This window comes from Narcine bancroftii, chromosome 6 (genome assembly GCF_036971445.1).
Source record: "Narcine bancroftii isolate sNarBan1 chromosome 6, sNarBan1.hap1, whole genome shotgun sequence".
Classification (NCBI taxonomy): domain Eukaryota; kingdom Metazoa; phylum Chordata; class Chondrichthyes; order Torpediniformes; family Narcinidae; genus Narcine; species Narcine bancroftii.
This window is the reverse complement of record NC_091474.1, coordinates 75,570,218-75,712,247: the sequence shown is the minus strand read 5'-3', so window position 1 is coordinate 75,712,247 and position 142,030 is coordinate 75,570,218.

Below are 142,030 nucleotides of genomic sequence, written 5' to 3'. Positions count from 1 at the left end.
GTGCATAGAAACGATGATGGTCCCATCGTGGAGGGAGTGGAGAGCACAAAGTTCCTTATGGTGCATAGCAAGGATGATGTTTCAATCGTGGAGGGACTGGGGAGCACAAAGTTCTTTGAGGTGGATAGGAAGGATGATGGTCCCATCGTGGAGGGAGTGGGGAGCACAAAGTTCCTTGCGGTGCACATCAAGGATGATGGTCCCATCGTGCAGGGAGTGGGGAGCACATAGTTCCTTGCGGTGCATAGCAAGGATGATGGTCCCATCGTGGAGGGAGTGGGGAGCACAAAGTTCCTTGCGGTGCATACGAAGGATAATGGACCCATCTTGGAGGGAGTGGGGAGCACAAAGGTCCTTGTGGCGCATAGCAACGATGATTGTTCCATCGTGGAGGGAGTGGGTAGCACAAAGTTCCTTGCGGTGCTTTGAAAGGATGATGGTACCATCGTGGAGGGAATGTGGAGCATAAAGTTCCTTGCGGTGCATATAAAGAATGATGGTCCCATAGTGGAGGGAGTGGGGAGCACAAAGTTCCTTGGAGTGCATATCAAGGATGATGGTCCCATCGTGGAGGGAGTGTTGAGCACAAAGTTCCTTGCGCTGCATAGCAAGGATGATGGTCCCATCGTGGATGGAGTGGGGAGCACAAAGTTCTTGCGGTGCAGAGAAAGGATGATGGTCACATCGTGGAGGGTGTGTAAAGCACAAAGATCCTTGCTGTCCATAGCAAGGATGATGGTCCAATCGTGGAGGGAGTGGGGAGCACAAAGTTCCTTGGAGTTAATAGCAAGGATGATGGTCCCATCGTGGAGGGAGTGCGGAGCACAAAGTTCCTTGCGGTGCATAGCAAGGATGATGGTCCCATCGTGGAGGGAGTGAGGAGCACTAAGTTCTTAGAGGTGCATAGAAACGATGATGGTCCCTTCGTGGAAGGAGTGAGGAGCACAAAGTTCCTTGCGGTGCACAACAAGGATCATGGTCCCATCGTAGAGAGAGTGGGGTGCACAAAGTTCCTTGCGGTGCATAGCAAGGATCATGGTCCCATCGTGGAGGGTGTGGGGAGCAAAATGTTCCTTGCGGTGCATAGCAAGGATGATGGTCCCATCGTGGAGGGAGTGTGGAGCACAAAGTTCCTTGCTTTGCATAGCAAGGATGATGGTCCCATCGTGGAGGGAGTAGGGAGCACAAAGTTTCTGGAGGTGCATAGAAAGGATGATCGTCCCATCGTGGAGGGAGTGGGTGGACAAAGTTCTTTGAGTGCATAGAAAGGATGATGGTCCCATCGTGGAGGGAGTGAGGAGCACAAAGTTCCTTGCGTGGCATAGCAAGGATGATGGTCCCATCGTGGATGCTGTGGGGAGCACTAAGTATTTGCGGTGCAAAGAAAGGATGATGTTCCCATCGTGGATGGAGTACGGAGCACAAATTTCCTTGTGGTGCATAGAAAGGATGATGGTGCCATCGTGGAGGCAGTGGGGAGCGAAATGTTCCTTGCAGTGCAGATCAAGGATGATGGTCCCATCGTGGAGGCAGTGCAGAGCACAAAGTTCCATGAGGTTCATAGCAAGGATGATGTTCCCATCGTGGAGGGAGTGGGGAGCACAAAGTTCTTTGAGGTGCATAAAAAGGATGATGGCCCCATCGTGGAGGGAGTGGGGAGCACAAAATTCCTTGCGGTGCATAGCAAGGATGATGTTCCCATCGTGGAGGGAGTGGGGAGCACAAAGATCTTTGAGGTGCAGTGCAAGGATGATGGTCCCATCGTGGAGGGAGTGGGGAGCACAAAGTTCCTTGCGGTGCATACGAAAGATAATGGTCCCATCTTGGAGGGAGTGGGGTGCACAAAGGTCCTTGTGGTGCATAGCAACGATGATTGTTCCTTCGTGGAGGGAGTGGGTAGCACAAAGTTCCTTGCGGTGCTTTGAAAGGATGATGGTCCCATCATGGAGGGAATGTGGAGCATAAAGTTCATTGCGGTGCATATAAAGAATGATGGTCCCATAGTGGAGGGAGTGGGGAGCACAAAGTTCCTTGGAATGCATAGCAAGGATGATGGTCCCATCGTGGAGGGAGTGCGGAGCACAAAGTTCCTTGCGGTGCTTAGCAAGGATGATGGTCCCATCGTGGAGGGAGTGGGGAGCATAAAGTTCTTTGAAGTGCATAGAAAGGATGATGGTCCAATCGAGGAGGGAGTGGGGTGCACAAAGTTCATTGCGGTGCAGAGCATTGATGATGGTCCCATCGTGGAGGGAGTGGGGAGCACAATGTTCTTTGAGGTGCATAGAAAGGATGATGGTCCCAACGTGGAGGGAGTGGTGAGCACAAAGTTCCTTGCGGTGCATAGCAAGGATGATGGTCCCATCGTGGAGGGAGTGTGGAGCACAAAGTTCCTTGCTTTGCATAGCAAGGATGATGGTCCCATCGTGGAGGGAGTAGGGAGCACAAAGTTTCTGGAGGTGCATAGAAAGGATGATCGTCCCATCGTGGAGGGAGTGGGTGGACAAAGTTCTTTGAGTGCATAGAAAGGATGATGGTCCCATCGTGGAGGGAGTGAGGAGCACAAAGTTCCTTGCGTGGCATAGCAAGGATGATGGTCCCATCGTGGATGCTGTGGGGAGCACTAAGTATTTGCGGTGCAAAGAAAGGATGATGTTCCCATCGTGGATGGAGTACGGAGCACAAATTTCCTTGTGGTGCATAGAAAGGATGATGGTGCCATCGTGGAGGCAGTGGGGAGCGAAATGTTCCTTGCAGTGCAGATCAAGGATGATGGTCCCATCGTGGAGGCAGTGTGGAGCACAAAGTTCCTTGCGCTGCATAGCAAGGATGATGGTCCCATCTTGGATGGAGTGGGGAGCACAAAGTTCCTTGTGGTGCATAGCAAGGATGATGTTCCCATCGTGGAGGGAGTGTGGAATACAAAGTTCTTGCGGTGCATAGCAAGGATGATGGTCCCATCGTGGAGGGAGTGGGGAGCACAAAGATCTTTGAGGTGCAGAGCAATGATGATGGTCCCATCGTGGAGGGAGTGTGGAGCACAAAGTTCCTTGCAGTGCATAACAAGGATGATGGTCCCATCGTGGAGTGAGTGGGGAGCACAAAGTTCCTTGCGGTGCAGAGCAAGGATGTTGGTCGCATCGTGGAGGGAGTGCGGAGCACAAAGTTCCTTGCGGTGCATAGCAAAGACGATGGTCCCATTGTGGAGAGAGTGGGAGCACAAAGTTCCTTGCGATGCATAGCAAGGATGATGGTCCCATCGTGGAGGGAGTGTGGAGCATAAAGTTCTTTGAGGTGCATAGAAAGCATGATGGTCCCATCGTGGAGGGAGTGGGGAGCACAAGGTCTTAGCGGTGCATAGAAAGGATGATGGTTCCATCGTGGAGGGAGTGGGGATCACAAAGTTCCTTGCGGTGCATAGAAAGGATGATAGTGCCATCTGGGACGGAGTGTGGAGCACAAAGTTCCTTGCAGTGCATAGCAAGGATGATCGTCCCATCATGGAGAGAGTTGGGAGCACAAAGTTCCTTGCGGTGCAGAGCAAGGATGATGGTCCCATCGTGGAGGGAGTGTGGAGCACAAAGTTCCTTGCGCTGTATAGCAAGGATGATGGTCCCATCGTGGAGGGTGTGGGGAGCACAATGTTCCTTGCGGTGCATAGCAAGGATTATGGTCCCATCGTGGTGGGAGTGGGGAGCAAACAGTTCCTTGCAGTGCATAGCAAGGTTGATGGTCCCATTGTGGAGGGAGTGGGGAGCAAAAAGTTCCTTACGGTGCAGAACAAAGAAGATGGTCCCATCGTGGAGGGAGTGGGGAGCACAAAGATCTTAGAGGTGCATAGAAAGGATGATGGTCCCATCGTGGAAGGAGTGGGTAGCACAAAGTTCCTTGCGGTGCATAACAAGGACCATGGTCCCATCGTGGAGGGTGTGGGGAGCACAATGTTCCTTGCGGTGCATAGCAAGGATTATGGTCCCATCGTGGTGGTAGTGGGGAGCAAACAGTTCCTTGCAGTGAATAGCAAGGTTGATGGTCCCATTGTGGAGGGAGTGGGGAGCAAAAAGTTCCTTGCGGTGCAGAGCAAGGATGATGTTCCCATCGTGGAGGGTGTGGGGAGCACAAAGATCTTTGAGGTTCAGAGCAAGAATGATGGTCCCATCGTGGAGGTAGTGGGGAGCACAAAGTTCCTTGCGGTGCATGCAAGAATGATAGTTCCATCGTGGAGGGAGTGGGGAGCACAAAGTTCCTGGCGGTGCATAGCAAGGATGATGGTCCCATCTTGGATGGAGTGGGGAGCACAAAGTTCCTTGTGGTGCATAGCAAGGATTATGGTCCCATCGTGGAGGGGGTTGGGAACAAAAATTTCTTTGAGGTGCATATAAAGGATGATGGTCCCATCGTGGAGGGAGTGGGGAGCACAAAGTTCATTGCGGTGCAGAGCAAGGATTATGGTCCCATCGTGGAGGGTGTGGGGAGCATAATGTTCTTTGAGGTGCATAGAAAGGATGATGGTCCCAACGTGGAGGGAGTGGGGAGCACAAAGTTCCTTGCGGTGCATAGAAAGGATGATGGTCCCATCGTGGAGGGAGTGAGGAGCACAAACTTCCTTGCGTTGCATAGCAAGGATGATGGTCCCATCGTGGAGGGTGTGGGGAGCAGAAAGTTCTTTGCAGTGCATAGAAAGTATAATGGTCCCATCGTGGATGGAGTGGGGAGCACAAATTTCCATGTGGTGCATACAAAGGATGATGGTGCCATCGTGGAGGCACTGGGGAGGACAAATTCTTTGAGGTGCATAGAAAGGATGATGGTCCCATCATGGAGGGAGTGGGGAGCACAAATTTTCTTACAGGTGCATTGAAAGGATGATGGTCCCATCGTGGATGGAGTGGAGAGCACAAAGTTCCTTGGAGTGCACAGCAAGGATGATGGTCCCATCGTGGAGGGAGTGGGGAGCACAATGTTCTTTGAGGTGCATAGAAAGGATGATGGTCCCAACGTGGAGGGAGTGGGGAGCACAAAGTTCCTTGGAGTGCATAGCAAGGATGATGGTCCCATCGTGGAGGGAGTGTGGAGCACAAAGTTCCTTGCAGTGCATAGCAAGGATGATGGTCCCATCGTGGAGGGAGTGGGGAGCACAAAGTTCCTTGTGGTGCAGAAAAGGATGTTGGTCGCATCGTGGAGGGAGTGTGGAGCACAAAGTTCCTTGCGGTGCATAGCAAGGACGATGGTCCCATTGTGGAGGGAGTGGGAGAACAAAGTTCCTTGCGGTGCATACCAAGGATGATGGTCCCATCGTGGAGGGAGTGTGGAGCATAAATTTCTTTGAGGTGCATAGAAAGCATGATGGTCCCATCGTGGAGGGAGTGGGGAGCACAAGGTCTTAGCGGTGCATAGAAAGGATGATGGCCCCATCGTGGAGGGAGTGGGGAGCACAAAGTTCCTTGCGGTGCATAGGAAGGATGATAGTGCCATCTGGGACGGAGAGTGGAGCACAAAGTTCCTTGCGCTGCATAGCAAGGATGATGGTCCCATCGTGGAGGGTGCGGGGAGCACAATGTTCCTTGCGGTGCATAGCAAGGATTATGGTCCCATCGTGGTGGGAGTGGGGAGCAAACAGTTCCTTGCAGTGCATAGCAAGGTTGATGGTCCCATTGTGGAGGGAGTGGGGAGCAAAAAGTTCCTTGCGGTGCAGAGCAAGGATGATGGTCCCATCGTGGAGGGAGTCGGGAGCACAAAGATCTTTGAGGTGCAGAGCAAGAATGATGGTCCCATCGTGGAGGGAGTGGGGAGCACAAAGTTCCTTGCGGTGCATGCAAGAATGATGGTTCCATCGTGGAGGGAGTGGGGAGCACAAAGTTCCTTGCGGTGCATATAAAGGATGATGGTCCCATAGTGGATGGAGTGGGGAGCACAACGTTCCTTGGAGTGCATAGCAAGAATGATGGTCCCATCGTGGAGGGAGTGCGGAGTACAAAGTTAGTTGCGGTGCTTAGAAAGGATGATGGTCCCCTCATGGAGGGAGTGTGAGCATAAAGTTCCTTGGAGTGCATAGCAGGATGATTGTCCCATCGTGGAGGGAGTGGGGAGCACAAAGTTCATTGCGGTGCAGAGCAAGGATGATGCTCCCATCGTGGAGGGAGTGGGAAGCACAATGTTCTTTGAGGTGCATAGAAAGGATGATGGTCCCAACGTGGAGGGAGTGGGGAGCACAAAGTTCCTTGCGGTGCATAGAAAGGATGATGTTCCCATCGTGGAGGGAGTGGGGAGCACAAAGATCTTTGAGTTGCAGAGCAAGGATAATGGTCCCATCGTGGAGGGAGTGGGGAGCACAAAGTTCCTTGCGGTGCATACGAAAGATAATGGTCCCATCGTGGAGGGAGTGGGGAGCACAAAGTTCTTTGAAGTGCATAGAAAGGATGATGGTCCCATCGTGGAGGGAGTGGGGAAGACAAAGTACCTTGCGGTGAATAGCAAGGATGATGGTCCCATCGTGGAGGGAGTGGGGAGCACAATGTTCTTTGAGGTGCATAGCAAGGATGATGGTGGCATCGTGGAGGGAGTGGGGAGCGCAAAATTCATTGTTGTGCATAGAAAGGATGATGGTCCCATCATGGAGGGAGTGGGGAGCGCAAAGTTCCTAGCGGTGCATAGAAAGGATAATGGTCCCATCATGGAGGGAGTGGGAAGCATAAATTTCCTTGCGGTGCATATACAGAATGATGGTCCCATCATGGAGGGAGTGGGGAGCACAAAGTTATTTGCAGTGCAAAGCAAGGATATTGGTCCCATCGTGGAGGGAGCGGGGAGCACAAAGTTCCTTGCCGTGCATAGAAAGGATGATGGTCCGAATGTGGAGGGAGTGGGGAGCACAAAGTTCCTTGCGGTGCATAGCAAGGTTGATGGTCCCATTGTGGAGTGAGTGGGGAGCAAAAAGTTCCTTGCGGTGCAGAGCAAGGATGATGGTCCCATCGTGGAGGGAGTCGGGAGCACAAAGATCTTTGAGGTGCAGATCAAGAATGATGGTCCCATCGTGGAGGGAGTGGGGAGCACAAAGTTCCTTGCGGTGCATGCAAGAATGATGGTTCCATCGTGGAGGGAGTGGGGAGCACAAAGTTCCTTGCGGTGCATATAAAGGATGATGGTCCCATAGTGGATGGAGTGGGGAGCACAACGTTCCTTGGAGTGCATAGCAAGAATGATGGTCCCATCGTGGAGGGAGTGCGGAGCACAAAGTTAGTTGCGGTGCTTAGAAAGGATGATGGTCCCCTCATGGAGGGAGTGTGGAGCATAAAGTTCCTTGGAGTGCATAGCAGGATGATTGTCCCATCGTGGAGGGAGTGGGGAGCACAAAGTTCATTGCGGTGCAGAGCAAGGATGATGCTCCCATCGTGGAGGGAGTGGGAAGCACAATGTTCTTTGAGGTGCATAGAAAGGATGATGGTCCCAACGTGGAGGGAGTGGGGAGCACAAAGTTCCTTGCGGTGCATAGAAAGGATGATGTTCCCATCGTGGAGGGAGTGGGGAGCACAAAGATCTTTGAGTTGCAGAGCAAGGATAATGGTCCCATCGTTGAGGGAGTGGGGAGCACAAAGTTCCTTGCGGTGCATACGAAAGATAATGGTCCCATCTTGGAGGGAGTGGGGAGCACAAAGTTCCTTGTGGTGCATAGCAACGATGATTGTTCCTTCGTGGGGGGAGTGGGTAGCACAAAGTTCCTTGCGGTGCTTTGAAAGGATGATGGTCCCATCATGGAGGGAATGTGGAGCATAAAGTTCCTTGCGGGGCATATAAAGAATGATGGTCCCATAGTGGAGGGAGTGGGGAGCACAAAGTTCCTTGGAGTGCATAGCAAGGATGATGGTCCCATCGTGGAGGGAGTGCGGAGCACAAAGTTCCTGGCGGTGCATAGAAAGGATGATGTTCCCATCGTGGAGGGAGTGGGGAGGACAAATTTCTTTGAGGTGCATAGAAAGGATGATGGTCCCATCATGGAGGAAGTCGGAGCACAAATCTTCTTACAGGTGCATAGAAAGGATGATGGTCCCAACGTGGAGGGAGTGGGGAGCACAAAGTTCCTTGCTGTGTATAGCAAGGATGATGGTCCCATCGTGGAGGGAGTGTGGAGCACAAAGTTCTTTGCGGTGCATAGCAAGGATGATGGTCCCATCGTGGAGTGAGTGTGGAGCACAAAGTTCCTTGCTTTGCATAGCAAGGATGAGGGTCCCATCGTGGAGGGAGTAAGGAGCACAAAGTTCCTGGCGGTGCATAGAAAGAATGATGGTCCCATCGTGGAGGGAGTGGGGTGCACAAAGTTCTTTGAGGTGCATAGAAACGATGATGGTCCCATCGTGGAGGGAGTGGAGAGCACAAAGTTCCTTATGGTGCATAGCAAGGATGATGTTTCAATCGTGGAGGGACTGGGGAGCACAAAGTTCTTTGAGGTGGATAGGAAGGATGATGGTCCCATCGTGGAGGGAGTGGGGAGCACAAAGTTCCTTGCGGTGCACATCAAGGATGATGGTCCCATCGTGCAGGGAGTGGGGAGCACATAGTTCCTTGCGGTGCATAGCAAGGATGATGGTCCCATCGTGGAGGGAGTGGGGAGCACAAAGTTCCTTGCGGTGCATACGAAGGATAATGGACCCATCTTGGAGGGAGTGGGGAGCACAAAGGTCCTTGTGGCGCATAGCAACGATGATTGTTCCATCGTGGAGGGAGTGGGTAGCACAAAGTTCCTTGCGGTGCTTTGAAAGGATGATGGTACCATCGTGGAGGGAATGTGGAGCATAAAGTTCCTTGCGGTGCATATAAAGAATGATGGTCCCATAGTGGAGGGAGTGGGGAGCACAAAGTTCCTTGGAGTGCATATCAAGGATGATGGTCCCATCGTGGAGGGAGTGTTGAGCACAAAGTTCCTTGCGCTGCATAGCAAGGATGATGGTCCCATCGTGGATGGAGTGGGGAGCACAAAGTTCTTGCGGTGCAGAGAAAGGATGATGGTCACATCGTGGAGGGTGTGTAAAGCACAAAGATCCTTGCTGTCCATAGCAAGGATGATGGTCCAATCGTGGAGGGAGTGGGGAGCACAAAGTTCCTTGGAGTTAATAGCAAGGATGATGGTCCCATCGTGGAGGGAGTGCGGAGCACAAAGTTCCTTGCGGTGCATAGCAAGGATGATGGTCCCATCGTGGAGGGAGTGAGGAGCACTAAGTTCTTAGAGGTGCATAGAAACGATGATGGTCCCTTCGTGGAAGGAGTGAGGAGCACAAAGTTCCTTGCGGTGCACAACAAGGATCATGGTCCCATCGTAGAGAGAGTGGGGTGCACAAAGTTCCTTGCGGTGCATAGCAAGGATCATGGTCCCATCGTGGAGGGTGTGGGGAGCAAAATGTTCCTTGCGGTGCATAGCAAGGATGATGGTCCCATCGTGGTGGGAGTGGGGAGCACAATGTTCCTTGCGGTGCATACGAAGGATAATGGTCCCATCTTGGAGGGAGTGGGGAGCACAAAGGTCCTTGTGGTGCATAGCAACGATGATTGTTCCATCGTGGAGGGAGTGGGTAGCACAAAGTTCCTTGCAGTGCTTTGAAAGGATGATGGTCCCATCATGGAGGGAATGTGGAGCATAAAGTTCCTTGCGGTGCATATAAAGGATGATGGTCCCATAGTGGATGGAGTGGGGAGCACAACGTTCCTTGGAGTGCATAGCAAGAATGATGGTCCCATCGTGGAGGGAGTGCGGAGTACAAAGTTAGTTGCGGAGCTTAGAAAGGATGATGGTCCCCTCATGGAGGGAGTGTGGAGCATAAAGTTCCTTGGAGTGCATAGCAGGATGATTGTCCCATCGTGGAGGGAGTGGGGAGCACAAAGTTCATTGCGGTGCAGAGCAAGGATGATGCTCCCATCGTGGAGGGAGTGGGAAGCACAATGTTCTTTGAGGTGCATAGAAAGGATGATGGTCCCAACGTGGAGGGAGTGGGGAGCACAAATTCCTTGCGGTGCATAGAAAGGATGATGGTCCCATCGTGGAGGGACTGAGGAGCACAAACTTCCTTGCGTTGCATAGCAAGGATGATGGTCCCATCGTGGAGGGTGTGGGGAGCACAAACTTATTTGCGGTGCATAGAAAGGATGATGGTCCCATCGTGGTGGGAGCGTGGAGCACAAAGTTCCTTGCGCTGCATAGCAAGGATGATGGTCCAATCGTGGATGGAGTGGGGAGCACAAAGTTCCTTGCGGTGCAGAGAAAGGAGGATGGTCACATCATCGAGGGTGTGTGGAGCACAAAGTTCCTTGCTGTCCATAGCAAGGATGATTGTCCAATCGTGGAGGGAGTAGGGAGCACAAAGTTCCTTGAGGTGCATAGCAAGTATGATGGTTCCATCGTGGTGGGAGTGGGGAGCACAAAGTTTTTTGAGGTGCATAGAAAGGATGATCGTCACGTCATGGAGGGAGTGGGGAGCACAAAGTTCCTTGCGGTGCATAGCAAGGATGATAGTCCCATCTTGGAGTGAGTGGGGAGCACAAAGTTCCTTGCCGTGCATAGAAAGGATGATGGTCCGAATGTGGAGGGAGTGGGGAGCACAATGTTCCTTGCGGTGCATAGCAAGGATGATGTTCCCATCGTGGAGCGAGTGGGGAGCACAAAGTTCCTTGCGCTGCAGTGCAAGGATGATTGTCCCATGGAGGAGGGCGTGGGGAGCACAAAGTTCCTTGCAGTGCATAGCAAGGATGATGGTCCCAGGGTGGAGGGAGTGTGGAGCAAAAAGTTCCTTGCAGTGCATAGCAAGGATGATGGTCCCATTGTGGAGGGAGTGGGCAGCACAAAGTTCCTTGCGGTGCATAGCAAGGATGATGGTCCCATCGTGGAGGGAGTGGGGAGCACAAAGATCTTTGAGGTGCAGAGCAAGGATGATGGTCCCATCGTGGAGGGAGTGGGGAGCACAAACTTCCTTGTGGTGCATAGCAAGGATTATGGTCCCATCCTGGAGGGAATGGGGAGCTGATAGTTCCTTGCGGTGCATAGCAAGGATGATGGTGCCATCGTGGCGGGAGTGAGGTGCACAAATTTCTTTAAGGTGCATAGAAAGGATGATAGTCCCATCGTGGAGGGAGTTGGGAACACAAAGTTCCTTGCGGTGCATAGCAAGGATGATGGTCTCATCGTGGAGGGAGTGGGGAGCACAAATTTCCTTACAGATGCATAGAAAGGATTATGGTCCCATCGTGGAGGGAGTGGAGATCGCAAAGTTCCTTGTGGTGCATAGCAAGGATGATGGTCCCATCATGGAGTGAGTGGGGAGCACAATGTTTCTTGCGGTGCTTGGAAAGGATGATGGTCCCATCATGGAGGGAGTGGTGAGCGCAAAGTTACTAGCGGTGCATAGAAAGGAGAATGGTCCCATCATGGAGGGAGTGGGAAGCATAAAGTTCCTTGCAGTGCAAATCAAGGATATTGGTCCCATCGTGGAGGGAGTGGGGAGCACAAAGTTCCTTGCGGTGCATAGCAAGGATGATGGTCCCATCGTGGAGGGAGTGGGGAGCACAAAGTTCTTTGAAGTGCATAGAAAGGATGATGGTCCCATCGTGGAGGGAGTGGGGAAGACAAAGTTCCTTGCGGTGCATAGCAAGGATGATGGTCCCATCGTGGAGGGAGTGGGGAGCACAATGTTCTTTGAGGTGCATAGCAAGGATGATGGTGGCATCGTGGAGGGAGTGGGGAGCGCAAAATTCATTGTTGTGCATAGAAAGGATGATGGTCCCATCATGGAGGGAGTGGGGAGCGCAAAGTTCCTAGCGGTGCATAGAAAGGATAATGGTCCCATCATGGAGGGAGTGGGAAGCATAAAGTTCCTTGCGGTGCATATACAGAATGATGGTCCCATCATGGAGGGAGTGGGGAGCACAAAGTTATTTGCAGTGCAAAGCAAGGATATTGGTCCCATCGTGGAGGGAGCGGGGAGCACAAAGTTCCTTGCGGTGCATAGCAAGGATGATGGTCCCATCGTGTAGGGAGTGGGGAGCACAAAGTTCTTTGAAGTGCATAGAAAGGATGATGGTCCCATCGTGGAGGGAGTGGAGAGCACAAAGTTCCTTGCGGTGCATAGCAAGGATGATGTTCCCATCGTGGAGGGAGTGGGGAGCACAAAGTTCTTTGAGGTGCATAGAAATGATGATGGTCCCATCGTGGAGGGAGTGGGGAGCACAAAGTTCCTTGCGGTGCAGAGAAAGGATGATGGTCACATCGTCGATGGTGTGTGGAGCACAAAGTTCCTTGCTGTCCATAGCAAGGATGATTGTCCAATCGTGGAGGGAGTAGGGAGCACAAAGTTCCTTGAGGTGCATAGCAAGGATGATGGTTCCATCGTGGTGGGAGTGGGGAGCACAAAGATTGTTGAGGTGCATAGAAAGGATGATCGTAACGTCATGGAGGGAGTGGGGAGCACAAAGTTCCTTGCGGTGCATAGCAAGGATGATAGTCCCATATTGGAGTTAGTGGGGAGCACAAAGTTCCTTGCCGTGCATAGAAAGGATGATGGTCCGAATGTGGAGGGAGTGGGGAGCACAAAGTTCCTTGCGGTGCATAGCAAGGATGATGTTCCCATCGTGGAGCGAGTGGGGAGCACAAAGTTCCTTGCGCTGCACTGCAAGGATGATTGTCCCATGGAGGAGGGCGTGGGGAGCACAAAGTTCCTTGCAGTGCATAGCAAGGATGATGGTCCCAGGGTGGAGGGAGTGTGGAGCAAAAAGTTCCTTGCAGTGCATAGCAAGGATGATGGTCCCATTGTGGAGGGAGTGGGCAGCACAAAGTTCCTTGCGGTGCATAGCAAGGATGATGGTCCCATCGTGGAGGGAGTGGGGAGCACAAAGATCTTTGAGGAGCAGAGCAAGGATGATGGTCCCATCGTGGAGGGAGTGGGGAGCACAAAGTTCCTTGTGGTGCATAGCAAGGATTATGGTCCCATCGTGGAGGGAATGTGGAGCTGATAGTTCCTTGCGGTGCATAGCAAGGATGATGGTGCCATCGTGGCGGGAGTGAGGTGCACAAATTTCTTTAAGGTGCATAGAAAGGATGATAGTCCCATCGTGGAGGGAGTTGGGAACACAAAGTTCCTTGCGGTGCATAGCAAGGATGATGGTCGCATCGTGGAGGGAGTGGGGAGCACAAATTTCCTTACAGATGCATAGAAAGGATTATGGTCCCATCGTGGAGGGAGTGGAGATCGCAAAGTTCCTTGTGGTGCATAGCAAGGATGATGGTCCCATCATGGAGTGAGTGGGGAGCACAATGTTTCTTGCGGTGCTTGGAAAGGATGATGGTCCCATCTTGGAGGGAGTGGGGAGCGCAAAGTTACTAGCGGTGCATAGAAAGGAGAATGGTCCCATCATGGAGGGAGTGGGAAGCATAAAGTTCCTTGCAGTGCAAATCAAGGATATTGGTCCCATCGTGGAGGGAGTGGGGAGCACAAAGTTCCTTGCGGTGCATAGCAAGGATGATGTTCCCATCGTGGAGCGAGTGGGGAGCACAAAATTCCTTGCGCTGCACTGCAAGGATGATTGTCCCATGGAGGAGGGCGTGGGGAGCACAAAGTTTCTTGCAGTGCATAGCAAGGATGATGGTCCCAGGGTGGAGGGAGTGTGGAGCAAAATGTTCCTTGCAGTGCATAGCAAGGATGATGGTCCCATTGTGGAGGGAGTGGGCAGCAAAAAGTTCCTTGCGGTGCATAGCAAGGATGATGGTCCCATCGTGGAGGGAGTGGGCAGCACAAAAATCTTTGAGGTGCAGAGCAAGGATGATGGTCCCATCGTGGACGGAGTGGGGAGCACAAAGTTCCTTGTGGTGCATAGCAAGGATTATGGTCCCATCGTGGAGGGAATGGGGAGCTGATAGTTCCTTGTGGTGCATAGCAAGGATGATGGTGCCATCGTGGCGGGAGTGAGGTGCACAAATTTCTTTAAGGTGCATAGAAAGGATGATCGTCACGTCATGGAGGGAGTGGGGAGCACAAAGTTCCTTGCGGTGCATAGCAAGGATGATAGTCCCATCTTGGAGTGAGTGGGGAGCACAAAGTTCCTTGCCGTGCATAGAAAGGATGATGGTCCGAATGTGGAGGGAGTGGGGAGCACAAAGTTCCTTGCGGTGCATAGCAAGGATGATGTTCCCATCGTGGAGCGAGTGGGGAGCACAAAGTTCCTTGCGCTGCACTGCAAGGATGATTGTCCCATGGAGGAGGGCGTGGGGAGCACAAAGTTCCTTGCAGTGCATAGCAAGGATGATGGTCCCAGGGTGGAGTGAGTGTGGAGCAAAAAGTTCCTTGCAGTGCATAGCAAGGATGATGGTCCCATTGTGGAGGGAATGGGCAGCACAAAGTTCCTTGCGGTGCATAGCAAGGATGATGGTCCCATCGTGGAGGGAGTGGGGAGCACAAAGATCTTTGAGGTGCAGAGCAAGGATGATGGTCCCATCGTGGAGGGAGTGGGGAGCACAAAGTTCCTTGTGGTTCATAGCAAGGATTATGGTCCCATCGTGGAGGGAATGGGGAGCTGATAGTTCCTTGCGGTGCATAGCAAGGATTATTGTCCCATCGTGGTGGTAGTGGGGAGCAAACAGTACCTTGCAGTGAATAGCAAGGTTGATGGTCCCATTGTGGAGGGAGTGTGGAGCAAAAAGTTCCTTGCGGTGCAGAGCAAGGATGATGTTCCCATCGTGGAGGGTGTGGGGAGCACAAAGATCTTTGAGGTTCAGAGCAAGAATGATGGTCCCATCGTGGAGGTAGTGGGGAGCACAAAGTTCCTTGCGGTGCATGCAAGAATGATGGTTCCATCGTGGAGGGAGTGGGGAGCACAAAGTTCCTGGCGGTGCATAGAAAGGATTATGGTCCCATCGTGGAGGGGGTTGGGAACAAAAAGTTCTTTGAGGTGCATATAAAGGATGATGGTCCCATCGTGGAGGGAGTGGGGAGCACAAAGTTCATTGCGGTGCAGAGCACGGATTATGGTCCCATCGTGGAGGGTGTGGGGAGCATAATGTTCTTTGAGGTGCATAGAAAGGATGATGGTCCCAACGTGGAGGGAGTGGGGAGCACAAAGTTCCTTGCGGTGCATAGAAAGGATGATGGTCCCATCGTGGATGGAGTGAGGAGCACAAACTTCCTTGCGTTGCATAGCAAGGAGTATGGTCCCATCATGGAGGGAGTGGGAAGCATAAAGTTCCTTGCAGTGCAAATCAAGGATATTGGTCCCATCGTGGAGGGAGTGGGGAGCACAAAGTTCCTTGCGGTGCATAGCAAGGATGATGTTCCCATCGTGGAGCGAGTGGGGAGCACAAAATTCCTTGCGCTGCACTGCAAGGATGATTGTCCCATGGAGGAGGGCGTGGGGAGCACAAAGTTTCTTGCAGTGCATAGCAAGGATGATGGTCCCAGGGTGGAGGGAGTGTGGAGCAAAATGTTCCTTGCAGTGCATAGCAAGGATGATGGTCCCATTGTGGAGGGAGTGGGCAGCAAAAAGTTCCTTGCGGTGCATAGCAAGGATGATGGTCCCATCGTGGAGGGAGTGGGCAGCACAAAAATCTTTGAGGTGCAGAGCAAGGATGATGGTCCCATCGTGGAGGGAGTGGGGAGCACAAAGTTCCTTGTGGTGCATAGCAAGGATTATGGTCCCATCGTGGAGGGAATGGGGAGCTGATAGTTCCTTGTGGTGCATAGCAAGGATGATGGTGCCATCGTGGCGGGAGTGAGGTGCACAAATTTCTTTAAGGTGCATAGAAAGGATGATCGTCACGTCATGGAGGGAGTGGGGAGCACAAAGTTCCTTGCGGTGCATAGCAAGGATGATAGTCCCATCTTGGAGTGAGTGGGGAGCACAAAGTTCCTTGCCGTGCATAGCAAGGATGATGGTCCGAATGTGGAGGGAGTGGGGAGCACAAAGTTCCTTGCGGTGCATAGCAAGGATGATGTTCCCATCGTGGAGCGAGTGGGGAGCACAAAGTTCCTTGCGCTGCACTGCAAGGATGATTGTCCCATGGAGGAGGGCGTGGGGAGCACAAAGTTCCTTGCAGTGCATAGCAAGGATGATGGTCCCAGGGTGGAGGGAGTGTGGAGCAAAAAGTTCCTTGCAGTGCATAGCAAGGATGATGGTCCCATTGTGGAGGGAATGGGCAGCACAAAGTTCCTTGCGGTGCATAGCAAGGATGATGGTCCCATCGTGGAGGGAGTGGGGAGCACAAAGATCTTTGAGGTGCAGAGCAAGGATGATGGTCCCATCGTGGAGGGAGTGGGGAGCACAAAGTTCCTTGTGGTTCATAGCAAGGATTATGGTCCCATCGTGGAGGGAATGGGGAGCTGATAGTTCCTTGCGGTGCATAGCAAGGATTATGGTCCCATCGTGGTGGTAGTGGGGAGCAAACAGTTCCTTGCAGTGAATAGCAAGGTTGATGGTCCCATTGTGGAGGGAGTGGGGAGCAAAATGTTCCTTGCGGTGCAGAGCAAGGATGATGTTCCCATCGTGGAGGGTGTGGGGAGCACAAAGATCTTTGAGGTTCAGAGCAAGAATGATGGTCCCATCGTGGAGGTAGTGGGGAGCACAAAGTTCCTTGCGGTGCATGCAAGAATGATGGTTCCATCGTGGAGGGAATGGGGAGCACAAAGTTCCTGGCGGTGCATAGAAAGGATTATGGTCCCATCGTGGAGGGGGTTGGGAACAAAAAGTTCTTTGAGGTGCATATAAAGGATGATGGTCCCATCGTGGAGGGAGTGGGGAGCACAAAGTTCATTGCGGTGCAGAGCAAGGATCATGGTCCCATCGTGGAGGGTGTGGGGAGCATAATGTTCTTTGAGGTGCATAGAAAGGATGCTGGTCCCAACGTGGAGGGAGTGGGGAGCACAAAGTTCCTTGCGGTGCATAGAAAGGATGATGGTCCCATCGTGGAGGGAGTGAGGAGCACAAACTTCCTTGCGTTGCATAGCAAGGATGATGGTCCCATCGTGGAGGGTGTGGGGAGCAGAAAGTTCTTTGCGGTGCATAGAAAGGATGATGGTCCCATCGTGGATGGAGTGGGGAGCACAAATTTCCATGTGGTGCATACAAAGGATGATGGTGCCATCGTGGAGGCACTGGGGAGCGCAATTTTCCTTGCAGTGCAGAGCAAGGATGATGGTCCCATCGTGGAGGGAGTGTGGAGCACAAAGTTCCTTGCGCTGCATAGCAAGGATGATGGTCCCATCGTGGATGGATTGGGGAGCACAATGTTCATTGTGGTGCAGAGCAAGGATTATGCTCCCATCGTGGTGGGAGTGGGGAGCAAACAGTTCCTTGCAGTGCATAGCAAGGTTGATGGTCCCATTGTGGAGGGAGTGGGGAGCAAAAAGTTCCTTGCGGTGCAGAGCAAGGATGATGGTGCCATCGTGGAGGGAGGTGGGAGCACAAAGATCTTTGAGGTGCAGGGCAAGAATGATGGTCCCATCGTGGAGGGAGTGGGGAGCACAAAGTTCCTTGCGGTGCATGCAAGAATGATGGTTCCATCGTGGAGGGAGTGGGGAGCACAATGTTCCTGGCGGTGCATAGAAAGGATGATGGTCCCATCGTGGAGGGATTGGGGAGGACAAATTCTTTGAGGTGCATAGAAAGGATGATGGTCCCATCATGGAGGGAGTGGGGAGCACAAATTTTCTTACAGGTGCATTGAAAGGATGATGGTCCCATCGTGGAGGGAGTGGAGAGCACAAAGTTCCTTGGAGTGCATAGCAAGGATGATGGTCCCATCGTGGAGGGAGTGGGGAACACAAAGTTCATTGCGGTGCAGAGCAAGGTTGATGGTCCCATCGTGGAGGGAGTGGGGAGCACAATATTCTTTGTGGTGCATAGAAAGGATGATGGTCCCAACGTGGAGGGAGTGGGGAGCACAAAGTTCCTTGGAGTGCATAGCAAGGATGATGGTCCCATCGTGGAGGGAGTGTGGAGCACAAAGTTCCTTGCAGTGCATAGCAAGGATGATGGTCCCATCGTGGAGGGAGTGGGGAGCACAAAGTTCCTTGTGGTGCAGAAAAGGATGTTGGTCGCATCGTGGAGGGAGTGTGGAGCACAAAGTTCCTTGCGGTGCATAGCAAGGACGATGGTCCCATTATGGAGGGAGTGGAAGAACAAAGTTCCTTGCGGTGCATACAAAGGATGATGGTCCCATCGTGGAGGGAGTGTGGAGCATAAATTTCTTTGAGGTGCATAGAAAGCATGATGGTCCCATCGTGGAGGGAGTGGGGAGCACAAGGTCTTAGCGGTGCATAGAAAGGATGATGGCCCCATCGTGGAGGGAGTGGGGAGCACAAAGTTCCTTGCGGTGCATAGGAAGGATGATAGTGCCATCTGGGACGGAGAGTGGAGCACAAAGTTCCTTTCAATGCATAGCAAGGATGATGGTCCCATCATGGAGGGAGTTGGGAGCACAAAGTTCCTTGCAGTGCAGAGCAAGGATGATGGTCCCATCGTGGAGGGAGTGTGGAGCACAAAGTTCCTTCCGCTGCATAGCAAGGATGATGGTCCCATCGTGGAGGGTGCGGGGAGCACAATGTTCCTTGCGGTGCATAGCAAGGATTATGGTCCCATCTGGTGGGAGTGGGGAGCAAACAGTTCCTTGCAGTGCATAGCAAGGTTGATGGTCCCATTGTGGAGGGAGTGGGGAGCAAAAAGTTCCTTGCGGTGCAGAGCAAGGATGATGGTCCCATCGTGGAGGGAGTCGGGAGCACAAAGATCTTTGAGGTGCAGAGCAAGAATGATGGTCCCATCGTGGAGGGAGTGGGGAGCACAAAGTTCCTTGCGGTGCATGCAAGAATGATGGTTCCATCGTGGAGGGAGTGGGGAGCACAAAGTTCCTTGCGGTGCATAGAAAGGATGATGGTCCCATCGTGGAGGGAGTTGGGAACACAAAGTTCTTTGAGGTGCACAGAAAGCATGATGGTCCCATCGTGGAGGGAGTGGGGAGCACAAATTTCCTTACAGGTGCATAGAAAGGATGATGGTCCCATCGTGGTGGGAGTGGAGAGCACAAAGTTCCTTGAGGTTCATAGCAAGGATGATGTTCCCATCGTGGAGGAAGTGGGGAGAACAAAGTTCTTTGAGGTGCATAAAAAGGATGATGGTCCCATCATGGAGGGAGTGGGGAGCACAAAATTCCTTGCGCTGCATAGCAAGGATGATGTTCCCATCGTGGAGGGAGTGGGGAGCACAAAGATCTTTGAGTTGCAGAGCAAGGATGATGGTCCCATCGTGGAGGGAGTGGGGAGCACAAAGTTCCTTGCGGTGCATACGAAAGATAATGGTCCCATCTTGGAGGGAGTGGGGAGCACAAAGTTCCTTGTGGTGCATAGCAACGATGATTGTTCCTTCGTGGAGGGAGTGGGTAGCACAAAGTTCCTTGCGGTGCTTTGAAAGGATGATGGTCCCATCATGGAGGGAATGTGGAGCATAAAGTTCCTTGCGGGGCATATAAAGAATGATGGTCCCATAGTGGAGGGAGTGGGGAGCACAAAGTTCCTTGGAGTGCATAGCAAGGATGATGGTCCCATCGTGGAGGGACTGCGGAGCACAAAGTTCCTGGCGGTGCATAGAAAGGATGATGGTCCCATCGTGGAGGGAGTGGGGAGCACAAAGTTCTTTTAGGTGCATAGAAAGGATGATGGTCCCATCATGGAGGAAGTCGGAGCACAAATCTTCTTACAGGTGCATAGAAAGGATGATGGTCCCAACGTGGAGGGAGTGGGGAGCACAAAGTTCCTTGCTGTGTATAGCAAGGATGATGGTCCCATCGTGGAGGGAGTGGGGAGCACAAAGTTCTTTGCGGTGCATAGCAAGGATGATGGTCCCATCGTGGAGTGAGTGTGGAGCACAAAGTTCCTTGCTTTGCATAGCAAGGATGATGGTCCCATCGTTGAGGGAGAAAGGAGCACAAAGTTCCTGGCGGTGCATAGAAAGGATGATGGTCCCATCGTGGAGGGAGTGGGGTGCACAAAGTTCTTTGAGGTGCATAGAAACGATGATGGTCCCATCGTGGAGGGAGTGGAGAGCACAAAGTTCCTTATGGTGCATAGCAAGGATGATGTTTCAATCGTGGAGGGACTGGGGAGCACAAAGTTCTTTGAGGTGGATAGAAAGGATGATGGTCCCATCGTGGAGGGAGTGGGGAGCACAAAGTTCCTTGCGGTGCATAGCAAGGATGATGGTCCCATCGTGGAGGGAGTGGAGAGCACAAAGATCTTTGAGTTGCAGAGCAAGGATGATGGTCCCATCGTGGAGGGAGTGGGGAGCACAAAGTTCCTTGCGGTGCATACGAAAGATAATGGTCCCATCTTGGAGGGAGTGGGGAGCACAAAGTTCCTTGTGGTGCATAGCAACGATGATTGTTCCTTCGTGGAGGGAGTGGGTAGCACAAAGTTCCTTGCGGTGCTTTGAAAGGATGATGGTCCCATCATGGAGGGAATGTGGAGCATAAAGTTCCTTGCGGGGCATATAAAGAATGATGGTCCCATAGTGGAGGGAGTGGGGAGCACAAAGTTCCTTGGAGTGCATAGCAAGGATGATGGTCCCATCGTGGAGGGACTGCGGAGCACAAAGTTCCTGGCGGTGCATAGAAAGGATGATGGTCCCATCGTGGAGGGAGTGGGGAGGACAAAGTTCTTTTAGGTGCATAGAAAGGATGATGGTCCCATCATGGAGGAAGTCGGAGCACAAATCTTCTTACAGGTGCATAGAAAGGATGATGGTCCCAACGTGGAGGGAGTGGGGAGCACAAAGTTCCTTGCTGTGTATAGCAAGGATGATGGTCCCATCGTGGAGGGAGTGGGGAGCACAAAGTTCTTTGCGGTGCATAGCAAGGATGATGGTCCCATCGTGGAGTGAGTGTGGAGCACAAAGTTCCTTGCTTTGCATAGCAAGGATGATGGTCCCATCGTTGAGGGAGAAAGGAGCACAAAGTTCCTGGCGGTGCATAGAAAGGATGATGGTCCCATCGTGGAGGGAGTGGGGTGCACAAAGTTCTTTGAGGTGCATAGAAACGATGATGGTCCCATCGTGGAGGGAGTGGAGAGCACAAAGTTCCTTATGGTGCATAGCAAGGATGATGTTTCAATCGTGGAGGGACTGGGGAGCACAAAGTTCTTTGAGGTGGATAGAAAGGATGATGGTCCCATCGTGGAGGGAGTGGGGAGCACAAAGTTCCTTGCGGTGCATAGCAAGGATGATGGTCCCATCGTGGAGGGAGTGGAGAGCACAAAGTTCCTTGCGGTGCATACGAAGGATAATGGTCCCATCTTGGAGGGAGTGGGGAGCACAAAGGTCCTTGTGGCGCATAGCAACGATGATTGTTCCATCGTGGAGGGAGTGGGTAGCACAAAGTTCCTTGCGGTGCTTTGAAAGGATGATGGTACCATCATGGAGGGAATGTGGAGCATAAAGTTCCTTGCGGTGCATATAAAGAATGATGGTCCCATAGTGGAGGGAGTGGGGAGCACAAAGTTCCTTGGAGTGCATATCAAGGATGATGGTCCCATCGTGGAGGGAGTGTTGAGCACAAAGTTCCTTGCGCTGCATAGCAAGTATGATGGTCCCATCGTGGATGGAGTGGGGAGCACAAAGTTCTTGCGGTGCAGAGAAAGGATGATGGTCACATCGTGGAGGGTGTGTAAAGCACAAAGTTCCTTGCTGTCCATAGCAAGGATGATGGTCCAATCGTGGAGGGAGTGGGGAGCACAAAGTTCCTTGGAGTTAATAGCAAGGATGATGGTCCCATCGTGGAGGGAGTGCGGAGCACAAAGTTCCTTGCGGTGCATAGCAAGGATGATGGTCCCATCGTGGAGGGAGTGAGGAGCACAAAGTTCTTAGAGGTGCATACCAAGGATGATGGTCCCATCGTGGAGGGAGTGTGGAGCATAAATTTCTTTGAGGTGCATAGAAAGCATGATGGTCCCATCGTGGAGGGAGTGGGGAGCACAAGGTCTTAGCGGTGCATAGAAAGGATGATGGCCCCATCGTGGAGGGAGTGGGGAGCACAAAGTTCCTTGCGGTGCATAGGAAGGATGATAGTGCCATCTGGGACGGAGAGTGGAGCACAAAGTTCCTTTCAATGCATAGCAAGGATGATGGTCCCATCATGGAGGGAGTTGGGAGCACAAAGTTCCTTGCAGTGCAGAGCAAGGATGATGGTCCCATCGTGGAGGGAGTGTGGAGCACAAAGTTCCTTGCGCTGCATAGCAAGGATGATGGTCCCATCGTGGAGGGTGCGGGGAGCACAATGTTCCTTGCGGTGCATAGCAAGGATTATGGTCCCATCGTGGTGGGAGTGGGGAGCAAACAGTTCCTTGCAGTGCATAGCAAGGTTGATGGTCCCATTGTGGAGGGAGTGGGGAGCAAAAAGTTCCTTGCGGTGCAGAGCAAGGATGATGGTCCCATCGTGGAGGGAGTCGGGAGCACAAAGATCTTTGAGGTGCAGAGCAAGAATGATGGTCCCATCGTGGAGGGAGTGGGGAGCACAAAGTTCCTTGCGGTGCATGCAAGAATGATGGTTCCATCGTGGAGGGAGTGGGGAGCACAAAGTTCCTTGCGGTGCATAGAAAGGATGATGGTCCCATCGTGGAGGGAGTTGGGAACACAAAGTTCTTTGAGGTGCACAGAAAGCATGATGGTCCCATCGTGGAGGGAGTGGGGAGCACAAATTTCCTTACAGGTGCATAGAAAGGATGATGGTCCCATCGTGGTGGGAGTGGAGAGCACAAAGTTCCTTGAGGTTCATAGCAAGGATGATGTTCCCATCGTGGAGGAAGTGGGGAGAACAAAGTTCTTTGAGGTGCATAAAAAGGATGATGGTCCCATCATGGAGGGAGTGGGGAGCACAAAATTCCTTGCGCTGCATAGCAAGGATGATGTTCCCATCGTGGAGGGAGTGGGGAGCACAAAGATCTTTGAGTTGCAGAGCAAGGATGATGGTCCCATCGTGGAGGGAGTGGGGAGCACAAAGTTCCTTGCGGTGCATACGAAAGATAATGGTCCCATCTTGGAGGGAGTGGGGAGCACAAAGTTCCTTGTGGTGCATAGCAACGATGATTGTTCCTTCGTGGAGGGAGTGGGTTGCACAAAGTTCCTTGCGGTGCTTTGAAAGGATGATGGTCCCATCATGGAGGGAATGTGGAGCATAAAGTTCCTTGCGGGGCATATAGAGAGTGATGGTCCCATAGTGGAGGGAGTGGGGAGCACAAAGTTCCTTGGAGTGCATAGCAAGGATGATGGTCCCATCGTGGAGGGAGTGCGGAGCACAAAGTTCCTGGCGGTGCATAGAAAGGATGATGGTCCCATCGTGGAGCGAGTGGGGAGGACAAAGTTCTTTTAGGTGCATAGAAAGGATGATGGTCCCATCATGGAGGAAGTCGGAGCACAAATCTTCTTACAGGTGCATAGAAAGGATGATGGTCCCAACGTGGAGGGAGTGGGGAGCACAAAGTTCCTTGCTGTGTATAGCAAGGATGATGGTCCCATCGTGGAGGGAGTGGGGAGCACAAAGTTCTTTGCGGTGCATAGCAAGGATGATGGTCCCATCGTGGAGTGAGTGTGGAGCACAAAGTTCCTTGCTTTGCATAGCAAGGATGATGGTCCCATCGTGGAGGGAGAAAGGAGCACAAAGTTCCTGGCGGTGCATAGAAAGTATGATGGTCCCATCGTGGAGGGAGTGGGGTACACAAAGTTCTTTGAGGTGCATAGAAACGATGATGGTCCCATCGTGGAGGGAGTGGAGAGCACAAAGTTCCTTATGGTGCATAGCAAGGATGATGTTTCAATCGTGGAGGGACTGGGGAGCACAAACTTCCTTGCGGTGCATGCAAGAATGATAGTTCAATCGTGGAGGGAGTGGGGAGCACAAAGTTCCTGGCGGTGCATAGAAAGGATTATGGTCCCATCGTGGAGGGGGTTGGGAACAAAAAGTTCTTTGAGGTGCATATAAAGGATGATGGTCCCATCGTGGAGGGAGTGGGGAGCACAAAGTTCATTGCGGTGCAGAGCAAGGATTATGGTCCCATCGTGGAGGGTGTGGGGAGCATAATGTTCTTTGAGGTGCATAGAAAGGATGATGGTCCCAACGTGGAGGGAGTGGGGAGCACAAAGTTCCTTGCGGTGCATAGAAAGGATGATGGTCCCATCGTGGAGGGAGTGAGGAGCACAAACTTCCTTGCGTTGCATAGCAAGGATGATGGTCCCATCGTGGAGGGTGTGGGGAGCAGAAAGTTCTTTGCGGTGCATAGAAAGGATGATGGTCCCATCGTGGATGGAGTGGGGAGCACAAATTTCCATGTGGTGCATACAAAGGATGATGGTGCCATCGTGGAGGCACTGGGGAGCGCAATTTTCCTTGCAGTGCAGAGCAAGGATGATGGTCCCATCGTGGAGGGAGTGTGGAGCACAAAATTCCTTGCGCTGCATAGCAAGGATGATGGTCCCATCGTGGATGGATTGGGGAGCACAATGTTCCTTGTGGTGCAGAGCAAGGATTATGCTCCCATCGTGGTGGGAGTGGGGAGCAAACAGTTCCTTGCAGTGCATAGCAAGGTTGATGGTCCCATTGTGGAGGGAGTGGGGAGCAAAAAGTTCCTTGCGGTGCAGAGCAAGGATTATGGTGCCATCTTGGAGGGAGGTGGGAGCACAAAGATCTTTGAGGTGCAGGGCAAGAATGATGGTCCCATCGTGGAGGGAGTGGGGAGCACAAAGTTCCTTGCGGTGCATGCAAGAATGATGGTTCCATCGTGGAGGGAGTGGGGAGCACAATGTTCCTGGCGGTGCATAGAAAGGATGATGGTCCCATCGTGGAGGGATTGGGGAGGACAAATTCTTTGAGGTGCATAGAAAGGATGATGGTCCCATCATGGAGGGAGTGGGGAGCACAAATTTTCTTACAGGTGCATTGAAAGGATGATGGTCCCATCGTGGAGGGAGTGGAGATCACAAAGTTCCTTGGAGTGCATAGCAAGGATGATGGTCCCATCGTGGAGGGAGTGGGGAACACAAAGTTCATTGCGGTGCAGAGCAAGGTTGATGGTCCCATCGTGGAGGGAGTGGGGAGCACAATGTTCTTTGAGGTGCATAGAAAGGATGATGGTCCCAACGTGGAGGGAGTGGGGAGCACAAAGTTCCTTGGAGTGCATAGCAAGGATGATGGTCCCATCGTGGAGGGAGTGTGGAGCACAAAGTTCCTTGCAGTGCATAGCAAGGATGATGGTCCCATCGTGGAGGGAGTGGGGAGCACAAAGTTCCTTGTGGTGCAGAAAAGGATGTTGGTCGCATCGTGGAGGGAGTGTGGAGCACAAAGTTCCTTGCGGTGCATAGCAAGGACGATGGTCCCATTGTGGAGGGTGTGGGAGAACAAAGTTCCTTGCGGTGCATACCAAGGATGATGGTCCCATCGTGGAGGGAGTGTGGAGCATAAATTTCTTTGAGGTGCATAGAAAGCATGATGGTCCCATCGTGGAGGGAGTGGGGAGCACAAGGTCTTAGCGGTGCATAGAAAGGATGATGGCCCCATCGTGGAGGGAGTGGGGAGCACAAAGTTCCTTGCGGTGCATAGGAAGGATGATAGTGCCTTCTGGGACGGAGAGTGGAGCACAAAGTTCCTTGCGCTGCATAGCAAGGATGATGGTCCCATCGTGGAGGGTGCGGGGAGCACAATGTTCCTTGCGGTGCATAGCAAGGATTATGGTCCCATCGTGGTGGGAGTGGGGAGCAAACAGTTCCTTGCAGTGCATAGCAAGGTTGATGGTCCCATTGTGGAGGGAGTGGGGAGCAAAAAGTTCCTTGCGGTGCAGAACAAGGATGATGGTCCCATCGTGGTGGGAGTCGGGAGCACAAAGATCTTTGAGGTGCAGAGCAAGAATGATGGTCCCATCGTGGAGGGAGTGGGGAGCACAAAGTTCCTTGCGGTGCATGCAAGAATGATAGTTCCATCGTGGAGGGAGTGGGGAGCACAAAGTTCCTGGCGGTGCATAGAAAGGATTATGGTCCCATCGTGGAGGGGGTTGGGAACAAAAAGTTCTTTGAGGTGCATATAAAGGATGATGGTCCCATCTTGGAGGGAGTGGGGAGCACAAAGTTCATTGCGGTGCAGAGCAAGGATTATGGTCCCATCGTGGAGGGTGTGGGGAGCATAATGTTCTTTGAGGTGCATAGAAAGGATGATGGTCCCAACGTGGAGGGAGTGGGGAGCACAAAGTTCCTTGCGGTGCATAGAAAGGATGATGGTCCCATCGTGGAGGGAGTGAGGTGCACAAACTTCCTTGCGTTGCATAGCAAGGATGATGGTCCCATCGTGGAGGGTGTGGGGAGCAGAAAGTTCTTTGCGGTGCATAGCAAGGATGATGGTCCCATCGTGGAGGGAGTGTGGAATACAAAGTTCCTTGCAGTGCATAGCAAGGATGATGGGCCCATCGTGGAGTGAGTGGGGAGCACAAAGTTCCTTGCGGAGCAGAGCAAGGATGTTGGTCGCATCGTGGAGGGAGTGCGGTTCACAAAGTTCCTTGCGGTGCATAGCAAGGACGATTGTCCCATTGTGGAGAGAGTGGGTGCACAAAGTTCCTTGCGATGCATACCAAGGATGATGGTCCCATCGTGGAGGGAGTGTGGAGCATAAAGTTCTTTGAGGTGCATAGAAAGGATGATGCTCCCATCGTGGAGGGAGTGGGGAGCACAAAGTTCCTTGCGGTGCATAGAAAGGATGATAGTGCCATCTGGGACGGAGAGTGGAGCACAAAGTTCCTTGAAATGCATAGCAAGGATGATGGTCCCATCATGGAGGGAGTTGGGAGCACAAAGTTCCTTGCGGTGCAGAGCAAGGATGATGGTCCCATCGTGGAGGGAGTGGAGAGCACAAAGTTCCTTATGGTGCATAGCAAGGATGATGTTTCAATCGTGGAGGGACTGGGGAGCACATAGTTCCTTGCGGTGCATGCAAGAATGATAGTTCAATCGTGGAGGGAGTGGGGAGCACAAAGTTCCTGGCGGTGCATAGAAAGGATTATGGTCCCATCGTGGAGGGGGTTGGGAACAAAAAGTTCTTTGAGGTGCATATAAAGGATGATGGTCCCATCGTGGAGGGAGTGGGGAGCACAAAGTTCATTGCGGTGCAGAGCAAGGATTATGGTCCCATCGTGGAGGGTGTGGGGAGCATAATGTTCTTTGAGGTGCATAGAAAGGATGATGGTCCCAACGTGGAGGGAGTGGGGAGCACAAAGTTCCTTGCGGTGCATAGAAAGGATGATGGTCCCATCGTGGAGGGAGTGAGGAGCACAAACTTCCTTGCGTTGCATAGCAAGGATGATGGTCCCATCGTGGAGGGTGTGGGGAGCAGAAAGTTCTTTGCGGTGCATAGAAAGGATGATGGTCCCATCGTGGATGGAGTGGGGAGCACAAATTTCCATGTGGTGCATACAAAGGATGATGGTGCCATCGTGGAGGCACTGGGGAGCGCAATTTTCCTTGCAGTGCAGAGCAAGGATGATGGTCCCATCGTGGAGGGAGTGTGGAGCACAAAATTCCTTGCGCTGCATAGCAAGGATGATGGTCCCATCGTGGATGGATTGGGGAGCACAATGTTCCTTGTGGTGCAGAGCAAGGATTATGCTCCCATCGTGGTGGGAGTGGGGAGCAAACAGTTCCTTGCAGTGCATAGCAAGGTTGATGGTCCCATTGTGGAGGGAGTGGGGAGCAAAAAGTTCCTTGCGGTGCAGAGCAAGGATTATGGTGCCATCTTGGAGGGAGGTGGGAGCACAAAGATCTTTGAGGTGCAGGGCAAGAATGATGGTCCCATCGTGGAGGGAGTGGGGAGCACAAAGTTCCTTGCGGTGCATGCAAGAATGATGGTTCCATCGTGGAGGGAGTGGGGAGCACAATGTTCCTGGCGGTGCATAGAAAGGATGATGGTCCCATCGTGGAGGGATTGGGGAGGACAAATTCTTTGAGGTGCATAGAAAGGATGATGGTCCCATCATGGAGGGAGTGGGGAGCACAAATTTTCTTACAGGTGCATTGAAAGGATGATGGTCCCATCGTGGAGGGAGTGGAGATCACAAAGTTCCTTGGAGTGCATAGCAAGGATGATGGTCCCATCGTGGAGGGAGTGGGGAACACAAAGTTCATTGCGGTGCAGAGCAAGGTTGATGGTCCCATCGTGGAGGGAGTGGGGAGCACAATGTTCTTTGAGGTGCATAGAAAGGATGATGGTCCCAACGTGGAGGGAGTGGGGAGCACAAAGTTCCTTGGAGTGCATAGCAAGGATGATGGTCCCATCGTGGAGGGAGTGTGGAGCACAAAGTTCCTTGCAGTGCATAGCAAGGATGATGGTCCCATCGTGGAGGGAGTGGGGAGCACAAAGTTCCTTGTGGTGCAGAAAAGGATGTTGGTCGCATCGTGGAGGGAGTGTGGAGCACAAAGTTCCTTGCGGTGCATAGCAAGGACGATGGTCCCATTGTGGAGGGTGTGGGAGAACAAAGTTCCTTGCGGTGCATACCAAGGATGATGGTCCCATCGTGGAGGGAGTGTGGAGCATAGATTTCTTTGAGGTGCATAGAAAGCATGATGGTCCCATCGTGGAGGGAGTGGGGAGCACAAGGTCTTAGCGGTGCATAGAAAGGATGATGGCCCCATCGTGGAGGGAGTGGGGAGCACAAAGTTCCTTGCGGTGCATAGGAAGGATGATAGTGCCTTCTGGGACGGAGAGTGGAGCACAAAGTTCCTTGCGCTGCATAGCAAGGATGATGGTCCCATCGTGGAGGGTGCGGGGAGCACAATGTTCCTTGCGGTGCATAGCAAGGATTATGGTCCCATCGTGGTGGGAGTGGGGAGCAAACAGTTCCTTGCAGTGCATAGCAAGGTTGATGGTCCCATTGTGGAGGGAGTGGGGAGCAAAAAGTTCCTTGCGGTGCAGAACAAGGATGATGGTCCCATCGTGGTGGGAGTCGGGAGCACAAAGATCTTTGAGGTGCAGAGCAAGAATGATGGTCCCATCGTGGAGGGAGTGGGGAGCACAAAGTTCCTTGCGGTGCATGCAAGAATGATAGTTCCATCGTGGAGGGAGTGGGGAGCACAAAGTTCCTGGCGGTGCATAGAAAGGATTATGGTCCCATCGTGGAGGGGGTTGGGAACAAAAAGTTCTTTGAGGTGCATATAAAGGATGATGGTCCCATCTTGGAGGGAGTGGGGAGCACAAAGTTCATTGCGGTGCAGAGCAAGGATTATGGTCCCATCGTGGAGGGTGTGGGGAGCATAATGTTCTTTGAGGTGCATAGAAAGGATGATGGTCCCAACGTGGAGGGAGTGGGGAGCACAAAGTTCCTTGCGGTGCATAGAAAGGATGATGGTCCCATCGTGGAGGGAGTGAGGTGCACAAACTTCCTTGCGTTGCATAGCAAGGATGATGGTCCCATCGTGGAGGGTGTGGGGAGCAGAAAGTTCTTTGCGGTGCATAGCAAGGATGATGGTCCCATCGTGGAGGGAGTGTGGAATACAAAGTTCCTTGCAGTGCATAGCAAGGATGATGGGCCCATCGTGGAGTGAGTGGGGAGCACAAAGTTCCTTGCGGAGCAGAGCAAGGATGTTGGTCGCATCGTGGAGGGAGTGCGGTTCACAAAGTTCCTTGCGGTGCATAGCAAGGACGATTGTCCCATTGTGGAGAGAGTGGGAGCACAAAGTTCCTTGCGATGCATACCAAGGATGATGGTCCCATCGTGGAGGGAGTGTGGAGCATAAAGTTCTTTGAGGTGCATAGAAAGGATGATGCTCCCATCGTGGAGGGAGTGGGGAGCACAAAGTTCCTTGCGGTGCATAGAAAGGATGATAGTGCCATCTGGGACGGAGAGTGGAGCACAAAGTTCCTTGAAATGCATAGCAAGGATGATGGTCCCATCATGGAGGGAGTTGGGAGCACAAAGTTCCTTGCGGTGCAGAGCAAGGATTATGGTCCCATCGTGGAGGGAGTGTTGAGCACAAAGATCTTTGAGGAGCAGAGCAAGAATGATGGTCCCATCGTGGAGGGAGTGTGGAGCACAAAGTTCCTTGCGGTGCATGCAAGAATGATGGTTCCATCGTGGAGGGAGTGGGGAGCACAAAGTTCCTGGCGGTGCATAGAAAGGATGATGGTCCCATCGTGGAGGGAGTTGGGAACACAAAGTTCTTTGAGGTGCACAGAAAGCATGATGGTCCCATCGTGGAGGGAGTGGGGAGCACAAATTTCCTTACAGCTGCATAGAAAGGATGATGGTCCCATCGTGGTGGGAGTGCAGAGCACAAAGTTCCATGAGGTTCCTAGCAAGGATGATGTTCCCATCGTGGAGGGAGTGGGGAGCACAAAGTTCTTTGAGGTGCATAAAAAGGATGATGGCCCCATCGTGGAGGGAGTGGGGAGCACAAAATTCCTTGCGGTGCATAGCAAGGATGATGTTCCCATCGTGGAGGGAGTGGGGAGCACAAAGATCTTTGAGGTGCAGTGCAAGGATGATGGTCCCATCGTGGAGGGAGTGGGGAGCACAAAGTTCCTTGCGGTGCATACGAAAGATAATGGTCCCATCTTGGAGGGAGTGGGGTGCACAAAGGTCCTTGTGGTGCATAGCAACGATGATTGTTCCTTCGTGGAGGGAGTGGGTAGCACAAAGTTCCTTGCGGTGCTTTGAAAGGATGATGGTCCCATCATGGAGGGAATGTGGAGCATAAAGTTAATTGCGGTGCATATAAAGAATGATGGTCCCATAGTGGAGGGAGTGGGGAGCACAAAGTTCCTTGGAATGCATAGCAAGGATGATGGTCCCATCGTGGAGGGAGTGCGGAGCACAAAGTTCCTTGCGGTGCTTAGCAAGGATGATGGTCCCATCGTGGAGGGAGTGGGGAGCATAAAGTTCTTTGAAGTGCATAGAAAGGATGATGGTCCAATCGAGGAGGGAGTGGGGTGCACAAAGTTCATTGCGGTGCAGAGCATTGATGATGGTCCCATCGTGGAGGGAGTGGGGAGCACAATGTTCTTTGAGGTGCATAGAAAGGATGATGGTCCCAACGTGGAGGGAGTGGTGAGCACAAAGTTCCTTGCTTTGCATAGCAAGGATGATGGTCCCATCGTGGAGGGAGTAGGGAGCACAAAGTTTCTGGAGGTGCATAGAAAGGATGATCGTCCCATCGTGGAGGGAGTGGGTGGACAAAGTTCTTTGAGTGCATAGAAAGGATGATGGTCCCATCGTGGAGGTAGTGAGGAGCACAAAGTTCCTTGCGTGGCATAGCAAGGATGATGGTCCCATCGTGGATGCTGTGGGGAGCACTAAGTATTTGCGGTGCAAAGAAAGGATGATGTTCCCATCGTGGATGGAGTACGGAGCACAAATTTCCTTGTGGTGCATAGAAAGGATGATGGTGCCATCGTGGAGGCAGTGGGGAGCGAAATGTTCCTTGCAGTGCAGATCAAGGATGATGGTCCCATCGTGGAGGCTCTGCAGAGCACAAAGTTCCATGAGGTTCATAGCAAGGATGATGTTCCCATCGTGGAGGGAGTGGGGAGCACAAAGTTCTTTGAGGTGCATAAAAAGGATGATGGCCCCATCGTGGAGGGAGTGGGGAGCACAAAATTCCTTGCGGTGCATAGCAAGGATGATGTTCCCATCGTGGAGGGAGTGGGGAGCACAAAGATCTTTGAGGTGCAGTGCAAGGATGATGGTCCCATCGTGGAGGGAGTGGGGAGCACAAAGTTCCTTGCGGTGCATACGAAAGATAATGGTCCCATCTTGGAGGGAGTGGGGTGCACAAAGGTCCTTGTGGTGCATAGCAACGATGATTGTTCCTTCGTGGAGGGAGTGGGTAGCACAAAGTTCCTTGCGGTGCTTTGAAAGGATGATGGTCCCATCATGGAGGGAATGTGGAGCATAAAGTTCATTGCGGTGCATATAAAGAATGATGGTCCCATAGTGGAGGGAGTGGGGAGCACAAAGTTCCTTGGAATGCATAGCAAGGATGATGGTCCCATCGTGGAGGGAGTGCGGAGCAGAAAGTTCCTTGCGGTGCTTAGCAAGGATGATGGTCCCATCGTGGAGGGAGTGGGGAGCATAAAGTTCTTTGAAGTGCATAGAAAGGATGATGGTCCAATCGAGGAGGGAGTGGGGTGCACAAAGTTCATTGCGGTGCAGAGCATTGATGATGGTCCCATCGTGGAGGGAGTGGGGAGCACAATGTTCTTTGAGGTGCATAGAAAGGATGATGGTCCCAACGTGGAGGGAGTGGTGAGCACAAAGTTCCTTGCGGTGCATAGCAAGGATGATGGTCCCATCGTGGAGGGAGTGTGGAGCACAAAGTTCCTTGCTTTGCATAGCAAGGATGATGGTCCCATCGTGGAGGGAGTAGGGAGCACAAAGTTTCTGGAGGTGCATAGAAAGGATGATCGTCCCATCGTGGAGGGAGTGGGTGGACAAAGTTCTTTGAGTGCATAGAAAGGATGATGGTCCCATCGTGGAGGGAGTGAGGAGCACAAAGTTCCTTGCGTGGCATAGCAAGGATGATGGTCCCATCGTGGATGCTGTGGGGAGCACTAAGTATTTGCGGTGCAAAGAAAGGATGATGTTCCCATCGTGGATGGAGTACGGAGCACAAATTTCCTTGTGGTGCATAGAAAGGATGATGGTGCCATCGTGGAGGCAGTGGGGAGCGAAATGTTCCTTGCAGTGCAGATCAAGGATGATGGTCCCATCGTGGAGGCAGTGTGGAGCACAAAGTTCCTTGCGCTGCATAGCAAGGATGATGGTCCCATCTTGGATGGAGTGGGGAGCACAAAGTTCCTTGTGGTGCATAGCAAGGATGATGTTCCCATCGTGGAGGGAGTGTGGAATACAAAGTTCTTGCGGTGCATAGCAAGGATGATGGTCCCATCGTGGAGGGAGTGGGGAGCACAAAGATCTTTGAGGTGCAGAGCAATGATGATGGTCCCATCGTGGAGGGAGTGTGGAGCACAAAGTTCCTTGCAGTGCATAGCAAGGATGATGGTCCCATCGTGGAGTGAGTGGGGAGCACAAAGTTCCTTGCGGTGCAGAGCAAGGATGTTGGTCGCATCGTGGAGGGAGTGCGGAGCACAAAGTTCCTTGCGGTGCATAGCAAAGACGATGGTCCCATTGTGGAGAGAGTGGGAGCACAAAGTTCCTTGCGATGCATAGCAAGGATGATGGTCCCATCGTGGAGGGAGTGTGGAGCATAAAGTTCTTTGAGGTGCATAGAAAGCATGATGGTCCCATCGTGGAGGGAGTGGGGAGCACAAGGTCTTAGCGGTGAATAGAAAGGATGATGGTTCCATCGTGGAGGGAGTGGGGATCACAAAGTTCCTTGCGGTGCATAGAAAGGATGATAGTGCCATCTGGGACGGAGTGTGGAGCACAAAGTTCCTTGCAGTGCATAGCAAGGATGATCGTCCCATCATGGAGAGAGTTGGGAGCACAAAGTTCCTTGCGGTGCAGAGCAAGGATGATGGTCCCATCGTGGAGGGAGTGTGGAGCACAAAGTTCCTTGCGCTGTATAGCAAGGATGATGGTCCCATCGTGGAGGGTGTGGGGAGCACAATGTTCCTTGCGGTGCATAGCAAGGATTATGGTCCCATCGTGGTGGGAGTGGGGAGCAAACAGTTCCTTGCAGTGCATAGCAAGGTTGATGGTCCCATTGTGGAGGGAGTGGGGAGCAAAAAGTTCCTTACGGTGCAGAACAAAGAAGATGGTCCCATCGTGGAGGGAGTGGGGAGCACAAAGATCTTAGAGGTGCATAGAAAGGATGATGGTCCCATCGTGGAAGGAGTGGGTAGCACAAAGTTCCTTGCGGTGCATAACAAGGACCATGGTCCCATCGTGGAGGGTGTGGGGAGCACAATGTTCCTTGCGGTGCATAGCAAGGATTATGGTCCCATCGTGGTGGTAGTGGGGAGCAAACAGTTCCTTGCAGTGAATAGCAAGGTTGATGGTCCCATTGTGGAGGGAGTGGGGAGCAAAAAGTTCCTTGCGGTGCAGAGCAAGGATGATGTTCCCATCGTGGAGGGTGTGGGGAGCACAAAGATCTTTGAGGTTCAGAGCAAGAATGATGGTCCCATCGTGGAGGTAGTGGGGAGCACAAAGTTCCTTGCAGTGCATGCAAGAATGATAGTTCCATCGTGGAGGGAGTGGGGAGCACAAAGTTCCTGGCGGTGCATAGCAAGGATGATGGTCCCATCTTGGATGGAGTGGGGAGCACAAAGTTCCTTGTGGTGCATAGCAAGGATTATGGTCCCATCGTGGAGGGGGTTGGGAACAAAAATTTCTTTGAGGTGCATATAAAGGATGATGGTCCCATCGTGGAGGGAGTGGGGAGCACAAAGTTCATTGCGGTGCAGAGCAAGGATTATGGTCCCATCGTGGAGGGTGTGGGGAGCATAATGTTCTTTGAGGTGCATAGAAAGGATGATGGTCCCAACGTGGAGGGAGTGGGGAGCACAAAGTTCCTTGCGGTGCATAGAAAGGATGATGGTCCCATCGTGGAGGGAGTGAGGAGCACAAACTTCCTTGCGTTGCATAGCAAGGATGATGGTCCCATCGTGGAGGGTGTGGGGAGCAGAAAGTTCTTTGCAGTGCATATAAAGTATAATGGTCCCATCGTGGATGGAGTGGGGAGCACAAATTTCCATGTGGTGCATACAAAGGATGATGGTGCCATCGTGGAGGCACTGGGGAGGACAAATTCTTTGAGGTGCATAGAAAGGATGATGGTCCCATTGTGGAGGGAGTGGGGAGCAAAAAGTTCCTTGCGGTGCAGAGCAAGGATGATGGTCCCATCGTGGAGGGAGTCGGGAGCAAAAAGTTCCTTGCGGTGCAGAGCAAGGATGATGGTCCCATCGTGGAGGGAGTCGGGAGCACAAAGATCTTTGAGTTGCAGAGCAAGAATGATGGTCCCATCGTGGAGGGAGTGGGGAGCACAAAGTTTTTTGCGGTGCATGCAAGAATGATGGTTCCATCGTGGAGGGAGTGGGGAGCACAAAGTTCCTTGCGGTGCATATAAAGGATGATGGTCCCATAGTGGATGGAGTGGGGAGCACAACGTTCCTTGGAGTGCATAGCAAGAATGATGGTCCCATCGTGGAGGGAGTGCGGAGCACAAAGTTAGTTGCGGTGCTTAGAAAGGATGATGGTCCCCTCATGGAGGGAGTGTGGAGCATAAAGTTCCTTGGAGTGCATAGCAGGATGATTGTCCCATCGTGGAGGGAGTGGGGAGCACAAAGTTCATTGCGGTGCAGAGCAAGGATGATGCTCCCATCGTGGAGGGAGTGGGAAGCACAATGTTCTTTGAGGTGCATAGAAAGGATGATGGTCCCAACGTGGAGGGAGTGGGGAGCACAAAGTTCCTTGCGGTGCATAGAAAGGATGATGTTCCCATCGTGGAGGGAGTGGGGAGCACAAAGATCTTTGAGTTGCAGAGCAAGGATAATGGTCCCATCGTTGAGGGAGTGGGGAGCACAAAGTTCCTTGCGGTGCATACGAAAGATAATGGTCCCATCTTGGAGGGAGTGGGGAGCACAAAGTTCCTTGTGGTGCATAGCAACGATGATTGTTCCTTCGTGGGGGGAGTGGGTAGCACAAAGTTCCTTGCGGTGCTTTGAAAGGATGATGGTCCCATCATGGAGGGAATGTGGAGCATAAAGTTCCTTGCGGGGCATATAAAGAATGATGGTCCCATAGTGGAGGGAGTGGGGAGCACAAAGTTCCTTGGAGTGCATAGCAAGGATGATGGTCCCATCGTGGAGGGAGTGCGGAGCACAAAGTTCCTGGCGGTGCATAGAAAGGATGATGTTCCCATCGTGGAGGGAGTGGGGAGGACAAATTTCTTTGAGGTGCATAGAAAGGATGATGGTCCCATCATGGAGTAAGTCGGAGCACAAATCTTCTTACAGGTGCATAGAAAGGATGATGGTCCCAACGTGGAGGGAGTGGGGAGCACAAAGTTCCTTGCTGTGTATAGCAAGGATGATGGTCCCATCGTGGAGGGAGTGTGGAGCACAAAGTTCTTTGCGGTGCATAGCAAGGATGATGGTCCCATCGTGGAGTGAGTGTGGAGCACAAAGTTCCTTGCTTTGCATAGCAAGGATGATGGTCCCATCGTGGAGGGAGTAAGGAGCACAAAGTTCCTGGCGGTGCATAGAAAGAATGATGGTCCCATCGTGGAGGGAGTGGGGTGCACAAAGTTCTTTGAGGTGCATAGAAACGATGATGGTCCCATCGTGGAGGGAGTGGAGAGCACAAAGTTCCTTATGGTGCATAGCAAGGATGATGTTTCAATCGTGGAGGGACTGGGGAGCACAAAGTTCTTTGAGGTGGATAGGAAGGATGATGGTCCCATCGTGGAGGGAGTGGGGAGCACAAAGTTCCTTGCGGTGCACATCAAGGATGATGGTCCCATCGTGCAGGGAGTGGGGAGCACATAGTTCCTTGCGGTGCATAGCAAGGATGATGGTCCCATCGTGGAGGGAGTGGGGAGCACAAAGTTCCTTGCGGTGCATACGAAGGATAATGGACCCATCTTGGAGGGAGTGGGGAGCACAAAGGTCCTTGTGGCGCATAGCAACGATGATTGTTCCATCGTGGAGGGAGTGGGTAGCACAAAGTTCCTTGCGGTGCTTTGAAAGGATGATGGTACCATCGTGGAGGGAATGTGGAGCATAAAGTTCCTTGCGGTGCATATAAAGAATGATGGTCCCATAGTGGAGGGAGTGGGGAGCACAAAGTTCCTTGGAGTGCATATCAAGGATGATGGTCCCATCGTGGAGGGAGTGTTGAGCACAAAGTTCCTTGCGCTGCATAGCAAGGATGATGGTCCCATCGTGGATGGAGTGGGGAGCACAAAGTTCTTGCGGTGCAGAGAAAGGATGATGGTCACATCGTGGAGGGTGTGTAAAGCACAAAGATCCTTGCTGTCCATAGCAAGGATGATGGTCCAATCGTGGAGGGAGTGGGGAGCACAAAGTTCCTTGGAGTTAATAGCAAGGATGATGGTCCCATCGTGGAGGGAGTGCGGAGCACAAAGTTCCTTGCGGTGCATAGCAAGGATGATGGTCCCATCGTGGAGGGAGTGAGGAGCACTAAGTTCTTAGAGGTGCATAGAAACGATGATGGTCCCTTCGTGGAAGGAGTGAGGAGCACAAAGTTCCTTGCGGTGCACAACAAGGATCATGGTCCCATCGTAGAGAGAGTGGGGTGCACAAAGTTCCTTGCGGTGCATAGCAAGGATCATGGTCCCATCGTGGAGGGTGTGGGGAGCAAAATGTTCCTTGCGGTGCATAGCAAGGATGATGGTCCCATCGTGGTGGGAGTGGGGAGCACAATGTTCCTTGCGGTGCATACGAAGGATAATGGTCCCATCTTGGAGGGAGTGGGGAGCACAAAGGTCCTTGTGGTGCATAGCAACGATGATTGTTCCATCGTGGAGGGAGTGGGTAGCACAAAGTTCCTTGCAGTGCTTTGAAAGGATGATGGTCCCATCATGGAGGGAATGTGGAGCATAAAGTTCCTTGCGGTGCATATAAAGGATGATGGTCCCATAGTGGATGGAGTGGGGAGCACAATGTTCCTTGGAGTGCATAGCAAGAATGATGGTCCCATCGTGGAGGGAGTGCGGAGTACAAAGTTAGTTGCGGTGCTTAGAAAGGATGATGGTCCCCTCATGGAGGGAGTGTGGAGCATAAAGTTCCTTGGAGTGCATAGCAGGATGATTGTCATATCGTGGAGGGAGTGGGGAGCACAAAGTTCATTGCGGTGCAGAGCAAGGATGATGCTCCCATCGTGGAGGGAGTGGGAAGCACAATGTTCTTTGAGGTGCATAGAAAGGATGATGGTCCCAACGTGGAGGGAGTGGGGAGCACAAAGTTCCTTGCGGTGCATAGAAAGGATGATGGTCCCATCGTGGAGGGACTGAGGAGCACAAACTTCCTTGCGTTGCATAGCAAGGATGATGGTCCCATCGTGGAGGGTGTGGGGAGCACAAACTTATTTGCGGTGCATAGAAAGGATGATGGTCCTATCGTGGTGGGAGCGTGGAGCACAAAGTTCCTTGCGCTGCATAGCAAGGATGATGGTCCAATCGTGGATGGAGTGGGGAGCACAAAGTTCCTTGCGGTGCAGAGAAAGGAGGATGGTCACATCATCGAGGGTGTGTGGAGCACAAAGTTCCTTGCTCTCCATAGCAAGGATGATTGTCCAATCGTGGAGGGAGTAGGGAGCACAAAGTTCCTTGAGGTGCATAGCAAGTATGATGGTTCCATCGTGGTGGGAGTGGGGAGCACAAAGTTTTTTGAGGTGCATAGAAAGGATGATCGTCACGTCATGGAGGGAGTGGGGAGCACAAAGTTCCTTGCGGTGCATAGCAAGGATGATAGTCCCATCTTGGAGTGAGTGGGGAGCACAAAGTTCCTTGCCGTGCATAGAAAGGATGATGGTCCGAATGTGGAGGGAGTGGGGAGCACAAAGTTCCTTGCGGTGCATAGCAAGGATGATGTTCCCATCGTGGAGCGAGTGGGGAGCACAAAGTTCCTTGCGCTGCACTGCAAGGATGATTGTCCCATGGAGGAGGGCGTGGGGAGCACAAAGTTCCTTGCAGTGCATAGCAAGGATGATGGTCCCAGGGTGGAGGGAGTGTGGAGCAAAAAGTTCCTTGCAGTGCATAGCAAGGATGATGGTCCCATTGTGGAGGGAGTGGGCAGCACAAAGTTCCTTGCGGTGCATAGCAAGGATGATGGTCCCATCGTGGAGGGAGTGGGGAGCACAAAGATCTTTGAGGTGCAGAGCAAGGATGATGGTCCCATCGTGGAGGGAGTGGGGAGCACAAAGTACCTTGTGGTGCATAGCAAGGATTATGGTCCCATCCTGGAGGGAATGGGGAGCTGATAGTTCCTTGCGGTGCATAGCAAGGATGATGGTGCCATCGTGGCGGGAGTGAGGTGCACAAATTTCTTTAAGGTGCATAGAAAGGATGATAGTCCCATCGTGGAGGGAGTTGGGAACACAAAGTTCCTTGCGGTGCATAGCAAGGATGATGGTCTCATCGTGGAGGGAGTGGGGAGCACAAATTTCCTTACAGATGCATAGAAAGGATTATGGTCCCATCGTGGAGGGAGTGGAGATCGCAAAGTTCCTTGTGGTGCATAGCAAGGATGATGGTCCCATCATGGAGTGAGTGGGGAGCACAATGTTTCTTGCGGTGCTTGGAAAGGATGATGGTCCCATCATGGAGGGAGTGGTGAGCGCAAAGTTACTAGCGGTGCATAGAAAGGAGAATGGTCCCATCATGGAGGGAGTGGGAAGCATAAAGTTCCTTGCAGTGCAAATCAAGGATATTGGTCCCATCGTGGAGGGAGTGGGGAGCACAAAGTTCCTTGCGGTGCATAGCAAGGATGATGGTCCCATCGTGGAGGGAGTGGGGAGCACAAAGTTCTTTGAAGTGCATAGAAAGGATGATGGTCCCATCGTGGAGGGAGTGGGGAAGACAAAGTTCCTTACGGTGCATAGCAAGGATGATGGTCCCATCGTGGAGGGAGTGGGGAGCACAATGTTCTTTGAGGTGCATAGCAAGGATGATGGTGGCATCGTGGAGGGAGTGGGGAGCGCAAAATTCATTGTTGTGCATAGAAAGGATGATGGTCCCATCATGGAGGGAGTGGGGAGCGCAAAGTTCCTAGCGGTGCATAGAAAGGATAATGGTCCCATCATGGAGGGAGTGGGAAGCATAAAGTTCCTTGCGGTGCATATACAGAATGATGGTCCCATCATGGAGGGAGTGGGGAGCACAAAGTTATTTGCAGTGCAAAGCAAGGATATTGGTCCCATCGTGGAGGGAGCGGGGAGCACAAAGTTCCTTGCGGTGCATAGCAAGGATGATGGTCCCATCGTGTAGGGAGTGGGGAGCACAAAGTTCTTTGAAGTGCATAGAAAGGATGATGGTCCCATCGTGGAGGGAGTGGAGAGCACAAAGTTCCTTGCGGTGCATAGCAAGGATGATGTTCCCATCGTGGAGGGAGTGGGGAGCACAAAGTTCTTTGAGGTGCATAGAAATGATGATGGTCCCATCGTGGAGGGAGTGGGGAGCACAAAGTTCCTTGCGGTGCAGAGAAAGGATGATGGTCACATCGTCGATGGTGTGTGGAGCACAAAGTTCCTTGCTGTCCATAGCAAGGATGATTGTCCAATCGTGGAGGGAGTAGGGAGCACAAAGTTCCTTGAGGTGCATAGCAAGGATGATGGTTCCATCGTGGTGGGAGTGGGGAGCACAAAGATTGTTGAGGTGCATAGAAAGGATGATCGTAACGTCATGGAGGGAGTGGGGAGCACAAAGTTCCTTGCGGTGCATAGCAAGGATGATAGTCCCATATTGGAGTTAGTGGGGAGCACAAAGTTCCTTGCCGTGCATAGAAAGGATGATGGTCCGAATGTGGAGGGAGTGGGGAGCACAAAGTTCCTTGCGGTGCATAGCAAGGATGATGTTCCCATCGTGGAGCGAGTGGGGAGCACAAAGTTCCTTGCGCTGCACTGCAAGGATGATTGTCCCATGGAGGAGGGCGTGGGGAGCACAAAGTTCCTTGCAGTGCATAGCAAGGATGATGGTCCCAGGGTGGAGGGAGTGTGGAGCAAAAAGTTCCTTGCAGTGCATAGCAAGGATGATGGTCCCATTGTGGAGGGAGTGGGCAGCACAAAGTTCCTTGCGGTGCATAGCAAGGATGATGGTCCCATCGTGGAGGGAGTGGGGAGCACAAAGATCTTTGAGGAGCAGAGCAAGGATGATGGTCCCATCGTGGAGGGAGTGGGGAGCACAAAGTTCCTTGTGGTGCATAGCAAGGATTATGGTCCCATCGTGGAGGGAATGTGGAGCTGATAGTTCCTTGCGGTGCATAGCAAGGATGATGGTGCCATCGTGGCGGGAGTGAGGTGCACAAATTTCTTTAAGGTGCATAGAAAGGATGATAGTCCCATCGTGGAGGGAGTTGGGAACACAAAGTTCCTTGCGGTGCATAGCAAGGATGATGGTCGCATCGTGGAGGGAGTGGGGAGCACAAATCTCCTTACAGATGCATAGAAAGGATTATGGTCCCATCGTGGAGGGAGTGGAGATCGCAAAGTTCCTTGTGGTGCATAGCAAGGATGATGGTCCCATCATGGAGTGAGTGGGGAGCACAATGTTTCTTGCGGTGCTTGGAAAGGATGATGGTCCCATCTTGGAGGGAGTGGGGAGCGCAAAGTTACTAGCGGTGCATAGAAAGGAGAATGGTCCCATCATGGAGGGAGTGGGAAGCATAAAGTTCCTTGCAGTGCAAATCAAGGATATTGGTCCCATCGTGGAGGGAGTGGGGAGCACAAAGTTCCTTGCGGTGCATAGCAAGGATGATGTTCCCATCGTGGAGCGAGTGGGGAGCACAAAATTCCTTGCGCTGCACTGCAAGGATGATTGTCCCATGGAGGAGGGCGTGGGGAGCACAAAGTTTCTTGCAGTGCATAGCAAGGATGATGGTCCCAGGGTGGAGGGAGTGTGGAGCAAAATGTTCCTTGCAGTGCATAGCAAGGATGATGGTCCCATTGTGGAGGGAGTGGGCAGCAAAAAGTTCCTTGCGGTGCATAGCAAGGATGATGGTCCCATCGTGGAGGGAGTGGGCAGCACAAAAATCTTTGAGGTGCAGAGCAAGGATGATGGTCCCATCGTGGACGGAGTGGGGAGCACAAAGTTCCTTGTGGTGCATAGCAAGGATTATGGTCCCATCGTGGAGGGAATGGGGAGCTGATAGTTCCTTGTGGTGCATAGCAAGGATGATGGTGCCATCGTGGCGGGAGTGAGGTGCACAAATTTCTTTAAGGTGCATAGAAAGGATGATCGTCACGTCATGGAGGGAGTGGGGAGCACAAAGTTCCTTGCGGTGCATAGCAAGGATGATAGTCCCATCTTGGAGTGAGTGGGGAGCACAAAGTTCCTTGCCGTGCATAGAAAGGATGATGGTCCGAATGTGGAGGGAGTGGGGAGCACAAAGTTCCTTGCGGTGCATAGCAAGGATGATGTTCCCATCGTGGAGCGAGTGGGGAGCACAAAGTTCCTTGCGCTGCACTGCAAGGATGATTGTCCCATGGAGGAGGGCGTGGGGAGCACAAAGTTCCTTGCAGTGCATAGCAAGGATGATGGTCCCAGGGTGGAGTGAGTGTGGAGCAAAAAGTTCCTTGCAGTGCATAGCAAGGATGATGGTCCCATTGTGGAGGGAATGGGCAGCACAAAGTTCCTTGCGGTGCATAGCAAGGATGATGGTCCCATCGTGGAGGGAGTGGGGAGCACAAAGATCTTTGAGGTGCAGAGCAAGGATGATGGTCCCATCGTGGAGGGAGTGGGGAGCACAAAGTTCCTTGTGGTTCATAGCAAGGATTATGGTCCCATCGTGGAGGGAATGGGGAGCTGATAGTTTCTTGCGGTGCATAGCAAGGATTATTGTCCCATCGTGGTGGTAGTGGGGAGCAAACAGTTCCTTGCAGTGAATAGCAAGGTTGATGGTCCCATTGTGGAGGGAGTGTGGAGCAAAAAGTTCCTTGCGGTGCAGAGCAAGGATGATGTTCCCATCGTGGAGGGTGTGGGGAGCACAAAGATCTTTGAGGTTCAGAGCAAGAATGATGGTCCCATCGTGGAGGTAGTGGGGAGCACAAAGTTCCTTGCGGTGCATGCAAGAATGATGGTTCCATCGTGGAGGGAGTGGGGAGCACAAAGTTCCTGGCGGTGCATAGAAAGGATTATGGTCCCATCGTGGAGGGGGTTGGGAACAAAAAGTTCTTTGAGGTGCATATAAAGGATGATGGTCCCATCGTGGAGGGAGTGGGGAGCACAAAGTTCATTGCGGTGCAGAGCACGGATTATGGTCCCATCGTGGAGGGTGTGGGGAGCATAATGTTCTTTGAGGTGCATAGAAAGGATGATGGTCCCAACGTGGAGGGAGTGGGGAGCACAAAGTTCCTTGCGGTGCATAGAAAGGATGATGGTCCCATCGTGGATGGAGTGAGGAGCACAAACTTCCTTGCGTTGCATAGCAAGGAGTATGGTCCCATCATGGAGGGAGTGGGAAGCATAAAGTTCCTTGCAGTGCAAATCAAGGATATTGGTCCCATCGTGGAGGGAGTGGGGAGCACAAAGTTCCTTGCGGTGCATAGCAAGGATGATGTTCCCATCGTGGAGCGAGTGGGGAGCACAAAATTCCTTGCGCTGCACTGCAAGGATGATTGTCCCATGGAGGAGGGCGTGGGGAGCACAAAGTTTCTTGCAGTGCATAGCAAGGATGATGGTCCCAGGGTGGAGGGAGTGTGGAGCAAAATGTTCCTTGCAGTGCATAGCAAGGATGATGGTCCCATTGTGGAGGGAGTGGGCAGCAAAAAGTTCCTTGCGGTGCATAGCAAGGATGATGGTCCCATCGTGGAGGGAGTGGGCAGCACAAAAATCTTTGAGGTGCAGAGCAAGGATGATGGTCCCATCGTGGAGGGAGTGGGGAGCACAAAGTTCCTTGTGGTGCATAGCAAGGATTATGGTCCCATCGTGGAGGGAATGGGGAGCTGATAGTTCCTTGTGGTGCATAGCAAGGATGATGGTGCCATCGTGGCGGGAGTGAGGTGCACAAATTTCTTTAAGGTGCATAGAAAGGATGATCGTCACGTCATGGAGGGAGTGGGGAGCACAAAGTTCCTTGCGGTGCATAGCAAGGATGATAGTCCCATCTTGGAGTGAGTGGGGAGCACAAAGTTCCTTGCCGTGCATAGCAAGGATGATGGTCCGAATGTGCAGGGAGTGGGGAGCACAAAGTTCCTTGCGGTGCATAGCAAGGATGATGTTCCCATCGTGGAGCGAGTGGGGAGCACAAAGTTCCTTGCGCTGCACTGCAAGGATGATTGTCCCATGGAGGAGGGCGTGGGGAGCACAAAGTTCCTTGCAGTGCATAGCAAGGATGATGGTCCCAGGGTGGAGGGAGTGTGGAGCAAAAAGTTCCTTGCAGTGCATAGCAAGGATGATGGTCCCATTGTGGAGGGAATGGGCAGCACAAAGTTCCTTGCGGTGCATAGCAAGGATGATGGTCCCATCGTGGAGGGAGTGGGGAGCACAAAGATCTTTGAGGTGCAGAGCAAGGATGATGGTCCCATCGTGGAGGGAGTGGGGAGCACAAAGTTCCTTGTGGTTCATAGCAAGGATTATGGTCCCATCGTGGAGGGAATGGGGAGCTGATAGTTCCTTGCGGTGCATAGCAAGGATTATGGTCCCATCGTGGTGGTAGTGGGGAGCAAACAGTTCCTTGCAGTGAATAGCAAGGTTGATGGTCCCATTGTGGAGGGAGTGGGGAGCAAAAAGTTCCTTGCGGTGCAGAGCAAGGATGATGTTCCCATCGTTGAGGGTGTGGGGAGCACAAAGATCTTTGAGGTTCAGAGCAAGAATGATGGTCCCATCGTGGAGGTAGTGGGGAGCACAAAGTTCCTTGCGGTGCATGCAAGAATGATGGTTCCATCGTGGAGGGAATGGGGAGCACAAAGTTCCTGGCGGTGCATAGAAAGGATTATGGTCCCATCGTGGAGGGGGTTGGGAACAAAAAGTTCTTTGAGGTGCATATAAAGGATGATGGTCCCATCGTGGAGGGAGTGGGGAGCACAAAGTTCATTGCGGTGCAGAGCAAGGATCATGGTCCCATCGTGGAGGGTGTGGGGAGCATAATGTTCTTTGAGGTGCATAGAAAGGATGATGGTCCCAACGTGGAGGGAGTGGGGAGCACAAAGTTCCTTGCGGTGCATAGAAAGGATGATGGTCCCATCGTGGAGGGAGTGAGGAGCACAAACTTCCTTGCGTTGCATAGCAAGGATGATGGTCCCATCGTGGAGGGTGTGGGGAGCAGAAAGTTCTTTGCGGTGCATAGAAAGGATGATGGTCCCATCGTGGATGGAGTGGGGAGCACAAATTTCCATGTGGTGCATACAAAGGATGATGGTGCCATCGTGGAGGCACTGGGGAGCGCAATTTTCCTTGCAGTGCAGAGCAAGGATGATGGTCCCATCGTGGAGGGAGTGTGGAGCACAAAGTTCCTTGCGCTGCATAGCAAGGATGATGGTCCCATCGTGGATGGATTGGGGAGCACAATGTTCATTGTGGTGCAGAGCAAGGATTATGCTCCCATCGTGGTGGGAGTGGGGAGCAAACAGTTCCTTGCAGTGCATAGCAAGGTTGATGGTCCCATTGTGGAGGGAGTGGGGAGCAAAAAGTTCCTTGCGGTGCAGAGCAAGGATGATGGTGCCATCGTGGAGGGAGGTGGGAGCACAAAGATCTTTGAGGTGCAGGGCAAGAATGATGGTCCCATCGTGGAGGGAGTGGGGAGCACAAAGTTCCTTGCGGTGCATGCAAGAATGATGGTTCCATCGTGGAGGGAGTGGGGAGCACAATGTTCCTGGCGGTGCATAGAAAGGATGATGGTCCCATCGTGGAGGGATTGGGGAGGACAAATTCTTTGAGGTGCATAGAAAGGATGATGGTCCCATCATGGAGGGAGTGGGGAGCACAAATTTTCTTACAGGTGCATTGAAAGGATGATGGTCCCATCGTGGAGGGAGTGGAGAGCACAAAGTTCCTTGGAGTGCATAGCAAGGATGATGGTCCCATCGTGGAGGGAGTGGGGAACACAAAGTTCATTGCGGTGCAGAGCAAGGTTGATGGTCCCATCGTGGAGGGAGTGGGGAGCACAATATTCTTTGAGGTGCATAGAAAGGATGATGGTCCCAACGTGGAGGGAGTGGGGAGCACAAAGTTCCTTGGAGTGCATAGCAAGGATGATGGTCCCATCGTGGAGGGAGTGTGGAGCACAAAGTTCCTTGCAGTGCATAGCAAGGATGATGGTCCCATCGTGGAGGGAGTGGGGAGCACAAAGTTCCTTGTGGTGCAGAAAAGGATGTTGGTCGCATCGTGGAGGGAGTGTGGAGCACAAAGTTCCTTGCGGTGCATAGCAAGGACGATGGTCCCATTATGGAGGGAGTGGAAGAACAAAGTTCCTTGCGGTGCATACCAAGGATGATGGTCCCATCGTGGAGGGAGTGTGGAGCATAAATTTCTTTGAGGTGCATAGAAAGCATGATGGTCCCATCGTGGAGGGAGTGGGGAGCACAAGGTCTTAGCGGTGCATAGAAAGGATGATGGCCCCATCGTGGAGGGAGTGGGGAGCACAAAGTTCCTTGCGGTGCATAGGAAGGATGATAGTGCCATCTGGGACGGAGAGTGGAGCACAAAGTTCCTTTCAATGCATAGCAAGGATGATGGTCCCATCATGGAGGGAGTTGGGAGCACAAAGTTCCTTGCAGTGCAGAGCAAGGATGATGGTCCCATCGTGGAGGGAGTGTGGAGCACAAAGTTCCTTCCGCTGCATAGCAAGGATGATGTTCCCATCGTGGAGGGTGCGGGGAGCACAATGTTCCTTGCGGTGCATAGCAAGGATTATGGTCCCATCGTGGTGGGAGTGGGGAGCAAACAGTTCCTTGCAGTGCATAGCAAGGTTGATGGTCCCATTGTGGAGGGAGTGGGGAGCAAAAAGTTCCTTGCGGTGCAGAGCAAGGATGATGGTCCCATCGTGGAGGGAGTCGGGAGCACAAAGATCTTTGAGGTGCAGAGCAAGAATGATGGTCCCATCGTGGAGGGAGTGGGGAGCACAAAGTTCCTTGCGGTGCATGCAAGAATGATGGTTCCATCGTGGAGGGAGTGGGGAGCACAAAGTTCCTTGCGGTGCATAGAAAGGATGATGGTCCCATCGTGGAGGGAGTTGGGAACACAAAGTTCTTTGAGGTGCACAGAAAGCATGATGGTCCCATCGTGGAGGGAGTGGGGAGCACAAATTTCCTTACAGGTGCATAGAAAGGATGATGGTCCCATCGTGGTGGGAGTGGAGAGCACAAAGTTCCTTGAGGTTCATAGCAAGGATGATGTTCCCATCGTGGAGGAAGTGGGGAGAACAAAGTTCTTTGAGGTGCATAAAAAGGATGATGGTCCCATCATGGAGGGAGTGGGGAGCACAAAATTCCTTGCGCTGCATAGCAAGGATGATGTTCCCATCGTGGAGGGAGTGGGGAGCACAAAGATCTTTGAGTTGCAGAGCAAGGATGATGGTCCCATCGTGGAGGGAGTGGGGAGCACAAAGTTCCTTGCGGTGCATACGAAAGATAATGGTCCCATCTTGGAGGGAGTGGGGAGCACAAAGTTCCTTGTGGTGCATAGCAACGATGATTGTTCCTTCGTGGAGGGAGTGGGTAGCACAAAGTTGCTTGCGGTGCTTTGAAAGGATGATGGTCCCATCATGGAGGGAATGTGGAGCATAAAGTTCCTTGCGGGGCATATAAAGAATGATGGTCCCATAGTGGAGGGAGTGGGGAGCACAAAGTTCCTTGGAGTGCATAGCAAGGATGATGGTCCCATCGTGGAGGGACTGCGGAGCACAAAGTTCCTGGCGGTGCATAGAAAGGATGATGGTCCCATCGTGGAGGGAGTGGGGAGGACAAAGTTCTTTTAGGTGCATAGAAAGGATGATGGTCCCATCATGGAGGAAGTCGGAGCACAAATCTTCTTACAGGTGCATAGAAAGGATGATGGTCCCAACGTGGAGGGAGTGGGGAGCACAAAGTTCCTTGCTGTGTATAGCAAGGATGATGGTCCCATCGTGGAGGGAGTGGGGAGCACAAAGTTCTTTGCGGTGCATAGCAAGGATGATGGTCCCATCGTGGAGTGAGTGTGGAGCACAAAGTTCCTTGCTTTGCATAGCAAGGATGATGGTCCCATCGTGGAGGGAGAAAGGAGCACAAAGTTCCTGGCGGTGCATAGAAAGGATGATGGTCCCATCGTGGAGGGAGTGGGGTGCACAAAGTTCTTTGAGGTGCATAGAAACGATGATGGTCCCATCGTGGAGGGAGTGGAGAGCACAAAGTTCCTTATGGTGCATAGCAAGGATGATGTTTCAATCGTGGAGGGACTGGGGAGCACAAAGTTCTTTGAGGTGGATAGAAAGGATGATGGTCCCATCGTGGAGGGAGTGGGGAGCACAAAGTTCCTTGCGGTGCATAGCAAGGATGATGGTCCCATCGTGGAGGGAGTGGAGAGCACAAAGTTCCTTGCGGTGCATACGAAGGATAATGGTCCCATCTTGGAGGGAGTGGGGAGCACAAAGGTCCTTGTGGCGCATAGCAACGATGATTGTTCCATCGTGGAGGGAGTGGGTAGCACAAAGTTCCTTGCGGTGCTTTGAAAGGATGATGGTACCATCATGGAGGGAATGTGGAGCATAAAGTTCCTTGCGGTGCATATAAAGAATGATGGTCCCATAGTGGAGGGAGTGGGGAGCACAAAGTTCCTTGGAGTGCATATCAAGGATGATGGTCCCATCGTGGAGGGAGTGTTGAGCACAAAGTTCCTTGCGCTGCATAGCAAGTATGATGGTCCCATCGTGGATGGAGTGGGGAGCACAAAGTTCTTGCGGTGCAGAGAAAGGATGATGGTCACATCGTGGAGGGTGTGTAAAGCACAAAGTTCCTTGCTGTCCATAGCAAGGATGATGGTCCAATCGTGGAGGGAGTGGGGAGCACAAAGTTCCTTGGAGTTAATAGCAAGGATGATGGTCCCATCGTGGAGGGAGTGCGGAGCACAAAGTTCCTTGCGGTGCATAGCAAGGATGATGGTCCCATCGTGGAGGGAGTGAGGAGCACAAAGTTCTTAGAGGTGCATACCAAGGATGATGGTCCCATCGTGGAGGGAGTGTGGAGCATAAATTTCTTTGAGGTGCATAGAAAGCATGATGGTCCCATCGTGGAGGGAGTGGGGAGCACAAGGTCTTAGCGGTGCATAGAAAGGATGATGGCCCCATCGTGGAGGGAGTGGGGAGCACAAAGTTCCTTGCGGTGCATAGGAAGGATGATAGTGCCATCTGGGACGGAGAGTGGAGCACAAAGTTCCTTTCAATGCATAGCAAGGATGATGGTCCCATCATGGAGGGAGTTGGGAGCACAAAGTTCCTTGCAGTGCAGAGCAAGGATGATGGTCCCATCGTGGAGGGAGTGTGGAGCACAAAGTTCCTTGCGCTGCATAGCAAGGATGATGGTCCCATCGTGGAGGGTGCGGGGAGCACAATGTTCCTTGCGGTGCATAGCAAGGATTATGGTCCCATCGTGGTGGGAGTGGGGAGCAAACAGTTCCTTGCAGTGCATAGCAAGGTTGATGGTCCCATTGTGGAGGGAGTGGGGAGCAAAAAGTTCCTTGCGGTGCAGAGCAAGGATGATGGTCCCATCGTGGAGGGAGTCGGGAGCACAAAGATCTTTGAGGTGCAGAGCAAGAATGATGGTCCCATCGTGGAGGGAGTGGGGAGCACAAAGTTCCTTGCGGTGCATGCAAGAATGATGGTTCCATCGTGGAGGGAGTGGGGAGCACAAAGTTCCTTGCGGTGCATAGAAAGGATGATGGTCCCATCGTGGAGGGAGTTGGGAACACAAAGTTCTTTGAGGTGCACAGAAAGCATGATGGTCCCATCGTGGAGGGAGTGGGGAGCACAAATTTCCTTACAGGTGCATAGAAAGGATGATGGTCCCATCGTGGTGGGAGTGGAGAGCACAAAGTTCCTTGAGGTTCATAGCAAGGATGATGTTCCCATCGTGGAGGAAGTGGGGAGAACAAAGTTCTTTGAGGTGCATAAAAAGGATGATGGTCCCATCATGGAGGGAGTGGGGAGCACAAAATTCCTTGCGCTGCATAGCAAGGATGATGTTCCCATCGTGGAGGGAGTGGGGAGCACAAAGATCTTTGAGTTGCAGAGCAAGGATGATGGTCCCATCGTGGAGGGAGTGGGGAGCACAAAGTTCCTTGCGGTGCATACGAAAGATAATGGTCCCATCTTGGAGGGAGTGGGGAGCACAAAGTTCCTTGTGGTGCATAGCAACGATGATTGTTCCTTCGTGGAGGGAGTGGGTAGCACAAAGTTCCTTGCGGTGCTTTGAAAGGATGATGGTCCCATCATGGAGGGAATGTGGAGCATAAAGTTCCTTGCGGGGCATATAGAGAGTGATGGTCCCATAGTGGAGGGAGTGGGGAGCACAAAGTTCCTTGGAGTGCATAGCAAGGATGATGGTCCCATCGTGGAGGGAGTGCGGAGCACAAAGTTCCTGGCGGTGCATAGAAAGGATGATGGTCCCATCGTGGAGGGAGTGGGGAGGACAAAGTTCTTTTAGGTGCATAGAAAGGATGATGGTCCCATCATGGAGGAAGTCGGAGCACAAATCTTCTTACAGGTGCATAGAAAGGATGATGGTCCCAACGTGGAGGGAGTGGGGAGCACAAAGTTCCTTGCTGTGTATAGCAAGGATGATGGTCCCATCGTGGAGGGAGTGGGGAGCACAAAGTTCTTTGCGGTGCATAGCAAGGATGATGGTCCCATCGTGGAGTGAGTGTGGAGCACAAAGTTCCTTGCTTTGCATAGCAAGGATGATGGTCCCATCGTGGAGGGAGAAAGGAGCACAAAGTTCCTGGCGGTGCATAGAAAGGATGATGGTCCCATCGTGGAGGGAGTGGGGTACACAAAGTTCTTTGAGGTGCATAGAAACGATGATGGTCCCATCGTGGAGGGAGTGGAGAGCACAAAGTTCCTTATGGTGCATAGCAAGGATGATGTTTCAATCGTGGAGGGACTGGGGAGCACAAAGTTCTTTGAGGTGGATAGAAAGGATGATGGTCCCATCGTGGAGGGAGTGGGGAGCACAAAGTTCCTTGCGGTGCATAGCAAGGATGATGGTCCCATCGTGGAGGGAGTGGAGAGCACAAAGTTCCTTGCGGTGCATACGAAGGATAATGGTCCCATCTTGGAGGGAGTGGGGAGCACAAAGGTCCTTGTGGCGCATAGCAACGATGATTGTTCCATCGTGGAGGGAGTGGGTAGCACAAAGTTCCTTGCGGTGCTTTGAAAGGATGATGGTACCATCATGGAGGGAATGTGGAGCATAAAGTTCCTTGTGGTGCATATAAAGAATGATGGTCCCATAGTGGAGGGAGTGGGGAGCACAAAGTTCCTTGGAGTGCATATCAAGGATGATGGTCCCATCGTGGAGGGAGTGTTGAGCACAAAGTTCCTTGCGCTGCATAGCAAGTATGATGGTCCCATCGTGGATGGAGTGGGGAGCACAAAGTTCTTGCGGTGCAGAGAAAGGATGATGGTCACATCGTGGAGGGTGTGTAAAGCACAAAGTTCCTTGCTGTCCATAGCAAGGATGATGGTCCAATCGTGGAGGGAGTGGGGAGCACAAAGTTCCTTGGAGTTAATAGCAAGGATGATGGTCCCATCGTGGAGGGAGTGCGGAGCACAAAGTTCCTTGCGGTGCATAGCAAGGATGATTGTCCCATCGTGGAGGGAGTGAGGAGCACAAAGTTCTTAGAGGTGCATAGAAAGGATGATGGTCCCTTCGTGGAAGGAGTGAGGAGCACAAAGTTCCTTGCGGTGCACAACAAGGATCATGGTCCCATCGTAGAGAGAGTGGGGTGCACAAAGTTCCTTGCGGTGCATAGCAAGGATCATGGTCCCATCGTGGAGGGTGTGGGGAGCAAAATGTTCCTTGCAGTGCATAGCAAGGATGATGGTCCCATCGTGGTGGGAGTGGGGAGCACAATGTTCCTTGCGGTGCATACGAAGGATAATGGTCCCATCTTGGAGGGAGTGGGGAGCACAAAGGTCCTTGTGGTGCATAGCAACGATGATTGTTCCATCGTGGAGGGAGTGGGTAGCACAAAGTTCCTTGCAGTGCTTTGAAAGGATGATGGTCCCATCATGGAGGGAATGTGGAGCATAAAGTTCCTTGCGGTGCATATAAAGGATGATGGTCCCATAGTGGATGGAGTGGGGAGCACAACGTTCATTGGAGTGCAGAGCAAGAATGATGGTCCCATCGTGGAGGGAGTGCGGAGTACAAAGTTAGTTGCGGTGCTTAGAAAGGATGATGGTCCCATCATGGAGGGAGTGTGGAGCATAAATTTCCTTGGAGTGCATAGCAAGGATGATTGTCCCATCGTGGAGGGAGTGGGGAGCACAAAGTTCATTGCGGTGCAGAGCAACGATGATGGTCCCATCGTGGAGGGAGTGGGAAGCACAATGTTCTTTGAGGTGCATAGAAAGGATGATGGTCCCAACGTGGAGGGAGTGGGGAGCACAAAGTTCCTTGCGGTGCATAGAAAGGATGATGGTCCCATCGTGGAGGGAGTGAGGAGCACAAACTTCCTTGCGTTGCATAGCAAGGATGATGGTCCCATCGTGGAGGATGTGGGGAGCACAAAGTTATTTGCGGTGCATAGAAAGGATGATGGTCCCATCGTGGTGGGAGCGTGGAGCACAAAGTTCCTTGCGCTGCATAGCAAGGATGATGGTCCCATCGTGGATGGAGTGGGGAGCACAAAGTTCCTTGCGGTGCAGAGAAAGGAGGATGGTCACATCGTCGAGGGTGTGTGGAGCACAAAGTTCCTTGCTGTCCATAGCAAGGATGATTGTCCAATCGTGGAGGGAGTAGGGAGCACAAAGTTCCTTGAGGTGCATAGCAAGGATGATGGTTCCATCGTGGTGGGAGTGGGGAGCACAAAGTTTTTTGAGGTGCATAGAAAGGAAGATCGTCACGTCATGGAGGGAGTGGGGAGCACAAAGTTCCTTGCGGTGCATAGCAAGGATGATGGTCGCATCGTGGAGGGAGTGGGGAGCACAAATTTCCTTACAGATGCATAGAAAGGATTATGGTCCCATCGTGGAGGGAGTGGAGATCGCAAAGTTCCTTGTGGTGCATAGCAAGGATGATGGTCCCATCATGGAGTGAGTGGGGAGCACAATGTTTCTTGCAGTGCTTGGAAAGGATGATGGTCCCATCTTGGAGGGAGTGGGGAGCGCAAAGTTACTAGCGGTGCATAGAAAGGAGAATGGTCCCATCATGGAGGGAGTGGGAAGCATAAAGTTCCTTGCAGTGCAAATCAGGGATATTGGTCCCATCGTGGAGGGAGTGGGGAGCACAAAGTTCCTTGCGGTGCATAGCAAGGATGATGTTCCCATCGTGGAGCGAGTGGGGAGCACAAAATTCCTTGCGCTGCACTGCAAGGATGATTGTCCCATGGAGGAGGGCGTGGGGAGCACAAAGTTTCTTGCAGTGCATAGCAAGGATGATGGTCCCAGGGTGGAGGGAGTGTCGAGCAAAATGTTCCTTGCAGTGCATAGCAAGGATGATGGTCCCATTGTGGAGGGAGTGGGCAGCAAAAAGTTCCTTGCGGTTCATGGCAAGGATGATGGTCCCATCGTGGAGGGAGTGGGCAGCACAAAAATCTTTGAGGTGCAGAGCAAGGATGATGGTCCCATCGTGGAGGGAGTGGGGAGCACAAAGTTCCTTGTGGTGCATAGCAAGGATTATGGTCCCATCGTGGAGGGAATGGGGAGCTGATAGTTCCTTGTGGTGCATAGCAAGGATGATGGTGCCATCGTGGCGGGAGTGAGGTGCACAAATTTCTTTAAGGTGCATAGAAAGGATGATCGTCACGTCATGGAGGGAGTGGGGAGCACAAAGTTCCTTGCGGTGCATAGCAAGGATGATAGTCCCATCTTGGAGTGAGTGGGGAGCACAAAGTTCCTTGCCGTGCATAGAAAGGATGATGGTCCGAATGTGGAGGGAGTGGGGAGCACAAAGTTCCTTGCGGTGCATAGCAAGGATGATGTTCCCATCGTGGAGCGAGTGGGGAGCACAAAGTTCCTTGCGCTGCACTGCAAGGATGATTGTCCCATGGAGGAGGGCGTGGGGAGCACAAAGTTCCTTGCAGTGCATAGCAAGGATGATGGTCCCAGGGTGGAGGGAGTGTGGAGCAAAAAGTTCCTTGCAGTGCATAGCAAGGATGATGGTCCCATTGTGGAGGGAATGGGCAGCACAAAGTTCCTTGCGGTGCATAGCAAGGATGATGGTCCCATCGTGGAGGGAGTGGGGAGCACAAAGATCTTTGAGGTGCAGAGCAAGGATGATGGTCCCATCGTGGAGGGAGTGGGGAGCACAAAGTTCCTTGTGGTTCATAGCAAGGATTATGGTCCCATCGTGGAGGGAATGGGGAGCTGATAGTTCCTTGCGGTGCATAGCAAGGATTATGGTCCCATCGTGGTGGTAGTGGGGAGCAAACAGTTCCTTGCAGTGAATAGCAAGGTTGATGGTCCCATTGTGGAGGGAGTGGGGAGCAAAAAGTTCCTTGCGGTGCAGAGCAAGGATGATGTTCCCATCGTGGAGGGTGTGGGGAGCACAAAGATCTTTGAGGTTCAGAGCAAGAATGATGGTCCCATCGTGGAGGTAGTGGGGAGCACAAAGTTCCTTGCGGTGCATGCAAGAATGATGGTTCCATCGTGGAGGGAGTGGGGAGCACAAAGTTCCTGGCGGTGCATAGAAAGGATTATGGTCCCATCGTGGAGGGGGTTGGGAACAAAAAGTTCTTTGAGGTGCATATAAAGGATGATGGTCCCATCGTGGAGGGAGTGGGGAGCACAAAGTTCATTGCGGTGCAGAGCAAGGATTATGGTCCCATCGTGGAGGGTGTGGGGAGCATAATGTTCTTTGAGGTGCATAGAAAGGATGATGGTCCCAACGTGGAGAGAGTGGGGAGCACAAAGTTCCTTGCGGTGCATAGAAAGGATGATGGTCCCATCGTGGAGGGAGTGAGGAGCACAAACTTCCTTGCGTTGCATAGCAAGGAGAATGGTCCCATCATGGAGGGAGTGGGAAGCATAAAGTTCCTTGCAGTGCAAATCAAGGATATTGGTCCCATCGTGGAGGGAGTGGGGAGCACAAAGTTCCTTGCGGTGCATAGCAAGGATGATGTTCCCATCGTGGAGCGAGTGGGGAGCACAAAATTCCTTGCGCTGCACTGCAAGGATGATTGTCCCATGGAGGAGGGCGTGGGGAGCACAAAGTTTCTTGCAGTGCATAGCAAGGATGATGGTCCCAGGGTGGAGGGAGTGTGGAGCTAAATGTTCCTTGCAGTGCATAGCAAGGATGATGGTCCCATTGTGGAGGGAGTGGGCAGCAAAAAGTTCCTTGCGGTGCATAGCAAGGATGATGGTCCCATCGTGGAGGGAGTGGGCAGCACAAAAATCTTTGAGGTGCAGAGCAAGGATGATGGTCCCATCGTGGAGGGAGTGGGGAGCACAAAGTTCCTTGTGGTGCATAGCAAGGATTATGGTCCCATCGTGGCAGGAATGGGGAGCTGATAGTTCCTTGTGGTGCATAGCAAGGATGATGGTGCCATCGTGGCGGGAGTGAGGTGCACAAATTTCTTTAAGGTGCATAGAAAGGATGATCGTCACGTCATGGAGGGAGTGGGGAGCACAAAGTTCCTTGCGGTGCATAGCAAGGATGATAGTCCCATCTTGGAGTGAGTGGGGAGCACAAAGTTCCTTGCCGTGCATAGCAAGGATGATGGTCCGAATGTGGAGGGAGTGGGGAGCACAAAGTTCATTGCGGTGCATAGCAAGGATGATGTTCCCATCGTGGAGCGAGTGGGGAGCACAAAGTTCCTTGCGCTGCACTGCAAGGATGATTGTCCCATGGAGGAGGGCGTGGGGAGCCCAAAGTTCCTTGCAGTGCATAGCAAGGATGATGCTCCCAGGGTGGAGGGAGTGTGGAGCAAAAAGTTCCTTGCAGTGCATAGCAAGGATGATGGTCCCATTGTGGAGGGAATGGGCAGCACAAAGTTCCTTGCGGTGCATAGCAAGGATGATGGTCCCATCGTGGAGGGAGTGGGGAGCACAAAGATCTTTGAGGTGCAGAGCAAGGATGATGGTCCCATCGTGGAGGGAGTGGGGAGCACAAAGTTCCTTGTGGTTCATAGCAAGGATTATGGTCCCATCGTGGAGGGAATGGGGAGCTGATAGTTCCTTGCGGTGCATAGCAAGGATTATGGTCCCATCGTGGTGGTAGTGGGGAGTAAACAGTTCCTTGCAGTGAATAGCAAGGTTGATGGTCCCATTGTGGAGGGAGTGGGGAGCAAAAAGTTCCTTGCGGTGCAGAGCAAGGATGATGTTCCCATCGTGGAGGGTGTGGGGAGCACAAAGATCTTTGAGGTTCAGAGCAAGAATGATGGTCCCATCGTGGAGGTAGTGGGGAGCACAAAGTTCCTTGCGGTGCATGCAAGAATGATGGTTCCATCGTGGAGGGAGTGGGGAGCACAAAGTTCCTGGCGGTGCATAGAAAGGATTATGGTCCCATCGTGGAGGGGGTTGGGAACAAAAAGTTCTTTGAGGTGCATATAAAGGATGATGGTCCCATCGTGGAGGGAGTGGGGAGCACAAAGTTCATTGCGGTGCAGAGCAAGGATTATGGTCCCATCGTGGAGGGTGTGGGGAGCATAATGTTCTTTGAGGTGCATAGAAAGGATGATGGTCCCAACGTGGAGGGAGTGGGGAGCACAAAGTTCCTTGCGGTGCATAGAAAGGATGATGGTCCCATCGTGGAGGGAGTGAGGAGCACAGACTTCCTTGCGTTGCATAGCAAGGATGATGGTCCCATCGTGGAGGGTGTGGGGAGCAGAAAGTTCTTTGCGGTGCATAGAAAGGATGATGGTCCCATCGTGGATGGAGTGGGGAGCACAAATTTCCATGTGGTGCATACAAAGGATGATGGTGCCATCGTGGAGGCACTTGGGAGCGCAATTTTCCTTGCAGTGCAGAGCAAGGATGATGGTCCCATCGTGGAGGGAGTGTGGAGCACAAAGTTCCTTGCGCTGCATAGCAAGGATGATGGTCCCATCGTGGATGGATTGGGGAGCACAATGTTCATTGTGGTGCTGAGCAAGGATTATGCTCCCATCGTGGTGGGAGTGGGGAGCAAACAGTTCCTTGCAGTGCATAGCAAGGTTGATGGTCCCATTGTGGAGGGAGTGGGGAGCAAAAAGTTCCTTGCGGTGCAGAGCAAGGATGATGGTGCCATCGTGGAGGGAGGTGGGAGCACAAAGATCTTTGAGGTGCAGGGCAAGAATGATGGTCCCATCGTGGAGGGAGTGGGGAGCACAAAGTTCCTTGCAGTGCATGCAAGAATGATGGTTCCATCGTGGAGGGAGTGGGGAGCACAATGTTCCTGGCGGTGCATAGAAAGGATGATGGTCCCATCGTGGAGGGATTGGGGAGGACAAATTCTTTGAGGTGCATAGAAAGGATGATGGTCCCATCATGGAGGGAGTGGGGAGCACAAATTTTCTTACAGGTGCATTGAAAGGATGATGGTCCCATCGTGGAGGGAGTGGAGAGCACAAAGTTCCTTGGAGTGCATAGCAAGAATGATGGTCCCATCGTGTAGGGAGTGGGGAGCACAAAGTTCTTTGAAGTGCATAGAAAGGATGATGGTCCCATCGTGGAGGGAGTGGAGAGCACAAAGTTCCTTGCGGTGCATAGCAAGGATGATGTTCCCATCGTGGAGGGAGTGGGGAGCACAAAGTTCTTTGAGGTGGATAGAAATGATGATGGTCCCATCGTGGAGGGAGTGGGGAGCACAAAGTTCCTTGCGGTGCAGTGAAAGGATGATGGTCACATCGTCGAGGGTGTGTGGAGCACAAAGTTCCTTGCTGTCCATAGCAAGGATGATTGTCCAATCGTGGAGGGAGTAGGGAGCACAAAGTTCCTTGAGGTGCATAGCAAGGATGATGGTTCCATCGTGGTGGGAGTGGGGAGCACAAAGTTTTTTGAGGTGCATAGAAAGGATGATCGTCACGTCATGGAGGGAGTGGGGAGCACAAAGTTCCTTGCGGTGCATAGCAAGGATGATGGTCGCATCGTGGAGGGAGTGGGGAGCACAAATTTCCTTACAGATGCATAGAAAGGATTATGGTCCCATCGTGGAGGGAGTGGAGATCGCAAAGTTCCTTGTGGTGAATAGCAAGGATTATGGTCCCATCATGGAGTGAGTGGGGAGCACAATGTTTCTTGCGGTGCTTGGAAAGGATGATGGTCCCATCTTGGAGGGAGTGGGGAGCGCAAAGTTACTAGCGGTGCATAGAAAGGAGAATGGTCCCATCATGGAGGGAGTGGGAAGCATAAAGTTCCTTGCAGTGCAAATCAGGGATATTGGTCCCATCGTGGAGGGAGTGGGGAGCACAAAGTTCCTTGCGGTGCATAGCAAGGATGATGTTCCCATCGTGGAGCGAGTGGGGAGCACAAAATTCCTTGCGCTGCACTGCAAGGATGATTGTCCCATGGAGGAGGGCGTGGGGAGCACAAAGTTTCTTGCAGTGCATAGCAAGGATGATGGTCCCAGGGTGGAGGGAGTGTCGAGCAAAATGTTCCTTGCAGTGCATAGCAAGGATGATGGTCCCATTGTGGAGGGAGTGTGCAGCAAAAAGTTCCTTGCGGTGCATAGCAAGGATGATGGTCCCATCGTGGAGGGAGTGGGCAGCACAAAAATCTTTGAGGTGCAGAGCAAGGATGATGGTCCCATCGTGGAGGGAGTGGGGAGCACAAAGTTCCTTGTGGTGCATAGCAAGGATTATGGTCCCATCGTGGAGGGAATGGGGAGCTGATAGTTCCTTGTGGTGCATAGCAAGGATGATGGTGCCATCGTGGCGGGAGTGAGGTGCACAAATTTCTTTAAGGTGCATAGAAAGGATGATCGTCACGTCATGGAGGGAGTGGGGAGCACAAAGTTCCTTGCGGTGCATAGCAAGGATGATAGTCCCATCTTGGAGTGAGTGGGGAGCACAAAGTTCCTTGCCGTGCATAGAAAGGATGATGGTCCGAATGTGGAGGGAGTGGGGAGCACAAAGTTCCTTGCGGTGCATAGCAAGGATGATGTTCCCATCGTGGAGCGAGTGGGGAGCACAAAGTTCCTTGCGCTGCACTGCAAGGATGATTGTCCCATGGAGGAGGGCGTGGGGAGCACAAAGTTCCTTGCAGTGCATAGCAAGGATGATGGTCCCAGGGTGGAGGGAGTGTGGAGCAAAAAGTTCCTTGCGCTGCACTGCAAGGATGATTGTCCCATGGAGGAGGGCGTGGGGAGCACAAAGTTCCTTGCAGTGCATAGCAAGGATGATGGTCCCAGGGTGGAGGGAGTGTGGAGCAAAAAGTTCCTTGCAGTGCATAGCAAGGATGATGGTCCCATCGTGGAGGGAGTGGGGAGCACAAAGATCTTTGAGGTTCAGAGCAAGGATGATGGTCCCATCGTGGAGGGAGTGGGGAGCACAAAGTTCCTTGCGGTGCATGCAAGAATGATGGTCCCATCATGGAGGAAGTCGGAGCACAAATCTTCTTACAGGTGCATAGAAAGGATGATGGTCCCAACGTGGAGGGAGTGGGGAGCACAAAGTTCCTTGCTGTGTATAGCAAGGATGATGGTCCCATCGTGGAGGGAGTGGGGAGCACAAAGTTCTTTGCGGTGCATAGCAAGGATGATGGTCCCATCGTGGAGTGAGTGTGGAGCACAAAGTTCCTTGCTTTGCATAGCAAGGATGATGGTCCCATCGTGGAGGGAGAAAGGAGCACAAAGTTCCTGGCGGTGCATAGAAAGGATGATGGTCCCATCGTGGAGGGAGTGGGGTGCACAAAGTTCTTTGAGGTGCATAGAAACGATGATGGTCCCATCGTGGAGGGAGTGGAGAGCACAAAGTTCCTTATGGTGCATAGCAAGGATGATGTTTCAATCGTGGAGGGACTGGGGAGCACAAAGTTCTTTGAGGTGGATAGAAAGGATGATGGTCCCATCGTGGAGGGAGTGGGGAGCACAAAGTTCCTTGCGGTGCATAGCAAGGATGATGGTCCCATCGTGGAGGGAGTGGAGAGCACAAAGTTCCTTGCGGTGCATACGAAGGATAATGGTCCCATCTTGGAGGGAGTGGGGAGCACAAAGGTCCTTGTGGCGCATAGCAACGATGATTGTTCCATCGTGGAGGGAGTGGGTAGCACAAAGTTCCTTGCGGTGCTTTGAAAGGATGATGGTACCATCATGGAGGGAATGTGGAGCATAAAGTTCCTTGCGGTGCATATAAAGAATGATGGTCCCATAGTGGAGGGAGTGGGGAGCACAAAGTTCCTTGGAGTGCATATCAAGGATGATGGTCCCATCGTGGAGGGAGTGTTGAGCACAAAGTTCCTTGCGCTGCATAGCAAGTATGATGGTCCCATCGTGGATGGAGTGGGGAGCACAAAGTTCTTGCGGTGCAGAGAAAGGATGATGGTCACATCGTGGAGGGTGTGTAAAGCACAAAGTTCCTTGCTGTCCATAGCAAGGATGATGGTCCAATCGTGGAGGGAGTGGGGAGCACAAAGTTCCTTGGAGTTAATAGCAAGGATGATGGTCCCATCGTGGAGGGAGTGCGGAGCACAAAGTTCCTTGCGGTGCATAGCAAGGATGATGGTCCCATCGTGGAGGGAGTGAGGAGCACAAAGTTCTTAGAGGTGCATACCAAGGATGATGGTCCCATCGTGGAGGGAGTGTGGAGCATAAATTTCTTTGAGGTGCATAGAAAGCATGATGGTCCCATCGTGGAGGGAGTGGGGAGCACAAGGTCTTAGCGGTGCATAGAAAGGATGATGGCCCCATCGTGGAGGGAGTGGGGAGCACAAAGTTCCTTGCGGTGCATAGGAAGGATGATAGTGCCATCTGGGACGGAGAGTGGAGCACAAAGTTCCTTTCAATGCATAGCAAGGATGATGGTCCCATCATGGAGGGAGTTGGGAGCACAAAGTTCCTTGCAGTGCAGAGCAAGGATGATGGTCCCATCGTGGAGGGAGTGTGGAGCACAAAGTTCCTTGCGCTGCATAGCAAGGATGATGGTCCCATCGTGGAGGGTGCGGGGAGCACAATGTTCCTTGCGGTGCATAGCAAGGATTATGGTCCCATCGTGGTGGGAGTGGGGAGCAAACAGTTCCTTGCAGTGCATAGCAAGGTTGATGGTCCCATTGTGGAGGGAGTGGGGAGCAAAAAGTTCCTTGCGGTGCAGAGCAAGGATGATGGTCCCATCGTGGAGGGAGTCGGGAGCACAAAGATCTTTGAGGTGCAGAGCAAGAATGATGGTCCCATCGTGGAGGGAGTGGGGAGCACAAAGTTCCTTGCGGTGCATGCAAGAATGATGGTTCCATCGTGGAGGGAGTGGGGAGCACAAAGTTCCTTGCGGTGCATAGAAAGGATGATGGTCCCATCGTGGAGGGAGTTGGGAACACAAAGTTCTTTGAGGTGCACAGAAAGCATGATGGTCCCATCGTGGAGGGAGTGGGGAGCACAAATTTCCTTACAGGTGCATAGAAAGGATGATGGTCCCATCGTGGTGGGAGTGGAGAGCACAAAGTTCCTTGAGGTTCATAGCAAGGATGATGTTCCCATCGTGGAGGAAGTGGGGAGAACAAAGTTCTTTGAGGTGCATAAAAAGGATGATGGTCCCATCATGGAGGGAGTGGGGAGCACAAAATTCCTTGCGCTGCATAGCAAGGATGATGTTCCCATCGTGGAGGGAGTGGGGAGCACAAAGATCTTTGAGTTGCAGAGCAAGGATGATGGTCCCATCGTGGAGGGAGTGGGGAGCACAAAGTTCCTTGCGGTGCATACGAAAGATAATGGTCCCATCTTGGAGGGAGTGGGGAGCACAAAGTTCCTTGTGGTGCATAGCAACGATGATTGTTCCTTCGTGGAGGGAGTGGGTAGCACAAAGTTCCTTGCGGTGCTTTGAAAGGATGATGGTCCCATCATGGAGGGAATGTGGAGCATAAAGTTCCTTGCGGGGCATATAGAGAGTGATGGTCCCATAGTGGAGGGAGTGGGGAGCACAAAGTTCCTTGGAGTGCATAGCAAGGATGATGGTCCCATCGTGGAGGGAGTGCGGAGCACAAAGTTCCTGGCGGTGCATAGAAAGGATGATGGTCCCATCGTGGAGGGAGTGGGGAGGACAAAGTTCTTTTAGGTGCATAGAAAGGATGATGGTCCCATCATGGAGGAAGTCGGAGCACAAATCTTCTTACAGGTGCATAGAAAGGATGATGGTCCCAACGTGGAGGGAGTGGGGAGCACAAAGTTCCTTGCTGTGTATAGCAAGGATGATGGTCCCATCGTGGAGGGAGTGGGGAGCACAAAGTTCTTTGCGGTGCATAGCAAGGATGATGGTCCCATCGTGGAGTGAGTGTGGAGCACAAAGTTCCTTGCTTTGCATAGCAAGGATGATGGTCCCATCGTGGAGGGAGAAAGGAGCACAAAGTTCCTGGCGGTGCATAGAAAGGATGATGGTCCCATCGTGGATGGAGTGGGGTACACAAAGTTCTTTGAGGTGCATAGAAACGATGATGGTCCCATCGTGGAGGGAGTGGAGAGCACAAAGTTCCTTATGGTGCATAGCAAGGATGATGTTTCAATCGTGGAGGGACTGGGGAGCACAAAGTTCTTTGAGGTGGATAGAAAGGATGATGGTCCCATCGTGGAGGGAGTGGGGAGCACAAAGTTCCTTGCGGTGCATAGCAAGGATGATGGTCCCATCGTGGAGGGAGTGGAGAGCACAAAGTTCCTTGCGGTGCATACGAAGGATAATGGTCCAATCTTGGAGGGAGTGGGGAGCACATAAGTCCTTGTGGCGCATAGCAACGATGATTGTTCCATCGTGGAGGGAGTGGGTAGCACAAAGTTCCTTGCGGTGCTTTGAAAGGATGATGGTACCATCATGGAGGGAATGTGGAGCATAAAGTTCCTTGTGGTGCATATAAAGAATGATGGTCCCATAGTGGAGGGAGTGGGGAGCACAAAGTTCCTTGGAGTGCATATCAAGGATGATGGTCCCATCGTGGAGGGAGTGTTGAGCACAAAGTTCCTTGCGCTGCATAGCAAGTATGATGGTCCCATCGTGGATGGAGTGGGGAGCACAAAGTTCTTGTGGTGCAGAGAAAGGATGATGGTCACATCGTGGAGGGTGTGTAAAGCACAAAGTTCCTTGCTGTCCATAGCAAGGATGATGGTCCAATCGTGGAGGGAGTGGGGAGCACAAAGTTCCTTGGAGTTAATAGCAAGGATGATGGTCCCATCGTGGAGGGAGTGCGGAGCACAAAGTTCCTTGCGGTGCATAGCAAGGATGATTGTCCCATCGTGGAGGGAGTGAGGAGCACAAAGTTCTTAGAGGTGCATAGAAAGGATGATGGTCCCTTCGTGGAAGGAGTGAGGAGCACAAAGTTCCTTGCGGTGCACAACAAGGATCATGGTCCCATCGTAGAGAGAGTGGGGTGCACAAAGTTCCTTGCGGTGCATAGCAAGGATCATGGTCCCATCGTGGAGGGTGTGGGGAGCAAAATGTTCCTTGCAGTGCATAGCAAGGATGATGGTCCCATCGTGGTGGGAGTGGGGAGCACAATGTTCCTTGCGGTGCATACGAAGGATAATGGTCCCATCTTGGAGGGAGTGGGGAGCACAAAGGTCCTTGTGGTGCATAGCAACGATGATTGTTCCATCGTGGAGGGAGTGGGTAGCACAAAGTTCCTTGCAGTGCTTTGAAAGGATGATGGTCCCATCATGGAGGGAATGTGGAGCATAAAGTTCCTTGCGGTGCATATAAAGGATGATGGTCCCATAGTGGATGGAGTGGGGAGCACAACGTTCATTGGAGTGCATAGCAAGAATGATGGTCCCATCGTGGAGGGAGTGCGGAGTACAAAGTTAGTTGCGGTGCTTAGAAAGGATGATGGTCCCATCATGGAGGGAGTGTGGAGCATAAATTTCCTTGGAGTGCATAGCAAGGATGATTGTCCCATCGTGGAGGGAGTGGGGAGCACAAAGTTCATTGCGGTGCAGAGCAAGGATGATGGTCCCATCGTGGAGGGAGTGGGAAGCACAATGTTCTTTGAGGTGCATAGAAAGGATGATGGTCCCAACGTGGAGGGAGTGGGGAGCACAAAGTTCCTTGCGGTGCATAGAAAGGATGATGGTCCCATCGTGGAGGGAGTGAGGAGCACAAACTTCCTTGCGTTGCATAGCAAGGATGATGGTCCCATCGTGGAGGATGTGGGGAGCACAAAGTTATTTGCGGTGCATAGAAAGGATGATGGTCCCATCGTGGTGGGAGCGTGGAGCACAAAGTTCCTTGCGCTGCATAGCAAGGATGATGGTCCCATCGTGGATGGAGTGGGGAGCACAAAGTTCCTTGCGGTGCAGAGAAAGGAGGATGGTCACATCGTCGAGGGTGTGTGGAGCACAAAGTTCCTTGCTGTCCATAGCAAGGATGATTGTCCAATCGTGGAGGGAGTAGGGAGCACAAAGTTCCTTGAGGTGCATAGCAAGGATGATGGTTCCATCGTGGTGGGAGTGGGGAGCACAAAGTTTTTTGAGGTGCATAGAAAGGATGATCGTCACGTCATGGAGGGAGTGGGGAGCACAAAGTTCCTTGCGGTGCATAGCAAGGATGATGGTCGCATCGTGGAGGGAGTGGGGAGCACAAATTTCCTTACAGATGCATAGAAAGGATTATGGTCCCATCGTGGAGGGAGTGGAGATCGCAAAGTTCCTTGTGGTGCATAGCAAGGATGATGGTCCCATCATGGAGTGAGTGGGGAGCACAATGTTTCTTGCGGTGCTTGGAAAGGATGATGGTCCCATCTTGGAGGGAGTGGGGAGCGCAAAGTTACTAGCGGTGCATAGAAAGGAGAATGGTCCCATCATGGAGGGAGTGGGAAGCATAAAGTTCCTTGCAGTGCAAATCAGGGATATTGGTCCCATCGTGGAGGGAGTGGGGAGCACAAAGTTCCTTGCGGTGCATAGCAAGGATGATGTTCCCATCGTGGAGCGAGTGGGGAGCACAAAATTCCTTGCGCTGCACTGCAAGGATGATTGTCCCATGGAGGAGGGCGTGGGGAGCACAAAGTTTCTTGCAGTGCATAGCAAGGATGATGGTCCCAGGGTGGAGGGAGTGTCGAGCAAAATGTTCCTTGCAGTGCATAGCAAGGATGATGGTCCCATTGTGGAGGGAGTGGGCAGCAAAAAGTTCCTTGCGGTGCATAGCAAGGATGATGGTCCCATCGTGGAGGGAGTGGGCAGCACAAAAATCTTTGAGGTGCAGAGCAAGGATGATGGTCCCATCGTGGAGGGAGTGGGGAGCACAAAGTTCCTTGTGGTGCATAGCAAGGATTATGGTCCCATCGTGGAGGGAATGGGGAGCTGATAGTTCCTTGTGGTGCATAGCAAGGATGATGGTGCCATCGTGGCGGGAGTGAGGTGCACAAATTTCTTTAAGGTGCATAGAAAGGATGATCGTCACGTCATGGAGGGAGTGGGGAGCACAAAGTTCCTTGCGGTGCATAGCAAGGATGATAGTCCCATCTTGGAGTGAGTGGGGAGCACAAAGTTCCTTGCCGTGCATAGAAAGGATGATGGTCCGAATGTGGAGGGAGTGGGGAGCACAAAGTTCCTTGCGGTGCATAGCAAGGATGATGTTCCCATCGTGGAGCGAGTGGGGAGCACAAAGTTCTTTGCGCTGCACTGCAAGGATGATTGTCCCATGGAGGAGGGCGTGGGGAGCACAAAGTTCCTTGCAGTGCATAGCAAGGATGATGGTCCCAGGGTGGAGGGAGTGTGGAGCAAAAAGTTCCTTGCAGTGCATAGCAAGGATGATGGTCCCATTGTGGAGGGAATGGGCAGCACAAAGTTCCTTGCGGTGCAGAGCAAGGATGATGGTCCCATCGTGGAGGGAGTGGGGAGCACAAAGATCTTTGAGGTGCAGAGCAAGGATGATGGTCCCATCGTGGAGGGAGTGGGGAGCACAAAGTTCCTTGTGGTTCATAGCAAGGATTATGGTCCCATCGTGGAGGGAATGGGGAGCTGATAGTTCCTTGCGGTGCATAGCAAGGATTATGGTCCCATCGTGGTGGTAGTGGGGAGCAAACGGTTCCTTGCAGTGAATAGCAAGGTTGATGGTCCCATTGTGGAGGGAGTGGGGAGCAAAAAGTTCCTTGCGGTGCAGAGCAAGGATGATGTTCCCATCGTGGAGGGTGTGGGGAGCACAAAGATCTTTGAGGTTCAGAGCAAGAATGATGGTCCCATCGTGGAGGTAGTGGGGAGCACAAAGTTCCTTGCGGTGCATGCAAGAATGATGGTTCCATCGTGGAGGGAGTGGGGAGCACAAAGTTCCTGGCGGTGCATAGAAAGGATTATGGTCCCATCGTGGAGGGGGTTGGGAACAAAAAGTTCTTTGAGGTGCATATAAAGGATGATGGTCCCATCGTGGAGGGAGTGGGGAGCACAAAGTTCATTGCGGTGCAGAGCAAGGATTATGGTCCCATCGTGGAGGGTGTGGGGAGCATAATGTTCTTTGAGGTGCATAGAAAGGATGATGGTCCCAACGTGGAGAGAGTGGGGAGCACAAAGTTCCTTGCGGTGCATAGAAAGGATGATGGTCCCATCGTGGAGGGAGTGAGGAGCACAAACTTCCTTGCGTTGCATAGCAAGGAGAATGGTCCCATCATGGAGGGAGTGGGAAGCATAAAGTTCCTTGCAGTGCAAATCAAGGATATTGGTCCCATCGTGGAGGGAGTGGGGAGCACAAAGTTCCTTGCGGTGCATAGCAAGGATGATGTTCCCATCGTGGAGCGAGTGGGGAGCACAAAATTCCTTGCGCTGCACTGCAAGGATGATTGTCCCATGGAGGAGGGCGTGGGGAGCACAAAGTTTCTTGCAGTGCATAGCAAGGATGATGGTCCCAGGGTGGAGGGAGTGTGGAGCAAAATGTTCCTTGCAGTGCATAGCAAGGATGATGGTCCCATTGTGGAGGGAGTGGGCAGCAAAAAGTTCCTTGCGGTGCATAGCAAGGATGATGGTCCCATCGTGGAGGGAGTGGGCAGCACAAAAATCTTTGAGGTGCAGAGCAAGGATGATGGTCCCATCGTGGAGGGAGTGGGGAGCACAAAGTTCCTTGTGGTGCATAGCAAGGATTATGGTCCCATCGTGGCAGGAATGGGGAGCTGATAGTTCCTTGTGGTGCATAGCAAGGATGATGGTGCCATCGTGGCGGGAGTGAGGTGCACAAATTTCTTTAAGGTGCATAGAAAGGATGATCGTCACGTCATGGAGGGAGTGGGGAGCACAAAGTTCCTTGCGGTGCATAGCAAGGATGATAGTCCCATCTTGGAGTGAGTGGGGAGCACAAAGTTCCTTGCCGTGCATAGCAAGGATGATGGTCCGAATGTGGAGGGAGTGGGGAGCACAAAGTTCATTGCGGTGCATAGCAAGGATGATGTTCCCATCGTGGAGCGAGTGGGGAGCACAAAGTTCCTTGCGCTGCACTGCAAGGATGATTGTCCCATGGAGGAGGGCGTGGGGAGCCCAAAGTTCCTTGCAGTGCATAGCAAGGATGATGCTCCCAGGGTGGAGGGAGTGTGGAGCAAAAAGTTCCTTGCAGTGCATAGCAAGGATGATGGTCCCATTGTGGAGGGAATGGGCAGCACAAAGTTCCTTGCGGTGCATAGCAAGGATGATGGTCCCATCGTGGAGGGAGTGGGGAGCACAAAGATCTTTGAGGTGCAGAGCAAGGATGATGGTCCCATCGTGGAGGGAGTGGGGAGCACAAAGTTCCTTGTGGTTCATAGCAAGGATTATGGTCCCATCGTGGAGGGAATGGGGAGCTGATAGTTCCTTGCGGTGCATAGCAAGGATTATGGTCCCATCGTGGTGGTAGTGGGGAGTAAACAGTTCCTTGCAGTGAATAGCAAGGTTGATGGTCCCATTGTGGAGGGAGTGGGGAGCAAAAAGTTCCTTGCGGTGCAGAGCAAGGATGATGTTCCCATCGTGGAGGGTGTGGGGAGCACAAAGATCTTTGAGGTTCAGAGCAAGAATGATGGTCCCATCGTGGAGGTAGTGGGGAGCACAAAGTTCCTTGCGGTGCATGCAAGAATGATGGTTCCATCGTGGAGGGAGTGGGGAGCACAAAGTTCCTGGCGGTGCATAGAAAGGATTATGGTCCCATCGTGGAGGGGGTTGGGAACAAAAAGTTCTTTGAGGTGCATATAAAGGATGATGGTCCCATCGTGGAGGGAGTGGGGAGCACAAAGTTCATTGCGGTGCAGAGCAAGGATTATGGTCCCATCGTGGAGGGTGTGGGGAGCATAATGTTCTTTGAGGTGCATAGAAAGGATGATGGTCCCAACGTGGAGGGAGTGGGGAGCACAAAGTTCCTTGCGGTGCATAGAAAGGATGATGGTCCCATCGTGGAGGGAGTGAGGAGCACAGACTTCCTTGCGTTGCATAGCAAGGATGATGGTCCCATCGTGGAGGGTGTGGGGAGCAGAAAGTTCTTTGCGGTGCATAGAAAGGATGATGGTCCCATCGTGGATGGAGTGGGGAGCACAAATTTCCATGTGGTGCATACAAAGGATGATGGTGCCATCGTGGAGGCACTTGGGAGCGCAATTTTCCTTGCAGTGCAGAGCAAGGATGATGGTCCCATCGTGGAGGGAGTGTGGAGCACAAAGTTCCTTGCGCTGCATAGCAAGGATGATGGTCCCATCGTGGATGGATTGGGGAGCACAATGTTCATTGTGGTGCTGAGCAAGGATTATGCTCCCATCGTGGTGGGAGTGGGGAGCAAACAGTTCCTTGCAGTGCATAGCAAGGTTGATGGTCCCATTGTGGAGGGAGTGGGGAGCAAAAAGTTCCTTGCGGTGCAGAGCAAGGATGATGGTGCCATCGTGGAGGGAGGTGGGAGCACAAAGATCTTTGAGGTGCAGGGCAAGAATGATGGTCCCATCGTGGAGGGAGTGGGGAGCACAAAGTTCCTTGCAGTGCATGCAAGAATGATGGTTCCATCGTGGAGGGAGTGGGGAGCACAATGTTCCTGGCGGTGCATAGAAAGGATGATGGTCCCATCGTGGAGGGATTGGGGAGGACAAATTCTTTGAGGTGCATAGAAAGGATGATGGTCCCATCATGGAGGGAGTGGGGAGCACAAATTTTCTTACAGGTGCATTGAAAGGATGATGGTCCCATCGTGGAGGGAGTGGAGAGCACAAAGTTCCTTGGAGTGCATAGCAAGAATGATGGTCCCATCGTGTAGGGAGTGGGGAGCACAAAGATCTTTGAAGTGCATAGAAAGGATGATGGTCCCATCGTGGAGGGAGTGGAGAGCACAAAGTTCCTTGCGGTGCATAGCAAGGATGATGTTCCCATCGTGGAGGGAGTGGGGAGCACAAAGTTCTTTGAGGTGGATAGAAATGATGATGGTCCCATCGTGGAGGGAGTGGGGAGCACAAAGTTCCTTGCGGTGCAGTGAAAGGATGATGGTCACATCGTCGAGGGTGTGTGGAGCACAAAGTTCCTTGCTGTCCATAGCAAGGATGATTGTCCAATCGTGGAGGGAGTAGGGAGCACAAAGTTCCTTGAGGTGCATAGCAAGGATGATGGTTCCATCGTGGTGGGAGTGGGGAGCACAAAGTTTTTTGAGGTGCATAGAAAGGATGATCGTCACGTCATGGAGGGAGTGGGGAGCACAAAGTTCCTTGCGGTGCATAGCAAGGATGATGGTCGCATCGTGGAGGGAGTGGGGAGCACAAATTTCCTTACAGATGCATAGAAAGGATTATGGTCCCATCGTGGAGGGAGTGGAGATCGCAAAGTTCCTTGTGGTGCATAGCAAGGATGATGGTCCCATCATGGAGTGAGTGGGGAGCACAATGTTTCTTGCGGTGCTTGGAAAGGATGATGGTCCCATCTTGGAGGGAGTGGGGAGCGCAAAGTTACTAGCGGTGCATAGAAAGGAGAATGGTCCCATCATGGAGGGAGTGGGAAGCATAAAGTTCCTTGCAGTGCAAATCAGGGATATTGGTCCCATCGTGGAGGGAGTGGGGAGCACAAAGTTCCTTGCGGTGCATAGCAAGGATGATGTTCCCATCGTGGAGCGAGTGGGGAGCACAAAATTCCTTGCGCTGCACTGCAAGGATGATTGTCCCATGGAGGAGGGCGTGGGGAGCACAAAGTTTCTTGCAGTGCATAGCAAGGATGATGGTCCCAGGGTGGAGGGAGTGTCGAGCAAAATGTTCCTTGCAGTGCATAGCAAGGATGATGGTCCCATTGTGGAGGGAGTGGGCAGCAAAAAGTTCCTTGCGGTGCATAGCAAGGATGATGGTCCCATCGTGGAGGGAGTGGGCAGCACAAAAATCTTTGAGGTGCAGAGCAAGGATGATGGTCCCATCGTGGAGGGAGTGGGGAGCACAAAGTTCCTTGTGGTGCATAGCAAGGATTATGGTCCCATCGTGGAGGGAATGGGGAGCTGATAGTTCCTTGTGGTGCATAGCAAGGATGATGGTGCCATCGTGGCGGGAGTGAGGTGCACAAATTTCTTTAAGGTGCATAGAAAGGATGATCGTCACGTCATGGAGGGAGTGGGGAGCACAAAGTTCCTTGCGGTGCATAGCAAGGATGATAGTCCCATCTTGGAGTGAGTGGGGTGCACAAAGTTCCTTGCCGTGCATAGAAAGGATGATGGTCCGAATGTGGAGGGAGTGGGGAGCACAAAGTTCCTTGCGGTGCATAGCAAGGATGATGTTCCCATCGTGGAGCGAGTGGGGAGCACAAAGTTCTTTGCGCTGCACTGCAAGGATGATTGTCCCATGGAGGAGGGCGTGGGGAGCACAAAGTTCCTTGCAGTGCATAGCAAGGATGATGGTCCCAGGGTGGAGGGAGTGTGGAGCAAAAAGTTCCTTGCAGTGCATAGCAAGGATGATGGTCCCATTGTGGAGGGAATGGGCAGCACAAAGTTCCTTGCGGTGCATAGCAAGGATGATGGTCCCATCGTGGAGGGAGTGGGGAGCACAAAGATCTTTGAGGTGCAGAGCAAGGATGATGGTCCCATCGTGGAGGGAGTGGGGAGCACAAAGTTCCTTGTGGTTCATAGCAAGGATTATGGTCCCATCGTGGAGGGAATGGGGAGCTGATAGTTCCTTGCGGTGCATAGCAAGGATTATGGTCCCATCGTGGTGGTAGTGGGGAGCAAACAGTTCCTTGCAGTGAATAGCAAGGTTGATGGTCCCATTGTGGAGGGAGTGGGGAGCAAAAAGTTCCTTGCGGTGCAGAGCAAGGATGATGTTCCCATCGTGGAGGGTGTGGGGAGCACAAAGATCTTTGAGGTTCAGAGCAAGAATGATGGTCCCATCGTGGAGGTAGTGGGGAGCACAAAGTTCCTTGCGGTGCATGCAAGAATGATGGTTCCATCGTGGAGGGAGTGGGGAGCACAAAGTTCCTGGCGGTGCATAGAAAGGATTATGGTCCCATCGTGGAGGGGGTTGGGAACAAAAAGTTCTTTGAGGTGCATATAAAGGATGATGGTCCCATCGTGGAGGGAGTGGGGAGCACAAAGTTCATTGCGGTGCAGAGCAAGGATTATGGTCCCATCGTGGAGGGTGTGGGGAGCATAATGTTCTTTGAGGTGCATAGAAAGGATGATGGTCCCAACGTGGAGAGAGTGGGGAGCACAAAGTTCCTTGCGGTGCATAGAAAGGATGATGGTCCCATCGTGGAGGGAGTGAGGAGCACAAACTTCCTTGCGTTGCATAGCAAGGAGAATGGTCCCATCATGGAGGGAGTGGGAAGCATAAAGTTCCTTGCAGTGCAAATCAAGGATATTGGTCCCATCGTGGAGGGAGTGGGGAGCACAAAGTTCCTTGCGGTGCATAGCAAGGATGATGTTCCCATCGTGGAGCGAGTGGGGAGCACAAAATTCCTTGCGCTGCACTGCAAGGATGATTGTCCCATGGAGGAGGGCGTGGGGAGCACAAAGTTTCTTGCAGTGCATAGCAAGGATGATGGTCCCAGGGTGGAGGGAGTGTGGAGCAAAATGTTCCTTGCAGTGCATAGCAAGGATGATGGTCCCATTGTGGAGGGAGTGGGCAGCAAAAAGTTCCTTGCGGTGCATAGCAAGGATGATGGTCCCATCGTGGAGGGAGTGGGCAGCACAAAAATCTTTGAGGTGCAGAGCAAGGATGATGGTCCCATCGTGGAGGGAGTGGGGAGCACAAAGTTCCTTGTGGTGCATAGCAAGGATTATGGTCCCATCGTGGCAGGAATGGGGAGCTGATAGTTCCTTGTGGTGCATAGCAAGGATGATGGTGCCATCGTGGCGGGAGTGAGGTGCACAAATTTCTTTAAGGTGCATAGAAAGGATGATCGTCACGTCATGGAGGGAGTGGGGAGCACAAAGTTCCTTGCGGTGCATAGCAAGGATGATAGTCCCATCTTGGAGTGAGTGGGGAGCACAAAGTTCCTTGCCGTGCATAGCAAGGATGATGGTCCGAATGTGGAGGGAGTGGGGAGCACAAAGTTCATTGCGGTGCATAGCAAGGATGATGTTCCCATCGTGGAGCGAGTGGGGAGCACAAAGTTCCTTGCGCTGCACTGCAAGGATGATTGTCCCATGGAGGAGGGCGTGGGGAGCCCAAAGTTCCTTGCAGTGCATAGCAAGGATGATGCTCCCAGGGTGGAGGGAGTGTGGAGCAAAAAGTTCCTTGCAGTGCATAGCAAGGATGATGGTCCCATTGTGGAGGGAATGGGCAGCACAAAGTTCCTTGCGGTGCATAGCAAGGATGATGGTCCCATCGTGGAGGGAGTGGGGAGCACAAAGATCTTTGAGGTGCAGAGCAAGGATGATGGTCCCATCGTGGAGGGAGTGGGGAGCACAAAGTTCCTTGTGGTTCATAGCAAGGATTATGGTCCCATCGTGGAGGGAATGGGGAGCTGATAGTTCCTTGCGGTGCATAGCAAGGATTATGGTCCCATCGTGGTGGTAGTGGGGAGTAAACAGTTCCTTGCAGTGAATAGCAAGGTTGATGGTCCCATTGTGGAGGGAGTGGGGAGCAAAAAGTTCCTTACGGTGCAGAGCAAGGATGATGTTCCCATCGTGGAGGGTGTGGGGAGCACAAAGATCTTTGAGGTTCAGAGCAAGAATGATGGTCCCATCGTGGAGGTAGTGGGGAGCACAAAGTTCCTTGCGGTGCATGCAAGAATGATGGTTCCATCGTGGAGGGAGTGGGGAGCACAAAGTTCCTGGCGGTGCATAGAAAGGATTATGGTCCCATCGTGGAGGGGGTTGGGAACAAAAAGTTCTTTGAGGTGCATATAAAGGATGATGGTCCCATCGTGGAGGGAGTGGGGAGCACAAAGTTCATTGCGGTGCAGAGCAAGGATTATGGTCCCATCGTGGAGGGTGTGGGGAGCATAATGTTCTTTGAGGTGCATAGAAAGGATGATGGTCCCAACGTGGAGGGAGTGGGGAGCACAAAGTTCCTTGCGGTGCATAGAAAGGATGATGGTCCCATCGTGGAGGGAGTGAGGAGCACAGACTTCCTTGCGTTGCATAGCAAGGATGATGGTCCCATCGTGGAGGGTGTGGGGAGCAGAAAGTTCTTTGCGGTGCATAGAAAGGATGATGGTCCCATCGTGGATGGAGTGGGGAGCACAAATTTCCATGTGGTGCATACAAAGGATGATGGTGCCATCGTGGAGGCACTTGGGAGCGCAATTTTCCTTGCAGTGCAGAGCAAGGATGATGGTCCCATCGTGGAGGGAGTGTGGAGCACAAAGTTCCTTGCGCTGCATAGCAAGGATGATGGTCCCATCGTGGATGGATTGGGGAGCACAATGTTCATTGTGGTGCTGAGCAAGGATTATGCTCCCATCGTGGTGGGAGTGGGGAGCAAACAGTTCCTTGCAGTGCATAGCAAGGTTGATGGTCCCATTGTGGAGGGAGTGGGGAGCAAAAAGTTCCTTGCGGTGCAGAGCAAGGATGATGGTGCCATCGTGGAGGGAGGTGGGAGCACAAAGATCTTTGAGGTGCAGGGCAAGAATGATGGTCCCATCGTGGAGGGAGTGGGGAGCACAAAGTTCCTTGCAGTGCATGCAAGAATGATGGTTCCATCGTGGAGGGAGTGGGGAGCACAATGTTCCTGGCGGTGCATAGAAAGGATGATGGTCCCATCGTGGAGGGATTGGGGAGGACAAATTCTTTGAGGTGCATAGAAAGGATGATGGTCCCATCATGGAGGGAGTGGGGAGCACAAATTTTCTTACAGGTGCATTGAAAGGATGATGGTCCCATCGTGGAGGGAGTGGAGAGCACAAAGTTCCTTGGAGTGCATAGCAAGAATGATGGTCCCATCGTGTAGGGAGTGGGGAGCACAAAGTTCTTTGAAGTGCATAGAAAGGATGATGGTCCCATCGTGGAGGGAGTGGAGAGCACAAAGTTCCTTGCGGTGCATAGCAAGGATGATGTTCCCATCGTGGAGGGAGTGGGGAGCACAAAGTTCTTTGAGGTGGATAGAAATGATGATGGTCCCATCGTGGAGGGAGTGGGGAGCACAAAGTTCCTTGCGGTGCAGTGAAAGGATGATGGTCACATCGTCGAGGGTGTGTGGAGCACAAAGTTCCTTGCTGTCCATAGCAAGGATGATTGTCCAATCGTGGAGGGAGTAGGGAGCACAAAGTTCCTTGAGGTGCATAGCAAGGATGATGGTTCCATCGTGGTGGGAGTGGGGAGCACAAAGTTTTTTGAGGTGCATAGAAAGGATGATCGTCACGTCATGGAGGGAGTGGGGAGCACAAAGTTCCTTGCGGTGCATAGCAAGGATGATGGTCGCATCGTGGAGGGAGTGGGGAGCACAAATTTCCTTACAGATGCATAGAAAGGATTATGGTCCCATCGTGGAGGGAGTGGAGATCGCAAAGTTCCTTGTGGTGCATAGCAAGGATGATGGTCCCATCATGGAGTGAGTGGGGAGCGCAAAGTTACTAGCGGTGCATAGAAAGGAGAATGGTCCCATCATGGAGGGAGTGGGAAGCATAAAGTTCCTTGCAGTGCAAATCAGGGATATTGGTCCCATCGTGGAGGGAGTGGGGAGCACAAAGTTCCTTGCGGTGCATAGCAAGGATGATGTTCCCATCGTGGAGCGAGTGGGGAGCACAAAATTCCTTGCGCTGCACTGCAAGGATGATTGTCCCATGGAGGAGGGCGTGGGGAGCACAAAGTTTCTTGCAGTGCATAGCAAGGATGATGGTCCCAGGGTGGAGGGAGTGTCGAGCAAAATGTTCCTTGCAGTGCATAGCAAGGATGATGGTCCCATTGTGGAGGGAGTGGGCAGCAAAAAGTTCCTTGCGGTGCATAGCAAGGATGATGGTCCCATCGTGGAGGGAGTGGGCAGCACAAAAATCTTTGAGGTGCAGAGCAAGGATGATGGTCCCATCGTGGAGTGAGTGGGGAGCACAAAGTTCCTTGTGGTGCATAGCAAGGATTATGGTCCCATCGTGGAGGGAATGGGGAGCTGATAGTTCCTTGTGGTGCATAGCAAGGATGATGGTGCCATCGTGGCGGGAGTGAGGTGCACAAATTTCTTTAAGGTGCATAGAAAGGATGATCGTCACGTCATGGAGGGAGTGGGGAGCACAAAGTTCCTTGCGGTGCATAGCAAGGATGATAGTCCCATCTTGGAGTGAGTGGGGAGCACAAAGTTCCTTGCCGTGCATAGAAAGGATGATGGTCCGAATGTGGAGGGAGTGGGGAGCACAAAGTTCCTTGCGGTGCATAGCAAGGATGATGTTCCCATCGTGGAGCGAGTGGGGAGCACAAAGTTCCTTGCGCTGCACTGCAAGGATGATTGTCCCATGGAGGAGGGCGTGGGGAGCACAAAGTTCCTTGCAGTGCATAGCAAGGATGATGGTCCCAGGGTGGAGGGAGTGTGGAGCAAAAAGTTCCTTGCAGTGCATAGCAAGGATGATGGTCCCATTGTGGAGGGAATGGGCAGCACAAAGTTCCTTGCGGTGCATAGCAAGGATGATGGTCCCATCGTGGAGGGAGTGGGGAGCACAAAGATCTTTGAGGTGCAGAGCAAGGATGATGGTCCCATCGTGGAGGGAGTGGGGAGCACAAAGTTCCTTGTGGTTCATAGCAAGGATTATGGTCCCATCGTGGAGGGAATGGGGAGCTGATAGTTCCTTGCGGTGCATAGCAAGGATTATGGTCCCATCGTGGTGGTAGTGGGGAGCAAACAGTTCCTTGCAGTGAATAGCAAGGTTGATGGTCCCATTGTGGAGGGAGTGGGGAGCAAAAAGTTCCTTGCGGTGCAGAGCAAGGATGATGTTCCCATCGTGGAGGGTGTGGGGAGCACAAAGATCTTTGAGGTTCAGAGCAAGAATGATGGTCCCATCGTGGAGGTAGTGGGGAGCACAAAGTTCCTTGCGGTGCATGCAAGAATGATGGTTCCATCGTGGAGGGAGTGGGGAGCACAAAGTTCCTGGCGGTGCATAGAAAGGATTATGGTCCCATCGTGGAGGGGGTTGGGAACAAAAAGTTCTTTGAGGTGCATATAAAGGATGATGGTCCCATCGTGGAGGGAATGGGGAGCACAAAGTTCATTGCGGTGCAGAGCAAGGATTATGGTCCCATCGTGGAGGGTGTGGGGAGCATAATGTTCTTTGAGGTGCATAGAAAGGATGATGGTCCCAACGTGGAGAGAGTGGGGAGCACAAAGTTCCTTGCGGTGCATAGAAAGGATGATGGTCCCATCGTGGAGGGAGTGAGGAGCACAAACTTCCTTGCGTTGCATAGCAAGGAGAATGGTCCCATCATGGAGGGAGTGGGAAGCATAAAGTTCCTTGCAGTGCAAATCAAGGATATTGGTCCCATCGTGGAGGGAGTGGGGAGCACAAAGTTCCTTGCGGTGCATAGCAAGGATGATGTTCCCATCGTGGAGCGAGTGGGGAGCACAAAATTCCTTGCGCTGCACTGCAAGGATGATTGTCCCATGGAGGAGGGCGTGGGGAGCACAAAGTTTCTTGCAGTGCATAGCAAGGATGATGGTCCCAGGGTGGAGGGAGTGTGGAGCAAAATGTTCCTTGCAGTGCATAGCAAGGATGATGGTCCCATTGTGGAGGGAGTGGGCAGCAAAAAGTTCCTTGCGGTGCATAGCAAGGATGATGGTCCCATCGTGGAGGGAGTGGGCAGCACAAAAATCTTTGAGGGGCAGAGCAAGGATGATGGCCCCATCGTGGAGGGAGTGGGGAGCACAAAGTTCCTTGTGGTGCATAGCAAGGATTATGGTCCCATCGTGGAGGGAATGGGGAGCTGATAGTTCCTTGTGGTGCATAGCAAGGATGATGGTGCCATCGTGGCGGGAGTGAGGTGCACAAATTTCTTTAAGGTGCATAGAAAGGATGATCGTCACGTCATGGAGGGAGTGGGGAGCACAAAGTTCCTTGCGGTGCATAGCAAGGATGAGAGTCCCATCTTGGAGTGAGTGGGGAGCACAAAGTTCCTTGCCGTGCATAGCAAGGATGATGGTCCGAATGTGGAGGGAGTGGGGAGCACAAAGTTCATTGCGGTGCATAGCAAGGATGATGTTCCCATCGTGGAGCGAGTGGGGAGCACAAAGTTCCTTGCGCTGCACTGCAAGGATGATTGTCCCATGGAGGAGGGCGTGGGGAGCCCAAAGTTCCTTGCAGTGCATAGCAAGGATGATGCTCCCAGGGTGGAGGGAGTGTGGAGCAAAAAGTTCCTTGCAGTGCATAGCAAGGATGATGGTCCCATTGTGGAGGGAATGGGCAGCACAAAGTTCCTTGCGGTGCATAGCAAGGATGATGGTCCCATCGTGGAGGGAGTGGGGAGCACAAAGATGTTTGAGGTGCAGAGCAAGGATGATGGTCCCATCGTGGAGGGAGTGGGGAGCACAAAGTTCCTTGTGGTTCATAGCAAGGATTATGGTCCCATCGTGGAGGGAATGGGGAGCTGATAGTTCCTTGCGGTGCATAGCAAGGATTATGGTCCCATCGTGGTGGTAGTGGGGAGTAAACAGTTCCTTGCAGTGAATAGCAAGGTTGATGGTCCCATTGTGGAGGGAGTGGGGAGCAAAAAGTTCCTTGCGGTGCAGAGCAAGGATGATGTTCCCATCGTGGAGGGTGTGGGGAGCACAAAGATCTTTGAGGTTCAGAGCAAGAATGATGGTCCCATCGTGGAGGTAGTGGGGAGCACAAAGTTCCTTGCGGTGCATGCAAGAATGATGGTTCCATCGTGGAGGGAGTGGGGAGCACAAAGTTCCTGGCGGTGCATAGAAAGGATTATGGTCCCATCGTGGAGGGGGTTGGGAACAAAAAGTTCTTTGAGGTGCATATAAAGGATGATGGTCCCATCGTGGAGGGAGTGGGGAGCACAAAGTTCATTGCGGTGCAGAGCAAGGATTATGGTCCCATCGTGGAGGGTGTGGGGAGCATAATGTTCTTTGAGGTGCATAGAAAGGATGATGGTCCCAACGTGGAGGGAGTGGGGAGCACAAAGTTCCTTGCGGTGCATAGAAAGGATGATGGTCCCATCGTGGAGGGAGTGAGGAGCACAAACTTCCTTGCGTTGCATAGCAAGGATGATGGTCCCATCGTGGAGGGTGTGGGGAGCAGAAAGTTCTTTGCGGTGCATAGAAAGGATGATGGTCCCATCGTGGATGGAGTGGGGAGCACAAATTTCCATGTGGTGCATACAAAGGATGATGGTGCCATCGTGGAGGCACTGGGGAGCGCAATTTTCCTTGCAGTGCAGAGCAAGGATGATTGTCCCATCGTGGAGGGAGTGTGGAGCACAAAGTTCCTTGCGCTGCATAGCAAGGATGATGGTCCCATCGTGGATGGATTGGGGAGCACAATGTTCATTGTGGTGCTGAGCAAGGATTATGCTCCCATCGTGGTGGGAGTGGGGAGCAAACAGTTCCTTGCAGTGCATAGCAAGGTTGATGGTCCCATTGTGGAGGGAGTGGGGAGCAAAAAGTTCCTTGCGGTGCAGAGCAAGGATGATGGTGCCATCGTGGAGGGAGGTGGGAGCACAAAGATCTTTGAGGTGCAGGGCAAGAATGATGGTCCCATCGTGGAGGGAGTGGGGAGCACAAAGTTCCTTGCAGTGCATGCAAGAATGATGGTTCCATCGTGGAGGGAGTGGGGAGCACAATGTTCCTGGCGGTGCATAGAAAGGATGATGGTCCCATCGTGGAGGGATTGGGGAGGACAAATTCTTTGAGGTGCATAGAAAGGATGATGGTCCCATCATGGAGGGAGTGGGGAGCACAAATTTTCTTACAGGTGCATTGAAAGGATGATGGTCCCATCGTGGAGGGAGTGGAGAGCACAAAGTTCCTTGGAGTGCATAGCAAGGATGATGGTCCCATCGTGGAGGGAGTGGGGAACACAAAGTTCATTGCGGTGCAGAGCAAGGTTGATGGTCCCATCGTGGAGGGAGTGGGGAGCACAATGTTCTTTGAGGTGCATAGAAAGGATGATGGTCCCAACGTGGAGGGAGTGGGGAGCACAAAGTTCCTTGGAGTGCATAGCAAGGATGATGGTCCCATCGTGGAGGGAGTGTGGAGCACAAAGTTCCTTGCAGTGCATAGCAAGGATGATGGTCCCATCGTGGAGGGAGTGGGGAGCACAAAGTTCCTTGTGGTGCAGAAAAGGATGTTGGTCGCATCGTGGATGGAGTGTGGAGCACAAAGTTCCTTGCGGTGCATAGCAAGGACGATGGTCCCATTATGGAGGGAGTGGAAGAACAAAGTTCCTTGCGGTGCATACCAAGGATGATGGTCCCATCGTGGAGGGAGTGTAGAGCATAAATTTCTTTGAGGTGCATAGAAAGCATGATGGTCCCATCGTGGAGGGAGTGGGGAGCACAAGGTCTTAGCGGTGCATAGAAAGGATGATGGCCCCATCGTGGAGGGAGTGGGGAGCACAAAGTTCCTTGCGGTGCATAGGAAGGATGATAGTGCCATCTGGGACGGAGAGTGGAGCACAATGTTCCTTTCAATGCATAGCAAGGATGATGGTCCCATCATGGAGGGAGTTGGGAGCACAAAGTTCCTTGCAGTGCAGAGCAAGGATGATGGTCCCATCGTGGAGGGAGTGTGGAGCACAAAGTTCCTTGCGCTGCATAGCAAGGATGATGGTCCCATCGTGGAGGGTGCGGGGAGCACAATGTTCCTTGCGGTGCATAGCAAGGATTATGGTCCCATCGTGGTGGGAGTGGGGAGCAAACAGTTCCTTGCAGTGCATAGCAAGGTTGATGGTCCCATTGTGGAGGGAGTGGGGAGCAAAAAGTTCCTTGCGGTGCAGAGCAAGGATGATGGTCCCATCGTGGAGGGAGTCGGGAGCACAAAGATCTTTGAGGTGCAGAGCAAGAATGATGGTCCCATCGTGGAGGGAGTGGGGAGCACAAAGTTCCTTGCGGTGCATGCAAGAATGATGGTTCCATCGTGGAGGGAGTGGGGAGCACAAAGTTCCTTGCGGTGCATAGAAAGGATGATGGTCCCATCGTGGAGGGAGTTGGGAACACAAAGTTCTTTGAGGTGCACAGAAAGCATGATGGTCCCATCGTGGAGGGAGTGGGGAGCACAAATTTCCTTACAGGTGCATAGAAAGGATGATGGTCCCATCGTGGTGGGAGTGGAGAGCACAAAGTTCCTTGAGGTTCATAGCAAGGATGATGTTCCCATCGTGGAGGAAGTGGGGAGAACAAAGTTCTTTGAGGTGCATAAAAAGGATGATGGTCCCATCATGGAGGGAGTGGGGAGCACAAAATTCCTTGCGCTGCATAGCAAGGATGATGTTCCCATCGTGGAGGGAGTGGGGAGCACAAAGATCTTTGAGTTGCAGAGCAAGGATGATGGTCCCATCGTGGAGGGAGTGGGGAGCACAAAGTTCCTTGCGGTGCATACGAAAGATAATGGTCCCATCTTGGAGGGAGTGGGGAGCACAAAGTTCCTTGTGGTGCATAGCAACGATGATTGTTCCTTCGTGGAGGGAGTGGGTAGCACAAAGTTCCTTGCGGTGCTTTGAAAGGATGATGGTCCCATCATGGAGGGAATGTGGAGCATAAAGTTCCTTGCGGGGCATATAAAGAATGATGCTCCCATAGTGGAGGGAGTGGGGAGCACAAAGTTCCTTGGAGTGCATAGCAAGGATGATGGTCCCATCGTGGAGGGAGTGCGGAGCACAAAGTTCCTGGCGGTGCATAGAAAGGATGATGGTCCCATCGTGGAGGGAGTGGGGAGGACAAAGTTCTTTTAGGTGCATAGAAAGGATGATGGTCCCATCATGGAGGAAGTCGGAGCACAAATCTTCTTACAGGTGCATAGAAAGGATGATGGTCCCATCGTGGAGGGAGTGGGGAGGACAAAGTTCTTTTAGGTGCATAGAAAGGATGATGGTCCCATCATGGAGGAAGTCGGAGCACAAATCTTCTTACAGGTGCATAGAAAGGATGATGGTCCCATCGTGGAGGGAGTGGGGAGCACAAAGTTCTTTGCGGTGCATAGCAAGGATGATGGTCCCATCGTGGAGTGAGTGTGGAGCACAAAGTTCCTTGCTTTGCATAGCAAGGATGATGGTCCCATCGTGGAGGGAGAAAGGAGCACAAAGTTCCTGGCGGTGCATAGAAAGGATGATGGTCCCATCGTGGAGGGAGTGGGGTGCACAAAGTTCTTTGAGGTGCATAGAAACGATGATGGTCCCATCGTGGAGGGAGTGGAGAGCACAAAGTTCCTTATGGTGCATAGCAAGGATGATGTTTCAATCGTGGAGGGACTGGGGAGCACAAAGTTCTTTGAGGTGGATAGAAAGGATGATGGTCCCATCGTGGAGGGAGTGGGGAGCACAAAGTTCCTTGCGGTGCACATCAAGGATGATGGTCCCATCGTGCAGGGAGTGGGGAGCACATAGTTCCTTGCGGTGCATAGCAAGGATGATGGTCCCATCGTGGAGGGAGTGGAGAGCACAAAGTTCCTTGCGGTGCATACGAAGGATAATGGTCCCATCTTGGAGGGAGTGGGGAGCACAAAGGTCCTTGTGGCGCATAGCAACGATGATTGTTCCATCGTGGAGGGAGTGGGTAGCACAAAGTTCCTTGCGGTGCTTTGAAAGGATGATGGTACCATCATGGAGGGAATGTGGAGCATAAAGTTCCTTGCGGTGCATATAAAGAATGATGGTCCCATAGTGGAGGGAGTGGGGAGCACAAAGTTCCTTGGAGTGCATATCAAGGATGATGGTCCCATCGTGGATGGAGTGGGGAGCACAAAGTTCTTGCGGTGCAGAGAAAGGATGATGGTCACATCGTGGAGGGTGTGTAAAGCACAAAGTTCCTTGCTGTCCATAGCAAGGATGATGGTCCAATCGTGGAGGGAGTGGGGAGCACAAAGTTCCTTGGAGTTAATAGCAAGGATGATGGTCCCATCGTGGAGGGAGTGCGGAGCACAAAGTTCCTTGCGGTGCATAGCAAGGATGATGGTCCCATCGTGGAGGGAGTGAGGAGCACAAAGTTCTGAGAGGTGCATAGAAAGGATGATGGTCCCTTCGTGGAAGGAGTGAGGAGCACAAAGTTCCTTGCGGTGCACAACAAGGATCATGGTCCCATCGTAGAGAGAGTGGGGTGCACAAAGTTCCTTGCGGTGCATAGCAAGGATCATGGTCCCATCGTGGAGGGTGTGGGGAGCAAAATGTTCCTTGCGGTGCATAGCAAGGATGATGGTCCCATCGTGGTGGGAGTGGGGAGCACAATGTTCCTTGCGGTGCATACGAAGGATAATGGTCCCATCTTGGAGGGAGTGGGGAGCACAAAGGTCCTTGTGGTGCATAGCAACGATGATTGTTCCATCGTGGAGGGAGTGGGTAGCACAAAGTTCCTTGCAGTGCTTTGAAAGGATGATGGTCCCATCATGGAGGGAATGTGGAGCATAAAGTTCCTTGCGGTGCATATAAAGGATGATGGTCCCATAGTGGATGGAGTGGGGAGCACAACGTTCATTGGAGTGCATAGCAAGAATGATGGTCCCATCGTGGAGGGAGTGCGGAGTACAAAGTTAGTTGCGGTGCTTAGAAAGGATGATGGTCCCATCATGGAGGGAGTGTGGAGCATAAAGTTCCTTGGAGTGCATAGCAAGGATGATTGTCCCATCGTGGAGGGAGTGGGGAGCACAAAGTTCATTGCGGTGCAGAGCAAGGATGATTGTCCCATCGTGGAGGGAGTGGGAAGCACAATGTTCTTTGAGGTGCATAGAAAGGATGATGGTCCCAACGTGGAGGGAGTGGGGAGCACAAAGTTCCTTGCGGTGCATAGAAAGGATGATGGTCCCATCGTGGAGGGAGTGAGGAGCACAAACTTCCTTGCGTTGCATAGCAAGGATGATGGTCCCATCGTGGAGGATGTGGGGAGCACAAAGTTATTTGCGGTGCATAGAAAGGATGATGGTCCCATCGTGGTGGGAGCGTGGAGCACAAAGTTCCTTGCGCTGCATAGCAAGGATGATGGTCCCATCGTGGATGGAGTGGGGAGCACAAAGTTCCTTGCGGTGCAGAGAAAGGAGGATGGTCACATCGTCGAGGGTGTGTGGAGCACAAACTTCCTTGCTGTCCATAGCAAGGATGATTGTCCAATCGTGGAGGGAGTAGGGAGCACAAAGTTCCTTGAGGTGCATAGCAAGTATGATGGTTCCATCGTGGTGGGAGTGGGGAGCACAAAGTTTTTTGAGGTGCATAGAAAGGATGATCGTCACGTCATGGAGGGAGTGGGGAGCACAAAGTTCCTTGCGGTGCATAGCAAGGATGATAGTCCCATCTTGGAGTGAGTGGGGAGCACAAAGTTCCTTGCCGTGCATAGAAAGGATGATGGTCCGAATGTGGAGGGTGTGGGGAGCACAAAGTTCCTTGCGGTGCATAGCAAGGATGATGTTCCCATCGTGGAGCGAGTGGGGAGCACAAAGTTCCTTGCAGTGCATAGCAAGGATGATGGTCCCAGGGTGGAGGGAGTGTGGAGCAAAAAGTTCCTTGCAGTGCATAGCAAGGATGATGGTCCCATTGTGGAGGGAGTGGGCAGCACAAAGTTCCTTGCGGTGCATAGCAAGGATGATGGTCCCATCGTGGAGGGAGTGGGGAGCACAAAGATCTTTTAGGTGCAGAGCAAGGATGATGGTCCCATCGTGGAGGGAGTGGGGAGCACAAAGTTCCTTGTGGTGCATAGCAAGGATTATGGTCCCATCGTGGAGGGAATGGGGAGCTGATAGTTGCTTGCGGTGCATAGCAAGGATGATGGTCCCATCGTGGAGGGAGTGGGAAGCACAATGTTCTTTGAGGTGCATAGAAAGGATGATGGTCCCAACGTGGAGGGAGTGGGGAGCACAAAGTTCCTTGCGGTGCATAGAAAGGATGATGTTCCCATCGTGGAGGGAGTGGGGAGCACAAAGTTCTTTGAGGTGCATAGAAATGATGATGGTCCCATCGTGGAGGGAGTGGGGAGCACAAAGTTCCTTGCGGTGCAGAGAAAGGATGATGGTCACATCGTCGATGGTGTGTGGAGCACAAAGTTCCTTGCTGTCCATAGCAAGGATGATTGTCCAATCGTGGAGGGAGTAGGGAGCACAAAGTTCCTTGAGGTGCATAGCAAGGATGATGGTTCCATCGTGGTGGGAGTGGGGAGCACAAAGTTTGTGAGGTGCATAGAAAGGATGATCGTAACGTCATGGAGGGAGTGGGGAGCACAAAGTTCCTTGCGGTGCATAGCAAGGATGATAGTCCCATATTGGAGTTAGTGGGGAGCACAAAGTTCCTTGCAGTGCATAGAAAGGATGATGGTCCGAATGTGGAGGGAGTGGGGAGCACAAAGTTCCTTGCGGTGCATAGCAAGGATGATGTTCCCATCGTGGAACGAGTGGGGAGCACAAAGTTCCTTGCGCTGCACTGCAAGGATGATTGTCCCATGGAGGAGGGCGTGGGGAGCACAAAGTTCCTTGCAGTGCATAGCAAGGATGATGGTCCCAGGGTGGAGGGAGTGTGGAGCAAAAAGTTCCTTGCAGTGCATAGCAAGGATGTTGGTCCCATTGTGGAGGGAGTGGGCAGCACAAAGTTCCTTGCGGTGCATAGCAAGGATGATGGTCCCATCGTCGAGGGAGTGGGGAGCACAAAGATCTTTGAGGTGCAGAGCAAGGATGATGGTCCCATCGTGGAGGGAGTGGGGAGCACAAAGTTCCTTGTGGTGCATAGCAAGGATTATGGTCCCATCGTGGAGGGAATGTGGAGCTGATAGTTCCTTGCGGTGCATAGAAAGGATGATAGTCCCATCGTGGAGGGAGTTGGGAACACAAAGTTCCTTGCGGTGCATAGCAAGGATGATGGTCGCATCGTGGAGGGAGTGGGGAGCACAAATTTCCTTACAGATGCATAGAAAGGATTATGGTCCCATCGTGGAGGGAGTGGAGATCGCAAAGTTCCTTGTGGTGCATAGCAAGGATGATGGTCCCATCATGGAGTGAGTGGAGAGCACAATGTTTCTTGCGGTGCTTGGAAAGGATGATGGTCCCATCTTGGAGGGAGTGGGGAGCGCAAAGTTACTAGCGGTGCATAGAAAGGAGAATGGTCCCATCATGGAGGGAGTGGGAAGCATAAAGTTCCTTGCAGTGCAAATCAAGGATATTGGTCCCATCGTGGAGGGAGTGGGGAGCACAAAGTTCCTTGCGGTGCATAGCAAGGATGATGTTCCCATCGTGGAGCGAGTGGGGAGCACAAAATTCCTTGCGCTGCACTGCAAGGATGATTGTCCCATGGAGGAGGGCGTGGGGAGCACAAAGTTTCTTGCAGTGCATAGCAAGGATGATGGTCCCAGGGTGGAGGGAGTGTGGAGCAAAATGTTCCTTGCAGTGCATAGCAAGGATGATGGTCCCATTGTGGAGGGAGTGGGCAGCAAAAAGTTCCTTGCGGTGCATAGCAAGGATGATGGTCCCATCGTGGAGGGAGTGGGCAGCACAAAAATCTTTGAGGTGCAGAGCAAGGATGATGGTCCCATCGTGGAGGGAGTGGGGAGCACAAAGTTCCTTGTGGTGCATAGCAAGGATTATGGTCCCATCGTGGAGGGAATGGGGAGCTGATAGTTCCTTGTGGTGCATAGCAAGGATGATGGTGCCATCGTGGCGGGAGTGAGGTGCACAAATTTCTTTAAGGTGCATAGAAAGGATGATCGTCACGTCATGGAGGGAGTGGGGAGCACAAAGTTCCTTGCGGTGCATAGCAAGGATGATAGTCCCATCTTGGAGTGAGTGGGGAGCATAAAGTTCCTTGCCGTGCATAGAAAGGATGATGGTCCGAATGTGGAGGGAGTGGGGAGCACAAAGTTTCTTGCGGTGCATAGCAAGGATGATGTTCCCATCGTGGAGCGAGTGGGGATCACAAAGTTCCTTGCGCTGCACTGCAAGGATGATTGTCCCATGGAGGAGGGCGTGGGGAGCACAAAGTTCATTGCAGTGCATAGCAAGGATGATGGTCCCAGGGTGGAGTGAGTGTGGAGCAAAAAGTTCCTTGCAGTGCATAGCAAGGATGATGGTCCCATTGTGGAGGGAATGGGCAGCACAAAGTTCCTTGCGGTGCATAGCAAGGATGATGGTCCCATCGTGGAGGGAGTGGGGAGCACAAAGATCTTTGAGGTGCAGAGCAAGGATGATGGTCCCATCGTGGAGTGAGTGGGGAGCACAAAGTTCCTTGTGGTTCATAGCAAGGATTATGGTCCCATCGTGGAGGGAATGGGGAGCTGATAGTTCCTTGCGGTGCATAGCAAGGATTATGGTCCCATCGTGGTGGTAGTGGGGAGCAAACAGTTCCTTGCATTGAATAGCAAGGTTGATGGTCCCATTGTGGAGGGAGTGGGGAGCAAAAAGTTCCTTGCGGTGCATAGCAAGGATGATGGTCCCATCGTGGAGGGAGTGGGGAGCACAAAGTTCCTTGCAGTGCATGCAAGAATGATGGTTCCATCGTGGAGGGAGTGGGGAGCACAATGTTCCTGGCGGTGCATAGAAAGGATGATGGTCCCATCGTGGAGGGATTGGGGAGGACAAATTCTTTGAGGTGCATAGAAAGGATGATGGTCCCATCATGGAGGGAGTGGGGAGCACAAATTTTCTTACAGGTGCATTGAAAGGATGATGGTCCCATCGTGGAGGGAGTGGAGAGCACAAAGTTCCTTGGAGTGCATAGCAAGAATGATGGTCCCATCGTGTAGGGAGTGGGGAGCACAAAGTTCTTTGAAGTGCATAGAAAGGATGATGGTCCCATCGTGGAGGGAGTGGAGAGCACAAAGTTCCTTGCGGTGCATAGCAAGGATGATGTTCCCATCGTGGAGGGAGTGGGGAGCACAAAGTTCTTTGAGGTGGATAGAAATGATGATGGTCCCATCGTGGAGGGAGTGGGGAGCACAAAGTTCCTTGCGGTGCAGTGAAAGGATGATGGTCACATCGTCGAGGGTGTGTGGAGCACAAAGTTCCTTGCTGTCCATAGCAAGGATGATTGTCCAATCGTGGAGGGAGTAGGGAGCACAAAGTTCCTTGAGGTGCATAGCAAGGATGATGGTTCCATCGTGGTGGGAGTGGGGAGCACAAAGTTTTTTGAGGTGCATAGAAAGGATGATCGTCACGTCATGGAGGGAGTGGGGAGCACAAAGTTCCTTGCGGTGCATAGCAAGGATGATGGTCGCATCGTGGAGGGAGTGGGGAGCACAAATTTCCTTACAGATGCATAGAAAGGATTATGGTCCCATCGTGGAGGGAGTGGAGATCGCAAAGTTCCTTGTGGTGCATAGCAAGGATGATGGTCCCATCATGGAGTGAGTGGGGAGCACAATGTTTCTTGCGGTGCTTGGAAAGGATGATGGTCCCATCTTGGAGGGAGTGGGGAGCGCAAAGTTACTAGCGGTGCATAGAAAGGAGAATGGTCCCATCATGGAGGGAGTGGGAAGCATAAAGTTCCTTGCAGTGCAAATCAGGGATATTGGTCCCATCGTGGAGGGAGTGGGGAGCACAAAGTTCCTTGCGGTGCATAGCAAGGATGATGTTCCCATCGTGGAGCGAGTGGGGAGCACAAAATTCCTTGCGCTGCACTGCAAGGATGATTGTCCCATGGAGGAGGGCGTGGGGAGCACAAAGTTTCTTGCAGTGCATAGCAAGGATGATGGTCCCAGGGTGGAGGGAGTGTCGAGCAAAATGTTCCTTGCAGTGCATAGCAAGGATGATGGTCCCATTGTGGAGGGAGTGGGCAGCAAAAAGTTCCTTGCGGTGCATAGCAAGGATGATGGTCCCATCGTGGAGGGAGTGGGCAGCACAAAAATCTTTGAGGTGCAGAGCAAGGATGATGGTCCCATCGTGGAGGGAGTGGGGAGCACAAAGTTCCTTGTGGTGCATAGCAAGGATTATGGTCCCATCGTGGAGGGAATGGGGAGCTGATAGTTCCTTGTGGTGCATAGCAAGGATGATGGTGCCATCGTGGCGGGAGTGAGGTGCACAAATTTCTTTAAGGTGCATAGAAAGGATGATCGTCACGTCATGGAGGGAGTGGGGAGCACAAAGTTCCTTGCGGTGCATAGCAAGGATGATAGTCCCATCTTGGAGTGAGTGGGGAGCACAAAGTTCCTTGCCGTGCATAGAAAGGATGATGGTCCGAATGTGGAGGGAGTGGGGAGCACAAAGTTCCTTGCGGTGCATAGCAAGGATGATGTTCCCATCGTGGAGCGAGTGGGGAGCACAAAGTTCCTTGCGCTGCACTGCAAGGATGATTGTCCCATGGAGGAGGGCGTGGGGAGCACAAAGTTCCTTGCAGTGCATAGCAAGGATGATGGTCCCAGGGTGGAGGGAGTGTGGAGCAAAAAGTTCCTTGCAGTGCATAGCAAGGATGATGGTCCCATTGTGGAGGGAATGGGCAGCACAAAGTTCCTTGCGGTGCATAGCAAGGATGATGGTCCCATCGTGGAGGGAGTGGGGAGCACAAAGATCTTTGAGGTGCAGAGCAAGGATGATGGTCCCATCGTGGAGGGAGTGGGGAGCACAAAGTTCCTTGTGGTTCATAGCAAGGATTATGGTCCCATCGTGGAGGGAATGGGGAGCTGATAGTTCCTTGCGGTGCATAGCAAGGATTATGGTCCCATCGTGGTGGTAGTGGGGAGCAAACAGTTCCTTGCAGTGAATAGCAAGGTTGATGGTCCCATTGTGGAGGGAGTGGGGAGCAAAAAGTTCCTTGCGGTGCAGAGCAAGGATGATGTTCCCATCGTGGAGGGTGTGGGGAGCACAAAGATCTTTGAGGTTCAGAGCAAGAATGATGGTCCCATCGTGGAGGTAGTGGGGAGCACAAAGTTCCTTGCGGTGCATGCAAGAATGATGGTTCCATCGTGGAGGGAGTGGGGAGCACAAAGTTCCTGGCGGTGCATAGAAAGGATTATGGTCCCATCGTGGAGGGGGTTGGGAACAAAAAGTTCTTTGAGGTGCATATAAAGGATGATGGTCCCATCGTGGAGGGAATGGGGAGCACAAAGTTCATTGCGGTGCAGAGCAAGGATTATGGTCCCATCGTGGAGGGTGTGGGGAGCATAATGTTCTTTGAGGTGCATAGAAAGGATGATGGTCCCAACGTGGAGAGAGTGGGGAGCACAAAGTTCCTTGCGGTGCATAGAAAGGATGATGGTCCCATCGTGGAGGGAGTGAGGAGCACAAACTTCCTTGCGTTGCATAGCAAGGAGAATGGTCCCATCATGGAGGGAGTGGGAAGCATAAAGTTCCTTGCAGTGCAAATCAAGGATATTGGTCCCATCGTGGAGGGAGTGGGGAGCACAAAGTTCCTTGCGGTGCATAGCAAGGATGATGTTCCCATCGTGGAGCGAGTGGGGAGCACAAAATTCCTTGCGCTGCACTGCAAGGATGATTGTCCCATGGAGGAGGGCGTGGGGAGCACAAAGTTTCTTGCAGTGCATAGCAAGGATGATGGTCCCAGGGTGGAGGGAGTGTGGAGCAAAATGTTCCTTGCAGTGCATAGCAAGGATGATGGTCCCATTGTGGAGGGAGTGGGCAGCAAAAAGTTCCTTGCGGTGCATAGCAAGGATGATGGTCCCATCGTGGAGGGAGTGGGCAGCACAAAAATCTTTGAGGGGCAGAGCAAGGATGATGGTCCCATCGTGGAGGGAGTGGGGAGCACAAAGTTCCTTGTGGTGCATAGCAAGGATTATGGTCCCATCGTGGAGGGAATGGGGAGCTGATAGTTCCTTGTGGTGCATAGCAAGGATGATGGTGCCATCGTGGCGGGAGTGAGGTGCACAAATTTCTTTAAGGTGCATAGAAAGGATGATCGTCACGTCATGGAGGGAGTGGGGAGCACAAAGTTCCTTGCGGTGCATAGCAAGGATGAGAGTCCCATCTTGGAGTGAGTGGGGAGCACAAAGTTCCTTGCCGTGCATAGCAAGGATGATGGTCCGAATGTGGAGGGAGTGGGGAGCACAAAGTTCATTGCGGTGCATAGCAAGGATGATGTTCCCATCGTGGAGCGAGTGGGGAGCACAAAGTTCCTTGCGCTGCACTGCAAGGATGATTGTCCCATGGAGGAGGGCGTGGGGAGCCCAAAGTTCCTTGCAGTGCATAGCAAGGATGATGCTCCCAGGGTGGAGGGAGTGTGGAGCAAAAAGTTCCTTGCAGTGCATAGCAAGGATGATGGTCCCATTGTGGAGGGAATGGGCAGCACAAAGTTCCTTGCGGTGCATAGCAAGGATGATGGTCCCATCGTGGAGGGAGTGGGGAGCACAAAGATCTTTGAGGTGCAGAGCAAGGATGATGGTCCCATCGTGGAGGGAGTGGGGAGCACAAAGTTCCTTGTGGTTCATAGCAAGGATTATGGTCCCATCGTGGAGGGAATGGGGAGCTGATAGTTCCTTGCGGTGCATAGCAAGGATTATGGTCCCATCGTGGTGGTAGTGGGGAGTAAACAGTTCCTTGCAGTGAATAGCAAGGTTGATGGTCCCATTGTGGAGGGAGTGGGGAGCAAAAAGTTCCTTGCGGTGCAGAGCAAGGATGATGTTCCCATCGTGGAGGGTGTGGGGAGCACAAAGATCTTTGAGGTTCAGAGCAAGAATGATGGTCCCATCGTGGAGGTAGTGGGGAGCACAAAGTTCCTTGCGGTGCATGCAAGAATGATGGTTCCATCGTGGAGGGAGTGGGGAGCACAAAGTTCCTGGCGGTGCATAGAAAGGATTATGGTCCCATCGTGGAGGGGGTTGGGAACAAAAAGTTCTTTGAGGTGCATATAAAGGATGATGGTCCCATCGTGGAGGGAGTGGGGAGCACAAAGTTCATTGCGGTGCAGAGCAAGGATTATGGTCCCATCGTGGAGGGTGTGGGGAGCATAATGTTCTTTGAGGTGCATAGAAAGGATGATGGTCCCAACGTGGAGGGAGTGGGGAGCACAAAGTTCCTTGCGGTGCATAGAAAGGATGATGGTCCCATCGTGGAGGGAGTGAGGAGCACAAACTTCCTTGCGTTGCATAGCAAGGATGATGGTCCCATCGTGGAGGGTGTGGGGAGCAGAAAGTTCTTTGCGGTGCATAGAAAGGATGATGGTCCCATCGTGGATGGAGTGGGGAGCACAAATTTCCATGTGGTGCATACAAAGGATGATGGTGCCATCGTGGAGGCACTGGGGAGCGCAATTTTCCTTGCAGTGCAGAGCAAGGATGATTGTCCCATCGTGGAGGGAGTGTGGAGCACAAAGTTCCTTGCGCTGCATAGCAAGGATGATGGTCCCATCGTGGATGGATTGGGGAGCACAATGTTCATTGTGGTGCTGAGCAAGGATTATGCTCCCATCGTGGTGGGAGTGGGGAGCAAACAGTTCCTTGCAGTGCATAGCAAGGTTGATGGTCCCATTGTGGAGGGAGTGGGGAGCAAAAAGTTCCTTGCGGTGCAGAGCAAGGATGATGGTGCCATCGTGGAGGGAGGTGGGAGCACAAAGATCTTTGAGGTGCAGGGCAAGAATGATGGTCCCATCGTGGAGGGAGTGGGGAGCACAAAGTTCCTTGCAGTGCATGCAAGAATGATGGTTCCATCGTGGAGGGAGTGGGGAGCACAATGTTCCTGGCGGTGCATAGAAAGGATGATGGTCCCATCGTGGAGGGATTGGGGAGGACAAATTCTTTGAGGTGCATAGAAAGGATGATGGTCCCATCATGGAGGGAGTGGGGAGCACAAATTTTCTTACAGGTGCATTGAAAGGATGATGGTCCCATCGTGGAGGGAGTGGAGAGCACAAAGTTCCTTGGAGTGCATAGCAAGGATGATGGTCCCATCGTGGAGGGAGTGGGGAACACAAAGTTCATTGCGGTGCAGAGCAAGGTTGATGGTCCCATCGTGGAGGGAGTGGGGAGCACAATGTTCTTTGAGGTGCATAGAAAGGATGATGGTCCCAACGTGGAGGGAGTGGGGAGCACAAAGTTCCTTGGAGTGCATAGCAAGGATGATGGTCCCATCGTGGAGGGAGTGTGGAGCACAAAGTTCCTTGCAGTGCATAGCAAGGATGATGGTCCCATCGTGGAGGGAGTGGGGAGCACAAAGTTCCTTGTGGTGCAGAAAAGGATGTTGGTCGCATCGTGGATGGAGTGTGGAGCACAAAGTTCCTTGCGGTGCATAGCAAGGACGATGGTCCCATTATGGAGGGAGTGGAAGAACAAAGTTCCTTGCGGTGCATACCAAGGATGATGGTCCCATCGTGGAGGGAGTGTAGAGCATAAATTTCTTTGAGGTGCATAGAAAGCATGATGGTCCCATCGTGGAGGGAGTGGGGAGCACAAGGTCTTAGCGGTGCATAGAAAGGATGATGGCCCCATCGTGGAGGGAGTGGGGAGCACAAAGTTCCTTGCGGTGCATAGGAAGGATGATAGTGCCATCTGGGACGGAGAGTGGAGCACAATGTTCCTTTCAATGCATAGCAAGGATGATGGTCCCATCATGGAGGGAGTTGGGAGCACAAAGTTCCTTGCAGTGCAGAGCAAGGATGATGGTCCCATCGTGGAGGGAGTGTGGAGCACAAAGTTCCTTGCGCTGCATAGCAAGGATGATGGTCCCATCGTGGAGGGTGCGGGGAGCACAATGTTCCTTGCGGTGCATAGCAAGGATTATGGTCCCATCGTGGTGGGAGTGGGGAGCAAACAGTTCCTTGCAGTGCATAGCAAGGTTGATGGTCCCATTGTGGAGGGAGTGGGGAGCAAAAAGTTCCTTGCGGTGCAGAGCAAGGATGATGGTCCCATCGTGGAGGGAGTCGGGAGCACAAAGATCTTTGAGGTGCAGAGCAAGAATGATGGTCCCATCGTGGAGGGAGTGGGGAGCACAAAGTTCCTTGCGGTGCATGCAAGAATGATGGTTCCATCGTGGAGGGAGTGGGGAGCACAAAGTTCCTTGCGGTGCATAGAAAGGATGATGGTCCCATCGTGGAGGGAGTTGGGAACACAAAGTTCTTTGAGGTGCACAGAAAGCATGATGGTCCCATCGTGGAGGGAGTGGGGAGCACAAATTTCCTTACAGGTGCATAGAAAGGATGATGGTCCCATCGTGGTGGGAGTGGAGAGCACAAAGTTCCTTGAGGTTCATAGCAAGGATGATGTTCCCATCGTGGAGGAAGTGGGGAGAACAAAGTTCTTTGAGGTGCATAAAAAGGATGATGGTCCCATCATGGAGGGAGTGGGGAGCACAAAATTCCTTGCGCTGCATAGCAAGGATGATGTTCCCATCGTGGAGGGAGTGGGGAGCACAAAGATCTTTGAGTTGCAGAGCAAGGATGATGGTCCCATCGTGGAGGGAGTGGGGAGCACAAAGTTCCTTGCGGTGCATACGAAAGATAATGGTCCCATCTTGGAGGGAGTGGGGAGCACAAAGTTCCTTGTGGTGCATAGCAACGATGATTGTTCCTTCGTGGAGGGAGTGGGTAGCACAAAGTTCCTTGCGGTGCTTTGAAAGGATGATGGTCCCATCATGGAGGGAATGTGGAGCATAAAGTTCCTTGCGGGGCATATAAAGAATGATGGTCCCATAGTGGAGGGAGTGGGGAGCACAAAGTTCCTTGGAGTGCATAGCAAGGATGATGGTCCCATCGTGGAGGGAGTGCGGAGCACAAAGTTCCTGGCGGTGCATAGAAAGGATGATGGTCCCATCGTGGAGGGAGTGGGGAGGACAAAGTTCTTTTAGGTGCATAGAAAGGATGATGGTCCCATCATGGAGGAAGTCGGAGCACAAATCTTCTTACAGGTGCATAGAAAGGATGATGGTCCCATCGTGGAGGGAGTGGGGAGGACAAAGTTCTTTTAGGTGCATAGAAAGGATGATGGTCCCATCATGGAGGAAGTCGGAGCACAAATCTTCTTACAGGTGCATAGAAAGGATGATGGTCCCATCGTGGAGGGAGTGGGGAGCACAAAGTTCTTTGCGGTGCATAGCAAGGATGATGGTCCCATCGTGGAGTGAGTGTGGAGCACAAAGTTCCTTGCTTTGCATAGCAAGGATGATGGTCCCATCGTGGAGGGAGAAAGGAGCACAAAGTTCCTGGCGGTGCATAGAAAGGATGATGGTCCCATCGTGGAGGGAGTGGGGTGCACAAAGTTCTTTGAGGTGCATAGAAACGATGATGGTCCCATCGTGGAGGGAGTGGAGAGCACAAAGTTCCTTATGGTGCATTGCAAGGATGATGTTTCAATCGTGGAGGGACTGGGGAGCACAAAGTTCTTTGAGGTGGATAGAAAGGATGATGGTCCCATCGTGGAGGGAGTGGGGAGCACAAAGTTCCTTGCGGTGCACATCAAGGATGATGGTCCCATCGTGCAGGGAGTGGGGAGCACATAGTTCCTTGCGGTGCATAGCAAGGATGATGGTCCCATCGTGGAGGGAGTGGAGAGCACAAAGTTCCTTGCGGTGCATACGAAGGATAATGGTCCCATCTTGGAGGGAGTGGGGAGCACAAAGGTCCTTGTGGCGCATAGCAACGATGATTGTTCCATCGTGGAGGGAGTGGGTAGCACAAAGTTCCTTGCGGTGCTTTGAAAGGATGATGGTACCATCATGGAGGGAATGTGGAGCATAAAGTTCCTTGCGGTGCATATAAAGAATGATGGTCCCATAGTGGAGGGAGTGGGGAGCACAAAGTTCCTTGGAGTGCATATCAAGGATGATGGTCCCATCGTGGATGGAGTGGGGAGCACAAAGTTCTTGCGGTGCAGAGAAAGGATGATGGTCACATCGTGGAGGGTGTGTAAAGCACAAAGTTCCTTGCTGTCCATAGCAAGGATGATGGTCCAATCGTGGAGGGAGTGGGGAGCACAAAGTTCCTTGGAGTTAATAGCAAGGATGATGGTCCCATCGTGGAGGGAGTGCGGAGCACAAAGTTCCTTGCGGTGCATAGCAAGGATGATGGTCCCATCGTGGAGGGAGTGAGGAGCACAAAGTTCTTAGAGGTGCATAGAAAGGATGATGGTCCCTTCGTGGAAGGAGTGAGGAGCACAAAGTTCCTTGCGGTGCACAACAAGGATCATGGTCCCATCGTAGAGAGAGTGGGGTGCACAAAGTTCCTTGCGGTGCATAGCAAGGATCATGGTCCCATCGTGGAGGGTGTGGGGAGCAAAATGTTCCTTGCGGTGCATAGCAAGGATGATGGTCCCATCGTGGTGGGAGTGGGGAGCACAATGTTCCTTGCGGTGCATACGAAGGATAATGGTCCCATCTTGGAGGGAGTGGGGAGCACAAAGGTCCTTGTGGTGCATAGCAACGATGATTGTTCCATCGTGGAGGGAGTGGGTAGCACAAAGTTCCTTGCAGTGCTTTGAAAGGATGATGGTCCCATCATGGAGGGAATGTGGAGCATAAAGTTCCTTGCGGTGCATATAAAGGATGATGGTCCCATAGTGGATGGAGTGGGGAGCACAACGTTCATTGGAGTGCATAGCAAGAATGATGGTCCCATCGTGGAGGGAGTGCGGAGTACAAAGTTAGTTGCGGTGCTTAGAAAGGATGATGGTCCCATCATGGAGGGAGTGTGGAGCATAAAGTTCCTTGGAGTGCATAGCAAGGATGATTGTCCCATCGTGGAGGGAGTGGGGAGCACAAAGTTCATTGCGGTGCAGAGCAAGGATGATTGTCCCATCGTGGAGGGAGTGGGAAGCACAATGTTCTTTGAGGTGCATAGAAAGGATGATGGTCCCAACGTGGAGGGAGTGGGGAGCACAAAGTTCCTTGCGGTGCATAGAAAGGATGATGGTCCCATCGTGGAGGGAGTGAGGAGCACAAACTTCCTTGCGTTGCATAGCAAGGATGATGGTCCCATCGTGGAGGATGTGGGGAGCACAAAGTTATTTGCGGTGCATAGAAAGGATGATGGTCCCATCGTGGTGGGAGCGTGGAGCACAAAGTTCCTTGCGCTGCATAGCAAGGATGATGGTCCCATCGTGGATGGAGTGGGGAGCACAAAGTTCCTTGCGGTGCAGAGAAAGGAGGATGGTCACATCGTCGAGGGTGTGTGGAGCACAAACTTCCTTGCTGTCCATAGCAAGGATGATTGTCCAATCGTGGAGGGAGTAGGGAGCACAAAGTTCCTTGAGGTGCATAGCAAGTATGATGGTTCCATCGTGGTGGGAGTGGGGAGCACAAAGTTTTTTGAGGTGCATAGAAAGGATGATCGTCACGTCATGGAGGGAGTGGGGAGCACAAAGTTCCTTGCGGTGCATAGCAAGGATGATAGTCCCATCTTGGAGTGAGTGGGGAGCACAAAGTTCCTTGCCGTGCATAGAAAGGATGATGGTCCGAATGTGGAGGGTGTGGGGAGCACAAAGTTCCTTGCGGTGCATAGCAAGGATGATGTTCCCATCGTGGAGCGAGTGGGGAGCACAAAGTTCCTTGCAGTGCATAGCAAGGATGATGGTCCCAGGGTGGAGGGAGTGTGGAGCAAAAAGTTCCTTGCAGTGCATAGCAAGGATGATGGTCCCATTGTGGAGGGAGTGGGCAGCACAAAGTTCCTTGCGGTGCATAGCAAGGATGATGGTCCCATCGTGGAGGGAGTGGGGAGCACAAAGATCTTTGAGGTGCAGAGCAAGGATGATGGTCCCATCGTGGAGGGAGTGGGGAGCACAAAGTTCCTTGTGGTGCATAGCAAGGATTATGGTCCCATCGTGGAGGGAATGGGGAGCTGATAGTTCCTTGCGGTGCATAGCAAGGATGATGGTCCCATCGTGGAGGGAGTGGGAAGCACAATGTTCTTTGAGGTGCATAGAAAGGATGATGGTCCCAACGTGGAGGGAGTGGGGAGCACAAAGTTCCTTGCGGTGCATAGAAAGGATGATGTTCCCATCGTGGAGGGAGTGGGGAGCACAAAGTTCTTTGAGGTGCATAGAAATGATGATGGTCCCATCGTGGAGGGAGTGGGGAGCACAAAGTTCCTTGCGGTGCAGAGAAAGGATGATGGTCACATCGTCGATGGTGTGTGGAGCACAAAGTTCCTTGCTGTCCATAGCAAGGATGATTGTCCAATCGTGGAGGGAGTAGGGAGCACAAAGTTCCTTGAGGTGCATAGCAAGGATGATGGTTCCATCGTGGTGGGAGTGGGGAGCACAAAGTTTGTGAGGTGCATAGAAAGGATGATCGTAACGTCATGGAGGGAGTGGGGAGCACAAAGTTCCTTGCGGTGCATAGCAAGGATGATAGTCCCATATTGGAGTTAGTGGGGAGCACAAAGTTCCTTGCAGTGCATAGAAAGGATGATGGTCCGAATGTGGAGGGAGTGGGGAGCACAAAGTTCCTTGCGGTGCATAGCAAGGATGATGTTCCCATCGTGGAACGAGTGGGGAGCACAAAGTTCCTTGCGCTGCACTGCAAGGATGATTGTCCCATGGAGGAGGGCGTGGGGAGCACAAAGTTCCTTGCAGTGCATAGCAAGGATGATGGTCCCAGGGTGGAGGGAGTGTGGAGCAAAAAGTTCCTTGCAGTGCATAGCAAGGATGATGGTCCCATTGTGGAGGGAGTGGGCAGCACAAAGTTCCTTGCGGTGCATAGCAAGGATGATGGTCCCATCGTCGAGGGAGTGGGGAGCACAAAGATCTTTGAGGTGCAGAGCAAGGATGATGGTCCCATCGTGGAGGGAGTGGGGAGCACAAAGTTCCTTGTGGTGCATAGCAAGGATTATGGTCCCATCGTGGAGGGAATGTGGAGCTGATAGTTCCTTGCGGTGCATAGAAAGGATGATAGTCCCATCGTGGAGGGAGTTGGGAACACAAAGTTCCTTGCGGTGCATAGCAAGGATGATGGTCGCATCGTGGAGGGAGTGGGGAGCACAAATTTCCTTACAGATGCATAGAAAGGATTATGGTCCCATCGTGGAGGGAGTGGAGATCGCAAAGTTCCTTGTGGTGCATAGCAAGGATGATGGTCCCATCATGGAGTGAGTGGAGAGCACAATGTTTCTTGCGGTGCTTGGAAAGGATGATGGTCCCATCTTGGAGGGAGTGGGGAGCGCAAAGTTACTAGCGGTGCATAGAAAGGAGAATGGTCCCATCATGGAGGGAGTGGGAAGCATAAAGTTCCTTGCAGTGCAAATCAAGGATATTGGTCCCATCGTGGAGGGAGTGGGGAGCACAAAGTTCCTTGCGGTGCATAGCAAGGATGATGTTCCCATCGTGGAGCGAGTGGGGAGCACAAAATTCCTTGCGCTGCACTGCAAGGATGATTGTCCCATGGAGGAGGGCGTGGGGAGCACAAAGTTTCTTGCAGTGCATAGCAAGGATGATGGTCCCAGGGTGGAGGGAGTGTGGAGCAAAATGTTCCTTGCAGTGCATAGCAAGGATGATGGTCCCATTGTGGAGGGAGTGGGCAGCAAAAAGTTCCTTGCGGTGCATAGCAAGGATGATGGTCCCATCGTGGAGGGAGTGGGCAGCACAAAAATCTTTGAGGTGCAGAGCAAGGATGATGGTCCCATCGTGGAGGGAGTGGGGAGCACAAAGTTCCTTGTGGTGCATAGCAAGGATTATGGTCCCATCGTGGAGGGAATGGGGAGCTGATAGTTCCTTGTGGTGCATAGCAAGGATGATGGTGCCATCGTGGCGGGAGTGAGGTGCACAAATTTCTTTAAGGTGCATAGAAAGGATGATCGTCACGTCATGGAGGGAGTGGGGAGCACAAAGTTCCTTGCGGTGCATAGCAAGGATGATAGTCCCATCTTGGAGTGAGTGGGGAGCATAAAGTTCCTTGCCGTGCATAGAAAGGATGATGGTCCGAATGTGGAGGGAGTGGGGAGCACAAAGTTTCTTGCGGTGCATAGCAAGGATGATGTTCCCATCGTGGAGCGAGTGGGGATCACAAAGTTCCTTGCGCTGCACTGCAAGGATGATTGTCCCATGGAGGAGGGCGTGGGGAGCACAAAGTTCATTGCAGTGCATAGCAAGGATGATGGTCCCAGGGTGGAGTGAGTGTGGAGCAAAAAGTTCCTTGCAGTGCATAGCAAGGATGATGGTCCCATTGTGGAGGGAATGGGCAGCACAAAGTTCCTTGCGGTGCATAGCAAGGATGATGGTCCCATCGTGGAGGGAGTGGGGAGCACAAAGATCTTTGAGGTGCAGAGCAAGGATGATGGTCCCATCGTGGAGTGAGTGGGGAGCACAAAGTTCCTTGTGGTTCATAGCAAGGATTATGGTCCCATCGTGGAGGGAATGGGGAGCTGATAGTTCCTTGCGGTGCATAGCAAGGATTATGGTCCCATCGTGGTGGTAGTGGGGAGCAAACAGTTCCTTGCAGTGAATAGCAAGGTTGATGGTCCCATTGTGGAGGGAGTGGGGAGCAAAAAGTTCCTTGCGGTGCAGAGCAAGGATGATGTTCCCATCGTGGAGGGTGTGGGGAGCACAAAGATCTTTGAGGTTCAGAGCAAGAATGATGGTCCCATCGTGGAGGTAGTGGGGAGCACAAAGTTCCTTGCGGTGCATGCAAGAATGATGGTTCCATCGTGGAGGGAGTGGGGAACAAAAAGTTCTTTGAGGTGCATATAAAGGATGATGGTCCCATCGTGGAGGGAGTGGGGAGCACAAAGTTCATTGCGGTGCAGAGCAAGGATTATGGTCCCATCGTGGAGGGTGTGGGGAGCATAATGTTCTTTGAGGTGCATAGAAAGGATGATGGTCCCAACGTGGAGGGAGTGGGGAGCACAAAGTTCCTTGCGGTGCATAGAAAGGATGATGGTCCCATCGTGGAGGGAGTGAGGAGCACAAACTTCCTTGCGTTGCATAGCAAGGAGAATGGTCCCATCATGGAGGGAGTGGGAAGCATAAAGTTCCTTGCAGTGCAAATCAAGGATATTGGTCCCATCGTGGAGGGAGTGGGGAGCACAAAGTTCCTTGCGGTGCATAGCAAGGATGATGTTCCCATCGTGGAGCGAGTGGGGAGCACAAAATTCCTTGCGCTGCACTGCAAGGATGATTGTCCCATGGAGGAGGGCGTGGGGAGCACAAAGTTTCTTGCAGTGCATAGCAAGGATGATGGTCCCAGGGTGGAGGGAGTGTGGAGCAAAATGTTCCTTGCAGTGCATAGCAAGGATGATGGTCCCATTGTGGATGGAGTGGGCAGCAAAAAGTTCCTTGCGGTGCATAGCAAGGATGATGGTCCCATCGTGGAGGGAGTGGGCAGCACAAAAATCTTTGAGGTGCAGAGCAAGGATGATGGTCCCATCGTGGAGGGAGTGGGGAGCACAAAGTTCCTTGTGGTGCATAGCAAGGATTATGGTCCCATCGTGGAGGGAATGGGGAGCTGATAGTTCCTTGTGGTGCACAGCAAGGATGATGGTGCCATCGTGGCGGGAGTGAGGTGCACAAATTTCTTTAAGGTGCATAGAAAGGATGATCGTCACGTCATGGAGGGAGTGGGGAGCACAAAGTTCCTTGCGGTGCATAGCAAGGATGATAGTCCCATCTTGGAGTGAGTGGGGAGCACAAAGTTCCTTGCCGTGCATAGCAAGGATGATGGTCCGAATGTGGAGGGAGTGGGGAGCACAAAGTTCCTTGCGGTGCATAGCAAGGATGATGTTCCCATCGTGGAGCGAATGGGGAGCACAAAGTTCCTTGCGCTGCACTGCAAGGATGATTGTCCCATGGAGGAGGGCGTGGGGAGCACAAAGTTCCTTGCAGTGCATAGCAAGGATGATGCTCCCAGGGTGGAGGGAGTGTGGAGCAAAAAGTTCCTTGCAGTGCATAGCAAGGATGATGGTCCCATTGTGGAGGGAATGGGCAGCACAAAGTTCCTTGCGGTGCATAGCAAGGATGATGGTCCCATCGTGGAGGGAGTGGGGAGCACAAAGATCTTCGAGGTGCAGAGCAAGGATGATGGTCCCATCGTCGAGGGAGTGGGGAGCACAAAGTTCCTTGTGGTTCATAGCAAGGATTATGGTCCCATCGTGGAGGGAATGGGGAGCTGATAGTTCCTTGCGGTGCATAGCAAGGATTATGGTCCCATCGTGGTGGTAGTGGGGAGCAAACAGTTCCTTGCAGTGAATAGCAAGGTTGATGGTCCCATTGTGGAGGGAGTGGGGAGCAAAAAGTTCCTTGCGGTGCAGTGCAAGGATGATGTTCCCATCGTGGAGGGTGTGGGGAGCACAAAGATCTTTGAGGTTCAGAGCAAGAATGATGGTCCCATCGTGGAGGTAGTGGGGAGCACAAAGTTCCTTGCGGTGCATGCAAGAATGATGGTTCCATCGTGGAGGGAGTGGGGAGCACAAAGTTCCTGGCGGTGCATAGAAAGGATTATGGTCCCATCGTGGAGGGGGTTGGGAACAAAAAGTTCTTTGAGGTGCATATAAAGGATGATGGTCCCATCGTGGAGGGAGTGGGGAGCACAAAGTTCATTGCGGTGCAGAGCAAGGATTATGGTCCCATCGTGGAGGGTGTGGGGAGCATAATGTTCTTTGATGTGCATAGAAAGGATGATGGTCCCAACGTGGAGGGAGTGGGGAGTACAAAGTTCCTTGCGGTGCATAGAAAGGATGATGGTCCCATCGTGGAGGGAGTGAGGAGCACAAACTTCCTTGCGTTGCATAGCAAGGATGATGGTCCCATCGTGGAGGGTGTGGGGAGCAGAAAGTTCTTTGCGGTGCATAGAAAGGATGATGGTCCCATCGTGGATGGAGTGGGGAGCACAAATTTCCATGTGGTGCATACAAAGGATGATGGTGCCATCGTGGAGGCACTGGGGAGCGCAATTTTCCTTGCAGTGCAGAGCAAGGATGATGGTCCCATCGTGGAGGGAGTGTGGAGCACAAAGTTCCTTGCGCTGCATAGCAAGGATGATGGTCCCATCGTGGATGGATTGGGGAGCACAATGTTCATTGTGGTGCAGAGCAAGGATTATGCTCCCATCGTGGTGGGAGTGGGGAGCAAACAGTTCCTTGCAGTGCATAGCAAGGTTGATGGTCCCATTGTGGAGGGAGTGGGGAGCAAAAAGTTCCTTGCGGTGCAGAGCAAGGATGATGGTGCCATCGTGGAGGGAGGTGGGAGCACAAAGATCTTTGAGGTGCAGGGCAAGAATGATGGTCCCATCGTGGAGGGAGTGGGGAGCACAAAGTTCCTTGCGGTGCATGCAAGAATGATGGTTCCATCGTGGAGGGAGTGGGGAGCACAATGTTCCTGGCGGTGCATAGAAAGGATGATGGTCCCATCGTGGAGGGATTGGGGAGGACAAATTCTTTGAGGTGCATAGAAAGGATGATGGTCCCATCATGGAGGGAGTGGGGAGCACAAATTTTCTTACAGGTGCATTGAAAGGATGATGGTCCCATCGTGGAGGGAGTGGAGAGCACAAAGTTCCTTGGAGTGCATAGCAAGGATGATGGTCCCATCGTGGAAGGAGTGGGGAACACAAAGTTCATTGCGGTGCAGAGCAAGGTTGATGGTCCCATCGTGGAGGGAGTGGGGAGCACAATGTTCTTTGAGGTGCATAGAAAGGATGATGGTCCCAACGTGGAGGGAGTGGGGAGCACAAAGTTCCTTGGAGTGCATAGCAAGGATGATGGTCCCATCGTGGAGGGAGTGTGGAGCACAAAGTTCCTTGCAGTGCATAGCAAGGATGATGGTCCCATCGTGGAGGGAGTGGGGAGCACAAAGTTCCTTGTGGTGCAGAAAAGGATGTTGGTCGCATCGTGGAGGGAGTGTGGAGCACAAAGTTCCTTGCGCTGCATAGCAAGGATGATGGTCCCATCGTGGAGGGTGCGGGGAGCACAATGTTCCTTGCGGTGCATAGCAAGGATTATGGTCCCATCGTGGTGGGAGTGGGGAGCAAACAGTTCCTTGCAGTGCATAGCAAGGTTGATGTTCCCATTGTGGAGGGAGTGGGGAGCAAAAAGTTCCTTGCGGTGCAGAGCAAGGATGATGGTCCCATCGTGGAGGGAGTCGGGACCACAAAGATCTTTGAGGTGCAGAGCAAGAATGATGGTCCCATCGTGGAGGGAGTGGGGAGCACAAAGTTCCTTGCGGTGCATGCAAGAATGATGGTTCCATCGTGGAGGGAGTGGGGAGCACAAAGTTCCTTGCGGTGCATAGAAAGGATGATGGTCCCATCGTGGAGGGAGTTGGGAACACAAAGTTCTTTGAGGTGCACAGAAAGCATGATGGTCCCATCGTGGAGGGAGTGGGGAGCACAAATTTCCTTACAGGTGCATAGAAAGGATGATGGTCCCATCGTTGTGGGAGTGGAGAGCACAAAGTTCCTTGAGGTTCATAGCAAGGATGATGTTCCCATCGTGGAGGAAGTGGGGAGAACAAAGTTCTTTGACGTGCATAAAAAGGATGATGGTCCCATCATGGAGGGAGTGGGGAGCACAAAATTCCTTGCGCTGCATAGCAAGGATGATGTTCCCATCGTGGAGGGAGTGGGGAGCACAAAGATCTTTGTGTTGCAGAGCAAGGATGATGGTCCCATCGTAGAGGGAGTGGGGAGCACAAAGTTCCTTGCGGTGCATACGAAAGATAATGGTCCCATCTTGGAGGGAGTGGGGAGCACAAAGTTCCTTGTGGTGCATAGCAACGATGATTGTTCCTTCGTGGAGGGAGTGGGTAGCACAAAGTTCCTTGCGGTGCTTTGAAAGGTTGATGGTCCCATCATGGAGGGAATGTGGAGCATAAAGTTCCTTGCGGGGCATATAAAGAATGATGGTCCCATAGTGGAGGGAGTGGGGAGCACAAAGTTCCTTGGAGTGCATAGCAAGGATGATGGTCCCATCGTGGAGGGAGTGCGGAGCACAAAGTTCCTGGCGGTGCATAGCAAGGATGATGGTCCCATCGTGGAGGGAGTGGGGAGGACAAAGTTCTTTTAGGTGCATAGAAAGGATGATGGTCCCATCATGGAGGAGGTCGGAGCACAAATCTTCTTACAGGTGCATAGAAAGGATGATGGTCCCAACGTGGAGGGAGTGGGGAGCACAAAGTTCCTTGCTGTGTATAGCAAGGATGATGGTCCCATCGTGGAGGGAGTGGGGAGCACAAAGTTCTTTGCGGTGCATAGCAAGGATGATGGTCCCATCGTGGAGTGAGTGTGGAGCACAAAGTTCCTTGCTTTGCATAGCAAGGATGATGGTCCCATCGTGGAGGGAGAAAGGAGCACAAAGTTCCTGGCGGTGCATACGAAGGATAATGGTCCCATCTTGGAGGGAGTGGGGAGCACAAAGGTCCTTGTGGCGCATAGCAACGATGATTGTTCCATCGTGGAGGGAGTGGGTAGCACAAAGTTCCTTGCGGTGCTTTGAAAGGATGATGGTACCATCATGGAGGGAATGTGGAGCATAAAGTTCCTTGCGGTGCATATAAAGAATGATGGTCCCATAGTGGAGGGAGTGGGGAGCACAAAGTTCCTTGGAGTGCATATCAAGGATGATGGTCCCATCGTGGAGGGAGTGTTGAGCACAAAGTTCCTTGCGCTGCATAGCAAGGATGATGGTCCCATCGTGGATGGAGTGGGGAGCACAAAGTTCTTGCGGTGCAGAGAAAGGATGATGGTCACATCGTGGAGGGTGTGTAAAGCACAAAGTTCCTTGCTGTCCATAGCAAGGATGATGGTCCAATCGTGGAGGGAGTGGGGAGCACAAAGTTCCTTGGAGTTAATAGCAAGGATGATGGTCCCATCGTTGAGGGAGTGCGGAGCACAAAGTTCCTTGCGGTGCATAGCAAGGATGATGGTCCCATCGTGGAGGGAGTGAGGAGCACAAAGTTCTTAGAGGTGCATAGAAAGGATGATGGTCCCTTCGTGGAAGGAGTGAGGAGCACAAAGTTCCTTGCGGTGCACAACAAGGATCATGGTCCCATCGTAGAGAGAGTGGGGTGCACAAAGTTCCTTGCGGTGCATAGCAAGGATCATGGTCCCATCGTGGAGGGTGTGGGGAGCAAAATGTTCCTTGCGGTGCATAGCAAGGATGATGGTCCCATCGTGGTGGGAGTGGGGAGCACAATGTTCCTTGCGGTGCATACGAAGGATAATGGTCCCATCTTGGAGGGAGTGGGGAGCACAAAGGTCCTTGTGGTGCATAGCAACGATGATTGTTCCATCGTGGAGGGAGTGGGTAGCACAAAGTTCCTTGCAGTGCTTTGAAAGGATGATGGTCCCATCATGGAGGGAATGTGGAGCATAAAGTTCCTTGCGGTGCATATAAAGGATGATGGTCCCATAGTGGATGGAGTGGGGAGCACAACGTTCATTGGAGTGCATAGCAAGAATGATGGTCCCATCGTGGAGGGAGTGCGGAGTACAAAGTTAGTTGCGGTGCTTAGAAAGGATGATGGTCCCATCATGGAGGGAGTGTGGAGCATAAAGTTCCTTGGAGTGCATAGCAAGGATGATTGTCCCATCGTGGAGGGAGTGGGGAGCACAAAGTTCATTGCGGTGCAGAGCAAGGATGATGGTCCCATCGTGGAGGGAGTGGGAAGCACAATGTTCTTTGAGGTGCATAGAAAGGATGATGGTCCCAACGTGGAGGGAGTGGGGAGCACAAAGTTCCTTGCGGTGCATAGAAAGGATGATGGTCCCATCGTGGAGGGAGTGAGGAGCACAAACTTCCTTGCGTTGCATAGCAAGGATGATGGTCCCATCGTGGAGGATGTGGGGAGCACAAAGTTATTTGCGGTGCATAGAAAGGATGATGGTCCCATCGTGGTGGGAGCGTGGAGCACAAAGTTCCTTGCGCTGCATAGCAAGGATGATGGTCCCATCGTGGATGGAGTGGGGAGCACAAAGTTCCTTGCGGTGCAGAGAAAGGAGGATGGTCACATCGTCGAGGGTGTGTGGAGCACAAACTTCCTTGCTGTCCATAGCAAGGATGATTGTCCAATCGTGGAGGGAGTAGGGAGCACAAAGTTCCTTGAGGTGCATAGCAAGTATGATGGTTCCATCGTGGTGGGAGTGGGGAGCACAAAGTTTTTTGAGGTGCATAGAAAGGATGATCGTCACGTCATGGAGGGAGTGGGGAGCACAAAGTTCCTTGCGGTGCATAGCAAGGATGATAGTCCCATCTTGGAGTGAGTGGGGAGCACAAAGTTCCTTGCCGTGCATAGAAAGGATGATGGTCCGAATGTGGAGGGTGTGGGGAGCACAAAGTTCCTTGCGGTGCATAGCAAGGATGATGTTCCCATCGTGGAGCGAGTGGGGAGCACAAAGTTCCTTGCAGTGCATAGCAAGGATGATGGTCCCAGGGTGGAGGGAGTGTGGAGCAAAAAGTTCCTTGCAGTGCATAGCAAGGATGATGGTCCCATTGTGGAGGGAGTGGGCAGCACAAAGTTCCTTGCGGTGCATATCAAGGATGATGGTCCCATCGTGGAGGGAGTGGGGAGCACAAAGATCTTTGAGGTGCACAGCAAGGATGATGGTCCCATCGTGGAGGGAGTGGGGAGCACAAAGTTCCTTGTGGTGCATAGCAAGGATTATGGTCCCATCGGGGAGGGAATGGGGAGCTGATAGTTCCTTGCGGTGCATAGCAAGGATGATGGTGCCATCGTGGCGGGAGTGAGGTGCACAAATTTCTTTAAGGTGCATAGAAAGGATGATAGTCCCATCGTGGAGGGTGTTGGGAACACAAAGTTCCTTGCGGTGCATAGCAAGGATGATGGTCGCATCGTGGAGGGAGTGGGGAGCACAAATTTCCTTACAGATGCATAGAAAGGATTATGGTCCCATCGTGGAGGGAGTGGAGATCGCAAAGTTCCTTGTGGTGCATAGCAAGGATGATGGTCCCATCATGGAGTGAGTGGGGAGCACAATGTTTCTTGCGGTGCTTGGAAAGGATGATGGTCCCATCATGGAGGGAGTGGTGTGCGCAAAGTTACTAGCGGTGCATAGAAAGGAGAATGGTCCCATCATGAAGGGAGTGGGAAGCATAAAGTTCCTTGCAGTGCAAATCAAGGATATTGGTCCCATCGTGGAGGGAGTGGGGAGCACAAAGTTCCTTGCGGTGCATAGCAAGGATGATGGTCCCATCGTGGAGGGAGTGGGGAGCACAAAGTTCTTTGAAGTGCATAGAAAGGATGATGGTCCCATCGTGGAGGGAGTGGGGAAGACAAAGTTCCTTGCGGTGCATAGCAAGGATGATGGTCCCATCGTGGAGGGAGTGGGGAGCACAATGTTCTTTGAGGTGCATAGCAAGGATGATGGTGGCATCGTGGACGGAGTGGGGAGCGCAAAATTCATTGCTGTGCATTGAAAGGATGATGGTCCCATCATGGAGGGAGTGGGGAGCGCAAAGTTCCTAGCGGTGCAGAGAAAGGATAATGGTCCCATCATGGAGGGAGTGGGAAGCATAAAGTTCCTTGCGGTGCATATACAGAATGATGGTCCCATCATGGAGGGAGTGGGGAGCACAAAGTTATTTGCAGTGAAAAGCAAGGATATTGGTCCCATCGTGGAGGGAGCGGGGAGCACAAAGTTCCTTGCAGTGCATAGCAAGGATGATGGTCCCATCGTGTAGGGAGTGGGGAGCACAAAGTTCTTTGAAGTGCATAGTAAGGATGATGGTCCCATCGTGGAGGGAGTGGAGAGCACAAAGTTCCTTGCGGTGCATAGCAAGGATGATGTTCCCATCGTGGAGGGAGTGGGGAGCACAAAGTTCTTTGAGGTGGATAGAAATGATGATGGTCCCATCGTGGAGGGAGTGGGGAGCACAAAGTTCCTTGCGGTGCAGTGAAAGGATGATGGTCACATCGTCGAGGGTGTGTGGAGCACAAAGTTCCTTGCTGTCCATAGCAAGGATGATTGTCCAATCGTGGAGGGAGTAGGGAGCACAAAGTTCCTTGAGGTGCATAGCAAGGATGATGGTTCCATCGTGGTGGGAGTGGGGAGCACAAAGTTTTTTGAGGTGCATAGAAAGGATGATCGTCACGTCATGGAGGGAGTGGGGAGCACAAAGTTCCTTGCGGTGCATAGCAAGGATGATGTTCCCATCGTGGAGCGAGTGGGGAGCACAAAGTTCCTTGCGCTGCACTGCAAGGATGATTGTCCCATGGAGGAGGGCGTGGGGAGCACAAAGTTCCTTGCAGTGCATAGCAAGGATGATGGTCCCAGGGTGGAGGGAGTGTGGAGCAAAAAGTTCCTTGCAGTGCATAGCAAGGATGATGGTCCCATTGTGGAGGGAGTGGGCAGCACAAAGTTCCTTGCGGTGCATAGCAAGGATGATGGTCCCATCGTGGAGGGAGTGGGCAGCACAAAAATCTTTGAGGTGCAGAGCAAGGATGATGGTCCCATCGTGGAGGGAGTGGGGAGCACAAAGTTCCTTGTGGTGCATAGCAAGGATTATGGTCCCATCGTGGAGGGAATGGGGAGCTGATAGTTCCTTGTGGTGCACAGCAAGGATGATGGTGCCATCGTGGCGGGAGTGAGGTGCACAAATTTCTTTAAGGTGCATAGAAAGGATGATCGTCACGTCATGGAGGGAGTGGGGAGCACAAAGTTCCTTGCGGTGCATAGCAAGGATGATAGTCCCATCTTGGAGTGAGTGGGGAGCACAAAGTTCCTTGCCATGCATAGCAAGGATGATGGTCCGAATGTGGAGGGAGTGGGGAGCACAAAGTTCCTTGCGGTGCATAGCAAGGATGATGTTCCCATCGTGGAGCGAGTGGGGAGCACAAAGTTCCTTGCGCTGCACTGCAAGGATGATTGTCCCATGGAGGAGGGCGTGGGGAGCACAAAGTTCCTTGCAGTGCATAGCAAGGATGATGCTCCCAGGGTGGAGGGAGTGTGGAGCAAAAAGTTCCTTGCAGTGCATAGCAAGGATGATGGTCCCATTGTGGAGGGAATGGGCAGCACAAAGTTCCTTGCGGTGCATAGCAAGGATGATGGTCCCATCGTGGAGGGAGTGGGGAGCACAAAGATCTTCGAGGTGCAGAGCAAGGATGATGGTCCCATCGTCGAGGGAGTGGGGAGCACAAAGTTCCTTGTGGTTCATAGCAAGGATTATGGTCCCATCGTGGAGGGAATGGGGAGCTGATAGTTCCTTGCGGTGCATAGCAAGGATTATGGTCCCATCGTGGTGGTAGTGGGGAGCAAACAGTTCCTTGCAGTGAATAGCAAGGTTGATGGTCCCATTGTGGAGGGAGTGGGGAGCAAAAAGTTCCTTGCGGTGCAGTGCAAGGATGATGTTCCCATCGTGGAGGGTGTGGGGAGCACAAAGATCTTTGAGGTTCAGAGCAAGAATGATGGTCCCATCGTGGAGGTAGTGGGGAGCACAAAGTTCCTTGCGGTGCATGCAAGAATGATGGTTCCATCGTGGAGGGAGTGGGGAGCACAAAGTTCCTGGCGGTGCATAGAAAGGATTATGGTCCCATCGTGGAGGGGGTTGGGAACAAAAAGTTCTTTGAGGTGCATATAAATGATGATGGTCCCATCGTGGAGGGAGTGGGGAGCACAAAGTTCATTGCGGTGCAGAGCAAGGATTATGGTCCCATCGTGGAGGGTGTGGGGAGCATAATGTTCTTTGATGTGCATAGAAAGGATGATGGTCCCAACGTGGAGGGAGTGGGGAGCACAAAGTTCCTTGCGGTGCATAGAAAGGATGATGGTCCCATCGTGGAGGGAGTGAGGAGCACAAACTTCCTTGCGTTGCATAGCAAGGATGATGGTCCCATCGTGGAGGGTGTGGGGAGCAGAAAGTTCTTTGCGGTGCATAGAAAGGATGATGGTCCCATCGTGGATGGAGTGGGGAGCACAAATTTCCATGTGGTGCATACAAAGGATGATGGTGCCATCGTGGAGGCACTGGGGAGCGCAATTTTCCTTGCAGTGCAGAGCAAGGATGATGGTCCCATCGTGGAGGGAGTGTGGAGCACAAAGTTCCTTGCGCTGCATAGCAAGGATGATGGTCCCATCGTGGATGGATTGGGGAGCACAATGTTCATTGTGGTGCAGAGCAAGGATTATGCTCCCATCGTGGTGGGAGTGGGGAGCAAACAGTTCCTTGCAGTGCATAGCAAGGTTGATGGTCCCATTGTGGAGGGAGTGGGGAGCAAAAAGTTCCTTGCGGTGCAGAGCAAGGATGATGGTGCCATCGTGGAGGGAGGTGGGAGCACAAAGATCTTTGAGGTGCAGGGCAAGAATGATTGTCCCATCGTGGAGGGAGTGGGGAGCACAAAGTTCCTTGCGGTGCATGCAAGAATGATGGTTCCATCGTGGAGGGAGTGGGGAGCACAATGTTCCTGGCGGTGCATAGAAAGGATGATGGTCCCATCGTGGAGGGATTGGGGAGGACAAATTCTTTGAGGTGCATAGAAAGGATGATGGTCCCATCATGGAGGGAGTGGGGAGCACAAATTTTCTTACAGGTGCATTGAAAGGATGATGGTCCCATCGTGGAGGGAGTGGAGAGCACAAAGTTCCTTGGAGTGCATAGCAAGGATGATGGTCCCATCGTGGAGGGAGTGGGGAACACAAAGTTCATTGCGGTGCAGAGCAAGGTTGATGGTCCCATCGTGGAGGGAGTGGGGAGCACAATGTTCTTTGAGGTGCATAGAAAGGATGATGGTCCCAACGTGGAGGGAGTGGGGAGCACAAAGTTCCTTGGAGTGCATAGCAAGGATGATGGTCCCATCGTGGAGGGAGTGTGGAGCACAAAGTTCCTTGCAGTGCATAGCAAGGATGATGGTCCCATCGTGGAGGGAGTGGGGAGCACAAAGTTCCTTGTGGTGCAGAAAAGGATGTTGGTCGCATCGTGGAGGGAGTGTGGAGCACAAAGTTCCTTGCGGTGCATAGCAAGGACGATGGTCCCATTATGGAGGGAGTGGAAGTACAAAGTTCCTTGCGGTGCATACCAAGGATGATGGTCCCATCGTGGAGGGAGTGTGGAGCATAAATTTCTTTGAGGTGCATAGAAAGCATGATGGTCCCATCGTGGAGGGAGTGGGGAGCACAAGGTCTTAGCGGTGCATAGAAAGGATGATGGCCCCATCGTGGAGGGAGTGGGGAGCACAAAGTTCCTTGCGGTGCATAGGAAGGATGATAGTGCCATCTGGGACGGAGAGTGGAGCACAAAGTTCCTTTCAATGCATAGCAAGGATGATGGTCCCATCATGGAGGGAGTTGGGAGCACAAAGTTCCTTGCAGTGCAGAGCAAGGATGATGGTCCCATCGTGGAGGGAGTGTGGAGCACAAAGTTCCTTGCGCTGCATAGCAAGGATGATGGTCCCATCGTGGAGGGTGCGGGGAGCACAATGTTCCTTGCGGTGCATAGCAAGGATTATGGTCCCATCGTGGTGGGAGTGGGGAGCAAACAGTTCCTTGCAGTGCATAGCAAGGTTGATGGTCCCATTGTGGAGGGAGTGGGGAGCAAAAAGTTCCTTGCGGTGCAGAGCAAGGATGATGGTCCCATCGTGGAGGGAGTCGGGACCACAAAGATCTTTGAGGTGCAGAGCAAGAATGATGGTCCCATCGTGGAGGGAGTGGGGAGCACAAAGTTCCTTGCGGTGCATGCAAGAATGATGGTTCCATCGTGGAGGGAGTGGGGAGCACAAAGTTCCTTGCGGTGCATAGAAAGGATGATGGTCCCATCGTGGAGGGAGTTGGGAACACAAAGTTCTTTGAGGTGCACAGAAAGCATGATGGTCCCATCGTGGAGGGAGTGGGGAGCACAAATTTCCTTACAGGTGCATAGAAAGGATGATGGTCCCATCGTTGTGGGAGTGGAGAGCACAAAGTTCCTTGAGGTTCATAGCAAGGATGATGTTCCCATCGTGGAGGAAGTGGGGAGAACAAAGTTCTTTGAGGTGCATAAAAAGGATGATGGTCCCATCATGGAGGGAGTGGGGAGCACAAAATTCCTTGCGCTGCATAGCAAGGATGATGGTCCCATCGTGGAGGGAGTCGGGACCACAAAGATCTTTGAGGTGCAGAGCAAGAATGATGGTCCCATCGTGGAGGGAGTGGGGAGCACAAAGTTCCTTGCGGTGCATACGAAAGATAATGGTCCCATCTTGGAGGGAGTGGGGAGCACAAAGTTCCTTGTGGTGCATAGCAACGATGATTGTTCCTTCGTGGAGGGAGTGGGTAGCACAAAGTTCCTTGCGGTGCTTTGAAAGGTTGATGGTCCCATCATGGAGGGAATGTGGAGCATAAAGTTCCTTGCGGGGCATATAAAGAATGATGGTCCCATAGTGGAGGGAGTGGGGAGCACAAAGTTCCTTGGAGTGCATAGCAAGGATGATGGTCCCATCGTGGAGGGAGTGCGGAGCACAAAGTTCCTGGCGGTGCATAGCAAGGATGATGGTCCCATCGTGGAGGGAGTGGGGAGGACAAAGTTCTTTTAGGTGCATAGAAAGGATGATGGTCCCATCATGAAGGAAGTCGGAGCACAAATCTTCTTACAGGTGCATAGCAAGGATGATGGTCCCATCGTGGAGGGAGTGGGGAGCACAAAGTTCTTTGCGGTGCATAGCAAGGATGATGGTCCCATCGTGGAGTGAGTGTGGAGCACAAAGTTCCTTGCTTTGCATAGCAAGGATGATGGTCCCATCGTGGAGGGAGAAAGGAGCACAAAGTTCCTGGCGGTGCATACGAAGGATAATGGTCCCATCTTGGAGGGAGTGGGGAGCACAAAGGTCCTTGTGGCGCATAGCAACGATGATTGTTCCATCGTGGAGGGAGTGGGTAGCACAAAGTTCCTTGCGGTGCTTTGAAAGGATGATGGTACCATCATGGAGGGAATGTGGAGCATAAAGTTCCTTGCGGTGCATATAAAGAATGATGGTCCCATAGTGGAGGGAGTGGGGAGCACAAAGTTCCTTGGAGTGCATATCAAGGATGATGGTCCCATCGTGGAGGGAGTGTTGAGCACAAAGTTCCTTGCGCTGCATAGCAAGGATGATGGTCCCATCGTGGATGGAGTGGGGAGCACAAAGTTCTTGCGGTGCAGAGAAAGGATGATGGTCACATCGTGGAGGGTGTGTAAAGCACAAAGTTCCTTGCTGTCCATAGCAAGGATGATGGTCCAAGCGTGGAGGGAGTGGGGAGCACAAAGTTCCTTGGAGTTAATAGCAAGGATGATGGTCCCATCGTTGAGGGAGTGCGGAGCACAAAGTTCCTTGCGGTGCATAGCAAGGATGATGGTCCCATCGTGGAGGGAGTGAGGAGCACAAAGTTCTTAGAGGTGCATAGAAAGGATGATGGTCCCTTCGTGGAAGGAGTGAGGAGCACAAAGTTCCTTGCGGTGCACAACAAGGATCATGGTCCCATCGTAGAGAGAGTGGGGTGCACAAAGTTCCTTGCGGTGCATAGCAAGGATCATGGTCCCATCGTGGAGGGTGTGGGGAGCAAAATGTTCCTTGCGGTGCATAGCAAGGATGATGGTCCCATCGTGGTGGGAGTGGGGAGCACAATGTTCCTTGCGGTGCATACAAAGGATAATGGTCCCATCTTGGAGGGAGTGGGGAGCACAAAGGTCCTTGTGGTGCATAGCAACGATGATTGTTCCATCGTGGAGGGAGTGGGTAGCACAAAGTTCCTTGCAGTGCTTTGAAAGGATGATGGTCCCATCATGGAGGGAATGTGGAGCATAAAGTTCCTTGCGGTGCATATAAAGGATGATGGTCCCATAGTGGATGGAGTGGGGAGCACAACGTTCATTGGAGTGCATAGCAAGAATGATGGTCCCATCGTGGAGGGAGTGCGGAGTACAAAGTTAGTTGCGGTGCTTAGAAAGGATGATGGTCCCATCATGGAGGGAGTGTGGAGCATAAAGTTCCTTGGAGTGCATAGCAAGGATGATTGTCCCATCGTGGAGGGAGTGGGGAGCACAAAGTTCATTGCGGTGCAGAGCAAGGATGATGGTCCCATCGTGGAGGGAGTGGGAAGCACAATGTTCTTTGAGGTGCATAGAAAGGATGATGGTCCCAACGTGGAGGGAGTGGGGAGCACAAAGTTCCTTGCGGTGCATAGAAAGGATGATGGTCCCATCGTGGAGGGAGTGAGGAGCACAAACTTCCTTGCGTTGCATAGCAAGGATGATGGTCCCATCGTGGAGGATGTGGGGAGCACAAAGTTATTTGCGGTGCATAGAAAGGATGATGGTCCCATCGTGGTGGGAGCGTGGAGCACAAAGTTCCTTGCGCTGCATAGCAAGGATGATGGTCCCATCGTGGATGGAGTGGGGAGCACAAAGTTCCTTGCGGTGCAGAGAAAGGAGGATGGTCACATCGTCGAGGGTGTGTGGAGCACAAACTTCCTTGCTGTCCATAGCAAGGATGATTGTCCAATCGTGGAGGGAGTAGGGAGCACAAAGTTCCTTGAGGTGCATAGCAAGTATGATGGTTCCATCGTGGTGGGAGTGGGGAGCACAAAGTTTTTTGAGGTGCATAGAAAGGATGATCGTCACGTCATGGAGGGAGTGGGGAGCACAAAGTTCCTTGCGGTGCATAGCAAGGATGATAGTCCCATCTTGGAGTGAGTGGGGAGCACAAAGTTCCTTGCCGTGCATAGAAAGGATGATGGTCCGAATGTGGAGGGTGTGGGGAGCACAAAGTTCCTTGCGGTGCATAGCAAGGATGATGTTCCCATCGTGGAGCGAGTGGGGAGCACAAAGTTCCTTGCAGTGCATAGCAAGGATGATGGTCCCAGGGTGGAGGGAGTGTGGAGCAAAAAGTTCCTTGCAGTGCATAGCAAGGATGATGGTCCCATTGTGGAGGGAGTGGGCAGCACAAAGTTCCTTGCGGTGCATATCAAGGATGATGGTCCCATCGTGGAGGGAGTGGGGAGCACAAAGATCTTTGAGGTGCACAGCAAGGATGATGGTCCCATCGTGGAGGGAGTGGGGAGCACAAAGTTCCTTGTGGTGCATAGCAAGGATTATGGTCCCATCGTGGAGGGAATGGGGAGCTGATAGTTCCTTGCGGTGCATAGCAAGGATGATGGTGCCATCGTGGCGGGAGTGAGGTGCACAAATTTCTTTAAGGTGCATAGAAAGGATGATAGTCCCATCGTGGAGGGTGTTGGGAACACAAAGTTCCTTGCGGTGCATAGCAAGGATGATGGTCGCATCGTGGAGGGAGTGGGGAGCACAAATTTCCTTACAGATGCATAGAAAGGATTATGGTCCCATCGTGGAGGGAGTGGAGATCGCAAAGTTCCTTGTGGTGCATAGCAAGGATGATGGTCCCATCATGGAGTGAGTGGGGAGCACAATGTTTCTTGCGGTGCTTGGAAAGGATGATGGTCCCATCATGGAGGGAGTGGTGAGCGCAAAGTTACTAGCGGTGCATAGAAAGGAGAATGGTCCCATCATGAAGGGAGTGGGAAGCATAAAGTTCCTTGCAGTGCAAATCAAGGATATTGGTCCCATCGTGGAGGGAGTGGGGAGCACAAAGTTCCTTGCGGTGCATAGCAAGGATGATGGTCCCATCGTGGAGGGAGTGGGGAGCACAAAGTTCTTTGAAGTGCATAGAAAGGATGATGGTCCCATCGTGGAGGGAGTGGGGAAGACAAAGTTCCTTGCGGTGCATAGCAAGGATGATGGTCCCATCGTGGAGGGAGTGGGGAGCACAATGTTCTTTGAGGTGCATAGCAAGGATGATGGTGGCATCGTGGACGGAGTGGGGAGCGCAAAATTCATTGCTGTGCATAGAAAGGATGATGGTCCCATCATGGAGGGAGTGGGGAGCGCAAAGTTCCTAGCGGTGCATAGAAAGGATAATGGTCCCATCATGGAGGGAGTGGGAAGCATAAAGTTCCTTGCGGTGCATATACAGAATGATGGTCCCATCATGGAGGGAGTGGGGAGCACAAAGTTATTTGCAGTGAAAAGCAAGGATATTGGTCCCATCGTGGAGGGAGCGGGGAGCACAAAGTTCCTTGCAGTGCATAGCAAGGATGATGGTCCCATCGTGTAGGGAGTGGGGAGCACAAAGTTCTTTGAAGTGCATAGAAAGGATGATGGTCCCATCGTGGAGGGAGTGGAGAGCACAAAGTTCCTTGCGGTGCATAGCAAGGATGATGTTCCCATCGTGGAGGGAGTGGGGAGCACAAAGTTCTTTGAGGTGGATAGAAATGATGATGGTCCCATCGTGGAGGGAGTGGGGAGCACAAAGTTCCTTGCGGTGCAGTGAAAGGATGATGGTCACATCGTCGAGGGTGTGTGGAGCACAAAGTTCCTTGCTGTCCATAGCAAGGATGATTGTCCAATCGTGGAGGGAGTAGGGAGCACAAAGTTCCTTGAGGTGCATAGCAAGGATGATGGTTCCATCGTGGTGGGAGTGGGGAGCACAAAGTTTTTTGAGGTGCATAGAAAGGATGATCGTCACGTCATGGAGGGAGTGGGGAGCACAAAGTTCCTTGCGGTGCATAGCAAGGATGATGTTCCCATCGTGGAGCGAGTGGGGAGCACAAAGTTCCTTGCGCTGCACTGCAAGGATGATTGTCCCATGGAGGAGGGCGTGGGGAGCACAAAGTTCCTTGCAGTGCATAGCAAGGATGATGGTCCCAGGGTGGAGGGAGTGTGGAGCAAAAAGTTCCTTGCAGTGCATAGCAAGGATGATGGTCCCATTGTGGAGGGAGTGGGCAGCACAAAGTTCCTTGCGGTGCATAGCAAGGATGATGGTCCCATCGTGGAGGGAGTGGGGAGCACAAAGATCTTTGAGGTGCAGAGCAAGGATGATGGTCCCATCGTGGAGGGAGTGGGGAGCACAAAGTTCCTTGTGGTGCATAGCAAGGATTATGGTCCCATCGTGGAGGCAATGTGGAGCTCATAGTTCCTTGCGGTGCATAGCAAGGATGATGGTGCCATCGTGGCGGGAGTGAGGTGCACAATTTTCTTTAAGGTGCATAGAAAGGATGATAGTCCCATCGTGGAGGGAGTTGGGAACACAAAGTTCCTTGCGGTGCATAGCAAGGATGATGGTCGCATCGTGGAGGGAGTGGGGAGCACAAATTTCCTTACAGATGCATAGAAAGGATTATGGTCCCATCGTGGAGGGAGTGGAGATTGCAAAGTTCCTTGTGGTGCATAGCAAGGATGATGGTCCCATCATGGAGTGAGTGGGGAGCACAATGTTTCTTGCGGTGCTTGGAAAGGATGATGGTCCCATCTTGGAGGGAGTGGGGAGCGCAAAGTTACTAGCGGTGCATAGAAAGGAGAATGGTCCCATCATGGAGGGAGTGGGAAGCATAAAGTTCCTTGCAGTGCAAATCAAGGATATTGGTCCCATCGTGGAGGGAGTGGGGAGCACAAAGTTCCTTGCGGTGCATAGCAAGGATGATGTTCCCATCGTGGAGCGAGTGGGGAGCACAAAGTTCCTTGCACTGCACTGCAAGGATGATTGTCCCATGGAGGAGGGCGTGGGGAGCATAAAGTTCCTTCCAGTGCATAGCAAGGATGATGGTCCCAGGGTGGAGGGAGTGTGGAGCAAAAAGTTCCTTGCAGTGCATAGCAAGGATGATGGTCCCATTGTGGAGGGAATGGGCAGCACAAAGTTCCTTGCGGTGCATAGCAAGGATGATGGTCCCATCGTGGAGGGAGTGGGGAGCACAAAGATCTTTGAGGTGCAGAGCAAGGATGATGGTCCCATCGTGGAGGGAGTGGGGAGCACAAAGTTCCTTGTGGTTCATAGCAAGGATTATGGTCCCATCGTGGAGGGAATGGGGAGCTGATAGTTCCTTGCGGTGCATAGCAAGGATTATGGTCCCATCGTGGTGGTAGTGGGGAGCAAACAGTTCCTTGCAGTGAATAGCAAGGTTGATGGTCCCATTGTGGAGGGAGTGGGGAGCAAAAAGTTCCTTGCGGTGCAGAGCAAGGATGATGTTCCCATCGTGGAGGGTGTTGGGAGCACAAAGATCTTTGAGGTTCAGAGCAAGAATGATGGTCCCATCGTGGAGGTAGTGGGGAGCACAAAGTTCCTTGCGGTGCATGCAAGAATGATGGTTCCATCGTGGAGGGAGTGGGGAGCACAAAGTTCCTGGCGGTGCATAGAAAGGATTATGGTCCCATCGTGGAGGGGGTTGGGAACAAAAAGTTCTTTGAGGTGCATATAAAGGATGATGGTCCCATCGTGGAGGGAGTGGGGAGCATAAAGTTCATTGCGGTGCAGAGCAAGGATTATGGTCCCATCGTGGAGGGTGTGGGGAGCATAATGTTCTTTGAGGTGCATAGAAAGGATGATGGTCCCAACGTGGAGGGAGTGGGGAGCACAAAGTTCCTTGCGGTGCATAGAAAGGATGATGGTCCCATCGTGGAGGGAGTGAGGAGCACAAACTTCCTTGCGTTGCATAGCAAGGAGAATGGTCCCATCATGGAGGGAGTGGGAAGCATAAAGTTCCTTGCAGTGCAAATCAAGGATATTGGTCCCATTGTGGAGGGAGTGGGCAGCAAAAAGTTCCTTGCGCTGCACTGCAAGGATGATTGTCCCATGGAGGAGGGCGTGGGGAGCACAAAGTTTCTTGCAGTGCATAGCAAGGATGATGGTCCCATGGTGGAGGGAGTGTGGAGCAAAATGTTCCTTGCAGTGCATAGCAAGGATGATGGTCCCATTGTGGAGGGAGTGGGCAGCAAAAAGTTCCTTGCGGTGCATAGCAAGGATGATGGTCCCATCGTGGAGGGAGTGGGCAGCACAAAAATCTTTGAGGTGCAGAGCAAGGATGATGGTCCCATCGTGGAGGGAGTGGGGAGCACAAAGTTCCTTGTGGTGCATAGCAAGGATTATGGTCCCATCGTGGAGGGAATGGGGAGCTGATAGTTCCTTGTGGTGCATAGCAAGGATGATGGTGCCATCGTGGCGGGAGTGAGGTGCACAAATTTCTTTAAGGTGCATAGAAAGGATGATCGTCACGTCATGGAGGGAGTGGGGAGCACAAAGTTCCTTGCGGTGCATAGCAAGGATGATAGTCCCATCTTGGAGTGAGTGGGGAGCACAAAGTTCCTTGCCGTGCATAGCAAGGATGATGGTCCGAATGTGGAGGGAGTGGGGAGCACAAAGTTCCTTGCGGTGCATAGCAAGGATGATGTTCCCATCGTGGAGCGAGTGGGGAGCACAAAGTTCCTTGCGCTGCACTGCAAGGATGATTGTCCCATGGAGGAGGGCGTGGGGAGCACAAAGTTCCTTGCAGTGCATAGCAAGGATGATGCTCCCAGGGTGGAGGGAGTGTGGAGCAAAAAGTTCCTTGCAGTGCATAGCAAGGATGATGGTCCCATTGTGGAGGGAATGGGCAGCACAAAGTTCCTTGCGGTGCATAGCAAGGATGATGGTCCCATCGTGGAGGGAGTGGGGAGCACAAAGATCTTTGAGGTGCAGAGCAAGGATGATGGTCCCATCGTGGAGGGAGTGGGGAGCACAAAGTTCCTTGTGGTTCATAGCAAGGATTATGGTCCCATCGTGGAGGGAATGGGGAGCTGATAGTTCCTTGCGGTGCATAGCAAGGATTATGGTCCCATCGTGGTGGTAGTGGGGAGCAAACAGTTCCTTTCAGTGAATAGCAAGGTTGATGGTCCCATTGTGGAGGGAGTGGGGAGCAAAAAGTTCCTTGCGGTGCAGAGAAAGGATGATGTTCCCATCGTGGAGGGTGTGGGGAGCACAAAGATCTTTGAGGTTCAGAGCAAGAATGATGGTCCCATCGTGGAGGTAGTGGGGAGCACAAAGTTCCTTGCGGTGCATGCAAGAATGATGGTTCCATCGTGGAGGGAGTGGGGAGCACAAAGTTCCTGGCGGTGCATAGAAAGGATTATGGTCCCATCGTGGAGGGGGTTGGGAACAAAAAGTTCTTTGAGGTGCATATAAAGGATGATGGTCCCATCGTGGAGGGAGTGGGCAGCACAAAGTTCATTGCGGTGCAGAGCAAGGATTATGGTCCCATCGTGGAGGGTGTGGGGAGCATAATGTTCTTTGAGGTGCATAGAAAGGATGATGGTCCCAACGTGGAGGGAGTGGGGAGCACAAAGTTCCTTGCGGTGCATAGAAAGGATGATGGTCCCATCGTGGAGGGAGTGAGGAGCACAAACTTCCTTGCGTTGCATAGCAAGGATGATGGTCCCATCGTGGAGGGTGTGGGGAGCAGAAAGTTCTTTGCGGTGCATAGAAAGGATGATGGTCCCATCGTGGATGGAGAGGGGAGCACAAATTTCCATGTGGTGCATACAAAGGATGATGGTGCCATCGTGGAGGCACTGGGGAGCGCAATTTTCCTTGCAGTGCAGAGCAAGGATGATGGTCCCATCGTGGAGGGAGTGTGGAGCACAAAGTTCCTTGCGCTGCATAGCAAGGATGATGGTCCCATCGTGGATGGATTGGGGAGCACAATGTTCATTGTGGTGCAGAGCAAGGATTATGCTCCCATCGTGGTGGGAGTGGGGAGCAAACAGTTCCTTGCAGTGCATAGCAAGGTTGATGGTCCCATTGTGGAGGGAGTGTGGAGCAAAAAGTTCCTTGCGGTGCAGAGCAAGGATGATGGTGCCATCGTGGAGGGAGGTGTAAGCACAAAGATCTTTGAGGTGCAGGGCAAGAATGATGGTCCCATCGTGGAGGGAGTGGGGAGCACAAAGTTCCTTGCGGTGCATAGCAAGGATGATGTTCCCATCGTGGAGCGAGTGGGGAGCACAAAGTTCCTTGCGCTGCACTGCAAGGATGATTGTCCCATGGAGGAGGGCGTGGGGAGCACAAAGTTCCTTGCAGTGCATAGCAAGGATGATGGTCCCAGGGTGGAGGGAGTGTGGAGCAAAAAGTTCCTTGCAGTGCATAGCAAGGATGATGGTCCCATTGTGGAGGGAGTGGGCAGCACAAAGTTCCTTGCGGTGCATAGCAAGGATGATGGTCCCATCGTGGAGGGAGTGGGGAGCACAAAGATCTTTGAGGTGCAGAGCAAGGATGATGGTCCCATCGTGGAGGGAGTGGGGAGCACAAAGTTCCTTGTGGTGCATAGCAAGGATTATGGTCCCATCGTGGAGGCAATGTGGAGCTGATAGTTCCTTGCGGTGCATAGCAAGGATGATGGTGCCATCGTGGCGGGAGTGAGGTGCACAATTTTCTTTAAGGTGCATAGAAAGGATGATCGTCCCATCGTGGAGGGAGTTGGGAACACAAAGTTCCTTGCGGTGCATAGCAAGGATGATGGTCGCATCGTGGAGGGAGTGGGGAGCACAAATTTCCTTACAGATGCATAGAAAGGATTATGGTCCCATCGTGGAGGGAGTGGAGATTGCAAAGTTCCTTGTGGTGCATAGCAAGGATGATGGTCCCATCATGGAGTGAGTGGGGAGCAGAATGTTTCTTGCGGTGCTTGGAAAGGATGATGGTCCCATCTTGGAGGGAGTGGGGAGCGCAAAGTTACTAGCGGTGCATAGAAAGGAGAATGGTCCCATCATGGAGGGAGTGGGAAGCATAAAGTTCCTTGCAGTGCAAATCAAGGATATTGGTCCCATCGTGGAGGGAGTGGGGAGCACAAAGTTCCTTGCGGTGCATAGCAAGGATGATGTTCCCATCGTGGAGCGAGTGGGGAGCACAAAGTTCCTTGCACTGCACTGCAAGGATGATTGTCCCATGGAGGAGGGCGTGGGGAGCACAAAGTTCCTTCCAGTGCATAGCAAGGATGATGGTCCCAGGGTGGAGGGAGTGTGGAGCAAAAAGTTCCTTGCAGTGCATAGCAAGGATGATGGTCCCATTGTGGAGGGAATGGGCAGCACAAAGTTCCTTGCGGTGCATAGCAAGGATGATGGTCCCATCGTGGAGGGAGTGGGGAGCACAAAGATCTTTGAGGTGCAGAGCAAGGATGATGGTCCCATCGTGGAGGGAGTGGGGAGCACAAAGTTCCTTGTGGTTCATAGCAAGGATTATGGTCCCATCGTGGAGGGAATGGGGAGCTGATAGTTCCTTGCGGTGCATAGCAAGGATTATGGTCCCATCGTGGTGGTAGTGGGGAGCAAACAGTTCCTTGCAGTGAATAGCAAGGTTGATGGTCCCATTGTGGAGGGAGTGGGGAGCAAAAAGTTCCTTGCGGTGCAGAGCAAGGATGATGTTCCCATCGTGGAGGGTGTGGGGAGCACAAAGATCTTTGAGGTTCAGAGCAAGAATGATGGTCCCATCGTGGAGGTAGTGGGGAGCACAAAGTTCCTTGCGGTGCATGCAAGAATGATGGTTCCATCGTGGAGGGAGTGGGGAGCACAAAGTTCCTGGCGGTGCATAGAAAGGATTATGGTCCCATCGTGGAGGGGGTTGGGAACAAAAAGTTCTTTGAGGTGCATATAAAGGATGATGGTCCCATCGTGGAGGGAGTGGGGAGCACAAAGTTCATTGCGGTGCAGAGCAAGGATTATGGTCCCATCGTGGAGGGTGTGGGGAGCATAATGTTCTTTGAGGTGCATAGAAAGGATGATGGTCCCAACGTGGAGGGAGTGGGGAGCACAAAGTTCCTTGCGGTGCATAGAAAGGATGATGGTCCCATCGTGGAGGGAGTGAGGAGCACAAACTTCCTTGCGTTGCATAGCAAGGAGAATGGTCCCATCATGGAGGGAGTGGGAAGCATAAAGTTCCTTGCAGTGCAAATCAAGGATATTGGTCCCATCGTGGAGGGAGTGGGGAGCACAAAGTTCCTTTCGGTGCATAGCAAGGATGATGGTCCCATCGTGGAGGGAGTGGGCAGCACAAAAATCTTTGAGGTGCAGAGCAAGGATGATGGTCCCATCGTGGAGGGAGTGGGGAGCACAAAGTTCCTTGTGGTGCATAGCAAGGATTATGGTCCCATCGTGGAGGGAATGGGGAGCTGATAGTTCCTTGTGGTGCATAGCAAGGATGATGGTGCCATCGTGGCGGGAGTGAGGTGCACAAATTTCTTTAAGGTGCATAGAAAGGATGATCGTCACGTCATGGAGGGAGTGGGGAGCACAAAGTTCCTTGCGGTGCATAGCAAGGATGATAGTCCCATCTTGGAGTGAGTGGGGAGCACAAAGTTCCTTGCCGTGCATAGCAAGGATGATGGTCCGAATGTGGAGGGAGTGGGGAGCACAAAGTTCCTTGCGGTGCATAGCAAGGATGATGTTCCCATCGTGGAGCGAGTGGGGAGCACAAAGTTCCTTGCGCTGCACTGCAAGGATGATTGTCCCATGGAGGAGGGCGTGGGGAGCACAAAGTTCCTTGCAGTGCATAGCAAGGATGATGCTCCCAGGGTGGAGGGAGTGTGGAGCAAAAAGTTCCTTGCAGTGCATAGCAAGGATGATGGTCCCATTGTGGAGGGAATGGGCAGCACAAAGTTCCTTGCGGTGCATAGCAAGGATGATGGTCCCATCGTGGAGGGAGTGGGGAGCACAAAGATCTTTGAGGTGCAGAGCAAGGATGATGGTCCCATCGTGGAGGGAGTGGGGAGCACAAAGTTCCTTGTGGTTCATAGCAAGGATTATGGTCCCATCGTGGAGGGAATGGGGAGCTGATAGTTCCTTGCGGTGCATAGCAAGGATTATGGTCCCATCGTGGTGGTAGTGGGGAGCAAACAGTTCCTTGCAGTGAATAGCAAGGTTGATGGTCCCATTGTGGAGGGAGTGGGGAGCAAAAAGTTCCTTGCGGTGCAGAGCAAGGATGATGTTCCCATCGTGGAGGGTGTGGGGAGCACAAAGATCTTTGAGGTTCAGAGCAAGAATGATGGTCCCATCGTGGAGGTAGTGGGGAGCACAAAGTTCCTTGCGGTGCATGCAAGAATGATGGTTCCATCGTGGAGGGAGTGGGGAGCACAAAGTTCCTGGCGGTGCATAGAAAGGATTATGGTCCCATCGTGGAGGGGGTTGGGAACAAAAAGTTCTTTGAGGTGCATATAAAGGATGATGGTCCCATCGTGGAGGGAGTGGGCAGCACAAAGTTCATTGCGGTGCAGAGCAAGGATTATGGTCCCATCGTGGAGGGTGTGGGGAGCATAATGTTCTTTGAGGTGCATAGAAAGGATGATGGTCCCAACGTGGAGGGAGTGGGGAGCACAAAGTTCCTTGCGGTGCATAGAAAGGATGATGGTCCCATCGTGGAGGGAGTGAGGAGCACAAACTTCCTTGCGTTGCATAGCAAGGATGATGGTCCCATCGTGGAGGGTGTGGGGAGCAGAAAGTTCTTTGCGGTGCATAGAAAGGATGATGGTCCCATCGTGGATGGAGTGGGGAGCACAAATTTCCATGTGGTGCATACAAAGGATGATGGTGCCATCGTGGAGGCACTGGGGAGCGCAATTTTCCTTGCAGTGCAGAGCAAGGATGATGGTCCCATCGTGGAGGGAGTGTGGAGCACAAAGTTCCTTGCGCTGCATAGCAAGGATGATGGTCCCATCGTGGATGGATTGGGGAGCACAATGTTCATTGTGGTGCAGAGCAAGGATTATGCTCCCATCGTGGTGGGAGTGGGGAGCAAACAGTTCCTTGCAGTGCATAGCAAGGTTGATGGTCCCATTGTGGAGGGAGTGTGGAGCAAAAAGTTCCTTGCGGTGCAGAGCAAGGATGATGGTGCCATCGTGGAGGGAGGTGTAAGCACAAAGATCTTTGAGGTGCAGGGCAAGAATGATGGTCCCATCGTGGAGGGAGTGGGGAGCACAAAGTTCCTTGCGGTGCATAGCAAGGATGATGTTCCCATCGTGGAGCGAGTGGGGAGCACAAAGTTCCTTGCGCTGCACTGCAAGGATGATTGTCCCATGGAGGAGGGCGTGGGGAGCACAAAGTTCCTTGCAGTGCATAGCAAGGATGATGGTCCCAGGGTGGAGGGAGTGTGGAGCAAAAAGTTCCTTGCAGTGCATAGCAAGGATGATGGTCCCATTGTGGAGGGAGTGGGCAGCACAAAGTTCCTTGCGGTGCATAGCAAGGATGATGGTCCCATCGTGGAGGGAGTGGGGAGCACAAAGATCTTTGAGGTGCAGAGCAAGGATGATGGTCCCATCGTGGAGGGAGTGGGGAGCACAAAGTTCCTTGTGGTGCATAGCAAGGATTATGGTCCCATCGTGGAGGCAATGTGGAGCTGATAGTTCCTTGCGGTGCATAGCAAGGATGATGGTGCCATCGTGGCGGGAGTGAGGTGCACAATTTTCTTTAAGGTGCATAGAAAGGATGATAGTCCCATCGTGGAGGGAGTTGGGAACACAAAGTTCCTTGCGGTGCATAGCAAGGATGATGGTCGCATCGTGGAGGGAGTGGGGAGCACAAATTTCCTTACAGATGCATAGAAAGGATTATGGTCCCATCGTGGAGGGAGTGGAGATTGCAAAGTTCCTTGTGGTGCATAGCAAGGATGATGGTCCCATCATGGAGTGAGTGGGGAGCAGAATGTTTCTTGCGGTGCTTGGAAAGGATGATGGTCCCATCTTGGAGGGAGTGGGGAGCGCAAAGTTACTAGCGGTGCATAGAAAGGAGAATGGTCCCATCATGGAGGGAGTGGGAAGCATAAAGTTCCTTGCAGTGCAAATCAAGGATATTGGTCCCATCGTGGAGGGAGTGGGGAGCACAAAGTTCCTGGCGGTGCATAGCAAGGATGATGTTCCCATCGTGGAGCGAGTGGGGAGCACAAAGTTCCTTGCACTGCACTGCAAGGATGATTGTCCCATGGAGGAGGGCGTGGGGAGCACAAAGTTCCTTCCAGTGCATAGCAAGGATGATGGTCCCAGGGTGGAGGGAGTGTGGAGCAAAAAGTTCCTTGCAGTGCATAGCAAGGATGATGGTCCCATTGTGGAGGGAATGGGCAGCACAAAGTTCCTTGCGGTGCATAGCAAGGATGATGGTCCCATCGTGGAGGGAGTGGGGAGCACAAAGATCTTTGAGGTGCAGAGCAAGGATGATGGTCCCATCGTGGAGGGAGTGGGGAGCACAAAGTTCCTTGTGGTTCATAGCAAGGATTATGGTCCCATCGTGGAGGGAATGGGGAGCTGATAGTTCCTTGCGGTGCATAGCAAGGATTATGGTCCCATCGTGGTGGTAGTGGGGAGCAAACAGTTCCTTGCAGTGAATAGCAAGGTTGATGGTCCCATTGTGGAGGGAGTGGGGAGCAAAAAGTTCCTTGCGGTGCAGAGCAAGGATGATGTTCCCATCGTGGAGGGTGTGGGGAGCACAAAGATCTTTGAGGTTCAGAGCAAGAATGATGGTCCCATCGTGGAGGTAGTGGGGAGCACAAAGTTCCTTGCGGTGCATGCAAGAATGATGGTTCCATCGTGGAGGGAGTGGGGAGCACAAAGTTCCTGGCGGTGCATAGAAAGGATTATGGTCCCATCGTGGAGGGGGTTGGGAACAAAAAGTTCTTTGAGGTGCATATAAAGGATGATGGTCCCATCGTGGAGGGAGTGGGGAGCACAAAGTTCATTGCGGTGCAGAGCAAGGATTATGGTCCCATCGTGGAGGGTGTGGGGAGCATAATGTTCTTTGAGGTGCATAGAAAGGATGATGGTCCCAACGTGGAGGGAGTGGGGAGCACAAAGTTCCTTGCGGTGCATAGAAAGGATGATGGTCCCATCGTGGAGGGAGTGAGGAGCACAAACTTCCTTGCGTTGCATAGCAAGGAGAATGGTCCCATCATGGAGGGAGTGGGAAGCATAAAGTTCCTTGCAGTGCAAATCAAGGATATTGGTCCCATTGTGGAGGGAGTGGGCAGCAAAAAGTTCCTTGCGCTGCACTGCAAGGATGATTGTCCCATGGAGGAGGGCGTGGGGAGCACAAAGTTTCTTGCAGTGCATAGCAAGGATGATGGTCCCAGGGTGGAGGGAGTGTGGAGCAAAATGTTCCTTGCAGTGCATAGCAAGGATGATGGTCCCATTGTGGAGGGAGTGGGCAGCAAAAAGTTCCTTGCGGTGCATAGCAAGGATGATGGTCCCATCGTGGAGGGAGTGGGCAGCACAAAAATCTTTGAGGTGCAGAGCAAGGATGATGGTCCCATCGTGGAGGGAGTGGGGAGCACAAAGTTCCTTGTGGTGCATAGCAAGGATTATGGTCCCATCGTGGAGGGAATGGGGAGCTGATAGTTCCTTGTGGTGCATAGCAAGGATGATGGTGCCATCGTGGCGGGAGTGAGGTGCACAAATTTCTTTAAGGTGCATAGAAAGGATGATCGTCACGTCATGGAGGGAGTGGGGAGCACAAAGTTCCTTGCGGTGCATAGCAAGGATGATAGTCCCATCTTGGAGTGAGTGGGGAGCACAAAGTTCCTTGCCGTGCATAGCAAGGATGATGGTCCGAATGTGGAGGGAGTGGGGAGCACAAAGTTCCTTGCGGTGCATAGCAAGGATGATGTTCCCATCGTGGAGCGAGTGGGGAGCACAAAGTTCCTTGCGCTGCACTGCAAGGATGATTGTCCCATGGAGGAGGGCGTGGGGAGCACAAAGTTCCTTGCAGTGCATAGCAAGGATGATGCTCCCAGGGTGGAGGGAGTGTGGAGCAAAAAGTTCCTTGCAGTGCATAGCAAGGATGATGGTCCCATTGTGGAGGGAATGGGCAGCACAAAGTTCCTTGCGGTGCATAGCAAGGATGATGGTCCCATCGTGGAGGGAGTGGGGAGCACAAAGATCTTTGAGGTGCAGAGCAAGGATGATGGTCCCATCGTGGAGGGAGTGGGGAGCACAAAGTTCCTTGTGGTTCATAGCAAGGATTATGGTCCCATCGTGGAGGGAATGGGGAGCTGATAGTTCCTTGCGGTGCATAGCAAGGATTATAGTCCCATCGTGGTGGTAGTGGGGAGCAAACAGTTCCTTGCAGTGAATAGCAAGGTTGATGGTCCCATTGTGGAGGGAGTGGGGAGCAAAAAGTTCCTTGCGGTGCAGAGCAAGGATGATGTTCCCATCGTGGAGGGTGTGGGGAGCACAAAGATCTTTGAGGTTCAGAGCAAGAATGATGGTCCCATCGTGGAGGTAGTGGGGAGCACAAAGTTCCTGGCGGTGCATAGAAAGGATTATGGTCCCATCGTGGAGGGGGTTGGGAACAAAAAGTTCTTTGAGGTGCATATAAAGGATGATGGTCCCATCGTGGAGGGAGTGGGCAGCACAAAGTTCATTGCGGTGCAGAGCAAGGATTATGGTCCCATCGTGGAGGGTGTGGGGAGCATAATGTTCTTTGAGGTGCATAGAAAGGATGATGGTCCCAACGTGGAGGGAGTGGGGAGCACAAAGTTCCTTGCGGTGCATAGAAAGGATGATGGTCCCATCGTGGAGGGAGTGAGGAGCACAAACTTCCTTGCGTTGCATAGCAAGGATGATGGTCCCATCGTGGAGGGTGTGGGGAGCAGAAAGTTCTTTGCGTTGCATAGAAAGGATGATGGTCCCATCGTGGATGGAGTGGGGAGCACAAATTTCCATGTGGTGCATACAAAGGATGATGGTGCCATCGTGGAGGCACTGGGGAGCGCAATTTTCCTTGCAGTGCAGAGCAAGGATGATGGTCCCATCGTGGAGGGAGTGTGGAGCACAAAGTTCCTTGCGCTGCATAGCAAGGATGATGGTCCCATCGTGGATGGATTGGGGAGCACAATGTTCATTGTGGTGCAGAGCAAGGATTATGCTCCCATCGTGGTGGGAGTGGGGAGCAAACAGTTCCTTGCAGTGCATAGCAAGGTTGATGGTCCCATTGTGGAGGGAGTGTGGAGCAAAAAGTTCCTTGCGGTGCAGAGCAAGGATGATGGTGCCATCGTGGAGGGAGGTGTAAGCACAAAGATCTTTGAGGTGCAGGGCAAGAATGATGGTCCCATCGTGGAGGGAGTGGGGAGCACAAAGTTCCTTGCGGTGCATGCAAGAATGATGGTCCCATCGTGGAGGGAGTGGGGAGCACAATGTTCCTGGCGGTGCATAGAAAGGATGCTGGTCCAATCGTGGAGGGATTGGGGAGGACAAATTCTTTGAGGTGCATAGAAAGGATGATGGTCCCATCATGGAGGGAGTGGGGAGCACAAATTTTCTTACAGGTGCATTGAAAGGATGATGGTCCCATCGTGGAGGGAGTGGAGAACACAAAGTTCCTTGGAGTGAATAGCAAGGATGATGGTCCCATCGTGGAGGGAGTGGGGAACACAAAGTTCATTGCGGTGCAGAGCAAGGTTGATGGTCCCATCGTGGAGGGAGTGGGGAGCACAATGTTCTTTGAGGTGCATAGAAAGGATGATGGTCCCAACGTGGAGGGAGTGGGGAGCACAAAGTTCCTTGGAGTGCATAGCAAGGATGATGGTCCCATCGTGGAGGGAGTGGGGAGCACAAAGTTCCTTGTGGTGCAGAAAAGGATGTTGGTCGCATCGTGGAGGGAGTGTGGAGCACAAAGTTCCTTGCGGTGCATAGCAAGGACGATGGTCCCATTGTGGAAGGAGTGGGAGAACAAAGTTCCTTGCGGTGCATACCAAGGATGATGGTCCCATCGTGGAGGGAGTGTGGAGCATAAATTTCTTTGAGGTGCATAGAAAGCATGATGGTCCCATCGTGGAGGGAGTGGGGAGCACAAGGTCTTAGCGGTGCATAGAAAGGATGATGGCCCCATCGTGGAGGGAGTGGGGAGCACAAAGTTCCTTGCGGTGCATAGGAAGGATGATAGTGCCATCTGGGACGGAGAGTGGAGCACAAAGTTCCTTTCAATGCATAGCAAGGATGATGGTCCCATCATGGAGGGAGTTGGGAGCACAAAGTTCCTTGCAGTGCAGAGCAAGGATGATGGTCCCATCGTGGAGGGAGTGTGGAGCACAAAGTTCCTTGCGCTGCATAGCAAGGATGATGGTCCCATCGTGGAGGGTGCGGGGAGCACAATGTTCCTTGCGGTGCATAGCAAGGATTATGGTCCCATCGTGGTGGGAGTGGGGAGCAAACAGTTCCTTGCAGTGCATAGCAAGGTTGATGGTCCCATTGTGGAGGGAGTGGGGAGCAAAAGGTTCCTTGCGGTGCAGAGCAAGGATGATGGTCCCATCGTGGAGGGAGTCGGGAGCACAAAGATCTTTGAGGTGCAGAGCAAGAATGATGGTCCCATCGTGGAGGGAGTGGGGAGCACAAAGTTCCTTGCGGTGCATGCAAGAATGATGGTTCCATCGTGGAGGGAGTGGGGAGCACAAAGTTCCTTGCGGTGCATAGAAAGGATGATGGTCCCATCGTGGAGGGAGTTGGGAACACAAAGTTCTTTGAGGTGCACAGAAAGCATGATGGTCCCATCGTGGAGGGAGTGGGGAGCACAAATTTCCTTACAGGTGCATAGAAAGGATGATGGTCCCATCGTGGTGGGAGTGGAGAGCACAAAGTTCCTTGAGGTTCATTGCAAGGATGATGTTCCCATCGTGGAGGAAGTGGGGAGAACAAAGTTCTTTGAGGTGCATAAAAAGGATGATGGTCCCATCATGGAGGGAGTGGGGAGCACAAAATTCCTTGCGCTGCATAGCAAGGATGATGTTCCCATCGTGGAGGGAGTGGGGAGCACAAAGATCTTTGAGTTGCAGAGCAAGGATGATGGTCCCATCGTGGAGGGAGTGGGGAGCACAAAGTTCCTTGCGGTGCATACGAAAGATACTGGTCCCATCTTGGAGGGAGTGGGGAGCACAAAGTTCCTTGTGGTGCATAGCAACGATGATTGTTCCTTCGTGGAGGGAGTGGGTAGCACAAAGTTCCTTGCGGTGCTTTGAAAGGATGATGGTCCCATCATGGAGGGAATGTGGAGCATAAAGTTCCTTGCGGGGCATATAAAGAATGATGGTCCCATAGTGGAGGGAGTGGGGAGCACAAAGTTCCTTGGAGTGCATAGCAAGGATGATGGTCCCATCGTGGAGGGAGTGCGGAGCACAAAGTTCCTGGCGGTGCATAGAAAGGATGATGGTCCCATCGTGGAGGGAGTGGGGAGGACAAAGTTCTTTGAGGTGCACAGAAAGGATGATGGTCCCATCATGGAGGAAGTCGGAGCACAAATCTTCTTACAGGTGCATAGAAAGGATGATGGTCCCAACGTGGAGGGAGTGGGGAGCACAAAGTTCCTTGCTGTGAATAGCAAGGATGATGGTCCCATCGTGGAGGGAGTGGGGAGCACAAAGTTCTTTGCGGTGCATAGCAACGATGATGGTCCCATCGTGGAGTGAGTGTGGAGCACAAAGTTCCTTGCTTTGCATAGCAAGGATGATGGTCCCATCGTGGAGGGGGTAAGGAGCACAAAGTTCCTGGCGGTGCATAGAAAGGATGATGGTCCCATCGTGGAGGGAGTGGGGTGCACAAAGTTCTTTGAGGTGCATAGAAACGATGATGGTCCCATCGTGGAGGGAGTGGAGAGCACAAAGTTCCTTATGGTGCATAGCAAGGATGATGTTTCAATCGTGGAGGGACTGGGGAGCACAAAGTTCTTTGAGGTGGATAGAAAGGATGATGGTCCCATCGTGGAGGGAGTGGGGAGCACAAAGTTCCTTGCGGTGCACATCAAGGATGATGGTCCGATCGTGCAGGGAGTGGGGAGCACATAGTTCCTTGCGGTGCATAGCAAGGATGATGGTCCCATCGTGGAGGGAGTGGAGAGCACAAAGTTCCTTGCGGTGCATACGAAGGATAATGGTCCCATCTTGGAGGGAGTGGGGAGCACAAAGGTCCTTGTGGCGCATAGCAACGATGATTGTTCCATCGTGGAGGGAGTGGGTAGCACAAAGTTCCTTGCGGTGCTTTGAAAGGATGATGGTACCATCATGGAGGGAATGTGGAGCATAAAGTTCCTTGCGGTGCATATAAAGAATGATGGTCCCATAGTGGAGGGAGTGGGGAGCACAAAGTTCCTTGGAGTGCATATCAAGGATGATGGTCCCATCGTGGAGGGAGTGTTGAGCACAAAGTTCCTTGCGCTGCATAGCAAGGATGATGGTCCCATCGTGGATGGAGTGGGGAGCACAAAGTTCTTGCGGTGCAGAGAAAGGATGATGGTCACATCGTGGAGGGTGTGTAAAGCACAAAGTTCCTTGCTGTCCATAGCAAGGATGATGGTCCAATCGTGGAGGGAGTGGGGAGCACAAAGTTCCTTGGAGTTAATAGCAAGGATGATGGTCCAATCGTGGAGGGAGTGGAGAGCACAAAGTTCCTTATGGTGCATAGCAAGGATGATGTTTCAATCGTGGAGGGACTGGGGAGCACAAAGTTCTTTGAGGTGGATAGAAAGGATGATGGTCCCATCGTGGAGGGAGTGGGGAGCACAAAGTTCCTTGCGGTGCACATCAAGGATGATGGTCCCATCGTGCAGGGAGTGGGGAGCACATAGTTCCTTGCGGTGCATAGCAAGGATGATGGTCCCATCGTGGAGGGAGTGGAGAGCACAAAGTTCCTTGCGGTGCATACGAAGGATAATGGTCCCATCTTGGAGGGAGTGGGGAGCACAAAGGTCCTTGTGGCGCATAGCAACGATGATTGTTCCATCGTGGAGGGAGTGGGTAGCACAAAGTTCCTTGCGGTGCTTTGAAAGGATGATGGTACCATCATGGAGGGAATGTGGAGCATAAAGTTCCTTGCGGTGCATATAAAGAATGATGGTCCCATAGTGGAGGGAGTGGGGAGCACAAAGTTCCTTGGAGTGCATATCAAGGATGATGGTCCCATCGTGGAGGGAGTGTTGAGCACAAAGTTCCTTGCGCTGCATAGCAAGGATGATGGTCCCATCGTGGATGGAGTGGGGAGCACAAAGTTCTTGCGGTGCAGAGAAAGGATGATGGTCACATCGTGGAGGGTGTGTAAAGCACAAAGTTCCTTGCTGTCCATAGCAAGGATGATGGTCCAATCGTGGAGGGAGTGGGGAGCACAAAGTTCCTTGGAGTTAATAGCAAGGATGATGGTCCCATCGTGGAGGGAGTGCGGAGCACAAAGTTCCTTGCGGTGCATAGCAAGGATGATGGTCCCATCGTGGAGGGAGTGAGGAGCACAAAGTTCTTAGAGGTGCATAGAAAGGATGATGGTCCCTTCGTGGAAGGAGTGAGGAGCACAAAGTTCCTTGCGGTGCACAACAAGGATCATGGTCCCATCGTAGAGAGAGTGGGGTGCACAAAGTTCCTTGCGGTGCATAGCAAGGATCATGGTCCCATCGTGGAGGGTGTGGGGAGCAAAATGTTCCTTGCGGTGCATAGCAAGGATGATGGTCCCATCGTGGTGGGAGTGGGGAGCACAATGTTCCTTGCGGTGCATACGAAGGATAATGATCCCATCTTGGAGGGAGTGGGGAGCACAAAGGTCCTTGTGGTGCATAGCAACGATGATTGTTCCATCGTGGAGGGAGTGGGTAGCACAAAGTTCCTTGCAGTGCTTTGAAAGGATGATGGTCCCATCATGGAGGGAATGTGGAGCATAAAGTTCCTTGCGGTGCATATAAAGGATGATGGTCCCATAGTGGATGGAGTGGGGAGCACAACGTTCATTGGAGTGCATAGCAAGAATGATGGTCCCATCGTGGAGGGAGTGCGGAGTACAAAGTTAGTTGCGGTGCTTAGAAAGGATGATGGTCCCATCATGGAGGGAGTGTGGAGCATAAAGTTCCTTGGAGTGCATAGCAAGGATGATTGTCCCATCGTGGAGGGAGTGGGGAGCACAAAGTTCATTGCGGTGCAGAGCAAGGATGATGGTCCCATCGTGGAGGGAGTGGGAAGCACAATGTTCTTTGAGGTGCATAGAAAGGATGATGGTCCCAACGTGGAGGGAGTGGGGAGCACAAAGTTCCTTGCGGTGCTTAGAAAGGATGATGGTCCCATCGTGGAGGGAGTGAGGAGCACAAACTTCCTTGCGTTGCATAGCAAGGATGATGGTCCCATCGTGGAGGATGTGGGGAGCACAAAGTTATTTGCGGTGCATAGAAAGGATGATGGTCCCATCGTGGTGGGAGCGTGGAGCACAAAGTTCCTTGCGCTGCATAGCAAGGATGATGGTCCCATCGTGGATGGAGTGGGGAGCACAAAGTTCCTTGCGGTGCAGAGAAAGGAGGATGGTCACATCGTCGAGGGTGTGTGGAGCACAAACTTCCTTGCTGTCCATAGCAAGGATGATTGTCCAATCGTGGAGGGAGTAGGGAGCACAAAGTTCCTTGAGGTGCATAGCAAGTATGATGGTTCCATCGTGATGGGAGTGGGGAGCACAAAGTTTTTTGAGGTGCATAGAAAGGATGATCGTCACGTCATGGAGGGAGTGGGGAGCACAAAGTTCCTTGCGGTGCATAGCAAGGATGATAGTCCCATCTTGGAGTGAGTGGGGAGCACAAAGTTCCTTGCCGTGCATAGAAAGGATGATGGTCCGAATGTGGAGGGAGTGGGGAGCACAAAGTTATTTGCGGTGCATAGAAAGGATGATGGTCCCATCGTGGTGGGAGCGTGGAGCACAAAGTTCCTTGCGCTGCATAGCAAGGATGATGGTCCCATCGTGGAGGGAGTAGGGAGCACAAAGTTCCTTGAGGTGCATAGCAAGTATGATGGATCCATCGTGGTGGGAGTGGGGAGCACAAAGTTTTTTGAGGTGCATAGAAAGGATGATCGTCACGTCATGGAGGGAGTGGGGAGCACAAAGTTCCTTGCGGTGCATAGCAAGGATGATAGTCCCATCTTGGAGTGAGTGGGGAGCACAAAGTTCCTTGCGGTGCATAGAAAGGATGATGGTCCGAATGTGGAGGGAGTGGGGAGCACAAAGTTCCTTGCGGTGCATAGCAAGGATGATGTTCCCATCGTGGAGCGAGTGGGGAGCACAAAGTTCCTTGCGCTGCACTGCAAGGATGATTGTCCCATGGAGGAGGGCGTGGGGAGCACAAAGTTCCTTGCAGTGCATAGCAAGGATGATGGTCCCAGGGTGGAGGGAGTGTGGAGCAAAAAGTTCCTTGCAGTGCATAGCAAGGATGATGGTCCCATTGTGGAGGGAGTGGGCAGCACAAAGTTCCTTGCGGTGCATAGCAAGGATGATGGTCCCATCGTGGAGGGAGTGGGGAGCACAAAGATCTTTGAGGTGCAGAGCAAGGATGATGGTCCCATCGTGGAGGGAGTGGGGAGCACAAAGTTCCTTGTGGTGCATAGCAAGGATTATGGTCCAATCGTGGAGGGAATGGGGAGCTGATAGTTCCTTGAGGTGCATAGCAAGGATGATGGTGCCATTGTGGCGGGAGTGAGGTGCACAAATTTCTTTAAGGTGCATAGAAAGGATGATAGTCCCATCGTGGAGGGAGTTGGGAACACAAAGTTCCTTGCGGTGCATAGCAAGGATGATGGTCGCATCGTGGAGGGAGTGGGGAGAACAAATTTCCTTACAGATGCATAGAAAGGATTATGGTCCCATCGTGGAGGGAGTGGAGATCGCAAAGTTCCTTGTGGTGCATAGCAAGGATGATGGTCCCATCATGGAGTGAGTGGGGAGCACAATGTTTCTTGCGGTGCTTGGAAAGGATGATGGTCCCATCATGGAGGGAGTGGTGAGCGCAAAGTTACTAGCGGTGCATAGAAAGGAGAATGGTCCCATCATGGAGGGAGTGGGAAGCATAAAGTTCCTTGCAGTGCAAATCAAGGATATTGGTCCCATCGTGGAGGGAGTGGGGAGCACAAAGTTCCTTGCGGTGCATAGCAAGGATGATGGTCCCATCGTGGAGGGAGTGGGGAGCACAAAGTTCTTTGAAGTGCATAGAAAGGATGATGGTCCCATCGTGGAGGGAGTGGGGAAGACAAAGTTCCTTGCGGTGCATAGCAAGGATGATGGTCCCATCGTGGAGGGAGTCGGGAGCACAATGTTCTTTGAGGTGCATAGCAAGGATGATGGTGGCATCGTGGAGGGAGTGGGGAGCGCAAAATTCATTGTTGTGCATAGAAAGGATGATGGTCCCATCATGGAGGGAGTGGGGAGCGCAAAGTTCCTAGCGGTGCATAGAAAGGATAATGGTCCCATCATGGAGGGAGTGGGAAGCATAAAGGTCCTTGCGGTGCATATACAGAATGATGGTCCCATCATGGAGGGAGTGGGGAGCACAAAGTTATTTGCAGTGCAAAGCAAGGATATTGGTCCCATCGTGGAGGGAGCGGGGAGCACAAAGTTCCTTGCGGTGCATAGCAAGGATGATGGTCCCATCGTGTAGGGAGTGGGGAGCACAAAGTTCTTTGAAGTGCATAGAAAGGATGATGGTCCCATCGTGTAGGGAGTGGAGAGCACAAAGTTCCTTGCGGTGCATAGCAAGGATGATGTTCCCATCGTGGAGGGAGTGGGGAGCACAAAGTTCTTTGAGGTGCATAGAAATGATGATGGTCCCATCGTGCAGGGAGTGGGGAGCACAAAGTTCCTTGCGGTGCAGAGAAAGGATGATAGTCACATCGTCGAGGGTGTGTGGAGCACAAAGTTCCTTGCTGTCCATAGCAAGGATGATGGTCCCATCGTGGAAGGAGTGGGGAGCACAAAGATCTTTGAGGTGCAGAGCAAGGATGATGATCCCATCGTGGAGGGAGTGGGGAGCACAAAGTTCCTTGTGGTGCATAGCAAGGATTATGGTCCCATCGTGGAGGGAATGTGGAGCTGATAGTTCCTTGCGGTGCATAGCAAGGATGATGGTGCCATCGTGGCGGGAGTGAGGTGCACAAATTTCTTTAAGGTGCATAGAAAGGATGATAGTCCCATCGTGGAGGGAGTTGGGAACACAAAGTTCCTTGCGGTGCATAGCAAGGATGATGGTCGCATCGTGGAGGGAGTGGGGAGCACAAATTTCCTTACAGATGCATAGAAAGGATTATGGTCCCATCGTGGAGGGAGTGGAGATCGCAAAGTTCCTTGTGGTGCATAGCAAGGATGATGGTCCCATCATGGAGTGAGTGGGGAGCACAATGTTTCTTGCTGTGCTTGGAAAGGATGATGGTCCCATCTTGGAGGGAGTGGGGAGCGAAAAGTTACTAGCGGTGCATAGAAAGGAGAATGGTCCCATCATGGAGGGAGTGGGAAGCATAAAGTTCCTTGCAGTGCAAATCAAGGATATTGGTCCCATCGTGGAGGGAGTGGGGAGCACAAAGTTCCTTGCGGTGCATAGCAAGGATGATGTTCCCATCGTGGAGCGAGTGGGGAGCACAAAGTTCCTTGCTGTCCATAGCAAGGATGATGGTCCAATCGTGGAGGGAGTGGGGAGCACAAAGTTCCTTGGAGTTAATAGCAAGGATGATGGTCCCATCGTGGAGGGAGTGCGGAGCACAAAGTTCCTTGCGGTGCATAGCAAGGATGATGGTCCCTTCGTGGAAGGAGTGAGGAGCACACAGTTCCTTGCGGTGCACAACAAGGATCATGGTCCCATCGTAGAGAGAGTGGGGTGCACAATGTTCCTTGCGGTGCATAGCAAGGGTGATGGTCCCATCGTGGTGGGAGTGGGGAGCACAAAGTTCCTTGCGGTGCATACGAAGGATAATGGTCCCATCTTGGAGGGAGTGGGGAGCACAAAGGTCCTTGTGGTGCATAGCAACGATGATTGTTCCATCGTGGAGGGAGTGGGTAGCACAAAGTTCCTTGCAGTGCTTTGAAAGGATGATGGTCCCATCATGGAGGGAATGTGGAGCATAAAGTTCCTTGCGGTGCATATAAAGGATGATGGTCCCATAGTGGATGGAGTGGGGAGAACAACGTTCCTTGGAGTGCATAGCAAGAATGATGGTCCCATCGTGGAGGGAGTGCGGAGTACAAAGTTCCTTGCGGTGCTTAGAAAGGATGATGGTCCCATCATAGAGGGAGTGTGGAGCATAAAGTTCCTTGGAGTGCATAGCAAGGATGATTGTCCCATCGTGGAGGGAGTGGGGAGCACAAAGTTCATTGCGGTGCAGAGCAAGGATGATGGTCCCATCGTGGAGGGAGTGGGAAGCACAATGTTCTTTGAGGTGCATAGAAAGGATGATGGTCCCAACGTGGAGGGAGTGGGGAGCACAAAGTTCCTTGCGGTGCATAGAAAGGATGATGGTCCCATCGTGGAGGGAGTGAGGAGCACAAACTTCCTTGCGTTGCATAGCAAGGATGATGGTCCCATCGTGGAGGGTGTGGGGAGCACAAAGTTATTTGCGGTGCATAGAAAGGATGATGGTCCCATCGTGGTGGGAGCGTGGAGCACAAAGTTCCTTGCGCTGCATAGCAAGGATGATGGTCCCATCGTGGATGGAGTGGGGAGCACAAAGTTCCTTGCGGTGCAGAGAAAGGAGGATGGTAACATCGTCTAGGGTGTGTGGAGCACAAAGTTCCTTGCTGTCCATAGCAAGGATGATTGTCCAATCGTGGAGGGAGTAGGGAGCACAAAGTTCCTTGAGGTGCATAGCAAGTATGATGGTTCCATCGTGGTGGAAGTGGGGAGCACAAAGTTTTTTGAGGAGCATAGAAAGGATGATCGTCACGTCATGGAGGGAGTGGGGAGCACAAAGTTCCTTGCGGTGCATAGCAAGGATGATAGTCCCATCTTGGAGTGAGTGGGGAGCACAAAGTTCCTTGCCGTGCATAGAAAGGATGATGGTCCGAATGTGGAGGGAGTGGGGAGCACAAAGTTCCTTGCGGTGCATAGCAAGGATGATGTTCCCATCGTGGAGCGAGTGGGGAGCACAAAGTTCCTTGCGCTGCACTGCAAGGATGATTGTCCCATGGAGGAGGGCGTGGGGAGCACAAAGTTCCTTGCAGTGCATAGCAAGGATGATGGTCCCAGGGTGGAGGGAGTGTGGAGCAAAAAGTTCCTTGCAGTGCATAGCAAGGATGATGGTCCCATTGTGGAGGGAGTGGGCAGCACAAAGTTCCTTGCGGTGCATAGGAAGGATGATGGTCCCATCGTGGAGGGAGTGGGGAGCACAAAGATCTTTGAGGTGCAGAGCAAGGATGATGGTCCCATCGTGGAGGGAGTGGGGAGCACAAAGTTCCTTGTGGTGCATAGCAAGGATTATGGTCCCATCGTGGAGGGAATGGGGAGCTGATAGTTCCTTGCGGTGCATAGCAAGGATGATGGTGCCATCGTGGCGGGAGTGAGGTGCACAAATTTCTTTAAGGTGCATAGAAAGGATGATAGTCCCATCGTGCAGGGAGTTGGGAACACAAAGTTCCTTGCGGTGCATAGCAAGGATGATGGTCGCATTGTGGAGGGAGTGGGGAGCACAACTTTCCTTACAGATGCATTGAAAGGATTATGGTCCCATCGTGGAGGGAGTGGAGATCGCAAAGTTCCTTGTGGTGCATAGCAAGGATGATGGTTCCATCATGGAGTGAGTGGGGAGCACAATGTTTCTTGCGGTGCTTGGAAAGGATGATGGTCCCATCATGGAAGGAGTGGGGAGCGCAAAGTTACTAGCGGTGCATAGAAAGGAGAATGGTCCCATCATGGAGGGAGTGGGAAGCATAAAGTTCCATGCAGTGCAAATCAAGGATATTGGTCCCATCGTGGAGGGAGTGGGGAGCACAAAGTTCCTTGCGGTGCATAGCAAGGATGATGGTCCCATCGTGGAGGGAGTGGGGAGCACAAAGTTCTTTGAAGTGCATAGAAAGGATGATGGTCCCATCGTGGAGGGAGTGGGGAAGACAAAGTTCCTTGCGGTGCATAGCAAGGATGATGTTCCCATCGTGGAGGGAGTGGGGAGCACAAAGTTCTTTGAGGTGCATAGAAAGGATGATGGTCCCATCGTGGTGGGAATGGGGAGCTGATAGTTCCTTGCGGTGCATAGCAAGGATGATGGTGCCATCGTGGCGGGAGTGAGGTGCACAAATTTCTTTAAGGTGCATAGAAAGGTTGATCGTCACGTCATGGAGGGAGTGGGGAGCACAAAGTTCCTTGCGGTGCATAGCAAGGATGATAGTCCCATCTTGGAGTGAGTGGGGAGCATAAAGTTCCTTGCCGTGCATAGAAAGGGTGATGGTCCGAATGTGGAGGGAGTGGGGAGCACAAAGTTCCTTGCGGTGCATAGCAAGGATGATGTTCCCATCGTGGAGGGAGTCGGGAGCACAAAGTTCTTTGAGGTGCATAGAAATGATGATGGTCCCATCGTGGAGGGAGTGGGGAGCACAAAGTTCCTTGCGGTGCAGAGAAAGGATGATGGTCACATCGTCGAGGGTGTGTGGAGCACAAAGTTCCTTGCTGTCCATAGCAAGGATGATTGTCCAATCGTGGAGGGAGTAGGGAGCACAAAGTTCCTTGAGGTGCATAGCAAGGATGATGGTTCCATCGTGGTGGGAGTGGGGAGCACAAAGTTTTTTGAGGTGCATAGAAAGGATGATCGTCACGTCATGGAGGGAGTGGGGAGCACAAAGTTCCTTGCGGTGCATAGCAAGGATGATAGTCCCATCTTGGAGTTAGTGGGGAGCACAAAGTTCCATGCCGTGCATAGAAAGGATGATGGTCCGAATGTGGAGGGAGTGGGGAGCACAAAGTTCCTTGCGGTGCATAGCAAGGATGATGTTCCCATCGTGGAGCGAGTGGGGAGCACAAAGTTCCTTGCGCTGCACTGCAAGGATGATTGTCCCATGGAGGAGGGCGTGGGGAGCACAAAGGTCCTTGTGGTGCATAGCAACGATGATTGTTCCATCGTGGAGGGAGTGGGTAGCACAAAGTTCCTTGCAGTGCTTTGAAAGGATGATGGTCCCATCATGGAGGGAATGTGGAGCATAAAGTTCCTTGCGGTGCATATAAAGGATGATGGTCCCATAGTGGATGGAGTGGGGAGAACAACGTTCCTTGGAGTGCATAGCAAGAATGATGGTCCCATCGTGGAGGGAGTGCGGAGTACAAAGTTCCTTGCGGTGCTTAGAAAGGATGATGGTCCCATCATAGAGGGAGTGTGGAGCATAAAGTTCCTTGGAGTGCATAGCAAGGATGATTGTCCCATCGTGGAGGGAGTGGGGAGCACAAAGTTCATTGCGGTGCAGAGCAAGGATGATGGTCCCATCGTGGAGGGAGTGGGAAGCACAATGTTCTTTGAGGTGCATAGAAAGGATGATGGTCCCAACGTGGAGGGAGTGGGGAGCACAAAGTTCCTTGCGGTGCATAGAAAGGATGATGGTCCCATCGTGGAGGGAGTGAGGAGCACAAACTTCCTTGCGTTGCATAGCAAGGATGATGGTCCCATCGTGGAGGGTGTGGGGAGCACAAAGTTATTTGCGGTGCATAGAAAGGATGATGGTCCCATCGTGGTGGGAGCGTGGAGCACAAAGTTCCTTGCGCTGCATAGCAAGGATGATGGTCCCATCGTGGATGGAGTGGGGAGCACAAAGTTCCTTGCGGTGCAGAGAAAGGAGGATGGTAACATCGTCGAGGGTGTGTGGAGCACAAAGTTCCTTGCTGTCCATAGCAAGGATGATTGTCCAATCGTGGAGGGAGTAGGGAGCACAAAGTTCCTTGAGGTGCATAGCAAGTATGATGGTTCCATCGTGGTGGGAGTGGGGAGCACAAAGTTTTTTGAGGAGCATAGAAAGGATGATCGTCACGTCATGGAGGGAGTGGGGAGCACAAAGTTCCTTGCGGTGCATAGCAAGGATGATAGTCCCATCTTGGAGTGAGTGGGGAGCACAAAGTTCCTTGCCGTGCATAGAAAGGATGATGGTCCGAATGTGGAGGGAGTGGGGAGCACAAAGTTCCTTGCGGTGCATAGCAAGGATGATGTTCCCATCGTGGAGCGAGTGGGGAGCACAAAGTTCCTTGCGCTGCACTGCAAGGATGATTGTCCCATGGAGGAGGGCGTGGGGAGCACAAAGTTCCTTGCAGTGCATAGCAAGGATGATGGTCCCAGGGTGGAGGGAGTGTGGAGCAAAAAGTTCCTTGCAGTGCATAGCAAGGATGATGGTCCCATTGTGGAGGGAGTGGGCAGCACAAAG